Below are 144,179 nucleotides of genomic sequence, written 5' to 3'. Positions count from 1 at the left end.
GTTTCCAGGACCCCACATCCCCCAGGTGTTGTTCCTACCTCTCTAGCCATTCATTCTCAGTTTCTTCTGCTGGTCCCTTCCCATGACTCTAACCTCTAAAAGGTGAAGTCTTTCAGGACTCAGTCCATGTACATTGTCTCTTCTCTGTCTACACTCCCTTCACTGCTGTTTTACCCCTCTCAGGGCTTGAAATTCCACCCATATACTGACAGTTCCCACATTTGTATGCCCAGCCTGGACAATTTCCCTGAGCTCTACATCTGTGTATCCTCAGATTGCCTACTCATTATCTTCTTTGGGGTATCTAAGAGGCATATGAAAATTAGCAAGTCCAGGGATGCCTGGGTGGCTCAGTCGGTTAAGCATTCGACTTCGGCTCAGGTCATGATCTCACACTCTGTGAGTTCGAGCCCCGCGTCGGGCTCTGTGCTGACAGCTCAGAGCCTGGAGCCTGCTTTGGATTCTGTGTCTCCCTCTCTCTCTGACCCTCCCCCGTTCATGCTCTGTGTCTCTCTGTCTCAAAAATAAATAAAAACATTAAAAAAAAAAAAAAAAAAGAAAATTAGCAAGTCCAAAACTAAACTGCTGTCTTCTCCCACCCCGCTATCTCCACCTCCCTCGAGGTCATTGTCAGGAAATGGCAAGGCCAGCTATTCAGGTCAAAATTTTATTTTATTTTATTTTTTTAGTTTTAATGTTTATTCATTTTTGAGGGGGGTGTGCTTGTGTGAGTGCGAGTGAGGGAGGGGCAGAAAGAGAGGGAGACAGAATCCCAAGCTGTCAGGACAGAGCCTGACGTGGGGATCGAACTCATGAACCAGGAGATCATGACCTGAGCCGAAATCAAGAACCTGATGCTTAACTGACTTGAGCCACCCAGGCACCTCAAGTCAAAATGTTTCGAAATATTCTTGACTCTTCTATTTTCCCATATTTCAGAAACAATCCACTACCAAACCTTCTAAGTTATGCTTTCAAAATGTACCTTGAATCTTTTTATTTCTCATTTCCTTGCTGTCACTGCCTTACCTGAATTATTTTAACAGCCTCAGCTTTTAAACCTATGTCAGATCGTATCACTCCTCTACTCAAAACACACCAGCGGTTCCCAGAGTAAATGCCCATTCTTACGACAGCCTAAAGGCCCTCTGCACTGTGTTCACTTCTTCCTTAACTCCTCTGATCTCATTTCCTGCTCCACTCCAGCCACACACACCTCGACTCTTTCTTGAATGCACTGGGAACATTCATCACTCAAGGCATTTGCATTTGCCAGTTCCTCTGCTGGGATACCATTCCTGAGATGGGCTTATTTATTATGACTTCCGCCCTAATAAATTTGCAGCCACTTTCCACACCAGGAACGAACTCTCTCCTTTCCCTTCTTTATTTTTGTCCATAGCATCTATAAACGTTTTAGCATACTATATGTGTTACTGTTCTGTTTATTTTGTCTTCTCAAACTAAAAAGCAAGACCCGTGAAGTCAAGGATGTTTACTGTTATGTCTGTTGCACCCAGAACAGTGTCTGGCTCATTGTAAGGGTTCAGTACATTGTTGATGATTGAATGAGCTGAAGGAAGGAACAAATGAATTTCTCTGGTACTTTGCCAATCACAAATAGGGCAGATATCATTCCGCTCTTTTCAGAGCAGCTCAGTGTTTGTCGAGACGGAAATCTGTTAAAATGCCACTCCTCGGAAGGGGTTTTTCCTTTCCCTCTGTTGGGACTAGCCCACGGCCAAGGAAGAAAGCCTGTGCTCAACGACCATTGCAGTGACAAGACAGTGTCCAGAAGAAGGGCCGAAAGTGGCAGAAAGAGGAAGCGGAAAAGCACCAAAGAAACCCCTTCCCTGTTCTGGCTCTCTGTGCAGACAGCGTGCTTCGGAGCCTACTGTGACAGTCTGCAAGCTATTTCCAGCAGAGCTCTATGTCAGTTTACTAGCCGAGGGTAATCTGAATAAAAGGAATAAGGCGGGTTATTCAGTTTCTAATTGCTATTTGCACCACTTTTTCCTAATTGCATTTTCCATAGACAATTTGTGCCAACATGAACATTTCACTAATGATGCTGGCAAGACAGTTTGTCAAACACTGACACCTAGTGAATGTTACTATACAGACCTTGTTCTGGGCTCTCTTTCAGGTCCAAGAAATTCCACAGACATTCAATTTAAGAGGCAGTCAAATCTCATTCACCTACTTCTAGTATTAGACTTGGCAGAGTTTGACTCTGAAGTGGCGCTCCCGCTCATTACTGGGCCCCCGAGCGTGAGTGAGGGTATGCCCTTGGAATGTTGGTGAAATTTTTAATCTAAGAAAAACAACCAGGACAGAAGAACTCCTGCAAAATAGCCCAGAGAGTCTCTCCAGTCAAATAAAAAGACTTCATTTTTGTCAACTGCCTTGGTGTGTGTTCAGGGCTGCCCGCTGTTCCTTCTGTGACGGGGTAAAAAGAGCTCTGTCTCCGGTCCACAGGGGTCCCAGGTGGAGCTGCTGGGCTCCCTGTGAAATAAGAATGTCTTGAAATCTGGGGCGCCTGGGTGGCTCAGTCGGATGAGCGGCCGACTTCGGCTCAGGTCATGATCTCGCGGTCCGTGAGTTTGAGCCCCGCGTCGGGCTCTGTGCTGACAGCTCGGAGCCTGGAGCCTGTTTTGGATTCTGTGTCTCCCTCTCTCTCTGCCCCTCCCATGCTCATGTGCTCTCTCTCTCTCTCTCTCTCTCAAAAATAAACAATAAAAAAAAATTTAAGGGGCGCCTCGGTGGCTCAGTCGGTTGAGCATCCGACTTCGGCTCAGGTCATGATCTCTCGGTCCGTGAGTTTGAGCCCCGCGTTGGGCTCTATGCTGACAGCTCGGAGCCTGGAGCCTGTTTCGGATTCTGTGTCTCCCTCTCTCTGACCCTTCCCCGTTCATGCTCTGTCTCTCTCTGTCTCAAAAATAAATAAACGTTAAAAAAAAAATTAAAAAAAAAAAAAAAGAATGTCTTGAAATCTGAGAACGGGCCCCTCAGAGCCTCTCTGTGCCAACTGGTGGGGTATAACGCAGGGAGCTTGAGACCCGTAAGAAGACAGGGGCTTCTGTGAAGGGGATGGAAATCTGAGTGTAACTTGGAATCACACATAATGGGGAATAAATGAGAGCTCCGCTGAGAAGGGGCACTCCACGCATTTACTAAACATCTCTCCAAGTTAGTTTACAGCGCTAATGCAAAGAGAGACCACCAAGGCCCAGGGTTCTGAGGAGTAGTAAGTGAGCTGTGCAGGGAGAGAGCCGTTTGTTAAGTTAGCAGTGTCCTGCTCCCCCCCCCCCCCCCCCCGACCTTGGAATCACTGAGCGAAGGGCTGGGCTGAAGCGTAAAGCCAGGTCTGTCTCTGAATTGAGTGGTGTGGTCCTGTCCCATCGCTGTGCCTCAGTTACAAGTGTGCTCTGAGGTGGAGAAAGCGTGGAGCAGAAAGGGCGTGCAACCATCTCTGCCCCCCTCCCCCCCACCCCCCCCCCCCCCCCCACTCAGTGCTTGTGAGTCCTAAAATCCACACGGACACAGCTCAGAGAGTGGAGAATGATCTCAAGGTCCCAGCCCATAGCCCTGCTTACCTGGACAGAGCATGCTGCCCCACCTGCCTTTCTGAAGTCTAGAAGCAGTCATCACTCAGATTAAGAGATGGGCTTTAAACCAGGTTCAGAACCCTGTTTTGCCTTCTGTCAGCTACTTGGCCTCAGTCAAGTCATTTAAGCTCTCTCTGCCTTGGTTACCCCATCTGTAAAATGGGGACAGAACAATTCTTAACTCCTTAGGGTTGCTGCTGTGAGAATTTGATTCGTTTATTGATTTATATCTGTACACTCAATTATTATATACATTCAATTAGTATATATAAAATCTGAGTTTATAATATTAATATGTTACTATAATATAGGGAAAATCCACATGGGGTTAATGTGTGGAATGTTCTCTAGAGAAGACATGAATATCATCACTTAACTTGTTTGCTTATGTGGTTTTGTCCTGGTTTGGCAGATTATGTTACTGTGCAGGGCTTTGGAAAGTCTAGCTGTTTGAAGTTTCATCTTACTTGTGGATGTGTAGCAGCACCCCTATATGGATTTCCGAAAGGGGCTGACATGTGGCTCATCGTCTACCTCACCCTCTCCTCTCCTTCCCCCCCCCACCTCCCTTTCTTTCCTTCCTCCTTTTCCTCTTGCTTTTTCTCCCTCATTCTCTCTCTCACTTTCCCTCCCCTCCACCTCCTGTCACCCTCCACCTTCACCCTCTAATGGAAAAAGCTGGAATTCTTACTTTCCTGGCACTCTCTTCATCCTCATCACCTTCCCCCTTTGTCCTGGCTGCCCCTTCTTTGTCCTGAAATTTCTCAACATCTACAGGAAATAGCACGCACATGCATGTGCGTGTGAGTGTGTGTGTGTGTGTGTGTGTGTGTGTGTGCGTACACACGTGAGTGTACGTGTTCTGTCATCTCTTTGTTGACATAAAACTAGAAATGCTTGCCAAAGTAGGGCCCTGCTTTCCTTGCCCAAGATTTGTCTCAGGTGCCAAGAAAGTCCACGTTGGCCCCCTGGGCTCCCCACAGTTGCCCTAACAGCTAACCACAAGATGGGAAATTTGATCTTTGTTCAAATAAGGTAAAATCTGAGTTACCTAGAGAGACAAAAGCAAGCTCAGTGCTTTGGTCCCTTAGGTCTTTAGCGAAATGACACCCTTGTGCTTCTTCTGTTCCTGATTCATAGCTCACAATGGACAGTTTTCGTAGCACGCTGCACACATTATTATACGAAAATACCAGTGACATTTCTGTCCCAGAGGCCAAATCATCACTGTATTAATTGGCTAGTGGGGTTCCTCTAGATAGTGAACTATTGCCTAATTCTGAACCCTGGCCCATTTCCTCCAGCACTTTTTGTTATTATCAGGAAGTATTTCAGCCCTAACAAAAAATTAGAAAGACCCACCACCTGTCAAAAGACATGACAAATACAGCTTCCTCTTTCCTTAATATCAACTGAAAAACTTACACAGGCTTTCGTTTACTTGTTATGTGCCTGCTTTTTTTCAACATTTAACCTTAAGTGCCATCATGTTTTGAGTATAGTTCTTGAATGGATAGGTATTGAATTTAGCTTAGTTACATTTATTTTTATTTCTATATCATACTTGTTTTCCATATGTCCTGCTGTTTCTATACTTATTATTTTTCCTTGTAAAATTTTGTTTGAATTGGTGAAGATTCCCTTTGTCTTTTACTATCCTTTATTGGTTTAGAAGCAATAGTATTCTCTTTCTCTTTTTTATAGACATTTTTAAAGTTTAACTTACTTGTAGATAATTAGAAAATGTAACAGTTACTCATCACTTTTACTGTGCCTGAACAATAACTTAGAATAATTTAACTCTGAATATTTTCTCTATTAAAAGTTCGTTCCTGAAGCAATTTCTCTATTATTTTTCTTACAGCTGATACACTTATTGCTTCTGTAAAAATAACCACAAATTTACTAATTCCTCTGCTCATCATTACTTCTTTTGCCTCAGTTCTTCCTCTCTGGGAAAAATTGGAAATTGGAGTTTCTAAGTGAAAGCCTTTTGGTGAAAGATTTCCTCAGTATTGTTCTTTTGAGTATGTGGCAGTTTTATCCTGGTCCTTGAAAGCTGGTATTTTGGGGTGAGCTCTAAAAATCTTGACTGACAATTATTTACCTTAGCATTTCGAGGCTATTATTTTCCTTAGCTGTGCTTTCAAATTTTTTTTTTATTTTTGACTTTCGAGGCCAGCTGTCCTTTCTATCTAGTTGTTATTATAGCTATAAAAATACTCTGGTTTAATTACATAGTGTTTAGGTGTGGATCTGGTCTTATTTATTTTGCTTGTGATTTAGTGTGTGTCATGAATCTGAGGACCCAGGTCTCCCATTACTCTGGAAAATTCCCAGCCATTATCTTTCAGTATTACCTTCCATTTATTATCTGTATTTCTTCTTAAAGCTCTAATAAGAGGCATATTGGCCTTTCTCATTCTTTCCACCACATCTCTTAATTTCTTTTTGTGTGTTTTCCACTTATTATATACACTGCATTCCAGGCAATCACTTTAGAACTGTGGTTCAGCTCCCCTAACGCAGTCCTTACTGGTGTCTGGTATTATACATGAACGACTCCATTGGTGGCTTGTTTTTCATTTCAGTGACTTTATGGTTTTCATTTTGTAGAAATTTTATTTAATTTTGATCCAATCAACCTCATATATTTCTAAAGTACCATGTCCCTTTATTTTATTTTTTATCATGTTTATTTCTCTAATCAGGGTAACATTTTAATGTTATTATTTACTGATGCTTACTCCCGTAGTCTACTTTGGAGTGTGAATATGCTGTTTGTTATGCGTAATGACCTGGTTATGATAGTTAATATTCTCCCACGTGCTATAGCTTTGGACTTCGTGCTTATGTTGGAAAGGAGTGGTGAAGCTTTTTTTTAAAGAAAGGGTTTATGAAGACTGGGTTGACAGTGCGTCTCTAAAGTTATTTACGTTATTCTGCCATGGGCATTAATAGGATGACCCGATTGCTTCCTGCTAATATGCTAGCTTCCAGCGGCACCTGGGTGGCTGTCACTTAAGCGTCTGACTTTGGCTCAGGTCATGATCTCATGTTTCTTGGTTTTGAGCCCCATGTCTGGCTCTGTGCTGACATCTCGAACCTAGAGCCTGCTTCAGATTCTGTGTCTCCCTCTCCCTCTACCCCTCCCCCGCCCACGCTCTGTCTCTGTCTCTCCCTCAAAAATAAAATAAACAGTAAAAGAATTTTAATATGCTAGCTTCTGTATTCCAAGAACACACAGCAGTGTATATGTGATTAAAAATCTGCTTGAGGGCACACCTCTGGTTGCAAATTCTCACAGATCTTTCTACTCAATCTTTGTCCTTTCCATACCAGGCTAAATGAAGATTTCTCTCTTCATCTCCATAAACTGGTAGGTTATTTTTCCCCTAGAGCATTCTTTGTGGAAGAAAGAAGGAATGCTCTTTAATGGCCCTGGCTTTATCTAGACACTTCATTCAGTGCTTTACTTTATACTGTCTCAGCATTTGTCCCATTTGCCCTGGTGACAGTTAAAAACCTATACTCCTTCTGTAGTCTTCCCCCCTTGGCTTTCACTTTATTTGTATTTCTTCCCCAGTCCTCAGATACGGACTTACAAGTATGTTTATTACATTTGCCCATTAGGATGGCCATTATGAAAAGAAAAAATAAAAATAAAACAGAGAACAACAAGTGTTGGTGAGGTTGTGGTGAAATTGGAGCCCCTACCCATTGCTATGGTAGGAGCAATATGGTGCAGCCACTAGGGGAAACATTACGGCAGTTCCTCAAAGAATATTGCCATATGATTCAGCAGTTCCACTTCTGGGTACCCACCTCACATAACTGACAGCAGGGACTTGAACAGGTATTTGTACACCAATGTTCACTGCAACATTATCCACAATAGCCAAAAGGTGGAAGCATCTCAAGTGGCCAGTGAGGGATGATTGGATAAACAAAATGTACTGTGGGGATGCACTGTAATATTTTCAACCTTGAAAAAGGAAAGACAGGGGCACCTGCCTGGGTGGCTCAGCGACTAAGCGACCAACTCTTCATCTTGGCTCAAGGCATGATCTCATGGTTCATGAATTGAAGCCCTCGTCGGACTCTGTGCTGATAGCACAGAACCTGCTTAGGATTCTCTCTCTCTCTCTCTCTCTCTCTCTCTCTCTGCCCCTCTCACTCTTGTGCTCTCTCTCTCTCTCTCTCTCCCTCAAAATAAATAAATAAAAACTGTTTTTAAAAAATGGAAAGACATTCTAACATATGTCATAACATGAATAAACCTTGAAGACATTATGCTAAGTGAGATAATCCATTCACACAAGAACAAATATTGAATGATTCCACTTGTGTAAGGTACCTAGAATAGTCACATTCATAGGGATAGAAAGCAGAATAGTGGTTGCCAGGGGCCAGGGGGAGGGAGAAACAAGGTAGAAAATTTCAGTTTTGGAAGACACAGAAGTTCTAGAGATGGATAGTAGCGGTATTTTCACAACAATGTGAATATAATTAATGCCATTGAACCATATACTCCAAAATGGTTAAAATAGTAAATTTTATGTTAACCGCAATAAAAAAACCAGGTATATTTGTCACATTTTATCCAGAATCTGTAGGTGTTTTTTTTTTTTTTTTATTTAATATCAGAAAGTTTTCCAGGCTATCTGAACTCCAACTTGTCCCAAATAGTTATTCCTTAATAATGTTACCCTTAGTATCTTTAAGCTTTTATTCTGCTGTAATATATTGCTGAGACAAATTAGCAAAAGAGCCAAGAAAATAAAACCTGAGCCTTCATTATTATATAAAGAATTCTTATTTTCTTTAGTCTTATTTGATTGCTAGTATCAAGGAGCAAGACTAAGTGTCAAGGACTAAGAATCAAATTGACATGAGACAGATTAACAGAAGAAAATTAAATTCAATAGCGTACATATGGGGAATCCACACAGACATACAAATTCCAAAGGCAGTCAGGCAAAATGAGATATATGTGTCATTCTAAAGTAAGCAGGAGTAGGGGTCTGGGTCTTTGAAGGGGAGGTGCAATTCACAGGGCAATAAGAAAAAAAGAGTAGATGTTTGGTAATTAGATGTTTGTCTTGACATACAGATGGATTACTCAGATAAAATTTATCCCTGGTGATAATCACTATTCTAGTTTAAAAAAATTTTTTTAGATTCTTCTGTGTAATTAAGGGAGAGGCAAAAAAAAAAAAAAAAAAAAAGTTTTTCATAAGCCTGCAGGGTCTCAATTGCCTTCAGCTCAAAATAATCTTCATGCCAAAGTGGCACATCTTGGGGCAGCCTGTCCTTGGCTCCTATACTAGGCTGGTTGTATTGTATAAATGTAGCAAGATTCTAGGGATCTCAGGGCTCCACATATGAGAAGGAAAGCAGAATGAGCTGGTGTCAGTGCATCCACAGGGTCCCTCCCACACAGCTTCTCTTCTCTCTGGCTTTTCCATTCTTTCTAATAATTATCCCATTGTATTCATCTCCTCTTGATATCTGTTCATTTTTTCTTGTTACAACTCATTTGAATCGATCAGGTCCTCTTTATCTTATAAAAATTCTTGATGTGGTATTTTGGCACCTGCCCTTCCTAGTAACTGCTGGCATTCTTGGCTTCCTAATTCCAGATTCGTGAGAGGAATCTGATTTGATGATGATTTTGAGTCTAGTCATCTGGGCTAGATGCACTCATTTGCTAATTAGGAAAGCACGTGGAAGGTCCCCTTCTGCCATGGCAACGTGAAGAGTTCCATGGGCCTACTCCCCAGTGAAACTTGTGAAACTTATTGTTTAAAACCCCAGCCATTTAAATATTTTGGAAATGGTCCTAAGATAGTACAGCAAATTAAAAAAACAAAAAACAAAAAACAAAAAACAAAAAATCTCTTCAAGAAAGCCTGCTAAAACTTGGTAAGAATAGCATAAATATGTAGCAGTTGAATCACAGTCTGCTCCTTCCATCACCCCAATCCCAGCTCAGCATGGTGGAAACTGCCCTCCAGATGGGTGCAGCCAAGAACAAGGTTTTTCCCTTCCTCCAGCTGCCAGTCTGAGGCTATGGTGTCTTCCCGAGAGGGACAAGATGTCAGTATTTCTCATTCTGCCCCCAACAACATGTTGCAAATGCTAAGTTCTGATCAGGCAGTCAGGAGTTGGGGACTCTCTTCTTCCATCCAGCCTCTTCTCATGGGACAGCAGCTCTAGGATGGAGGTGGTGAATGCTGGAGCCCTGTCACTCTTCACTCACTCCTAAGACACACGTTCCATGTCATAAGTGGCAAGCTGAGACCTAAGCATACTGTCCTCAACCCTGGCCTCCCTGGCAAATGCTAGACCCTAAAGCAGGAGTGTTACTCAGAGAAGGATGTGTCACTTTCCCCACCCTGAACTTCAGAGGGGAACAAAGGAGTTGGCCAGAGATAAAGGTCATAAAACACAGCAATAGAAACACTTCCTAAAGGAATTGACTTCATTTGCAACAGAGTGTGGTGAAACTCAAGCCTAAGGGCACTCTCAGAAACAATAGATGTTATGGTGAAGAGAAATGAATAGACTTTAGATTCCTTAATCATAGAAGATAACCATAAGCCCTCAAATTTACAGAAGCAAAACAATGACCTCCTAGGGTCAGGAAAAATCTGAAGCACTGATCTCAAAAACTAATAGAGGATCCTGAATGTAGGTGGATCAGTCTGTGGAGCAATTTATGACCCCAGAACATTGTTGAAAATAATAGAGCCAGGGTGCCTAGCTGGCTCACCCAGTGGAGCCTGGGACTCTTGATCTTGGATTGTGACTTCAAGCCCCACTTTGGGTATAGAGATTACATTTAAAGATCAAAAAAAAAATCTTAAAAAGGAAAAGAAAAGAATGGAGCAGTCAGCTGGCAACTAGTTGGGCTTAACAGCTGATTGTGGTGAGGGAAAGAGATAGAGAGCCCAGCCCAGCTCCCCGTCATCCCATAGTGACAGTGTGTGCTCAAGGCTGCTCCCTCTAGGACAAACTTTAGAGGTTTCATACTGCTGGGAGAAAGTAGATTTCACTCAACTAATCCAGCCAATCACTGAACAAGTAAACGTTCAAAACACAATAGCAAATCCTGATGTGGAGGGCTGGGGAACCAGTACCTAAACTTGCTGTAATATAGTACTTACCATGTCCGGTTTCCAATAAAAAATCATGGCACAAAGAAAGGAAAACCTGTACATGGGAGAGGAAAGCATACAGCAAATATTGCCTGTAAGAGCAACCAGATGTCAGACTGAATAGATAAAGACCTTAAGGTAGCCATTATGAATATGTTCAAGGTACCAAAGGAAACCACGCTTAAAGAAAAACGGGAAGATATGTTGACAGTGTCTTATCAAAGAGAGAATGTCAATAAAGGGACTGAAATTATAAAAAGAACTGAGTGGAAATTCTGTTTTTTTATTGAAAAGTAAAATAATGGAAATGAAAATTTCACTTGAGGGACTCAACAGATTTTAACCAGCAGAATAAATAGTGAACTGGAATGGAAATTGATGAGGCAAGCTGACACCCCACAAACACCCCCTGACCCAGGCAGGATATATGTGACACTCCTCGGGCACTCCTGGCTGCCCAAGAACAAAGGAAAGGGGAAAACAAATGGTGAACTAATAGAGATCACAGTTGTGCAAGACCTGAGTCTCCTTAGTTTACAAATATCTTTGTAAATTACAAGAAAAAAGCAATCCTATCAATAGCCAATAACTTAATCTCCAAAAACATATAGCTCCAACATCATCCTCCCCTCCATGGTGTTGCGGGGAACAAAGACAAGAAGGAAATGTGGATCCAGGAACTGTCTTAATGTTAATGCTTTGCTGAGGGAAGGGCAGCCTTGGCTTGACAATAGCTAGGCTTCCAGGAATCTATGAGTCTTCTTTAGCATATGAAAATCTCTTTAGGAAACTTCCTCTTGACTTTACCTCCCCAACTCCATAGTGTATAATCAGTTACTCTTCACAACTCCGGTGCAGCTCTTTCTGCCCCCTGTCCCCATCCATGCTTTAATAAAATCACCTTTTTACACCAAAGACGTCTCAAAAATTCTTTCTTGGCCATCGGCTCCAGACCCCCACCACTCCGAAACCCCATCAGAAATCATTAGACATTATGCAATCTGAAGAACAGGGAGAAAAAGAAATGAAGAAAAATGAGAATTACATCAACATATGTAAAATGGGATTACCAAGAGGAGAAGACAGAAAACAGCAGAAGAAATATTTATAAAAAATTCCTCAAGTTTAAGGCCGCCTGGGTGGCTCAGTTGGTTGAGTGTCCGACTCTTGATTTTGGCTCAGGTCACAATCTCAGTTCGTGAGTTCGAGCCCCATGTCAGGCTGTGGGCTGACAGTACAGAACCTGCTTGGGATTCTATCTCTTCCTCTCTCTCTCTGACCCTCTCCTGCATGCATGCGCACAAGTGATTTCTCTCTCAAAATAAATAAATTTTAAAAAATCCTCACACTTACTGAAAACTTTAATCCCATCCAAGAGCTCAGTGAACTCCAATCATCTGTTCTGAGTGGGGGTTGCATGAGTACAAAACAAAGCCACTGCTCTCTAGCAGCTGATAGAAGGGAGTGTAGCAAAGGCAAACTGTAGTTAATATCTTTAGTAGAAATACTAAGTAATCAACTCTCAATTTTTGTGTTACATAATAAAATTGTATTTAGTTCATATCAGCAAGAATTCCCCATTAATGAGAATCCTAAGGTCCTGTAAGACTCTAAAGTGCATTTATAATCAAAGAAATAGTAAAAATAATTAATGTTGATTTAATATTTAGGTTATGTGTGTATATATTTTTAATTTTAGTTTGAGAGAGAGAGCAGGGGAGGGGCAGAGAAAGGTGGAGAGAGAGAGAATCCCAAGCAGGCTCTCCACTATCAATAGAGAGCCAATGCAGGGCTAGAACTCATGAATCCAACCTCGAGATCATGACCTGAGCCGAAGTCAGACGCTCAACTGACTGAGCCACCCAGGCGCCCCTAAGCAGGACAGTTTTAATACTAACCCTCCTATCCCTCCGGGATAGTGTGTGCTTGATGCTTAGACAATTAAGGTTTGAAGGGTCTTGAAGGCTCTCTTCCTGCAAATTTGCTTCTCTGAAGACTTATTACTTGTAGTTAAGCCCCTCCTCCAGACACGAATGGAAACAGGATACTATTTAAAGCTAATCAGGCTTGGGGCGCCTGGGTGGCTCAGTCGGTTGAGCGTCCGACTTTGGCTCAGGTCACGATCTCGCGGTCTGCGGGTTCGAGCCCCGCGTCGGGCTCTGGGCTGATGGCTCAGAGCCTGGAGCCTGCTTCCGATTCTGTGTTTCCCTCTCTCTCTGCCCCTCCCCCATTCATTCTGTGTCTCTCTCTGTCTGAAAAATAAATAAACGTTAAAAAAAAAATTAAAGCTAATCAGGCTTTTTCATGAATTTGAAAGAGCTAATACAAATTTCCCAAGGCAAAGCTGAGAGCCTGGAAGGACACAAGATACTTGACAGTCACTAAGATTGGAAAAGGGTACAGCTGGGATAGTGCCTGGGGGGTATGAGACAACTTTGGCTACTTTTAGATTTTATTTACACACTTAAGAGGATTTAGAAGAGCAAATTACTTTTCCTTTTGGATCAAGAATTCATACTTGTTAAACTCATTAATCTCTCTGCTTTAGTCCACAAGTTTTTTGGATGGTTACAATTTGAGTTCGTGACAGCAACACCAGTAAAGGAAAACAAGTGGTCTGTAGTGCGCCATATACATTGAAACTATATTGTAATTACAGAACATAGATGAGTTCTAAAACTTTTTGGTTGAGAGGAAAACAGTGGTAGAGATGAGTATTTATAGAAAGAACTAAGTGCTGAAATTCTAATGAGTTAAATCGTCCACCTTCTCTTGTGGACCATAAAATTGAAAAGGAAAAGACACCCAATTATGGAGACCTGTACTTTTTATAAATAGGTCTATAAATCAAGGAGCTTCTAGAATGACCTTGTGGGAAGGAGGTGACAAGATTCCATTTACCAAATTGCCTTAATAAAGTGCTGTGACATTAGCAGCTTCTCTCCTTTGAGTTAATCTCATGACCTTGACTTCTGGAATACAAATGTATGGTCAAAAAAAGAAATGCACATTATTTTTCATTAATTCCTAAAGTCTACTGGAAACATATTTTTCTCATTAAAACCATACTGTTAGTTAAAAGGTAAGTTTGATTTAGTTTGTTTTAAATTTTCTTTTGGCTGAAAAAACATGGAGGAGGGACACCCATCAGATTTCTAGTGGGAGGAAAGGTTGGGAACATTAATTACTTGAGATCATCCTTGAAGGAAACATAGAAAACAAGCAGTCATTAGGGAAGGCTGGGGAGAAAAGTCCAAACAAAAGAAGCAGAATGCACAGAGCCCAGAGATAAGAGTGAGCATGCTATATGCTGGGACCTGCCAATATGTCAGCTTTGTTGGAGGATAGGGTATGAGGAGGAACATATAGAAAGCTTTATAAGAGATCAGACTGGAGAAGTCGGGCAGAAGCTTCTGCGTGATCTAGCAAGAATTGATAGTGGTCACAAGTAAAGTAGAGCCCATAGGAATGAAGAAAAGTGGAGGAATTCTAGAAGTACTAACCTGTGGTAAAGACAGCAGAACACAGTATTTTTTGTGGATATAGATGAAAAGATCAGACTCAAGCATTTATGTTCTGCTGTCTGATTTAAGCAATTTCCTGAGGTGGGCCCACAGACAGTGGAGTGCCTTTGGCAAGTGTGGTCTAGGTGGATGATGAGTGGAGGCAGAGGCCAGAATTGCTGACAGTTCTATAAATTTCAGTTTCATCTTTATAAAGCACAGATCTTGTGAATTCTTTTCCCTTTCCTGGTCTTTTATGTACAGACTGGAAATCTTATCTCCAAGTTTTAATTGAAAACATTGATAAGAGAACATCAGAAACACTTTTGCTACTAGAAAGGCACCCCTCCCAGTGGATCCGGGAATATGCACAATGGAGGCCTTGCCCAATTTAGGCCAAAACAAGGGTCTTTACCCAAACTATCAAGATCATCAAAGATAAAATAGTGGGAGACATTCTTCTGTTATCCAGAGGATCATTTCCTTAAATCCTCCTTTTGTTTCATGCATGTCCTCAAAATGAAGCTTAAATAATTTTCTTGGGAAAAAATGGATGTTTAAAATCAATCTCCTTTAACTCTAAATAAATAGAACTTGTGTTCCATAGTGTCTGTAGTTAGAACATGTTTTAGATCTTCAGTCACGTCCAGGAACATCTAAGAATACTGACTAGGATCCAGAAACTTTATATATATATATATATATATATATATATATATATATATATATATGTGTGTGTGTGTATATATATATTTGATGGTAAGTTAATTTGATCTTCATAAGAGCTGCCTTGGCTGTTGTCAGAGTATAGGTTAAATTATCTGAAGCTTGAGAAGAAACAGATCATCTTGGGAAATCACTTTGGATGACAAGGGAACTATAACGTTAGCATTCAAGCCACATCAATCATGGGGGTGGAGAACTACTAAAGCACCACATGAAAATCACTGGGTAGTTTCCAAGGGCAGGGAGGAATCTATAGCAAGCACTATAATGTGGAGTTTTAGGGGTGTGGCTTTTGCTTTTAAAACATTTCAGTAGTTTTAAAAAGATACATTTCCTTACATGCTGTACTGATTTTTTTTTTAATACTCTCTAAGAATAGTACCACTGGGAAAACAAAAGATCTGGGTTGTCTTTGATTGCTAGAGGATCCCTACACTGTTTGAATCAGAGACATGTATGATATTTTTTGATCCTACAATTATCATCCACCAGCTTATTTTATATAAGTGCAATTCCACGACTAGAGAATTTCTTCCCAGAAGGGGTCATAATTTGAGTTATTTACAAATCATCTGGTAATATGGGGTGCCTGGGTGGCTCAGTCGGTTAAGCGTCCGACTTCTGCTCAGGTCATGATCTCACAGTTCATGGGTTCGAGCCCCGCGTCGGGCTCTGTGCTGACAGCTACCTCAGAGCCTGGAGCCTGTCTTCGGATTCTGTGTCTCCCTCTACCTCTCTGTCACTCCCGTGCTCACTCTCTCTCTCTCTCTCTCTCAAAAATAACTAAAACATTAAAAAACATTTTTAAAACATCATCTGGTAATATCCTTCACTGTTAATGGCAGCAGGGAACAAAGTAAAGGAGGCTAAAGACAGGAGAGGGAGAGGAGGTGAAACCGGGTATCTCAAGAACCACAGGATATCCTGACACATCATGAAGAAAGAATGAGAGTAGAGGCGATAGGAGTCGAAAAGTAGAATGGAAGAACACATTGAAAAAAGAAGTTGGCCAACTTCAGTTTTCATGGAGCTGGATTTGGAGTCAACAAGTAATAAAAAGACGATGAGGGAGTTGAGTGATGCCTGTGTATAGGATCAATACTGATTTTCCAGTGCATTCATGCACTTCCAATACATACATACACATACATGTATTTCTTTATTTATTAAAAACATGACAGTTTCTTCATATGTCAGCAATAAAGAATTTTGGAGATGGGCAGTACTGAAAGATCCATCTTTTTTGTCTGTGGTGGGCCATGTATTTGTCTGCTGCAGTTATACTATTATGTGGGTCCTTGACCACAGGATTGAGCAGTACTGCCTTTGTTTGCTCTGAGAGCTTGAGATAACCACATCTGCTCTGTGGAGCTGTTACTGGTGGGCAGAAAGTGGGGCAATGTCAGTGAAGGTAATGCAAAAAGAAAGCCACAGGGGCACCATAACATCAGGTTATGGTCTATTTTATACAAAGCTGTATAACACATTCATTTAATAAATATTTATTGTACTGGGCATTATATTTGGGTAAAACATACGGAGGAAGACCAGGCATGGTCTTGAATTTGCAAAGCTTAAAATACTAATAACAATCAAGTAACCTTATAAGTGGTATCTAATTGCAAGTCAGATAAGTAATATGAGAAAAAGAACATGGTTCATAGGAGAATATGACTTTGATACCTAGTCCAGGTATGTGGAGTGGTGGGTGGGGAAGATGGTCAAGGAAGCTTCCGTGAGAACAGAAGAATTGAGCTGAAATCTGGTGGTTGTGAAATGATAGTTCTCTAGATGAATAGGAAGACTAAAAGGCCTATATGTGGAGAGAGAATGAGGGAATGAGGGCGACTCAGGAAGTGGGAACAAAACAGCAGGAGTGAAAAAAATGTGCATTCCAAGAAATGAGAAAGGATCATTGTAGCAGTCATATAAAGAGGGGAGAAGGAGAGCGGCTCAAGATGAAGGAATAGGCGGGGACCAAACCGCAGAGAGCATTAGGTCAAGTTCCAGAATATTTTCTTTGTCTTAAGAGGAATGAAATGCTGATTAAATATTTGAAGCAGATCTGCTTTTGCAAAAATTATGTTGGCTGAAGTGTATAGAATGGATTGGAGAGGAATGAAAGTGGCAGGGGGGAACCAGTTAAGAATCCGTTGCAGGAAACCCAATAGAGATGTTAGTAATCTGAATTAGGACAGTAGTGACACACAGAGAGAAATAGGGATAAATTTAATAGGTATTTAGGTGGTACATGGCAGGGTACTTGATGATAGATTTCATATTAAGACTTAACAAAAGTAAGGCTTGTGTCAGTAATGCTTGTGTAATAGGATGGTTGAAATGGAATTCTTGGGGAGGGGATCTGGTGTGAAGAGGAGTGTATTTTGGTTTTAGTTATATGAGTTCGGGCGACCTTGAAATAGCTAAGAGAGAATGCTAAGTGGCAGGAAACTATTTGGACTTGCAGTTCAATCATTGTGTTTTGGATGGCTGGAGCTACTTAACACCTCTTGTTCGGTTAGTAAGAAGAAAATGGTATGCTGAAGTTAGAGTTCCCCTGAGTCCGATCAAGTTTGCCTTCTAGTCATGCAGTCTTCACTTAGTGCATCTATTGAATTCTGTTTTGCTAGTCCCCCACTTTAACATCTGTAAGCCTAAACTTTATTATGTACCCCATATAATAAGGATTATAAACTATTTCGTTTTTAATGTACTCTAAAAGCAGCATTTAAAATTAAATTCCAAAAGTAATTTATGATTGGGTTGCCAGAGTGGCTTAGGTAGTTAAGCATCCGACCCTTGCTTTCAGCTCAGGTCATGATCTCGTGGTTCATGAGATCAAGCCCTGTGTCAGGCTCTGTGCTGATAGCACGGATTTTCTCTCTCTCTTTCTGTCTCTCTCTGCCCGTCCCCCACTCACATGTGTGTGTACACTCTCTCTAAATAAATAAATATTTAAAAAATTTATGGAGTTTCTGACTGAAAAGAAAACAACCATCCTCCACTGAGATTCATAGAAAAAATGGCCAAGTATTTTGACCATTCATTCAACAAAATATTTGGTGGACCTCTACTATGGGCAAGACCCTCTCCTAGGTCCTGGAAATGTAAAAAAAAAAAAAAAAAAGCCAAACAAAAAAACAGAAAAAAAAAACCCTACCCCCACAAAGCTTACAATTTAATGAGCTAAATGTGTTTGTGGACAAAACAATATATACAATAAGTGATGTGAATAAATTCAATATGTAGTATATAGATAATGATAAATATTGAAAAAAATCAAGTAGGGATTGGAATTGCGAAATGTATGTGTTGAAAATGTTTAAATTTTGAACACGATGGCCAGCAAAGACCTCACTGAGCAGCTAATGTTTGAGAGAAGATCATAAAAAAATGAGGGAGTGAACTTTGTGGATAAGCATTGCAGACATACAGAAAATGAACACCAAAATGGCAGACATAAATTCTGCTTTATCAATAAGTACATTTGGTCCATTTGAATTCTTCAGTTCAAGGGCAGGTATTGGAAAAAATGGATATAAAAACGGCAGCCAGCTGTATGCTATCTACAAAGAGATAGCATTATTCTAATAGGCAAAACCTTGAAACAAATTTCAATCTGTTGATGACTGGATGAGCCAAAGGTGGCATATCCATGCAAAGAAATATTATGCAGCCATGAAATATGACAAAGTACTAATACATACTACAACATGGATGAATCTTAGAAACACTATGCTAACTGCAAGAAGCCAGACACAAAAGGCTGCATATTGTATGTGAAATACTGTGAATAGGCAAATTCCTAGAAAGAGAATGTAGATGAGGGGTTGGCCAGAGCCAAGTGAAAAGCAATGGGGAGTGATTTCTTATGATATGGGGATGCTTTTTGAGGTGATGAAATTGTTCTAGAAATAGATAGTAGTAATGATTGTACAACCTTTTGAATATACTAAAACCACTAAATCATACACTTTAACATAACATAATAAATTTTATGGTATGCATATTATGTCTCAAAATAAAAACCACCACAGTTTAAGAAGAAAAATGACACACAGATTTTAAGAAGGAGAAAATAGAAATTCTATCATTGAAGAGAATAAGATTTAAAACTAATGGATGATGAAAGGACTAGATTAGAGATCGCTGAAGAGGGAATTTGCTCATTGGAAAATAATTCAGAAAAAAAATCCAGCCTGAACAACAGAAATATGTTGGGGAAATGGCAAGATAGGATAAAAACATAAAAGACACAATAAAAAGGGGCACCTGAATGGCTCAGCTGGTTAACCATCCAACTCTTGATCTCAGCTGGTGGTGAAGTTCGAGCCCCACATAAGGCTTAGCACTGACGGTGCAGAGGCTGCTTGCAATTCTTTCTCTCCCTCTCTCTGACCCTTCCCCACTTGCTCTCTCTCTTTCTCTCTCTGTCAAAATAAATAAATAATTTTTTTTTAAATCTTAAAAAAAAAGATACAATAGAAGTTCTAGCACAAGTTCAACTAAAATCTCAGTAATAGAGAAGAGAGAGAAAAGAGGGGAAACAATATTTACAGAGCTTATGCCTAAGGATTTCCCATACCTAAAACCAATTTAAGCCACAGATTCGTGAAGTCCAAACCAACTCCCAAGTAAGGTTACAAAAGAACACCTACACTTAAAATAAAGCTGGTTGAAGATCAAAGATACAAGGAATAATATCAAAGGCAGCTGGGAAAAGTAGAGGATTACTATCCAAAGAGCAACTATTTGACTATAGATTTCTTGAGAACAAAAGAAGCCAGAAAGTAAGGGAAAGGTATATTGAGAGAGCTCAAAGAAAATAATGGCCAGACCAGGATTATAGCCCCATGTAAATTTTATTCCAAGAAATAAAGAAAATAAGACATTTTCAACTAAAGAAATCACTATGAGAATGGTATTTTAAAATACTGAAGCATATTCTTCAGGGAGAAAGAGAATAATATCAGATGGAAAGTTGGAATAATATGAGAGAATAGGTAGGGTTAAGAAAAATTGGTGAAATGGAAGGTAGATTTGAAGAAATTACTCATGTTGCAAAATGGTAAGATAAGGAGATGAAAAATACAAAAGAGTGGTTACGTGACACAGAGTTGTGAATGAAAATCTCTAATGTATCTTTAATTGGAGCCTCCAAAGAAGAGAATCAAGCAGATAAGAAAAGGGTAATATTTGAAGGGATAGTTTGAAGAGATAATTTTATAGAACAAGTAGAAAATGAAGATTCAGGACCACAACAGAAAGAATAAAAAGATTACAAATAAGATTGAGAATCTTCAACGATATCAACAAATGAAGCACTAAGGTAGGGAATTATATCTTGAGGAATGCAAAAAGAATACAACTACTGACATAAAATTGTATTCCAAAGTACATTTTTGTTCAAGAATTAAGTTGAGGTACAAACATTTTTCAGACGACCCAAAACTTATAGTGTATTACCAATAGATCTTATCTGAAGAAATATCTGAAGAGAAATGAATGTCTGAGGCATAGGATGAAATGCACAAGGAAACTGGTAAACTCACAGGCAAATTTAAGGTAACAGTGATTATTTAAAATAATAATAGCAATGCCTAGTTTTTGTGGTTAAAAGAAACAACAAAAAGAACCAAAATAACATGTAAGGCAGAAAAGGGTTGGTGATTGCAATTTAATATGGTCAAGAAGTCCCTGATTGTTTAGGAATAAGAGAGAGAGAGATTAGGAGCGGTTGGAGAGCTCAGTCGGTTGAACATCCGACTTCAGTTCAAGTCATGATCTCACGGTTCCTGGGGTGGAGCCCTGCGTTGGGCTCTGTGCTGACAGCTTGGAGCCTGGAGCCTGCTTCTGATCCTGTGTCGCCCTCTCGCTCCCCCACTCACACTCTGTCTCTCTCTCTCTCTTAAAAATAAATAAACATTTAAAAAAAATTTTTAAGGAGAGAGAGAGATATTAAGTAGTATTTGATTTTAAGCAAAGTTTGTTTGTTAAAATTTTAAGTCAGTAGAAAAGTAGAACTGGGATGTGCCTAACTTCCAAAGCTGTGGGGAAATCAAAGTGAACAGAAAAACAGTATGACTACAAATCATAATGCACATCAAGTAATAATGCACAAGAAGCTACAAATAAATCCAGTAATGTCTTCCTCTTTTATACTTAAAATCTGATGTCCATTTTCATACTCTTACAACACATAGTTGAGTAACAGTTTAAATCATACAATTTGCTGTATTTGCTTTTTGAATTTTGTGATGTCAATTTTTTAAAAAGCTCTTTATAAACATAAAAGCTCTTTATAAACAAATTAAATTCAAGCAATTTCCCATTGTTTGTATTAGCAGAAATTCTATCTCTCTCTCTTTTTTTTTTTTTTTTGACTAAACACATTTTCTTATTTTAATGAGTCATAACTAAAAACATTTGATTAATCAGGGTCTTAGATTAACATTACATTTGTAAAGAGAGATGTGCGAGTAAAACATATTTACAGAAAAATAGCAATTAGTCCAAAAGTATACTGAGCACCACTCAGCTTATCCACCCTTCAACCCAGTGTTGGGCTTTGCACTGAGTGTGGATCCTGCTTGGGATTCTCTCTCTCTTTCTCTCTCTGCCCCTCCCTAAAATACATACATACATATGTACATACGTATGTACGTATATAAATAAATAAGTAAATAAATTTTTAAAAGTTAGTTCAAAACTGAAAAAAGAGAAAATATGGTATTTGACACATAATTACTTAGGAGAAGAAAACTGGGCAGGCAGTTATCTGCAATGCAAAGCAATTTGATGTACTCCAATAGATTTATGAGTAAAATTCTTCAGGAAGAGAAAAGGGGATGAGATTAATTGTGGTTCACACGACGTGGGAGTAGACAGTATTTGAACCAGATTTTGAAAAATGGGGAATATTGTCACAAGTTGCTTTCGAAAGGAAGAATTCAGGATGTCAAAAAAGAGCATTACCAATGTCCTAGACATTTGAGAGAAGGAGAGAAGCATATTCAGGGAATAGAAAGCAGTGTTCATAGGAAAATGAAGAAATGTCACACTGGAAAAAGTAGTAGGAAGAAATGGATTTTTCTGCATCATGAAGAAAGAAAAATAATCTGATAATGATAGCATGAGGCTATCGTGTGAGTGAAGTGAAGAAATGACTGGAAGTAATAATTCAGATTAGGAATAAGTAAGCACATCATTTATCATCAAAAATGGGACATTTTTGAGAGCAAACATGGGCACTAAAATCATTAAGATGTTATAACTTTTAGAAATACTTATAGGTAAGCAGATAGGTTGTATTTTTTGATGGACCTATAAAACCATTCTATTTAAAACTGATTTTCAAAAATAGGATATACCCATATACACTAAAGCAAAAACATTGATGAACTGAAATTTTACAATAAGCAAAATAATTGTTTTTTGTAGAAGGTCACATATCAGTTTCACAGCAGTTTCTACTTTTAATACTTTGTCATTGATATTTTCTGGAGAATACACTTTCAATCAAATCTTATTATTATAAATTTTTCATTAAATTGTCATCTTCTAGAAAGTTGCATTTTCTGGTCGCGAATTTGAAATGGACTCGTCTGTAGATTCTGATAATTTTACTTGATAAAGTGCTCTCCTTCGAGGTGCTGACATGCTTAACAAACTCTGAGCAAGTCTTGCTAAATGGAAGATTTCCTCAATCTTAAATTTTTTATTAAACTTTGAAAATACTTTTAGCTTAATATTTTAGGTATTTTTTTAACCTCCTTTCAAGGAACCATCTTTGACAAATATTCCTCTAAGACAAATTGTCCCTGTGTATTCTTTTTAATGTTTTGCCAAGCTTAAATGTTAGAAAACTGTAAGCCTTCTCCATTTGATTTCAGTATGGAAAAGAAACTTACTACAAACAGGAGCTCCTCCATTAGAGACTATTTCTGCAAACTGAGACATTTCATGTTTCAAGGATAAAGCAACAGACTTACATCGTGTACATCCACTGAGTGCCCGTATCAGTTTGTTCAGTTCTCTAGCTTTGGTAAGGATGATTTTCATTGTCTTCCATTTCGCAAGCAATGCTTTCGGTCAGTTCAAAATGTAAACGCTTCAAAGATTTCCGATGCTTGGTTTGCAGAACACTTTGATCAAAAGTTTCCTATTACTTTATATAAAATTATTCTCAAGTTTAAAGAGCTCTTGTACCGAAATTTTCAATGTCATCATGGAACACGTATGTTGATCTGCAAGGTGGTTCTTCAAAGGCTTAAATATATCTAACCACCAATTAATTTTCAATTAATGAAGTGTCTACAAGTGTGCTGGAGTGATTTTTAAAATATTAGATATCGCTTCGTCACAAACAATGCAAACCAGTCACCCCAAGTATGTATATATAATAATATTTGTAAATCGTAAATGTGGACAGTTAACATACTCTATTTCAATTGGTAGATTCTTGAAACTTGTTTGAACTCAATTATAAATTATACGTTCATCACCATCAATTCCAAGTGAATTATTCTCCCAACTACTTTTTAAGACTGTTGTTTTTCTCATAAAACTTGCTGATTCTAAGTTCGTCTTTGTATTTTTACTCCTAACTGAATCATGCTGCCTTCAGTGTTGAACTTTCAAACAACTTTCACGCTGTCAGCTGTTTCACTTTTGCAAAATGGACTGAACACTTCTTTCTCTCTGGTTCCAATAATTGGATGAAAAATATTTGAGTGACTTTTGATATGAATTTAAATGATGTTCTATTTGAAGCATTTGAGGATATTGATGAACAAACAGCTTTAGTTCACTGTTTGCAAAGGTCTTTTTTCTTCTTCTTTGCTAGTAGTGGATGCATTGACATCTACTGCTTCAAGACATCTTGGGGCGCCTGGGTGGCGCAGTCGGTTGAGCGTCCGACTTCAGCCAGGTCACGATCTCGCGGTTCGTGAGTTCGAGCCCCGCGTCAGGCTCTGGGCTGATGGCTCGGAGCCTGGAGCCTGTTTCCGATTCTGTGTCTCCCTCTCTCTCTGCCCCTCCCCCGTTCATGCTCTGTCTCTCTCTGTCCCAAAAATAAATAAAAAATGTTGGAAAAAAAAAAATTTAAAAAAAAAAAGACATCTTGAAATTGAAAATGAACGCGTTTAATCTAGAAAAACAGACTTTCGATATAATTGGAAGTCAGGCTTCGCAGGTTCGTGTGTAAACACGTGTTCTGAAGTTACACATACTAAATCGTTTTCTTCAGGCACAGCTTTCTTAAAATAATTAATTTTTGAGGCATATGCCTATCCTTCTTTAGCAGATTTGTGGCTTCTGGATTTTATGGGTTAGTGATACAGTATAGATATCATGGTGGATGGGCACTGATTAACATTTTGTGCAGGTTTCTTTTGTCATCTGCTTTCTTGAGAACTGAAAATTCAATATTTCCTTTTTCTTAAATGTGCACTTTTAATTTTAGCTCATTGCTTCTGAACATTTCTTGCAAATTTTAAGATTTGAGAAACAAGGAATAAATATTATCGATTTACATAATACAAAGATGACATTACCACTACATCAAGGATACAGACAACTTTCTATTCACTCTGTAGAAGGACACCTGCAGCCCTCTTCCATACACAATTGTCACATACACCTAACTTAAAATTTCCCATGTTCCTCCCTGAGGCCCCTCACCCCTATCTACTATAAACAGTTTAATGCAGGACTGGTGGCCTGGCAGATGTGTCTCTCTTGTAGAACAAGACAGGACCGAGGCACGACTGTCTGGCCAGCCATAGCAGCAAATAGAATGGTTCTCCCTTCACCACTGCCTGAGACCAGAAGGAGATGGTTGTCTTTTGCAGCTAATGATTAAGGAGCATAACATCATCCAGCAAGCACCCTACATGCCAACCTCCAAGGGGAAATGTTAGTCTGTTTCTGTCTGGGGGCTTCAGAAGAGAAAAGGTTTCATTGGTTATCTCAGTTTTGAAGTAGGTTTCAGGTTGCAACTATTCATTTCACATAATTCTCACTCTCTTTCTGGATCAGAACATGACAGAAACTACCAAGCCCATATTGGCTTATTTAAACACAATTCTTGATAATCCTTTGTGAAAATTGAAAATCCAGAGCAAATATAAATCATGACAGGGTGCTTGGACCACTGACAGACATTGGGACTGTCCTTGGCAAACCACCCTGTAGAATGTTCTGGTTATTGATTGCTGTGCATGAAACTACCTCAAACAATAGTGGCTTAAATCAATCCTTTTATTATATCTCATGATTTTGTGATTCGGAAAATCAGGCAGTTAAACTGGGTTATTTTTCTGCTCCATGTGGCATCAACTGGGGTCACTTGGTGGTGTTCAGCTGGCCACTGGTCTGGTTTGGAGCGTCTAAGATGGATTCATCCACATGCCTGTTGCCTTGACAGAGACAGCTGGGAGAATGCAGTGTCACTCCTGTTCCCTCAGAATTGTAATCTCAGGCCCTCCCCAAGGGTGTTCTGTCCCTCCAAATAGTCACACTTCTTACACTGTGGCACAGAGCTCCTAGAAATGAAGATGGAACTCGTCTGTCCTCTTTAGGCCAGATGTGGAACCAGAATAATATATTTACAGAATGCTCCGTTGGTCACAGCAGTCAAAGGCTAGCCTGGATTCAAAAGGAAGGCACATCCTGCACAGTTTCCAAGAAGGAAGTATAATCGAGGAACTCGTGGCCATCTTTAACAAGCCACATACAGTCGCAATTAGCTCCGGCTAACCTGAGAATGTATGTCCATAGCTGTTCGTTCACTTGCCGTTAACCAAGTATCAACTGTTCATTCTTACTCAAAGCTGTCAGCACTCATGTATATAGTTGGTTTCATCGCAGTGTTAACCTCTTGCCTATCAATCAATTAGACGTGTAACTATTAGCACTATCTGGGTGCAAGACCCTGGCACCATGCTGATGGCTATGGAGTGAAAATATGAACCCAAAACTCCAACCCTTAAAGAGCCAGGAATCTACCGAGAAAATACTTGTGCTCAGAACAGCACCTAAAGGAAAGGGATGTGTTTTCTTAGCGAAGGTGAGCCACCAAGTACCCATTCAAGAATATGTGCAGGCATGCCTAAGAACACAGGAGTACTGACTATTAAAATAATTTAATACTGATTACATAAGTATCAAGTTCATTTAATATTTTATTTCTCTCCTTGTTAATATTCCAAGGCATTCAGCTATCATAATATTATTTAGTAATTGACCACACAATGTTATGACTAGTTAATGTTTTTATTGAAAAGCATTTCATTTATCCTTAAGGTTAAGGCCTTTTATAACTTTAGAGGGAGGAAGATGTGATCTGTAAAATGTAGCATCATTACAGGTGGACTTACAGATCTGAAAGAACATACGTATTGTCATCTTAAGAGAGAGTCACTTGTATGCCAAATGCATGAGGTCCTAGAATCTTCTGACACAAGCCCAAAAGGCACACCAACACAGAGCAAATTTCAAGTGTGTCCACTATCACTTTGGCTTATGATTATCCCTGTAAGTAAAAAATGAAAAGCCACGGTAATCTGTGGTGGAAATAGCCAGTGTTATCTGCACTGAGAAACAATTCTAATTCTGTGTAGTTATTGGCTCCAGAGAAGGAGATGCACCGTCTCCAAATAAAGCATTAGTTTTATTTTATTTTATTTTATTTTTAAATTTTTTTTTCAACGTTTTTTATTTATTTTTGGGACAGAGAGAGACAGAGCATGAACGGGGGAGGGGCAGAGAGAGAGGGAGACACAGAATCGGAAACAGGCTCCAGGCTCCGAGCCATCAGCCCAGAGCCCGACGCGGGGCTCGAACTCACGGACCGCGAGATCGTGACCTGGCTGAAGTCGGACGCTTAACCGACTGCGCCACCCAGGCGCCCCAAGCATTAGTTTTAAATATGTAAGGAATTATGAGATTTTTTTTCCTTAAGAAATGCAGCAAAAATAGGAGGATAGTGTAGGATGGAACTAAAAGGAAAAAGAAGGGAGACTTCACCAAATGAATTACACCTCAGTAGAGTGAAGGCTGAAAGTCAGGATATCCTATGTTAGCTGAAGGCGAACTCGCAGTCCTTTCTGTAACTTCTAATAATAATACCACCACCAGGAATCCCATCCTGATAAATTCTTAGAGGTCATTCATGCTCATTAACCTGAACAATGCTAACTGATTGTGTTATAATGTGGTTCTCACTCCACACTTTTGTCGTGTTTATCTTCAACTTGGCTCCAAGTAGATTATGGCAGAAACATCACTTGACAGAGATTGGAGAAATAGCTCACTGTTTTGTTTTTGTTTTTGTTTTTGTTTTTCCCTTTTTGAGTGTTGAAATATTCCTAGGCAGAGCCACACAGCTGATCTCCCTTCTCTTCTTGGAATGCGTAGAAACAGATAATTTATGTGCTTGTCAGTTGCTACAAATAGGGTTTGTATTACAAATCCATTCCCTTTTTTGGGTGTATTTGGTCTTCTCAGTTGGTAGCTATTGTTAGCAGTATTAGGAGATAGGAAAGATTTTGCTTTATTTAAAAATTTTTGTTTGGGACGCCTGGATGGCTCAGTCAGTTAAGCATCTGACTCTTGATCTCAGCTCGGGTCAAGGTCTCACAGTTTGTGAGTTCAAGCCCCACGTTGGGCTCTGTACTGGCAGTGCAGAGCCTGCTTGGGATTCTCTCTCTCCCTCTCTCCCTACTCCCCCACCCAAATAAATAAATAAGCATTAAAAAAAACCTACTTAAAATTTTTTTGTTATAAAAAATAATACCTTTTCTTTCATAGGAAAAGTATCAGTAAAGAGAACAACAAATGTTATCTATACTCTAGAGATAATTCAGGATACGTTCTATGCCTTTTGTCCAGTGTTTTAAAAACCTGCCAGTATGTATAAGATTATATTGTATACTGTGAATAGCCTTATATACTGTCCATAAATAGATAGAAAGGGGTTAGAGGTCAGCATTAAACACCTTTAACATCAGACCCTGTGGCGTTCAGAAGAATGCGTAAGCCTGATAGGTCTGTGTCGAGATGGGGTGGACATTGAAAGACGTCTTAGGCTGGGTTCACTAGAAAAGTACTCAGAAATGAAATGATGTGTGCAGGAGTTTAATTAGGGAGAGGCAGAGCTGGTCGCTCCTTCCCTTTCATGTCTGAGGAAATGAAGAAAAGAGAATGGCACAGGGAAGTTGCAAGAGAGGTCTCAGTCCCTCCAGTGGAGGGAGTTTCGAACCTGGGCGATCCTTCAGAGGTGTCCCACAAGCGGGTCAGACTTCAAGCAGCAATAATGTGTCTTTTATTTTGGAGGGTATGTCTGGGCATGCCCCATCCTGTTGCACTCCTGGAATCTCCATGATGTGGCGTTCCCCTGAAATTTTGTAGGCTTTACTTCCCACCATATAGATCATGGTTAGCCTCTTCCAACATACATGATACTTCTTGAAACTGATTTTTAAAAATTAATATGTAGGACATTAGCTGTCTTTTTTTTTTTTTTTTTTTTTTTTTTTTTTTTTTTTTTAAGTTCCTGTAAGGATTCACTCAGCATTTCTGCTTCTTTCTCGTGGGCTAGGACAGTCGAGAGCCATTTCTGGAAGACTGGGAAACGCACTTTTCATTCTGGGCAGCCAAGTGTGCAGGTGAAAATAATCAAGGTTTCTCTTACTGGCCATGGAAACGTGGAGGGTGGACACAGGAAGACCGCTAGGTGCTTCTGCCATGAACATTGATTCTGTTTAAATCTGGAATCAAGGTTCAATGGGTGTGGGAGTCACTGCTACAGAATCAAATGTAAACGCCGTATGTCTTTGACAATATAAAAATAATACCTGGTAAGGGAGGTGAGATAGGTCTGTGAGGCCCAGCAGACAGTGATCCTTTGTAAGGCAATAAGGATCAATGTGGGATCAGGCAGGAGCAGGGCTGCAGGACAAACAGCCAGAGATGGAATTGTAGGGCAGACCTGTGACTCAATTACATTTGAGTGATACCTCCAACACTTTTGCTCTCAAGGCATATGGGGTCACAATAACATACCACTGGTGATGGCCTATGATTTTTAACTCTCCAGGAGACAGGGAATTCGTTTTCAAGGCACAGTAAATCATGGCCTTAGGCAGCTCCCTCCTTCCCCCACCCCCAGGAATCCTAGTCCTCCAAGCACAATGCTCATAAATACCCAGGCAACCGGTCTGTTCAAATCACTTAATGGCTAACAAACACAAAAGTCAGGGACACAGGGAATAAAAATTACCCTGTGTATGATGTTATCTAGTATGTGCAGAAAGCAATTTGTCACGGATTGAAAAACAAGATCTGCTTAAAGTGTAGAGAAAGGGATAATTTGGGGAGTACAGAATAATGAAATTTACCTTAGAATCATGTATCCGTGCATTGGGGAGAAATTTTAAGTACGGCGAAGTAATTTTACAGTGCAATTAACATTCTTTTAGTCAAGCTAATAAAGTCTGTTTTTGTAAATTTCACTTTTTTTTCCAGCTCTTTAATTGAATGTTAACTTAGTTGAAAGGTATTTCGCATTCCAGATCAGTTATAAAGCATACTTTTTCTCTTCCAATAGACGCATTTGATCAATTAAGACAAACAATAGTAACGTAAAGGTAGCCATTAATGCCGTAACTTAATAACAGTTTTCTGTTCTGCCACAAGATGGCAGCACTTGCAAGGGCGCTTTTTTTTTTTTTTTTTTTTTTTAAGAGTAATATTGTATCATTGTGTAGTTAATGTATCCTTTGGTTGGAGGTCTGTAAAGGATGATTCAAAGGCTAATTCCTACCTTCTGGAATATAACCAGTTTGCATTATTACTTATTTTATTGTTTTTCATGTTTTTCAGCTTGAGAGCAATGTCTGTTTTTCACCCCATACTATCAGATATGAATTTGTTGTTTTGTAAATTAAGCTACCTGGTGAAAAATCCATTTACTGCTAGGCCAGGGGGAGAACACATTTCTTCACTCATAAATCTTATTTTGCTCCTCTTCTGATTTACTGATTTCGGGGGGGATATCGTCTCACATTGCTGTCCCCCCGATTCCACATGGCTGTCTCTCATTTCCATAGGTCAGTGCTCAGGTCAGTTCAGTGAACCCTTCCATGCCTACCCTGTGAAACACGACGACACAATCACGCCTCTGCTGCCTTTGGTATTGCCTTCCCCCTTTACCTGGGCTTACTGTTAAACTCTGTATTTTATCATCAAGCAATCTATCACATATCTCCTTGTTTATTTGTGTCCTTCCCTAACAAGATGCAGGCTCAACAGACAGGATTTTGTCACTTCTGTTCCTTTTTTCTATTCCCAGCCCCAAGAACGGTTCCTGCACATGGTGGGTGCTCAGCAAACCTGTGCTGAGTGTACCGGCTCGGAGGCAGCAACATGTAACTGCAGCAGGGTGGAAGATGTATTTAACAAGTATGGCAAACAAAAGAGCGCTAATCTAAGAATAGGCAGACCTAAATTCTCACTCCTGTTCTGTCCCACTGGTGAGGGACCTTGCGTTAGTAGCCCACCTTTGTGGGTCTTGGGGTTCTATTCAGTTAATGCGGATAATAAAACCATTTGGAGGTCCCCTGGGTGGCTCAGTCTTGATCTCAGCTCAGGTCTTGAGCTCACAGTCTGTGAGTTGAAGCCCCACGTTGGGCTCCGTGCTGGGCACGAAGACTACTTAAACAAACAAACAAACAAACAGACAGACAGACACCATTTTTACTGCTATCTCAACATGGTTGGAAACTTGCAAATTTGTATCTCCAGTGAGGACTTCCTCCCTCCACTGTAGCTCTCAGGCCCACTCATATCTCTGTTCGAAGGTCTCATAGGGCTCCAGCCGGAACTGCTGTCCGTTCTTTCTGATGATTCGAACGCCGTAGGTTTGTCGTTGCCTCCTCCTTTCTCTCACATCCTAGCTTCCCCTTCATCAGCCTGCGTTGCCAGCTCTATTATCTCAATGTCTCCCAGCTCTGAACACTCTTGTCCATGCTCACTACTGTTTGCAGAGCCGAGCAGCTCCCATTCCTTTTTTTTTTTTAACGTTTATTTATTTTTGAGACAGAGAGAGACAGAGCATGAACAGGGGAGGGTCAGAGAGAGGGAGACACAGAATCTGAAACAGGCTCCAGGTTCTGAGCTGTCAGCACAGAGCCCGACATGGGGCTCGAACACTCGGAGCAAGCTCCCATTCCTAAAGCAGACGAGCGCAATAGCTTCCTGACTGATCTCTCAGGGGCTGCCCTTGTCTTATCAGTCTAGTGTTAACCCAACAGCCAGCATGACCTTGTTAAGAAATCAGTGTGATCCTAGCACTCTTCAGCTCCCAAATGCCATTGGCCTCCATCTCTACTTGAGAAAAGGTAAAGCCCAGGGTGCCTGACCAGCTCAGTGAGACTCTTGATCTGGGGGTTGTGAGTTCAAGCCCCATGGTGGGTGTAGAGATCGGCTTAAATAATTAATTAATTGGTTTTAAAAAGGAAAGAAAAGTGAAAGCCCTAAAATGGCTTTAATGCGCTGTGACATATGCACCTAGTCCTTACTGCTCTGATCTCATCTCGGATTAACTCTGCCTCCCCCACCCCACGGCCCCCAGTGCTCATCCTTTGACATAACAGCTATACAGGGCTCCGTGATGCTCCTTAAGCACATCAGTCAGGCTTCTCTCTCTCTTTGGCTCTCTGCATCTGCCTGGAGCTCTCTTCCTCCAGATAGCTGCTTTGCCTAGACCCTCCCCTCCTTGATGATGATGCTCAAGTTTTACATTTTCACAGAGGCCTTCTCTGATCACCTTACTTAAAATTTTGTTCACCCCAACACCTCTAGCTCCATTCTCAGCTTCATTTTTGCTGTAATTTGTGTCACTACAACACAATGTGTTTTTGGCTGTTCTTTTTACTTAACGTTTTCCTTTGTCTACTAAAACGTACGCTCCATAAAAAGGAATCATCACTTCTGCTTTCTTGAGACAGCCCTCATGATGATGAAAAAAGGAGGAAATTCTTCTGTTTCCCTCACCTGCCCAGAATAATCATAAGCCAAACTTTAGATACTCCCAGCGATACTTGCACATAACATTTTATTATAATTTTTCATATGTGTATGTCTTCCTCACTGGGAGGAAGCTGTCTCGAGGTATTTTATTTTGTTACATTTCTGTTTCTATCCCCAGCAAGGTGCCTTGAAGATGAGATATACTCAGTAACTTTTTGAACTGAAAGGGACATATGAAACACACATTCATTTAGCTTATGGCTAGAATGTGGCAATGATATAAACAAACAAACCAGAATTTACACATATAAGGGAGTGTTTCATTTTTCTAATTTTCAAAGAAGACACCTTTGGAAACTAAAACTATTCTCACCATTTGCCTGTTTCTTTTCTTTTCTTTCTTTCTTTCTTTCTTTCTTTCTTTCTTTCTTTCTTTCTTTTTTTCCCCCTGGAACTCCTCCTTAGTAATTGCCTTCAATATTTGAACCAGTTTCTTAAAGATATTATCGATAATGTCAAACCATCCTTTGAAGTTAGATTTGTTTTAGGGGCAGTTAAATTTGGAATTAAATTTAGTGAATAAAGTGGGCATTACTCAGAGGCCAAAATGAAATGTGGTGATAATGGAAGACTTCTTCTGTTTCACATGACTAATAAACTGGATCTGGTTATAAATATTAAAAGCTAGGTCAGTAAGACTGACTGGGAAATCATAATCTTTCAAAGAAACTCTGCAACAATAAACAACAACAACAACAAAATCTAGTTAGAAGCATAAAATCTATTGTTACTTTTTGAAAAGTTGGGGACACATCTTGAAACAGTCTTATTTTCCGAAGAGAGAAAGAAAGGTTAGATATTCTGTAGCGCTGAGGAAAGACACAACTGAAAACAAGCGTGACTTGAAAAACAGTCTTCCCAAACTCTTATTAAGGACTGAAGCCTTGCCTTGACAGTATATGTAAGTCATTTCCTGCTGGTATACATTGCCTGATGTTGCCGCAGATAAGAAATTAGTCACTGTTCTCTATTTTATATTTTTTGAACTTATGTAACCAAGAGACCTCACCATGACTTTTGATTTTGCTACATCACTCTACTTGAACTTCCTCTCTCAACAGGTAAAAAGGTTCTGATAAGAGCAAAACACTCTGCTAGCTGGAAAACAGTAAAATCTCATACACAGCAGTAATTATTATTTAAATACCTAATTATGCGAACCTAATTAAACTTTGAAATAATAATTAACAAGATATGGAAGTGTATAATTAGATGCTAAAATAAGCAAATGAGAAAATATGTGCTACAGGAATTTGGAGACTAGATTGTGTTGGCACTAAAGATGTGGAGATCCTTTCAAAGAAACTGGGCTTGAGCTATATAGCTGACAGATTGAGAAGGGAAAATTGTCATGAAAAGCACAGGGTAAGGCTTGAAGTTGGAAGTAGGAGGTTTGGGGTGGAAAGCGGTGTAGGGATTCCTGGGAGATATAGCTGAATGAGTTCCTGGGATAAGTACAGATCAGTAAGCAGGAAGGAGTCAGGAGGGGGTGTGTGAATGCTATCTTGCCAGATAGGAAAGATAGCTGAGCATTTTTTAAAGGAGAGAATCATCTAGATGTGTTAAAGACATCAATATGGCTGTAGGGCGAGGCATGGATTGGAACAGCAAGAAATTATTTTAACAGAATTCCAAAGAAGAGATGACCTTGCCTGACCCAGCCGACAGAACCTGTCCAACTATGACTGTACGTGTGTAGGCTTTGTTTCATCGTTAGTCAAAGCTCACAAATGCTTCCTGGACTTACACAGACAGTTTTTAAAAATGTGTGAATTGTGACCATCCCATGACTTTTACCGTCTATACTATAGCTGATTCTCTCCACTATTTACCTAGACTATTAAAAAAGGACTCAGCTCTGTTTATTAACTTAATTTATGAAAAAGAGCCCGTAATGATATACATACATGAAATTAATAGCTTATTTTTGATAAGAATCCTTCCTAGGTCCTTAGACTTCCCATTCACTGACTTCCTGGTACCAAATGTATTCATTAAACCTGATTACTTACATAACTTGAGAGCCATGAGTCAATTAAAAATGATACTTCTTGGTGAGAAATAAAAATGAAAAGGATAGATGCAGCAACGCTGGTTAGAAAAGCTGCCAGATAAACCTTTAAAATCGTAGTGAGTTTTCTGATCCTCAGAATTATTCCCATATGCTTTGAAAAATAGCATGATAACAATTATAACCTAACCTGGTCAGAAATGATACTCTTGTAGGTTTCCTTTGTTAAAGGAAAGTTGGATTTCCAAATAATAGAATGACCCACTGATGATACCTGCATTAAATCCTTTTATTTTTAGAGTTCCTTTAAAATACCTTGAATGTTGGTGTTGCCTTCATGAGATCCTAAAATTTCCAGTTAATGAAAATTTAAAATTATGTAGTATCTCTTTCAATATTGCTTTTCTTTAAAAAATTTTTTTTAATGTTTATTTATTTTTGAAAGAGAGACACAGAGACAGAGCATGAGTGAGGGAGGGGCAGAGAGAGAGGGAGACACAGAATCTGAAGCAGGCTCCAGGCTCCGAGCTGTCAGCATAGAGCCCGACGTGGGGCTTGAACCCACGATCCGTGGGATCATGACCTAAGCCGAAGTTGGACACTTAACTGAATGAGCCACCCAGACACGCCTCAATATTGCTTTTCTAATGTAGCAAAGTTTTTTTTATTTGTTTGTTTGTTTGGTTTTTCAGCCCTCTTTTATAATCTTTACCAAACCCAAAGCTGGAGAAATGAGTTACCTAACATAGGTTAAGCAGGTGTGGATCCTGGCTGCCATTACGAAGTGCAGGAATGATGGAGAATCTCTCTCTGAAGACAGTTGGGACTAAATTATCAGTCTTTAGAAAACAAGAGATTAATTATGATGTCAAAACATCCTGATTTCTGTGCTTGCCTTATAAAACTCCTGACTTACCCAGTTCAGTTATGGAACCAAACAGACTCAAGGACGACCGTATTGGATTGCATGACACATAGATAACTTTATAAACCGTTGCTGTGCATGAGGAAAGACTGACAGTCATGCTTCTGTGGACTGATGGATATGAGAATATGGGGAAAAGGAGAAGATTGAAATTGCTGGTGTTAGTAATTTATATTGACAACTCTGATTTACCTCATTTCTTTGGAGAATTTAACCTGTTTGAGAAAGCTATTTTTCCAAAGTACGCGGGACTGTTTCCTGGTCAGACTGGCCGCATTCGCTGCGCTCACAGGAGGCTGTAGTGAAATCCTTGTGCGTGTCTCTTCAAAAATACCTGAGAGAATTTGGGGGGCGGGGGTGGGGCATGGCCTGGTACACGCCACCAATCCCAACAGCCTAGCAATTGCTAAGAATTTCTTCAGTCATAGGATAAGCAATGATTTTCCGTAGGCAGTGTGGTGAAAAGTAAGAATGGAATTTACAGCTTTCTTCCAAATTATCCCTTCCCTTCAGCCTCCAGCCACTGTTACATCTATACCAACATGGCCTCACTCATTCTTCACACCAGCTCTTGACAGCCCTCAGTCTTCCCAGGCCGACTTTCGTTTCTGTAGTTTTTCTGGGCTCCATTCAGAGGAATGGAGTCAGAAGCAAGCCATTTAGCAGAAACAGGTATAGTTCTTTGGAAGCGGTATCCCTTTTCTTACCACAACTCATCGTAGGAGGAAACGCACAGCATGCTCGTAAACTCTTTTCTCTTCTGGCTCTTGAGATGGAGAAGAGTGACTATCACCATTCCTACCTGCTCTTTAGACACTAAGATCAACAGACAGTCATTATCATTGTTGCTTGATGATTAACATGGTTTCAAATTCATCTTAAAATTACCAGTGGGATGGAATTCGCCTTTAAATGTCATGCAATCGAAATTTCATGATTTATTACATTACAACCAGGTAAACTGAAAAACAAACAAAACCCCCTACACCCAATCAAGACAATTAGTGTTAAAGGGCGTGTTAAGGGCATAACACTTAGGGTGTTACGTTAAATCTCATAGAGTTAGCCCAGACTCACTGAGCCAGTGCACTGAAGCTTTGAGAAAAACATGCTCACACCTTTGCCAAATTTTCTGTCAGAGTAGTAAGTACAGAAAAGTGACATGGAATAACTCCATGAAATTACAAATGGAAAGAAGAAATAATACTTCTAAGTCCACTTTGCAAGAAATCCTAATTCTTGCAACCCCTCTGATAAATTTATATTCAGGTTAAAAAAATTTTATTTTGAGCGATAGAGAGAGAGACAGCGTGAGCAGGGGAGGGGCAGAAAGAGAGGGAGACACAGAATCTGAAGCAGGCTCCAGGCTCAGAGCTGTCAGCACACAGCCCACCGTGGGGCTAAAACTCATGGACTGTGAGTTCATGACCTGAGCTGAAGTCGGACGTTTAACCGACTGAGCCACCCAGGCGCCCCTATATTTAGGTTTAAAAAATTAACTGAAGTCTAAAACCAAAGCTCCATCATATCTGTTAGTCTCACTTCATATACAGGGGCCTCTTGAAAAAATCCAGCGTGGCAATGGCTTCCATAGCTGAACTGCATTCTCCTTTTCGTCTCATTAAATATATATAGTGCACAGAAAATAAGTTCCTTTCTGTCAAAAAGTTGGAAGCTTTTATTTCAAACCAGTTTATTTTACACATATATACTCACACACTCTACACTGGCATTTTAAATTTTATTCCAGAAAGTGAGAGCAAATAGAACCGCAACGAGATTTTTATTTAGCTCAAGCGTTAATGCAAATGTCCTCATTACTGTCCTTGGAAAACAACAACAGCAGCAGGAAAACCTACATTCCCAGTAAAGCTGTAATCCAGATATCTAAGATTTAAACCGAAGGGTTAAAAAAAAATAACAATATCAGCAAGGGGCAGGAAGACAGAAGGTGTAGTTTATCAACTAATGGAAAAGATTGTGCCTAGGAACCGAGAAGGAAATAGAGTACAAGATAGCTTTCGTTGAAACAGTGCCCAGTGAGTTCCTAAAATATTTGAATTCCAGTTTGGAAACTGTATCTTAAAACACATTAAGTGAGCTGGCTGTTCCCAGTCATTCCTTTTGAAACACATCTTATTCAAGCTGTGAAGAGATCGTACGAACTCAATATGAGAAAAGTATTCATTATGGTGCGGTTACAGTGTGAGCAGTGCCTGATGGCAACGTAACACAAAGGAAAAGAAAGGAAAGTACGAAAGGACCTAATTTTACAATGATCCCAACCAAGATACAGCCATGTCACTGGGATCTCAGATTTCTGGTCTAGAAAAAAGAACGTTTTAATTTTAGGCTTTTAGCCTCTGTTCAATATAATTTTCAGAAGGAGCATGACGTCATTACCTCTAAAGCTCATTTCAGAGCATTCCCTCAGTGACTGAGCCTCACCTGTGTACTTTTGCGGAAAATGCTTCCCAAGTGCACCCCCCAACTCGGTTCCTGAGTACAGAAGCCCTTCTTGGGTCACAAAAAGCAGGACCCCCAAATTCTGATCCCCGTTTACAAATACACCATTTAGGAGTTTGCTTTTAACGGCTTTTTCATTTCTGTCACAGCCTAGGAAGGCGTAGTTTGGAATCACTTGGGGTACAAAAAGGCAACCTCTTCCGAGCGTTCAAAGGAAAGAAAAATGATATTTGCCTTCTTACTCATTTGTGACATAGGCACCTGTGTACAGACAGTTTGGAAATGCAATCCTCTCATTATTCTCAAAAGAATCATTGTCAGTGTTTATTGTTAGTAAATACCTCTTGTTTAAATTGCACATGGTAGACAAAAAATCAGTTGGTTCACACATTACACAGCTTCAGTGCAGCCACATGTTCCCCTGAGGATACACTCACGCTAATGGAAACATCTCCTTTAGAAAGTATGTGAAATCTGGGGGTGCCTCAGTGGCTCAGTCTGTTGAGCATCTGACTTCCACTCAGGTCGTGATCTCGTGGTTCGTGGGTTAGAGCCACGCGTCGGGCTCTGTGCCGACAGCTTGAAGCCTGGAGCCTGCTTCAGATTCTGTGTCTCCTTCTCTCTCTGCCCCTCCCCTGTTCTCACTCTATCTCTCTCAAAATGAATAAACATTAAACATTTTTAAAAAACTGTTGTTAATATTTATTTTTGATAGAGACAGAGCACAAGTGGGGGAGGGGAAGAGAGAGAAGGAGACACAGAATCTGAAGCAGGCTCCGGGCTCCGAGCTGTCGGCACAGAGCCCGACGCGGGGCTCAAACACACACTGAGAGATCATGACCTGAGCTGAAGTTGGACGCTCAACCACTGAGCCACCCAGGCGCCCCAAACATTTTTTAAAAAAAGAAAATATGTGAAATATAAGCAGTGTAGCTTTAACAGGTCATCTAGCATGGAGCTGCAAGCATTCTGAGAGCAAGAGAAAGGATGAACTGGAAAGAAAGCCATTTTACACCCCATTTGGCCTTGACATACCATCCGTCATCCTCTCCAAATTGTTCATTCTTTTTCATTTTAAATATCAAGACAGTTGAAGGAATGTTAAGGTAAGTGAAGTGAAAATATCATTTGGTAAAATCATGGTGATTTTGGCAAACACAGAAGGAAACCTGAATCATACTTGTGGCTCTCCACAGGAAGGGCTCAGGCAGGCTGTCTCCACAAAAGCATGCTGACATTTATCTCAGAAAAGACACTGTGACGTCCCACAGCTCCTGTAGCATTTGTGTAGATGAAGATAAATATATTTCACTCCGTGGGTCTGTAATCCTCCAGCCTTTTAGTTGGACCAAACCGTTGAAGAAATTCCTTCCAAGTCTTAGGCCTTGTTCCATTTCCCAATGCCGGCATACTTGATGATCTCTTTTTTATTCTGAACGTGTTATATGTAACATTTTTATATGGGATATAATTAAAGAAGAGAGAGACAGACAGAGAGAGAGAGAGGAAGAACACTAGTGAGGCCAAATCCTGGAAGCACAGCTTGTGTTGAGTACTTTATAGAAACTGTAAAATACACTTTCAATCATTAGATTATATATGAGACTCAGTACGGTGCTGACTTTCTTTACTGGCTAACAAGGTCTAAAAATTGGATATACGATGATTCTGCTGCAGAAAATGCAAGTCTTTCTTTCTCAAGATGAATTTTTACTTGACCTTTGTATGGCACAACAATCTTTGGAAGCCAAATACTTTGTTTCTTATTCGTTACACTCCTCTAGAGAACTCTGCCCCTTGGTGACAAGGAGGAACAATTTGAGGATTGTCTCAGAACACTGTCACTTTGTACGTCTCAAAAGTTACTCACAGATTTTGAAATGAAGATCTTAGAGGTGAGGTCAAATGACCTCAGAATAAGAGGCACCGGGGGCGCCTGGGTGGCTCAGTCGGTTAAGCGTCCTACTTCAGCTCAGGTCACAGTCTCGCGGTCCGTGAGTTCAAGCCCCGCGTTGGGCTCTGGGCTGATGGCTCAGAGCCTGGAGCCTGTTTCAGATTCTGTGTCTCCCTCTCTCTCTGCCCCTCCCCTGTTCATGCTGTGTCTCTCTCTGTCTCAAAAATAAATAAAAACGTTAAAAAAAATTAAAAAAAAAAAAGAATAAGAGGCACCATTCTTCAACACTCCCTGGCCCCTGGTGGATAATTGACCAAATTTACTCTTTCACACTTAGCAAGTGGGTGTGTATGAAGCTACGTGGGTGGTAGTTGTGATAATCAGTGCATCCATTTTGTCAAAGTGTTTATTCAGAATAATTTACAATTTTACGATGATGATTGTGTAGCAGCATCCCTGCCATGTTCCTGGAGGAGGAACCTTTCCTTCTCAAGGCTTTCTTTCTCCAGGGTGCTTTTCCACTTGAGCTTTCCTTTTAACAAACTACTAGAAATATTCTTATATTTTGCTTATCCTTCTCTTGCTTTTGACCTCTTCCCCTGCATGTGATGGTTAGTTGTTTCTCCATAGTTAACTAGATTGTGGTTCATGGTATAAAGGAAAATATGAGTTTCTTTAAACAAAAATGTGCACTTTATAGTTTTCACATACAAAAAATTCTTGTGGGAAATCCCACTGAACACGATCCAAACTACAGATTAGGATACAAAATAGATGATTTTCCCCTCCTCCACTCATGCTCTGTCTCTCTCTCTCTCTCTCTCTCTCTCTCTCTCTGTCTCAAAAGTAAATAAACATTAAAAATTATTAAAAAAATAGATGATTTTTGTATATTTGCTCATATGTATTATTAGAAGTGTTTGGAGTATACAAAAATAGCCGCTAATCAGAACAAAGAGCAATGAGCACCTGGAAGAAATATACACACCAATCACAAAGCACTAAATGTCATTCATAAGATAAATTTCAAATATCTGTGCTTCCGGGAACAGGTTCTTATTTTTTTTATTTAAAAACTATAATTGCCTCGCCAGTGATTAAATATAAATAGGAGGTTTCTCCTAAACCTTAGGCTAAATTCCTGTTTGCCCCACAGCAAAACTGAGACTATTTGATGGAGTAAATTGAAAGGTGCTCTTGACCTAGTGATAGTGAGGATGGCTTGAAAATATAATTAAAAGTAAAGATGTCTGATTGTTTTCATGATAACTGTTTTATTCTGCATTACTCAATTCCCTATGCTCTCTTTTTTTTTAAAGAGGCACATCATTAAAAAAAAAAGTTTATTTATTTATTTTGAGAGAGAAAGAGAGCAGGGTAGGGTCAGAGAGAGACGGTAAGAGAGGATCCCAAGGAAGCTCCCCGCAGCCAGGACAGAGCCCGATACAGGACTCAAACTCACAAACCATCAGTTCATGACCTGAGCAGAAACCAAGAGTTGGACACTCAACCGACTGAGCCACCCAGGTGCCCCCTACGCTCTTTTTGATAGTTTATTTTTTCTGTTATTCATATTAATTTTGCATATTATTGCAAAAGAAGACAATCATAGGAATGATGTCTCCTGAAATATCTTTAGATTAACTGAAAGTGCTTAATAACAATCTTCCCTCTAATGTTGATGGATTGAAGAGAGGGAATCACTTGAAATTCAGGTTAGTTGAAAATGTACAAGTGAAGCTTTGCACAGTGGCAGTATCGTAGCCAAAGAGATTTATCCGAGGTGCGATTATTGCTAATTGAAAATGTACGAGTGGAGGGAGAAAAGAATGGTATATTTTTTCTTACCCTTATATTTTAAGATAAAATTTTACCATTAGTATTTAGGTGATGTTCCATGAAAACAAGGACCAGGGCTGCTTGATTTTAGTTGAGCAACATTTCAGACGTCATGCATCTTTGAGTTCGTAATGAATTTGAATCACATGTGAAAAGTGTATTGTGGTCATCATACTTCCTCGCCTAGATAATGTAAGAGTGAGCTAAGGTAATACATATAGGGTCGGAAGAGAGACTGACGCAGTGTCAAAGGCCTAGTGTGCTGTCTGGCATTCAACTGATAAGTAAGAAGCTGAAGAGACAGGACATGCGGATAGAGCCATTCTTCTCTGCATCAGTTTCTCAAGTAGGAGGGACCCTATTGACATTTTGAGACCAAAAATTCTTTGTGTCCTTTACATTGTAGCATGTTTAGCAACATGCCTGACCTTTGCCCACTAGATGCTAGTAGTGTATCTGCCCCTCCACTATCCCCCGCCCCCCACCTCCACCCCTCCTGGCCACCTGAAACCTCAGTTGTAACAATGAAGAACGTTGTGGACATATTGCAAAATCAGGGCAAAATCTCCCTGGTTGACAACCAATGTCTGTGAAAAGCAGAGTTCATTGCCCCGTATCCTGTGCCCAGTTCAGGAGTCCTGCCTGTCAAGTTCACCCTTGGTTTGTTACACAATTAATGGCAGAACTTCCCCATTCTGTAGAAACATCAGGTCACTGTGTTTTTAGTAGTCATCCCAGAACTTACTGGAAGAAACTTCTTCATCATGCAAGTTGTTCCTAAATTAGAATAAAATGAGAAGCAGAGAGAGAGGTGGGAGGTGTGGTATTTAATTACATAGTGTCAGTGAATTCCATGTGGATTTGAAAAGAAATGACCACTTCAGGCAAACATTTCATGCTTAACAATTATCCTTGTTTAACACAGAATGTCTCAAGTTATTTGTTCAGTTCCTAAAAATCAAGAATTATCAAACTGAAGTGAAATATGTACTTGAGGTAGAGAAATATTCTCCTTTTGTGCTAAGAATTCTATTTCCTTAATTGATGTTTAATATACACTGTGTAGAAGGATTAAAAAATACCAGTCGTTCTATAATGTAATTGCTCTCACAGACAAATGTTTATTTTTATTTTATTACCTTTATTTCTGAAGTCATAAAAGTTTTAAAAATTACTATAACCAAATGGCTAACAGATATAAGTGATAAAAGATATTAAGCCTATTACTGTGACCTATTAAAATAAAAACAAGTTTTTTATTTTTATTTTTTAACGTTTATTTATTTGTGAGACAGAGAGAGACAGAGCATGAATGGGGGAGGGTCAGAGAGAGGGAGACACAGAATCTGAAACAGGCTTCAGGCTCTGAGCTGTCAGCACAGAGCCCGACAAGGGGCTCGAACTCACGAGCTATGAGATCATGACCTGAGCCGAAGTCGGACGCTCAACTGACTGAGCCACCCAGGCGCCCCTAAAAACAAGTTTTTAAGATGTGCCAGTTGGTAGTTTAGTATATATGAGATACACACATTGGAGCAGATTATATTTACAATTGCTCTGTCTTCATGAAGATGTAAATGTGACTTAAATGTGGGTAGGGAAAGAAAATTTGCGATGTGATAGAAACCACTTAAAAGCATGAAGTTGAACAAAAATCAAAATGGCTGCATTAATGCTTCCAGGAGGCTCAATTTTTGGAAACATTTTTATTTATTTATTTTAGAGAGCAAGAGAGCTCAAGTGGGGAGAAGAGCTTGAATGGGGGGGGGGGGGCCACGGGGGAGAGAGATAGTGGGGCTGAGAATATTAAGTAGGTTCCACTCTCAGCTCCATGGTCATGAAATCATGACCTGAGTGAAAATCAAGTCAGACTCTTTTTTTTTTTTTTTAATGTTTATTCATTTTTGAGAGAGAGTGTGTGTGTGTGAACAGGGAGGAGCAGAGACAGAGGGAGACAGAATGAGAAGCAGGTTCCAGGCTCTGAGCTGTCAGCACAGAGCCTGACGCGGGGCTCAAACTCACAAGCCTCGAAGTTGGATGCTTAACACAACTGAAGTTGGATGCTTAACCAACTGAGCCACCCAGGCGCCCCTTGATTTTTGACCTAAGTAACTTTTTCCCTCTGTGCCACACACCTCCCCTCCTCCCTTCTGAGGCTTTTGTTTCAGGAGCCCAGTACCACTCTGAAAACAAGAGCAAGGAGGCTGGCTGCACAAACACAATTCCTGCTGAAACCAGCCAGATTCTCCACCCCCTATAAAACCCCACGGCCCCTTGGTCGGCATGGGCTTGTAGCTTTGAAGGCCTTAGTCTGCTGTGGTCTCCTTTGCCCCACAAAGCAATGAAGCTCTTGTTCCTCTTTATACCCAAACTGTCTTCACCTTACATATTTGGACTCCGGAGCACAGAGATCGGTTTTTGACATCATTATCACGAGGAAAGTCAAAATGTTCTCCGCTCTATGCAAACAACTAGGTCAGTGCATACCTGGATTAGTTATTTCTTTATTTATACTCATCTTTGACTCAAAATCAATTGAGTTAGCTTGTAGAAAATACAGCAACATGACTCAAATGCTTAAAGTGTAAACAGAAAAAAGCCAAAACAAAATCCAAGAAACATAAAATAAGGTTAATAAAAGCCTAGTTTAAAAAATACCATTATAAAATGAACTTCATTGTGGCAATCATTTCACAATGTATTCACGTATCAAATCATCATGTTGTACACTTGAAATATATATGGTTTTGTCAATTATACCCTAATAAAACTGGAACAATAAATAAGCTGAAATAATTCTTTTTTTATCTACAAAACCAAAGGACAAAAGATCCGAATAGATAGTTGTTCAAAGAAGATACACATATTGAACATAGTTGAATACACGCTCAACAGAGTTACTGACTGTCAAAGTCCTTGACAAGTTGTACATACATATTATACCACAGTTCTAACTCCTCTGCTATCCAATATGGCATTTGCATAAAAACAGTTATGTAGGTGTGGGTGGCTCCATCAGAACAGCATGTGACTCTTGATCTTGGGGTCATGAGTTCAAGCCCCACATTGGGTGTAGACATTGCTTAAATAAATAATAAGCTTAAAAAAACAACAACCAAAAAACAACCCCCCCCCCAAAAAAAAACGGGCCCCTGGGTGGCTCAGTCAGTTAAGCATGTGACTCTTGATCTTGCCTCAGCTCATGATCTCACAGTTTGTGAGATCGAGCCCCATGCTGGGCTCTGCAGCTGACAGCCTGGAGCCTGCTTGGGATTCCCTGTCCCACTTTCTCTGCCCCTCCTTTGCTTGTGCTTTCTCTCTCTCAAAATAAATAAATAAACTTAAAAAAAGAAAAACCAGATGCATCGGTCAATGGAACAGAAAAGACAGTACAGAAATAAACCCACACATATGTGGGCATTATGCTAAGTGAAATAAGTCAGAGAAAGAGAAATATTGTATGATCTGTCTTATATGTGCAATCTAAAAGAAAAACAAAAACTGAGCTCACAAGTACAGAGAACATATTGGGATGTAGGGGATAGGTGAAATGGGCGAATTTGGTCAAAAGGCATAAACTTCCAGTTTAAAAAAGAATAATTTCTGATGAAGTAATGTACACTGTACATTGTGTACAACATGATGACCATAGGTAATAATACCATATTGTATATGTAAAGTTGCTAGGAGGGTAAATCTTAAAAGTTCTCAGCACAAGACAAAAATTTATAACTCTATGTGGTGATGAATGTTAACTAGACTTATTGAGGTGATTATTCTGATACATATACATATATTGAATCCTCGTGTAGTACACCTAAAACTGATGTAATGTTTTATGTCAATTATGTCTCAAAAAAAAAAAGTTTTTTTAAAAGCGAGATCTACTATTCTCACCTTTTCTAAAATCACTTTCTGAGGAAAAACTTCCCCTTCATTTTTATGGTATTTTATCTTTTTATTTTATTTTATTTTATTTTTAATGATTATTTATTTGAGAGAGAGAGAGATTGTGAGTACGTGAGTGGGGGAGGGGCAGAGAGCAAGAGTGGGAGAGAGAGAATCCGAAACAAGCTCTGCACTGTCAGCTCAGAGCCCAGCATGGGGCTCGATCCCATGAACTAAGAGATTATGACCTGAGCCTAAATCAAGACCCAGATGCCCAGGCGCCCCTATTTTCTCTTTTTAAAGGGTCATTGTTCTATTTCAGATAATACCAGGGATTTGCTCATGTGGCACATATTTATTTATATACTAGTGAACCTCCTTGTTTGTGTAGAAGGCAGCTCCCGGAAGGCAATGATGATTGGATGATAATATGAAAGAATAATGACAATGATTATAAGCTCAGCGTTCATGTTTTGTGTTATTCCAACATGTCTGCACAATGCAGTAAAATTATCTCTATTATTTAGCTCCGTAGTTAGGTTAAAGTAGATCCTCAAATAATTCTATTTGCTGAAAAATGTACAGTCTTATTTCTTTATTGGAAATCACCGACCTGTTGTGTATTAACATTAGCATCATGTGTGACTACTCTTTTGTTTTCCTGCAGCACAAAGAAGATGCCATTTGCATTCACACTGAACCTCCTCCATTTGATTCAAGACTGTATTCTTGGTGCTGCATGGAATGCATAAAGGACCGAGGCAGTGTCTGACTTCAAGGATCTGGCCATCAAATCGTAAGGATAAAACAAGAGCACAGTATAAATCAGATAATAAAACCCGTAATTGGAGGCACACACAATATGCTATGGAATTTGAAGTAAGGACACATCACATCAGATTACAAGTTAAAGGAAAGTTGGGGCGCCTGTCCGACTTCAGCTCAGGTCGTGATCTCATGGTTTGTGAGTTGGAGCCCGCTTCGGGCTCTGTGCTGACATCTCAGAGCCTGGAGCCTGCTTCAGATTCTGTGTGTCCCCCCTCTCTCTCTCTGCCCCTCCTCTGCTCATTCTCAATCTCTCTCTCTCTCTCTCTTTCTGTCTCTCTCCCCCCTCCTCAAAAATAAATAAAAAGAAATTAAAGGGAAGATTTCATGAGATAGGTGGCATGTCATTTAGGGACTCTGTGGCAGAAACTATTAGTTGTCTACCTACATATCCACAATCCCCCTTCCTTCTTAGTTCAGTATCCTGAATTTTAGCTGAGCCTGTTGATGCATGGAAAGACCACATTTCCCAGCCTCCCTTAAAGTGAGGTGCAGTCATGTGACCAAGCACTGGCTGGTGAGATGTCCACAGAAGTGTTATGTATGATTTTTGCGAAGGATGTTTAAAGAGTAGCTGACTTGCAGGAAGGAGTTTCTTTTTATTGTTCTGCCTTTTTGTCTTCTGCCCCACAACTCAGATATAATGGTTGAAGTTACACAGACCGTTTTAGGTCTTGATGTGTCATGAATGTAGCAACCTTATGCTAACCTGGTAGAAGAGAACAACAGGAGTTGGGGTTTCTGATGAAAACATGGGATGGACTTCTTACCAGGGCACCTGGGTGGCTCAGTCAGTTAAGCATCCAACTTCAGCTCAGGTCATGATCTCACAGTTTGTGAGCTTGAACCCCACGTGGGTTCTCTGGTGTCAGTGCAGAGTGCACTTTGGGTCCAGTGTCCCCTTCTCTCTCTGTGCACCTCCCTTCACCGTCTCTCAAAAATAAATAAACATTAAAAAATAAGACGGACTTCCTACCTTCAGATTTGTTTTACATGAGAATAAAATCAACTTTATATTTATGTAACCCCTACTGTTAAGGTATATTCTGGTCTCTAAAGATCATAACACTATAAGCTGTAGACAGTTTCATTAAAGGGAGGCAGAGAGGAAAGTTGTTTTAGCAAAGAAAGTAACACTGTATTGGGAGATTGTATAATTTTACCTCTATTCTCATTTTGATAATTTCTTAAAGCCTCTGGTAGTATTTCTTGTGGTCCTCTTGCCTTCTAACAATACTTCAACTTCAAGAGAGGCAGTTTTGCTCAGTGATTAACGTTGCAGACTGTTGAGTCAGACTACATGGTTAAAATCCCAGCTTGACCTCCCATGAGCTGTATGACAGGAGCAATTATTTAACCTTCCTCAATTTCTCATTTGCATAGTGTAAAAAGTGATAAAACCTATTTCCTAACGTTTTTTGTAAAGATTGATCAGTAAAGCCTGTAATAATAAATGTCAGAGAGAAATGTGGCTATCACTTTCCAGAATGATATGTCGAGTGTTCGTTGAATATCAAGCTCTATACTCAACCCGGGAACTCAGAGTTAAATACATCACATTCCTTACTCTCTGGAAGTTTACAGTCTAGTGATCTGTGAGAGAAAATGTGTTTGCATATCAGGGATGATTCTCTTTGTAGTTCCGTGTCCTGTGAACCGCACCACACTATGCAGTTCTGAGCTATAGAACAGTGTTTATTCAGCAGACGAACCATGCAGTTCAGTGCGCGCTCCAATGCCAAGAAAAGATGTTCTGGCATGGACCACAAGAAGATCAACGTGATCATATCATGAGATTATCCCCGCTACAAAAAGGAAGAACAGACTATCTCTCAATGTGTTCAGGTTAATGGTAACTCCGTTTGGGGGAGACCTAAAAATGAGTAATGTCAGAGTACAACGGCACTAAAGGTGTCTAGTGTTACTAGATAACAATTTGTGCAAATGACAAATGACAAAGCGGTCCTGACATGTCTCTACTGCCTGTCCATGTGTTTATACTGAGAGATACTTCCTCTTTTGTGCACATGACTTTTCATCAACCTCCACTTCCACTTGGAAGTATGGAGGAAATTGCCAAATCATTAGGAAGTCTGTCAGTTCTTTGGAAATTGCAGATATTTATTGGAGAAATAATGAATACGTGTAGCCTACCTGACTCATAATGCGCCTCATTAGAGCAGCATTATAGCATAACGTGACACTAGCATTGTGCTCTAAGCTCTCCCAGGGGAAATTCATAATGTATTCTAACTTCAGATAACAAAAACCACGTCCCACTGCTGTAACCCTTTCCAACGCTGCCTCCCCAATCACTGGGAATGATTATTGAGACCCGGATGAAGAGTTGCAGCCATCTGGGGCTTGGGTAAAGGACAGTTGGAAGAGGGCAACGACAGTTCTCAGGTCCTTTGTTCTGCATCATCTCCAAATTACATTACTTACAGAGCCCTGACAGTGACCCACATGTTTTCAGTTCTGCTGCCCTGATCTGTCCCTTCTGCCCCCAGTCTGTCTCCACTCCCAGGTCACAATCGTGAAAAACTGAAGTTATTCTCTAGTCTCCAAATGCCTGAACCCAAGTGTACAGTCCTTTGGAGCAATGGTTTTCAAACTTTTATTTACTATGACCCACAGCATTTTACATTGTAATTAAATAAATATGTACCTATATATTTACATAACTGAAACTGTTTTAGGGAAGAAAACTCATCACACTGGGTGATAGGCACGTTGATCATTTGTATTTCCTTCTAGCATATTGAAAAAAATCAGCTCACTAAATTGATTTAATGACAGATTTAGAGGTCACATCTCACTGTAGGCAGAACCCTTATTTGAAGGTTTTAAAAACATTTTATAACTTTTTTTTAATGTTTTTATTTATTTATTTTTGAGAGAGAGAGAGAGAGAGAGAAAGAGAGAGTGTGTGTGTGTGTGTGTGTGTGTGTGTGTGCGCGTGCACGCGCGCGCTAATGCGCACACACTCGTGAGAGGAAGAGAGAGACGGAGAGAGGGAGAATCCCAAGCAGGTTCTGCACTGTCAACACAGAGCCTGCCCAACACAGGGCTCGAACCTACACCTGAGAAATCATGACGTGAGCCGAAATCAAGAGTCGGACTTTTAACCGACTGAGCCACCCAGGTGCCCCAACATTTTAATAATAAATCTAAAAACATTAGCTTGAAACTAACAAATAGGGAAATTCACAAAACTCAAGTCATCTAAAGTGTCCCTCTACTGGGCCTTTTACTTTACTTCTGCCTGGTTAGTTATTGAAGCTCTTTCCTACTTTTGGGGAATTCTCCACCTCGTGATGCCTGGGGAGGCAGGACCCATCTCCTACTACGAAGTTTCCATTGTCCAAACACTGTTCTTTCTCCAGGCCCTAGAAGTGAGGGATGAGTACAATCCTACAGGCCCTTGGTCTAGAGCAAGAATTCATCTGGCAGCTTACAAGGCCTTTGGCTGGTGCATCAATGTACCCTGTCTGGTGCCACATGGAACTGGGTGTCTGGTACTATACCTCACATACACTTGGAAAGATAGCAGTGCCTACCTCCACATGGTGCTTGGTCAAGGTGTGGTTTTAGCTGTACTCATCGTGTCTAAACTCCTTTGGCTCTTACCTTGGCTTTGTCCAGTTCTCTAGACTTTCTGGCAATTCCTTTTCTGTTTGTTTATTTATTTTTTCAATATATGAAGTTTATTGTCAAATTGGTTTCCATACAACACCCAGTGCTCATCCCAAAAGGTGCCCTCCTCAATACCCATCACCCACCCTCCCCTCCCTCCCACCCCCCATCAGCCCTCAGTTTGTTCTCAGTTTTTAAGAGTCTCTTATGCTTTGGCTCTCTCCCACTCTAACCTCTTTTTTTTCTTTTTTTTTCCTTCCCCTCCCCCATGGATTTCTGTTAAGTTTCTCAGGATCCACATAAGAGTGAAACCATATGGTCTCTGTCTTTCCCTGTATGGCTTATTTCACTTAGCATCACAATCTCCAGTTCCATCCATGTTGCTACAAAGGGCCATATTTCATTCTTTCTCATTGCCACCTAGTACTCCATCGTGTATATAAACCACAACTTCTTTATCCATTCATCAGTTGATGGACATTTCAGTCTTTCCATAATTTGGCTATTGTTGAGAGTGCTGCTATAAACATTGGGGTACAAGTGCCCCTATGCATCAGTACTCCTGTATCCCTTGGGTAAATTCCTAGCAGTGCTACTGCTGGGTCATAGGGTAGGTCTATTTTTAATTTTTTGAGGAACCTCCACACTGTTTTCCAGAGCGGCTGCACCAGTTTGCATTCCCACCAACAGTGCAAGAGGGTTCCCGTTTCTCCACATCCTCTCCAGCATCTATAGTCTCCTGATTTGTTCATTTTGGCCACTCTGACTGGTGTGAGATGATACCTGAGTGTGGTTTTGATTTGTATTTCCCTGATGAGGAGCGACTCTGAGCATCTTTTCATGTGCCTGTTGGCCATCTGGATGTCTTCTTTAGAGAAGTGTCTATTCATGTTTTCTGCCCATTTCTTCACTGGGTTATTTGTTTTTTGGGTGTGGAGTTTGGTGAGCTCTTTATAGATTTTGGATACTAGCCCTTTGTCTGATATGTCGTTTGCAAATATCTTTCCCCATTCCGTTGGTTGCCTTTTAGTTTTGTTGACTGTTTCCTTTGCTGTGCAGAAGTTTTTTATCTTCATGAGGTACCAATAGTTCATTTTTGCTTTTAATTCTCTTGCCTTCGGGGATGTGTCAAGTAAGAAATTGCTATGGCTGAGGTCAGAGAGGTCTTTTCCTGCTTTCTCCTCTGGGGTTTTGATGGTTTCCTGTCTCACATTCAGGTCCTTTATCCATTTTGAGTTTATTTTTGTGAATGGTGTGAGAAAGTAGTCTAGTTTTAACCTTCTTCATGTTGCTGTCCAGTTCTCCCAGCACCATTTGTTAAAGAGACTGTCTTTTTTCCATTGGATACTCTTTCCTGCTTTGTCAAAGATTAGTTGGCCATACATTTGCGGGTCTAGTTCTGGGGTTTCTATTCTATTCCATTGGTCTATGTGTCTGTTTTTGTGCCAATACCATTCTGTCTTGATGATGACAGCTTTGTAGTAGAGGCTAAAGTCTGGGATTGTGATGCCTCCTGCTTTGGTCTTCTTCTTCAAATTACCTTGGCTATTCAGGGCCTTTTGTGGTTCCATACGAATTTTAGGATTGCTTGTTCTAGCTTCGAGAAGAATGCTGGTGCAATTTTGATTGGGATTGAATTGAATGTGTAAATAGCTTTGGGTAGTATTGACATTTTGACAATATTTATTCTTCCAACCAATGAACACGGAATGTTTTTCCATTTCTTTATATGTTCTTCAATTTCCTTCATAAGCTTTCTATAGTTTTCAGCATACAGGTCTTTTACATCTTTGGTTAGGTTTATTCCTAGGTATTTTATGCTTCTTGGTGCAATTGTTAGGTTTATTCCTAGGTATTTTATGCTTCTTGGTGCAATTCCTAGGTATTTTATGCTTCTTGGTGCAATTTATGCTTCTTGTGCAATTATGCTTCTTGGTGCAATTTATGCTTCTTGGTGCTTCTTTATTTGTCTTTCTGTTGCTTCATTATTAGTGTATAAGAATGTAACTGATTTTTGTACATTGACTTTGTATCCTGCAACTTTGCTGAATTCATGTATAAGTTCTAGCAGACTTGTGGTGGAGTCTGTCGGATTTTCCATGTATAATATCATGTCATCTGCAAAAAGTGAAAGTTTGACTTCATCTTTGCCAATTTTGATGCCTTTGATTTCCTTTTGTTGTCTGATTGCTGATGCTAGAACTTCCAACACTATGTTAAACAACAGCGGTGAGAGTGGACATCCCTGTCGTGTTCTTGATCTCAGGGAGAAAGCTCTCAGTTTTTCCCCATTAAGGATGATGTTAGCTGTGGGCTTTTCATAAATGGCTTTTATGATCTTTAAGTATGTTCCTTCTATCCCGACTTTCTCAAGGGTTTTTATTAAGAAAGAATGCTGAATTTTGTCAAATGCTTTTTCTGCATCAATTCACAGGATCATATGGTTCTTATCTTTTCTTTTATTAATGTGATGTATCATGTTGATTGATTTGTGAATGTTGAACCAGCCCTGCAGCCCAGGAATGAATCCCACTTGATCATGGTAAATAATTCTTTTTATATGCTATTGAATTCGATTTGCTAGTATCTTATTGAGAATTTTTGCATCCATATTCATCAGGGATATTGGCCTGTAGTTCTCTTTTTTTACTGGGTCTCTGTCTAGTTTAGGAATCAAAGTAATACTGGCTTCATAGAATGAGTCTGGAAGTTTTCCTTTGCTTTCTATTTTTTGGAACAGCTTGAGAAGGATAGGTATTATCTCTGCTTTAAACGTCTGGTAGAACTCCCCTGGGAAGCCATCTGGTCCTGGACTCTTACTTTTGGGGTGATTCTTGATAACTGATTGAATTTATTCGCTGGTTGTGGGTCTGTTCAAGCTTTCTATATCCTCCTGACTGAGTTTTGGAAGTGTGTGGGTGTTTAGGAATTTGTCCATTTCTTCCAGGTTGTCCAGTTTGTTGGCATATAATTTTTCATAGTATTCCCCAATAATTGCTTGTATTTCTGAGGGATTGGTTGTAATAATTCCATTTTCATTCATGATTTTATCTATTTGGGTCATCTCCCTTTTCTTTTTGAGAAGCCTGGCTAGAGGTTTATCAATTTTGTTTATTTTTTCAAAAAACCAACTCTTGGTTTCATTGATCTGCTCTACAGTTTTTTTAGATTCTATATTGTTTATTTCTGCTCTAATCTTTATTATTTTTCTTCTTCTACTGGGTTTAGGGTGTCTTTGTTGTTCTGCTTCTATTTCCTTTAGGTGTGCTGTTAGATTTTGTATTTGGGATTTTTCTTGTTTGTGGACATAGGCCTGGATTGCAATGTATTTTCCTCTCAGGACTGCCTTCGCTGCATCCCAAAGCATTTGGATTGTTGTAGTTTCATTTTCGTTTGTTTCCATATATTTTTTAATTTCTTCTCTAATTGCCTGGTTGATCCATTCACTCTTTAGTAGGGTGTTCTTTAACCTCCACGCTTTTGGAGGTTTTCCAGACTTTTTCCTGTGGTTGATTTCAAGCTTCATAGCATTGTGGTCTGAAAGTATGCACGGTATGATCTCAATTCTGGTTGAGGGCTGTTTTGTGACCCAGTATGTGATCTATCTTGGAGAATGTTCCATGTGCACTCGAGAAGAAAGTATATTCTCTTGTTTTAGGATGCAGAGTTCTAAATGTATCTGTCAAGTCCATCTGATCCAATGTATCATTCAGGGCCCTTGTTTCTTTATTGACCATGTGTCTAGATTATCTATCCATTTCTGTAAGTGGGGTATTAAAGTCCCCTGCAATTACCACATTCTTATCAATAAGGTAAGTAATTGTTTTATATATTTGGGGGCTCCCATATTCGGCGCATAGACATTTATAATTGTTAGCTCTTCCTGATGGATAGACCATGTAATTATTATATAATGCCCTACTTCATCTCTTGTTACAGCCTTTAATTTAAAGTCTAGTTTGTCTGATATAAGTATGGCTACTCCAGCTTTCTTTTGACTTCCAGTAGCATGATAAATAGTTTTCCATCCCCTCACTTTCAATCTGAAGGTGCCTTCAGGTCTAAAATGAGTCTCTTGTAGACAGCAAATAGATGGGTCTTGTTTTTTTATCCATTCTGATACCCTATGTCTTTTGGTTGGTGCATTGAGTCCATTTACGTTCAGTGTTATTATAGAAAGATGTGGGTTTGGAGTCATTGTGATGTGTGTAGGTTTCGTGCTTGTAGCAATGTCTCTGGTACTTTGTCTCACAGGATCCCCCTTAGGATCTCTTGTAGGGCTGGTTTAGTGCTGATGAATTCCTTCAGTTTTTGTTTGTTTGGGAAGACCTTTATCTCTCCTTCTATTCTAAATGACAGACTTACTGGTAAAGGATTCTCGGCTGCATATTTTTTTCTGTTCATCACATTGAAGATTTCCTGCCATTCCTTTCTGGCCTGCCAAGTTTCAGTAGAGAGATCCGTCACGAGTCTTATCGGTCTCCCTTTATATGTTAGAGCACGTTTATCCCTAGCTGCTTTCAGAATTCTCTTTTTATCCTTGTATTTTGCCAGTTTCACTATGATATGTCGTGCAGAAGATCGATTCAAGTTACATCTGCAGGGAGTTCTCTGTGCCTCTTGGATTTCAATTCCTTTTTCCTTCCCCAGATCAGGGAAGTTCTCAGCTATTATTTCTTCAAGTACACCTTCAGCACCTTTCCCTCTCTCTTCCTCCTCTGGGATACCAATTATGCGTAGATTATTTCTCTTTAGTGCATCACTTATTCTCTCATTTTCCCCTTATACTCCTGGATTTTTTAATCTCTCTTTTTCTCAGCTTCTTCTTTTCCATAATTTTATCTTCTAGTTCACCTATTCTCTCCTCTGCCTTTTCAATCCGAGCTGCGGTCGTCTCCATTTTATTTTGCAGCTCATTAATAGCATTTTTTAGCTCCTCCTGGCTGTTCCTTAGTCCCTTGATCTCTGTAGCAATAGATTCTCTGCTGTCTTCTATACTGTTTTCAAGCCCAGCGATTATTTTTATGACTATTATTCTAAATTCACTTTCTGTTATATTGTTTAAATCATTTTTGATCAGTTCGTTAGCTGTTGTTATTTCCTGGACGTTTTTCTGAGGGGAATTCTTCCGTTTCGTCATTTTGGATAGTCCCTGGAGTGGTGCGGGACTGCGGGGCACTTCCCCTGTGCTGTCTTGAATAACTTGTGTTGGTGGGCGGAGTTGCAGTCAGACCTGACGTCTGCCCCCAGCCCACCGCTGGGGCCACAGTCAGACTGGTGTGTACCTTCTCTTCCCCTCTCCTAGGGGCGGGATTCACTGTGGGGTGGCGTGGCCTGTCTGGGCTACTTGCACCCTGCCAGGCTTGTGGTGCTGGGGATCTGGTGTATTAGCTGGGGTGGGTAGGCAAGGTGCACAGGGGCAGGAGGGGCAGGCTTAGCTCGCTTTTCCTTTGGTAATCCGCTTCGGGAGGGGCCCTGAGGCACCGGGAGGGAGTCAGACCCGCCGCTGGAGGGATGGATCCGCAGAAGCACAGCGATGGGTGTTTGCGAGGTGCAAGCAAGTTCCCTGACAGGAACTGGTTCCCTTTGGGATTTTGGCTGGGGGATGGGCGAGGGAGATGGTGCTGGCGAGCGCCTTTGTTCCCCACCAAGCTGAGCTCTGTTGTCCGGGGCTCAACAACTTTCCCTCCCGTTGTCCTCCAGCCCTCCCGCTCTCCGAGCAGAGCTGTTAACTTACAATCTTCCAGATGTCAAGTCCCGCTTGCTGTCGGAACACACTCCGTCCGGCCCCTCCACTTTTGCAAGCCAGACTCGGGGGCTTTGCTTTGCTGGCTGGCTGCCCCTTCCTGAGCTCCCTCCCACCAGTCCCTGGAGCACGCACCGCCTCTCCATCCTTCCTACCCTCTTCCGTGGGCCTCTTGTCTGTGCTTGGCTCCAGAGAATCCATTCTGCTAGTCTTCTGGCCGTTTTCTGGGTTATTTAGGCACGTGTGGGTGGAAACTAAGTGATCAGCAGGACAGGGTGAGCCCAGCGTCCTCCTGCGCTGCCATCTTCCCAAACTCCCTCCTTCCTTTTCTGTTTAAATCTGCATGGCGTTAGTTGGTTTCTCTCATTTGCTATCAGTTGCAATCAGTTTCCCTAAGGTTTAGTTAAACATTAGGGATTTTCACTCTGCTTTATGCAAAAGATGACTATCTTGGCAGTTCCTTGCAAAATCTGCATTAGAAGTCCGGTGAACAGAAGGATGGGGAACTCTGACAGGTGAAAGCTTCATTGGGAGACTGACATTGCATCTTGCTGGTGAGACAGTATGTAAGGGGAGGACCCACCTTGGAGGTTTTACACTTTCCTTTCTCAATTACCTTCCTTGTTATTTCTCTTCTTACTATGAAAAACTCAGGGTGTGGGTTGTAGATTGTGTGTGGAGAATAGGGAAGGCAGTCATAGGCAATGAAAGGGAAGGGAAGGTGCAGGCCTGAGGAATAAAAGTAAACTATTATGGTCCTTCTCTGGGATAGCTTTTCACATTCCAGAGGGCCAGTCCAGGGTATACATGAGTATACTCATGCTATAGATGAAACTACAATACATCTACCACCCATGAACAGTCACTGCAATATAAATATCTGATTCAACCTTTCCTTCGCCCTTCCCCTCCTTCCCTTCTTCCTTCCTTCTTTCCCTCCCTTCCTCCTTCCCTTCCTTCCTTCCTTCCATCCTTCTTACCTTCCTCCCTCCCTCTTTCTTTCTTTCTTTCTTTCTTTCTTTCTTTCTTTCTTTCTCGATTGTTTGCTTGCTGTCAGCAAACTGTTAGATCCAATTTAATTCTTCCCAGTCAAGGAAATCAAGGGCTATACTGGTTAGATGGCCAGTTTAAATTCTCTAGTTTGAGTCATCAAGGTGGTACCTCAACTTCTGTAGTTTCTAGTAAATAGGATTGGAGTAAGGAGTACCCAAGTCCAAAGATACAGGTTTGTTGGAGCAAACACTCACTCAATTCCATTGCTGCCTTTCTTTTTAGGACATTAATGTTTTGACATCTCAACCTCATTACACAAGATATTTCAGACAAAGTACTTTGTTTGCAAATCCAGTAAGTACAGATATGTTGGAAATTTTAACTTCCAACCCAAGTGTCACCAGCCTACCAAATCCATACTGGACTAATTCAGTGTGTGAATGTGATGATTCCTTGCCTGCTGCTAAGCCAAGTAAACAGAAATATGTTCTTGTAGCAATAAGCACTTGCAAACTAGTGAAATAAACAGGAAATAATAATAAATTAACAACAAAAAAAACCCAAAAGATGTAATAAATAATTTCATTTAAATGTTGGCTAATTTAGTGTAGGTAGTGACCATATAGATACAATTAATGAATTTGTTTTAGTATCAAAATATCAACTTTAATGTTCAAAACATCTGGAAAGGTGATATTTACTGGGTTTGATCTCATGAATTTTTATTAAAAAAATAGTTCTTAGAAATTTTTTTTTCTTAGAACTCTTCTTTATCTGCATCTTGATAATGAGATAGAGATGTAGGGCACAGATAGTGTTCACATGAATTATTGTGCAATAGGAATTTTGAATCGTATGAATATATGATTAAAAGGTGTCACCTGTGGTTTCAGGCTTGAAAAATATTAAGGCTGAGTTGCCTGAACTTGTTTTAGGTCTGAGGTGTGAAGGGGCAGGACCTTTGAGGACATCATCTAGTTCATCCAATGAAGTATTTTTCTCAACTTTTTAATTTTTAATTTTTTAATGTTTGTTTATTTCTTTTTGAGAGAGAGAAGGAGGGAGAGAGGGAAAGAGAGAGAGAGAGAGAGAGAGCACCAGTGTAGGAGGGGCAGAGAGAGAGAGAGGGAGACAGAGAATCCAAAGCAGGCTCCAGGCTCGACATGGGGCTCGAACTCACTAACTGTGAGGTCATGACCTGAGCTGAAGTCAGACACTTAACCGTCTGAGTCAATCTGGAGCCCCTCCAATAAAGTATTAACGTGTTGGGAAGAATGATTCTTCCTCATAAACTAAATGCTAATGTTAACTTACAGAATCTGATAGATAAGGTATCTTCAGAAATATTCATGTAATCAAGAATGAGAAGGAAAATACTTAAAGTTTTTAAAGAGCAAATAGTTTCAATTTTTGATCCAATTGATTAAAAAAATCATGTGAGGGTTATCACAGAAATATGTGAAGATTTTAATATCTTATTCCTTTTATCATAAATTTCTGAATGCTACTTTGTTTAGGAATGACAAGCTCAAAATCTAAGTATATTTAGAAACAAAAAAATAAAAATGAAGTAAATTCTATTTCCAGAAGAGTCATAAGTTAATTTTACAAATTATTTCAGATGATGAATGCCCTGAGAGGCTATGCCTAAGCAGCTTCTCTGGATCTGCTTTTCCTTCTCTGTGAAACCTGAACCAGTGGAGGGCAAAATGACAGTATCCAGAAAAATAATACATATGTTTTCTCTTGGACTCAGCAATAAATCCCATTTCTAGGAAGCTATCCCAAAATTACATTGGGAAAAATATATACCATGTGCATGGATTCATTACTTATAACACTATTCATAATGGCAAAAGATTAAAAACAAGCCCATCAGTGGAGAGCAAGTTGAATAAGTTATGATATCATCACATGATGGAGTATATACAACCATAAAAGGAAGTGATGAGAATGTCTGCATAATGATAGATTGGGGTCACCAGAGTACATTAGGTGGAAAAAGCAAGGTGGACATCAGTGTATACAGTAAGGTACATTTCATCATCAACAGTGATGAGCAGTCTGATTCACAACAACTAGATATCATGTTTATCTTGATGTAATACAGCATAAAATACATAGATTCTCCTATGAAGTATTCTTGCCAAAAGTGCTTGACCGGAGTCTAAGTCTATAGGTCTAATTCTCAGTTTACTTGAAATATGGGGGACAGAGGAACATTTTAAAGGGGTCATGGGGAAACAATCAGATCAAAGCAGAAGGTAGGACATTCTCCACAACCACTGGTCTATTGTCTTTAAAAAGGAAACTTCTGGGGAAAAGATAAAGAGGTTGTGATAAGGATTCTTCTAGATTAAAAGAGAATTTAGACTTCAGAGCTTGAATTGATTCTGGTTTTAGACCAACCAATTCCCAAAGGCATTTTGGAAGCAATTAAATATGGACTAAGTATGAGATGGTATTAAAGAATTATTGTTAATCTTATCACATGTGATCATGATATGGTGATGAGGTAGGGAAATGTCCTTCTTTCAGAGATGTCCCTAGATATTTAGGATAGAAATACTATGTTGTCTGCGATTAAAATGCTTCAGAAAAAAATAGTTTAAACAAACTGGCCAGAATGTTAACCATCACGAACTCTAGGTGATGACTATATGGTAGGGGGTATTATTATTATATTATTTCTACTTTTATGCGTGTTTGCAAATTTTATTTGATAAAAAGCTAAAAAATAAAATAAAACAACAAGACACTAAATGAGGTGACTCCTTCAGTTCCTATCCCTTCCCCCTCTTGGAGACTGGGAGCAGGCAAGAGCTGGAGCAGCTGCCTTGACCCCCCTAAATAGAAGGCATGAGTTGAAGTTGGCAGAGTAGTGCCAGGTCTGGAGCACCCGCCCACCAGCACTGGACCACCTGTCTACCCAGGGAGAAATAATTATTATAATTAAGCCATTGGAAAAGTATTTAATTTTAAGTGTTGTAAATTTCCAGGATGTGCCAAGAAATGAAATATTCATGCTGAATCTCAGAATTCCCACTGTCCCCTCCCAGAGCTTTGAGACTAAATCTTAGACCCTATGGGATTTGCAAAAGTGGGGCCCATGGAAGAACTCACTGTGATATTTGGAACATTGTTAATTCCTAATAAAAGTTGCCAAAGAATTTCTTTGATTTATGTCACTAATGACCAAATGACCTGCCTCCATGTAGGTGGCTTATTAAATAGAAATGAAGCTACCCTGAGGATTCAGAATAAACATACAAAACTTTGCATAAATGTCCTTCCCAAAGGGTATATTTCACCAACACTGAGGAAGGGAAAGTTGCCGCAAACAGACGCACTTAGATGTAAGAAAACTGTTTCTAAAATGCATGAATAAAATACATGTGTAAAATATCTTCTTGGCAGGATGGTGATTGGCAGAAGTTTCTAGGCATGGTTTGTAGTCTGTGGCAAAAATGATAGTTAAACATTTAATTTGGTTGAGAATTGCTGCCCAGACTGTTATTATAGGATCACTTATTTGGTGCTGTAAAAATTTTATATTTCAAGAAGTGTTTGATGTGTCTAAGACATATGGTAATGTTAATACCACCCAACCTTCTAACCCACTTCTCATCTTTAATGTTGAATTGGCTTCTTGAGTTCTTGTGGGGAATAATCTTGTGGGCAATGATGGCTCATTAACACAAACAAAGCAACTGACGGTAGGAAGAGTGAGGCTTCCCATTAAAATCAAGCTATGATGAGAGACGAAGACAGTGATTAAAACCTGAGCGAGACCCCCTTCCTGTATGGAAGTGTTAAGTGGAAGTCTTGCATTCACCCTTCCCTACCTCATTTTACCAATCCATCTCCCTCACACATTCCACCCCACTCCCACCCACCTCCTCAAGCTCTGCTACAGTCAAGGAACTCAGCTTCCTTGCCCATTGCAAACACCTTTTGCGGATTTTTGACTTTCTAAACCTCTGCCTTCCCCAAACCTCCTATAATCCAAAATATGACTGCTGTAGAATTTTGTCAGAATACTTACAGACACGAGTAATTTGTCTACACAAAGTCAGAATTCTTAAGTTACAGTGGTAAAATCCTATGGGCATAAGATGACTCCGTGTCTACCATACGATGCTTTTTGTTCAGTTTTACTTCTATCTGCTGCCTAAACAATCTGCAACAGAGGGGACTGGGAGCAGGTTAGAGGGGAAAGTCAAACCAGAAATGGGAATGGGGGAGAGGAGATCATATATACACTGAAAATAAAGGAAGGGGATTTATTTGCATTGACTTGCATTTAGTCACAATATTTATTTTCAGATAACATTAAAAGCAATTAAATTTCTATATTCCATAAAAGGGAACCTGAGAAATACTGCATTGTCCCTAATCAAAAGTAATAGTAACAGAAACGTCTAGACTCTTCCCATGTGTTTGTTTTTATTTTAATTTAACAATAAATTTACTCATTTGCAGTTATTCTTAGTGTCTTACCCCCATTTTGCAATAATTAGCAACTGTAATAAATAATTATATATATTTTACTGAGCTGTCTTTGGTTCTTTCTGAAAGTGAATACCAAATTTATGGAAAAACAAAAACAAAAACAGGAACAGACACATGGGCTGATTTAAGAGTACATACAATACTGCTTAGCTGTCCCAATATTTTCATTGACTCTTTTATGGTGAGATTTCAGGTGAGGAATTGTTCTTGGCCCATATAAATTTTGGCAACGTAGCTTGTAGCTCTCCTAATAAATCAAAGTGTCTCATATTCATGGTGCCAAATATTTTCTTGACTCACTTATATCTGTAGTTGATAAAAATCTATCTCCATGCCTTGGGATGATGTTAAACATGATGAGAGGGGCACCTGGGTAGTTCAGTTGATTAAGTAAGTGTCTGACTCTTGATCTCAGCTCAGGTTTTGATCTCAGGTCTTGAGGTCAAGCCCCAGGCTGGGTGTGGAGCCTACTTTAAAAACAAAACGAAACAAAGGGGCACCTGGGTGGCTCAATTAGTTAAGCATCCAACTCTTGATTTCAGCTCAGGTCATGATCTCTGGGTCACACTCTGTGCTGACCCTGAGGAGACAGCTAGGGATTCTCTGTCTCCCCCTCTCTCTGTCCCTCCCCCATTCGCTCACTCTCTCTCAAAATAAGTGAACATTCAAAAAAATGATGAGAAAAATAAGTGTAACCCAATGAGTTTTTCATGAAGTTAATTTTATTTATTTAAAAAAAAAATTTTTTTTAACGTTTATTTATTTTTGAGACAGAGAGAGACAGAGCATGAGCGGGGGAGGGTCAGAGAGAGAGGGAGACACAGAATCGGAAGCAGGCTCCAGGCTCTGAGCTGTCAGCACAGAGCCCGATGCGGGGCTCGAACTCACGGACCGTGAGATCATGACCTGAGCTGAAGTCGGACGCTTAACCGACCAAGCCACCCAGGCACCCCAATTTTATTTATTTTAAAAGACTGCCCTTTATTATAATAGTATTACTTTCTTGGCTTTTAATGTTGAAATAAATCCTTCCCTTTATAAAACAATGGTGACAGTAGCAGGTAATTGTTTTAACGTGTGCTTAATGTTTTTAATTTAACAAATTAAAGAATGGCAAACCTGTGTCTCCTTAGTTGTTCTGTTCCCACTAGAGGAAGACAGATTTTACTTGTAGTGGAAATCCAAAAGCTGAAACCCACTGCTCATGGTCTGTATGGTCTGCTTTGAAAGTTGTTTTTCCAGGTGACTGAATCAGATTACAGCTAGGAGAGAAAAGGATCCAATTTCAAAGGTGCTTTTCAAGTCATAAACTGACTTTTCAAGTCATAAACTGACTTTTCAAGTTGTAAACTGCTTGATACTAACACTTTTTTTTTTAACTGAAAAGATGTTTTTGAATTGAAAAGACCATCCCTTCTGAATAAACTGAGAAAGCATTTTCTTCATCTGCGCAAAAAAGATCAAAGAGCCTGTCTTTCTCCTGGGCTCTTCGCTGTGATTTCAAAGTAATCATTTTCAGATTGATAAACCAGAGTCGGCCTTGGAGTTACCAGGTTTTTTTTTATTAGGAAATCTGAGGTTAGCTAGAACCCAGCTGCAGAACCTAAGAGAAGAAAGAGGGAAATGTGAGGCAATGCTTAATGGTTTCATTATGTACAATTAACCATTTATTCACACTCCTTAAAAGCAGGGGCCTGGGATGATGGTGTCTGCAAGAAAAAAAAGTGTAACTAAATGCCCCTCAGTTTTTTACCTTCAGTTAAAATTTCATCATTGCAGAAAATTTTATAATTCTTTGCAATTACTTGTTTCTTCACCATCTCCTCTCCCATTTTGGGAATTCTTAGTTCAAGTTCCCGATCTAAATGGGGGATTTAAAAACCAGTTATTGTTAAGGACAGAGAATAGTATTTTTCACCTAAAAAGAAATATGGATGTAGATATGGACTTAAGTTTCCACATCAATCAGTAATTTTGGAACATTTTGTAAAGAGCAATGACTAGGCACTCTAAGGATAGAATTTCAACATACATGTCAATACCAAACTTTAAGTTTTCAAAAGTACTTTTTGTAGAACAACCCAATTTTGTGTTTTCTGAAGAAAAAGTTCAAATATTCCTTGATGTGGCCAATTCATAAATATTTTTTTGTCGTTTTCGTTCTTTCTGTCGAGACTTTTTTTTTTTTTTTTTTTTTTTTTTTTTTTTTTTTTTTAATTCTTCCAATCGCCTCTCCAGCGATTTTAGGTCTTACTGTTTAGTGAATGAACTCTCTCGACCCAATTCCAGCAGCCTGGTTGCCCTTGACTCTAGCCACGACTTCCAGGATCCCCGGCTTTCCCTGCATTCGGGGACCGTCTTTTCCCGGCCAGAGGCCCGGGGCGGGTCGAGCGGCACACTCGCCGGGGCGGCGGGACGCACGCCCAGAGAGGAGGCGGCGACGGAGCCCGAGCCGTCCCAGCGGCGGCGCCCCGAGCAGGGGTTGGCCGGGAGCCTGGAGACGGGCTGCAGGCGGACGACACGGCCGCGGTTCCGAGCAGAGATACACCAGCCCAAGAGCACCAGGAGGGGAGATGGTGGCCACCCGGAGCAGTTCGCGGGAACCCAGTGTGTCCGTACCCCTGGAGGGGAGGGGGGAGCTCCTGGGCGAGGGGCGGGGGCGCGGGGCGGAGCAGGGGCGGGGCTCGGGCCTGGATCCCACCTGACTTGGGGGCATCCCCGGCAGAGGCGTGGCCCTGAGACCCTGCGCGGTTTCTGGCGGGTTAAGACCCGCAGCGGCTGCGCTTGTCAGCCCTCGCCAACTCCAGCTTCTCCAGGCTCGAATTCAGCGTCCAAGTTGCAGCCGCCCGAAAGCCCACACCCAGCAGAAGAACGTCTGCTCCTGGACATAGTTCTCCTGAGGGTGGTGGGGTTGGCTCAGGGCCGCAAAGCCGTCGGGGGTTGAGCCAGCCTGCAGCGAGAGGGCTGAGAGGGCCAGAGAACCCCGCAGGGCGCGGACAGCCGTCGGGGCTTGCGAATTGGACTCCTAGATTGCGAGGCCCCTGATAGGTGATGACCTAAGCCTTATCCCCAGCATCCCTCGGGGCGATTTCTTCCGTGCACACTTCTGATTCTGTTTATCAAGATCACCCTCTTCCTCCCAGAAAGGCTGACTCAAGCTGCAGGTGCCAGCCCTCAGCTCTGGGTAGCCGTGGTCTCTGCGGAAAGCTGCATTTGAAAAGAAGGGCTGGGATCACAAGCTGCTCTCTGTTCCGGTTGCCCCCATGCTCCTGCCATGGTTAACAGGACTAGCGGCTGGAATAGGCTTCCTGCATTTCTTGCAGAAACTGGTGTTCCCTTATTTCTGGGATGACTTCTGGTACCTGCTGAAGGTGGTACGCTATGGAATTCGGCTGGAGATGTACGTGCTGAAAGGGGAGCTGTTCACTGTCCTGGATAAATTCCTGAGTCTTGCCAAGAAGCAGCCCCAGAAACCTTTCATCATCTATGAGGGAGACATCTACACTTATCAGGATGTGGACAAAAGGAGTAGCAGAGTGGCTCACGTGTTCCTGAACCATTCCACGCTGAAAAGGGGGGACACCGTGGCTCTGCTGATGAGCAACGAGCCTGACTTCGTCCATGTGTGGTTCGGCCTGGCCAAGCTGGGCTGCGTGGTGGCCTTCCTCAATTCCAACATTGTCTCCAACTCCCTTCTGCATTGCATCCGCAGCTGTGAGCCCAGGGCCCTCGTGGTGGGTGCAGGTAAAAAGCCCGTCCGGGTGAGGTCTCCATGGGCAAAAGGCAACCCTGCCTGTCATCGCTCCCTGGCCCCTGTTGGTTACAACACTTCACAACTAACGCTTCGGGTGTGTGTGATGAAGTGTGCATAGTATGGCTACAAAATAGTTTTACAGTTCTGTGACTGCTGGTTTAATATCCCCTGTTCTATTTCAATCACTTACCCTTTTGTAGATTAGTAACCACCAGGAAAGGTTCAGAAAACTTTTCTGAAATCTCTGCTTCTTACTATTTTGAAAGAGGGGCAGTTTTACGGTTATTGGTATCTTCCATGAATGCAAGAACACAGAGAGATAGAATTCGGTAAGTTCTAGTTTTGTCAGATCTGACAAAATTATTTGATGAGTAGGAAAGTTACTTTCATTTCATTGTGGAATACCTACCTGCCTCTAACAGTAACAATATGAAGGTTGACTACATTTGAAGAGCAAATTAATCTGAATTGCATGAATTCTTATCTTCATGTCTGCTCTTATTTTGCCATCCCTGCAAGCTGGGACTTGCATAGCAAGGTTAGGCTCCCATCTCCCAGCCAGTGGGCGGGCTCTTGGCAGAGTCTAGGCTTCTTGCTCTCCCTTCCCTCACCCCCATCTCTGCATTTTTTTTTTCTTCGCTTCCATTATGTTCTAGTCTTCTCTCCCTCCTCCCTTGGGTTAGGCTTTGGATACACATACTGACACAGAACTGCAAAGAAAAGTTTTTGGTTGAATACCTCATTAACAAAGAACCTGGGAAGTTGAGTTGCACCACCAAGTGGAATTGAAGTATGACAAGTGATACTTACTTGGTATAATGTAATGGGTTTATGTATATTCTTCTTGCATGAAGCCAGGAAGGTAGAGGATGAAGAGGCTCCATGGCAAGGACCTTAGCTAAAGTATTTAAGTATTTTAGACGAATAGATGCATACTGACAACTCGTGCAGAGTTTTTAGATTCACAGAGCAGTCTGGAAAAATTATCTACATTGATATGTAAGTGATCTTGAAGGTGTAGAACTTCACTAGTAACCTTTCTTGTATCATTATTGCACATCACACAATCATGGGTTAGGCGATATATAGTACAAAGGTTACTCAAGACTTTGATTTCTCCTTGCTCCCATTGTCCTTCCAGCTCAACTTAGGACCTGATAAAGTAGCAAAATGTTTACTCTCAAGCATTGATTTTGTCTTGTTTAATCTAAAGAAGTGGAGAAGCTGCATAGTCTCTCCTGTGTATTTTTTGTTCATTTGTTGTTCATTTGTTCAAGTTTAGCGTGATGAACTTTCTCTGAACTGTGACCATAAGCAGGATAAATAAGTCATACAGAATTTTGATATCATGGTGAATGGGGCAAGTGTGAATGAATGTGAATGAAGCAGAAAAAAAATATTATAGTTCTTCTTTGGATATATTTTCACATTTTATTCCATTGCCCCTATTATTGCTCAATCCAATTAGATCACTAAATCCAATTTAGGTCACAGTTTCTAGAACAAATCAAAATTAAATTGTGCTGAAATTTGATAAAGCCATAAATTGCTTTGACAAGAGCAAACGAAGAGGGCCAGAGTGTCCCTGAAAAGGTTTCTGTAGCCATATTTTTAAAGTCAACCTGAGAAACATCCTACAGCCAGTCTCCTGAGGGATTCCTCTCAAAATGTGTAGGGCTTATTACCTTTCAACATAGACATTCCAACTTTGCTCTTTGCTGAGTGACTGCCTAATTAGGACCAATTAATTTTGCAGTGTTACTTGTGCCAGAGTTTTGCTTTCCTTGCCAGTAACTTAATTGCATTGTTTCCTTGTTTTTAACACCAACAGTAAGTTTTGGTATATAAAAGCCTATTTGAGATGCTGGAGTTTTAAGCCAACAACAGTCAATTTGCTTACGAGTAGATAGGTGGGGAAATCAACCTTAAATCTTTTTAACAGTTCTTTTCAGCATATCTTTAAAATATATAAAGTACATAAGTTTTTCGGCTATGGGACAATTCCGTTTCATTTAATTACTAGATTTTTGTTGTTGTTGTTAAGATGTGGCTTATATCACAAGCACCTTTCTATATATGAAGCTCTTAGCCTGAAATACAAGAAATTCTGTATTCCTGGCATCTTGAGTTAAACATACATATGGTTTTTAGAGCCTTAAATGTTAGAGCTCTTAGAATCTCATGGAATGTTTCTGATGGAGATGTACCATTAAACCATTATATCCCCAGGGAAACTGTATTGAGGTGGAAAGAACAATCAGATGGTTTAGATGGAGATAAGCCAGACATTAAGGATAAGATGATCTTCCTCGTTCCCTCGCTCCCTCTCGTTTTACTTACTTGCAAATGGTGACAATACCATCTATTTCACAGTGTAATTCTGAGATTAAATGATAGACCTTATGTAAAGGGGCTAGCTGAATGCCTGGTATGTACCAACTGAAGCCTTAGTGAATTGAAATAATTGTTACTATTATTATCATTATTAAGTCATCTGAGGCCTTTAATAAGGAAACTTGTTTGGATTTTGCTGCTGCCATCTAACTAGTGTTAGCTATAAGAAAGGCTAGTAAGTGGTTTGGCATAGGACCCCAAACACCTTACTTTGGTATGTTTTAACAACATTTTATTTTCCAGAAGTTATCTAGAATCGATTTCAAACAGGTTTTACAGGTAGGCCAGATAATGTCTTATAATTCTGTCTCCATGAACAAGTCAAAGGGAGAAGATAGCAACTAATCTACCAGGCAAATGTTACTGGCATTAACAAAAATGTTAACAGTTGCCTTTTACTCAAGGCTGACTATGTAAAAGATATTCCCAGTGACTCCGAGAGGCAGGTACAGAGTTATATATTGGAAATCGAAGGGAAGAAATTGATTGAGGGTGTCCAGGTTGATACAACTTAGGTTTAAGAGCAGACGTTCCCAACCTGGTCTCCTATATAAGACAGTGCTGGACTGTAGAGCCTAATTGTTTCTGTATCTCAGTCCCCTGGTGATACTACTAGGAAAAAATATGCATTCCAGTTATATAAAAATAGTAAAATAAAAGTTGCCAATATTAAAACACCAGGTAGTTCATACACAGATAACTAGAAACAATTTAAATGGTTTTAAAACTTGTATTTCATTCTCTCACGGTATGCAGGTTCAAAAATACTTACTAGGAAGTTTCCTGTGTGTACTCTGTAGTTTTGAAGAAGTGTCAAATGGCATTTCAGATTTCCCTGGAAAATGTCAGTGCTTACTGAAAAATAGGCTTAGATTAAACCTAGTCCTTTCCTCACAATATCTCAACTTTGATATTAGTAATAGTGGCTGTTGCCAAAATGATTTCTATGTCTATATGCTTTTCTCTTTGCTTAGAATAAATAGGAAAGTGTTGGGATGCTTGTGTATCACTTTAAAAAGTCTGTGTAATTATATTCTTTGACCTATTTACTACTACTACTACTACTACTACTAAATAATCTCTCCCTTTTCTAAAGTACTTAATAAATTATAAATTGTTTTTATATGTATTATCTTATGTGATTCTCACCACAGCCATAGTAGCCTTGTTTTAAAGATCAGGAAAGCATAGGTTAGAGAGGGCAAGCTGTTCCCTGAAGCTCACATATGTAGAAGAAGCATATGACTAGAGCCTGCATTTTCTGATGCAAAGGCCTGCTGGGTACACCTTTGTCCTTGTCCTCGTGCTCCTGTTCATTCCCCCATCTCCATCTTTTCCTTTCTTTTCTGTTCTCCATCCCCCCCCCACCCCACCCTTCCCCCTTTCCCTTCCTTCTCTCTCACCTTTCATCTATCCACTTACTTTCTTTCAGTACCTTTTCCACTAAACCGTCCTGCCTCCCATATGCTCTGGCTATTCACAGCCGCCCAATGGAGTGGTAAAGTTCTAGTTGCTATTTGTGTCTCTCTGGGGACTAGACCGAATGAGGATGTAAGCTCTTTGAGCCGAGGAAGTTGGTTTGGTTCACCACTAAATTCCCTGAACTTAGCACAAAGGAGATGCTCAACAAATATTTATTGTCTAGATGGATGGATGAATGAATGAATGAATGAACTAATGAAAAACTCCAAAGTACATATATACACTCAGTACCTTTTTATTTACTTGCATAGTTTTGCTAATAAACTGTCCCTCTGCTGTTCATCTGGTAATTAATGTTGCTAAGTGTTAGGATCATGACTTCCCAAAAGTACGAAGTCTTTTAGACGCACTAGGCATCCCCAAGTTTTCAGATTTACTTGCATGTGTGTGTTTTGTACTCTCTTCCTTCTGAATATACACAAATTATTATCAGTGGATAGCTAAAAAATACATATTAATATTACCCTGAACTCTTACTTTAGATTCAATAGTATTTTGTTTTTCAACATGTTTGGAAGGGTTTTGTGTTCCTGTTCCCAAGAAACAGTACTATAAACTTAAAGTAACATGCAGGTTTGCCTCGTTAGTTTTCATGAACCATCTCATTCAGACTGTTCCAGTCATCAAGCCTTTGTAATTCTCCCAATGACTATCAGCCATAAAGATAACTGCTTTTTAAAGACCAAGAGGAAGAGTTAGGAGAAAAACAAAAGCCTTTTAAGTTGTATAGAAAGGAATGCATATTCAGATAAGATACATGGCTCATGTACACTTTTATCATTTAATCCATGTGCCATAATTGTCTTCACATATATTGGTTTTAATTTGGGGGGCACTTTAATATTTTTGCTAATGTTTAGTAGAATGACTGGCTGTTTTGCATTTTTCTTTTCCATTTTAGACTCCGCTCCATCAAAGATTACCTCCATTCCAAAAGAAAATTGCTCACTTCAATAGGAAGGTTCAGTGGCTTCATGATTCATTAACTAAAAAAGACAGTGTTCTAAGTACTGATACATTTGTAGTTTTCTTTCTTTTCTAATCATGGGGACACTCAATGGGGTTCTTATTTACACTGTCTGCTGAACACATGTTTACTGTAAGGGGATGATGTTTGAATACTGGCAGGAGCAAAAACTACTTAAAAGGACATCATGACTGCTTAGAGAAGTGGCAGGGTAAAATGGGAGAAGTATACATCTTGGAGCCAGGAAAACTTGGGCTTGGATCCTAGCTCTGCCATTAACTGACTGCTGACACATAGCAGATGATCGATGAGTATCACTGGGTCTTGTGTGAATTAAACGTAAAGAACGCAACAGAGTCCCTGGACCATAGTATCTATCCATTAAATGGTTGCTATAATTATTTTTAATTGCAGAGGAGCAGAGACATGTATACAAAGTAGGAGTCTCTGTCTTTGTTGGGGAGAGGGCTGACAGGAGGGAGTTCCAGGCACATGGCACACGGCCCATGTGAACTGGTTTTAAGCATCTATTTTGTCCTCCCCAGTAGCATTGCAAACATGTCCACTTCCCCGTCATCAGCAGCTGGGGCTGGAAGAGTGTCAGGCACAAATTAGCAGCCAAATGGGTTAGCTCTTCTGTGGCTGAGAAAAAGAGGATACTTCCATTTATAACCAAAGAGGAGTGTGGAAAAGAACTCTGATGGGGTCCGAAACTTGTAGAAATACCACCTTGTATTTGCCTTTTACCACTTTATCCTCTACTTACTGTTTAGTCTGTGTCTAGAGAGCTTTTCTATGCATTTACTGGTTTATACTACTTTGTCATTGAAAAATAGTAAGCCAAATATATTGTGGCGTTGTGGTCCCACTTGAGTGATTATTTTTCCTTGGCAATAGGAGATGTGCTAGAAACAAAGTCAAATGAAGTGTTCTACTTTTTCTTTTTTTGCACAATTTTACCCATAAGGAATATGATGTCTCTTCCTCAAAATGGGTGGGGATGGCCAAGAGTGAAAACACATAAACCCCCTTACAAACTCATGTGCATATATTCAGGGCAGCTAATAAAATCGTTTCAGGGAAGAATATGTTATCACAATTGAAAGTCTTGTGCTTCTGTGCCCTTCCTAGGGTTATTATGATAATTAATAAACTAATATTCATTAGGATATCAACTAAATATCAACTTTCTTAGAAACCAGAGTCTGCCCATGTTTTCTATGAAAAACCTATTCTAAGCTGCTGAAAAGCTACCCTAAGTAGTAGGATGGTGGTTAAAGCATGAAGTGAGGTCTATAATTCCACTTTGGATTCTGTGTGATTATTGCTTTGGAGTGTGAAAAGCTCAATCTAAACGTTTGTAGTTGAATTTCATATAACTTTTCTTCTTAACCTAAGAATTCAAGTATATTAAGAGCCACAAGCTCTTCCTTTGCAAGCCTTTTAATAACCTAATTCATGTTAATGGCATAGTAGAGTGATATATTAAGTTTTACTAATTGCATTTGTACTATCAGAAATAGGAATAAGAGACTTGACGGAGAACCAACTTCATTGGTACAAAAAGTGCTACATGATCATAAGCAGAGATCACAACTTACCTGTTTTTATGCTTGCAACACCACCTAATGAAATGCCTTGCATGCTTGAGACATAATGTGTGTTTTTTTAAGTTTATTTTTTTCTCTTGAGAGAGAGAGAGAGAGAAAGAGAGAGAGAATGCATGCATACAAGCAGGGGAAAGGCAGAGAGAAAGGGAGAGAGAGAAAATCCCAAGCAGGCTCCAAGCTGTCAGCTCAGGTCCTGACATGGGCTTAAACTCACGAGCCGTGAGATCATGACGGGGGCTTGAACTGTGAAATCACAACCAGGATTTGAACTCATGAATCATGAGATCATGACCTGAGCTGAAAGAGTCAAGAGTCAGATGCTTAACCAACTGAGCCACCCATGTGCTCCAATAATAAGTGTTTCTTAAAAGAACCTATTGCTTTGAAAGTCTTCTCCATTACAGCCTTGTCCTATAATGTTGACTTAATTAAAGGTCACAGAATATTCAGCTGTCTCACTTTCTTATGGTAGTTTTCCGTCAAAACCTGCATCCACAGTGGATCCCATGGGCAGAGCTCAGTTCCGTAAGCACATCTCTGTCCAGCAACTCCCGTGTGTGTGCCAGGCACAGTCTGCTCAAGTATGGATTAGGGTCCACATCATTACCTTGAGATGTTTACAGTTCTCTGGGTTTCAGTGGTAGCACACTTCACTAAAGAGTAAATCTTCATGAAAAACAGGCAAATTTCCTTGAGGCATTTGAACAAATGTTCTTTTCTGTCAGGACTTAGCGTTTAGAATTTACTTTCAAAATTACACTGAAACTTTTCATTTTGTTAACATAAATTGGCCGTGATGAGTAAAATAATATTTTATCTTCTGCAAGACTTTTTAAATTTTTATTTCAGTTTTCACTATCCTCACCCACATTTCCTACTACTACTGAAGAAATAATTTGTATGATGAAAGTTCTGTGGAATTCTAAATGTTTCAGCTAAGTCAGTTTAATGTTAACATATGAAGGAAATGAAATTGTATTTCCTCTAATTCTTAGGAATCTACTCACTTCCTTTTTCTTGTAAAAATCATGACTCTTTGACAACATTGAGTGTTTGTTTTTTATTATATATATATTTTATAATATATATTTATTTACATATATATTTTTAAAATATATATTAAATAAGTATATATATTAATATTAGTAAATATTAATCTATATTAAAATACATATATATGTATTTAAAGTCTACTTATTTATTTTGAGAGAGAGAGAGCGAGCAGGGGAGGGGCAGAGAAAGAAGAAGAGAGAGAATCCTAAGCAGGCTCTGCACTGGCAGCATGAAGCTTGAGTCTGGGCTGGAACCCATGAACTGTGAGATCATGACCTGAGCTGAAATCAAGAGTCGATCATTTAGCCAGCTGAGCCAGTCAGATGCCCCTGAGTATTTCTTTAGCCTCTACAATTCCAACAAAGATTTTGGGCCAGAATTCATCATCCTCTAACTTTCTTTGTACTTATTTTTTCTATTTAGACATACATACCATTATGAACATATAAAAGTTTATGCTGTTAATTTACAATTCCCCGTGAGCGATTTGAAATTAAGATAATGAAATGAGTCACTTAAGAGACTTGTACTTATATGTTCAAAATGTGAGAGTCATTAAAATAAAAGAAAATAGAAAGTCTAGATGATTTGTCCTATTTTTTTCATTTATTTGTGGCTTGTTCTTCCCCCCCAGCCAGCATGCCTTGTGATTTTTCACTTCTTCTTACCAAAGCAACCTGCAGCATGCTGTATATGCTCAGTGGAACTCTGGACTCTTACAGTTTATTTTCTTTGGATTTGCTATAGGAATAGAAATTAATTCAGAAAAGTTCAAGTCTCAGTTTTCCTCCCTACGTCCTACATATGAACTCCTTATTATTTTCTGTGTTTCCCTAGTATTATTGCAGGTTTTACTTGTGAACAACCTGGTCCCATTTGACATATTTCTCTTGCTGTTTCTTTGTGATCAATCTGAATGATAGATTTTGAGGAACTAAATCATGAGTTTTTTCCCAAATATATTGAATTATAGTAGAATTAAGTAGTGGCTGACAGATGGCTTTTTGAGGTAATCAGATTCTGATTTACATTTCAAAAAAGGTGTTTAATGCAGCACACTGAGTTCAGCTTCAAATATATCTTGTAATTATTTTTAAAATTTTGTTAAAAATTTAGAAAAAAATATAATTGTTTGATTGGAAATGTTCATATCTATATGTACTTGAACATTCTGACCAGGGTATATTTAATATTTAATATGTTTTTTTAATGTTTACTTATTTGGGGGTGAGAGGGGCAGAGAGAGCAAGAGAGTGTGAATCCCAAGCAGGTTCCATGCTCAGTGCAAAGCCCAAAGTGGGGCCCAATCTCATAAACTGTGAGGCCATGATCTGAGCTGTAGTCAAGTGTTGGACGTTCAACCTACTGAGCCACACAGTGCCCCTAATATTATTTTTTATAATTGATTTTTTTATGAGGTAGTGTATACACTTTAGAGATCATCAAACACAGGTCAGAATAACAATTCTGGAGGAGGGGCCAAGATGGTGGAACAGCATGGAAGGTTTTTTTTTTGTGTCTCATCCATGAAATACAGCCAGATCAACACTAAACCATCCTGCACACCTAGAAAACTGATTTGAGGATTAACACAATAATCTGCACCACCTGAACCATAGAACTCAGCAGGTACACAGTGCAGAGAGGTGAACTGGGGGAGAGAGAAACCACAGAGGGCAGGGAGCTGTTTTTGCTTGCAGAGAGAGGACGAAGATGGCAGGGAGAATATGGGAAGAGCACCACCCTCCCAAAGTAGCTGGAGAGAAAGTGGAAGAGTGCAAACAGCCACAAGGGACTGAACAAAAAAGGGAAAAAGGAGAAAGGAGAGGGTTTAAATTCCATTAAGACTCTATAAACAGGGGATGTGCAGAGTCTGAAAACTCTGCAGATCAATGCCTGGCAGTGCTCTGGTGGGAAAGGCAAATCCCCAGGAGCAGACAGCCAGGTCCAGGAGGCCCTCAGGTCACATGGGGAGTGGCGGTTCCTTTGCTTCGAGGATATTTGGTAGAGGCTGTGTGGCCTCTCCACAGGCAAAGGAGAACCCAGAGAACACAACATTCACTGGTGTTGAAACAAGGACATTAAGGGTGAAGCCTGGTGCCAGATATGTGTTGTGATTTAACCATAATCCTTGACATGCTGCTGCTACACGATCGCACAAACTTTTTGGGGGCAGCCTGGCACCGAGCAGCAGTCTTTGGTCTTCGACAGCAGCATGGTCCTGCTGATGTTCCTGGGGGCGGGCCAGCACCCAGCCATTGCTCAGTGAGACCCTCCCCAGAGGGTCTGAGTGGGTCAAAGCCACAGTCCCTCCGAAGTGAGGGGTGTGGGAAACACAGCCCCATCTGCGATAAAACTCAGAAAGGAAGTGCCACCTGTCAGCCTGATGGCTTGGTCACAGAAAATGGAGAAGCAGGGAGTGGACAGAAGCCAGAGACAAGGAGGGGTGTAGATTGCCAGTAGGAGAGAGCACAGAGTTCTAAAACTAGAGACTGGGTAGCTGGGTATGCCTTTTTCATCTGCGCATGTGCATACATGCCTACAAGCACCACAACAATCCACCCCGGTAAGCTAAGCAGTGCCATCTAGTGGAGAATGGAACCATGACACTAAGCCCCTCCCAAATGGGCTAACCATGCTCTTGAGGAACACCACAAGTCTCTCTGCCTGCTTAGTTTACAGACTATAAGGTGCTTCATAGTTTGACTTCTAGGGGAGACCAGATGTAATTTCAATCGTATTTCATTCTGTTCCCTGATCCATCTATCAATTTTTTTTCTTTTCTTATTCTTGAATACAGAAAGGGAAAATTTTTGTTTTTATTTTCCATTTTTATTAAAAAGATTTTTCTTTAATTTTTTCTACTGTATTTTTTACTTTTTTGTAAATTTTTAAAATTCTCTTTAGATTTTCATCATTTCATTTTATTCTACTTTATTGTATTCATTTTTTCTAATTTAAAAACATTTTCCTTTTTTTTCTTTTCTTATCTTTTCCTTTTTTCTCTAATCTGTCAACCTTCTTTCAACAACCAGACCAAAACACACCTAGGATCTAGCAGCCCTTATTTGATTTTTTTATGTTGTTTTAAATTTTTTTATAGGCATTTATTTTTTTCAATTTTTTAAATTTTTAATTTTATTTATTTATCTTTTTAAATTTACATCCAAATTAGTTAGCATATAGTGCAACACTGATTTCAGGAGTAGATTCCTTAATGCCCCTTACCCATTTAGCCCACTCCCCCTCCTACACTCCGTCCTGTAACCCTCTGTTTGTTCTCCATATTTATGAGTTTCTTATGTTTTGTCCTCCTCCCTGTTTTTATATTATTTTTACTTCCCTTACCTTATGTTCATCTCTTTTGTCTCTTAAAGTCCTCATATGAGTGAAGTCATATGATATTTGTCTTTCTCTGACTGACAAATTTCACTTAGCATAATACCTTCCAGTTCCTCCATCCACATAGTTGTAAATGGCAAGATTTCATTCTTTTTGATTGCAGAGAAATACTCCTTTGTGTGTGTATATATATATATATATATATATACACATATATATATATACTATAACTTCTTTATCCATTCATCCATCGATGGACATTTGGGCTCTTTCCATACTTTGGCTATTGTTGATAATGCTGCTATAAACATTGGGGTGCATGTGTCCCTTCGAAACAGCACACCTGTATCCCTTGGATAAATACCTAGTAGTGCAATTTCTGGGTCATAGGGTAGTTCTATTTTTAGTTTTTTTGAGTAAGCTCCATACTGTTTTCCACAGTGACTGCACCAGCTTGCACTCCCATGTTGTTTTTAATTTAAAAATTTTTTTTACTTTATTAATTTATTTTCTTCCTTCAAAATGATGAAATGAAGGAATTAAACCCAAAAAGAAAGAACAGGAAGAAATGAAAGCCAGGGACTTAACACACATACAAGCAAGATGTCTGAACCAGAATTTAGAATAATGATAATAAGAATACTCGCTGGGGTTGAAAATAGATTAGAATCCCTTTCTGCGGAGATAAAAGAAGTAAAAGCTAGTCAGGATGAAATAAAAAATTCTGTAACTGAGCAGCAATCTCTAATGGATGCCACAGTGGCAAGGATGGAGGAAGTAGAGCATCAAATCAGTGATATAGAGGACAAACTTATTGAGAATAATGAAGCAGAAAAAAAGATGGAGACTAAGGCAAAAGAGCATGATATAAGAATTGAAGAACTGAGTCACTCATTAAAAAGGAATAACATCAGAATCATAGGGGTCCCAGAAGATAAAGAGAGAGAAAAAGGGGTAGAACATTTATGTGAGCAAATCATAGCAGAAAACTTTCCTAACCTGGGGGAAGACACAGACATCAAAATCCAGGAAGCACAGAGAACACCCATTAGATTCAACAAAAACTGACCATCAACAGGCATATTATAGTCAAATTCACAAAACACTCAGGCAAGGAAAGAATCTTGAAAGCAGCAAGGGAAAAAAAGTCCATAAGACTTTGAAGCGGACCAATCCACAGAAACTTTGCAGGCCGGAAAGGAGTGGCAGGATATATTCAATGAACTGAATCAGAAAACTATGAAGCCAAGAATTCTTTATACAGCAAGGCTGCCATTCAAAATATAAGGAGAGATAAAAAGCTTCCCAGACAAACAAAAATTAAAGGAGTTCATGACTACAGAACCAGCCCTCCAAGAAATTTTAAGGGGGACTCTCTGAGGGGAGAAAAGAAAAAAGAAAAAAGAACAAAACAAGACCAAAAGCAACAAAGGCTAGAAAGGACCAGAGAACACCACCAGTAACTCCAACTCTAAAGGCAACATAATGGCAATAAATTCATATCTTCAGTACCCACTCTAAAGGTCAATGGACTAAACGCTCTAATCAAAAGACATAGGGTAACAGATAAGAAAACAAGATCCATCTTTATGCATTTTACAAGAGACCCATTTTAGACCTAAAGACACCTTCATATTGAAAGTAAGGGTGTGGAGAACCATCTATCATGCTAATTTTTGCCAAAAGAAAGCCAGAGTAGCCAAACTTAGACAATCTAGATTTTAAAATAAAGACTGTAACAAGAGATGAAGAAGGGCATTCTATCATAATTAAGGGGTCTATCCACCAAGAAGACCTAACAATTGTGAACATTTATGCTCCAAACATGATAGCACCCAAATATATAAATCAGTTAATCACAATCATAAAGAAACTCATTGATAATAATACCATAATAGTACAGGAATTCAACACCCCACTAGCAACAAAGGACAGATCATCTAAACAGAAAATCAACAAGGAAACAATGGCTTTGAATGACACACTGGACCAGATGGACTTAACAGATATATTCAGAACATGCCATCCTAAAGCAGCAGAAGATACAGTCTTCTCCAGTGTGCATGGTATGTTCTCCAAAATAGATCAAATACTGGGACACATATCAGCCCTCAACAAATACAAAAGGATTGAAATCATACTGTGCATATTTTCAGACCACAATGTTATGAAACTCGAAATCAACCACAAGAAAAAAATTTGGAAAGGTAACAAATACTTGGAGACTAAAGAACATCCTACTAAAGAATGAATGGGCTAACCAAGAAGTCAAAGAGGAAATGAAAAAGTACATGGAAGCCAATGAAAATGATAACACCACAGCCCAAACCTCTGGGATGCAGCAAAGGCAGTCATAAGAGGGAAGTATATAGCAATTCAGGCCTTCATAAAGAAAGAAGAAAGGTCTCAGATACACAACCTAACCTTACACCTTAAAGAGCTGGAAAAACAAGAGCAAATAAAATCCCAAACCAGCAGAAGACAGAAAATACTAAAGAGTAGAGCAGAAATCAATGTTATCGAAACCAAAAAACCAGTAGAACAGATCAATGAAAGCAGGAGTTGATTCTTTGAAAAAATTAATAAAATTGTTAAACCCCCTAGCCAGTTTGATCCAAAAGAAAAAGGAAAGGACCCAAATCAATAAAATCAAGAATGAAAGAGGAGAGGTCACAACCAACATGGCAGAAATACAAACAATAATAGAATATTATGAGTAATTATATGCCAATAAAAAGGGCAATCTGGAAGAAATGGGCAAATTCCTAGAAACATATAAACCACCAAAATTGAAACAGGAAGAAATAGAAAATTTGAACAGACCCATAATCAACAAAGAAATCTAATTAGTAGTCAAAAATCTCCCCAAAAACAAGAGTCCAGGGCCGATGGCTTTCCAGGGGAATTCTACGAAACATTTAAAGAAGAGTTAACACCTATTCTACTGAAGCTGTTCCAAAAAATAGAAATGTAAGGAAAACTTCCAAACTCATTCTATGAAGCCAGCATTACCTTGATTCCAAAACCAGACAAAGACCCCACTAAAAAGGAGAATTACAGACCAATTTCCCTGATGAACATGGATGCAAAAATCCTCAACAAGATACTAGCCAACTGGATCCAACAATACATTAAAAGAATTATTCACCCTGACCAAGTGGGATTTATATCTGGGATGCAGGCACTGGTTCAATATCTGCAAAACAATCAGTGTGATACATCACATCAAGAGAAGAAAGCATAAGAACCACATGATCCTCTCAATAGATGCAGAGAAAGCATTTGACAAAATATAGCATCCTTTCTTGATAAAAACCCTCAAGAAAATATGGATGGAAGGATCATACCTCAAGATCATAAAAGCTGTATATGAAAGACCAACCAATAATCTCATCCTCACTGGGAAAAAGCTGAGAACTTTCTCCCTAAGGTCAGGAACACTGCAGGGATGTCCCCTCTCACCACTGTTACTCAACATGGTATTGGAAGTCTTAGCCTCAGCAATCAGACAACACAAACGAATAAAAGGCATCCAAATCAGCCAGGAGGAGGTCAAACTTTCACTCATCACAGATGACATGATACTCTATATGAAACACCCAAAAGATTCCACCAAAAATTGCTAGAACTGATCCATGAATTCAGCAAAGTCACAGGGTATAAAATCAATGCACAGAAATCGGTTGCACTCATACACCAATGAAGCAAAAGAAAGAGAAATCAAGGAATCGATCCCATTTACAATTGCACCAAAAAACATAAAATACCTAGGAATAAACACAACCAAAGAGTTCAAAAATCTATACACTGAAACCTATAGAAAGCTTATGAAAGAAATTGAAGAAGACCCAAAGAAATGGAAAAACATTCCATGCTCCTGGATTGGAAGAACAAACTTTGTTAAAATGTCGGTACTCCCCAAGGCAATCTACATATTCAGTGCAATCCCCATCAAAATAACACCAGCATTCTTCACAGAGCTAGAACAAACGACCCTAAAATTTGTATGAAACTGAAAAAGACTCTGAATAGCCAAAGCAATCTTGAAAAAGAAAACCGATGCTGGGGACATCACAATTCCGGACTTGAAGATATATTACAAAGCTGTAATCACCAAGACAGTATGGTACTGGCACAAAAACAGGCACTCCGATCAATGGAACAGAATAGAGAACCCAGAAATGGACCCACAAACATATGGCCAACTAATCTCTGACAAAGCAGGAAAGAATATTCAATGGAATAAAGACAGTGTCTTCAGCAAATGGCTCTGGGAAAACTGGACATATGCAGAAAAATGAACCTTTCTTACACCATACACAAAAGTAAATCAAAATGGATGGATCTAAATGTAAGACAGAAAGCCCTAAATGAAGGACAGAAAGCCATCAAAATCATAGAGGAGAAAGCAGGCAAAAACCTCTTTGAGCCTGGCTGCAGCAACTTCTTACTCAAGACATCTCCAGAGGCAAGGGAAACAAAAGCAAAAATGAACTGTTGGGACCTCATCAAGATAAAACGATTCTGCACAGCAAAGGAAACAATCAGAAAAACTAAAAGGCCACCAACTGAATGGAAGAAGAGATTTGCAAATGATGTATTAGGTAAAGGGTTAGTATCCAAAATATATTAAGAACTTAGCAAACTCAACACCCAAAAAGCAAATAATTCAGTGAAGAAATGAGCAAAAAGACATGAATAGACACTTTTCCAAAGAAGACATCCAGATGGCTAACAGACATTTGAAAAAGTACTCAACATCACTCATCATCAGGGAAATACAAATCAAAACCACGATGAGATACCACCTCACACCTGTCAGAATGGCTCACATTAACAACTCAAGCAAACACAGATATTGACGAGGATGATGAGAAAGAGGATCTCTTTTGCACTGTTGGTGGGAATGCAAACTGGTGCAGCCTCTCTGGAAAACAGTATGGAGGTTCCTCAAAAAATTAAAAATAGAACTACCTTATGACCCAGCAATTGCACTACTAGGTATTTATCCAAGGGATACGGGCATGCTGTTTCAAAGGGGCACATGCACTCCAGTGTTTATAGTGGCTCTATCGACAATAGCTAAAGTATAAAAAGAGCCCAAATGTCCATGGACGGATGAATGGGTAAAGAATTTGTGGTACACACACACACACACACACACACACACACACACACACACACACAATGTAGTATTAGTCGGCAATCAAAAAGAATGACATCTTGCCATTTGCAACTACATGGATGGAACTAGAGGGTATTGTGCTAAGGGAAATTAGTCACTCAGAGAAAGAAAATATCATATGACTTCACTCATATGAGGAATTTAAGGTACGAAACAGATGAACATAAAGGAAGGGAAGTAAAAATAATATAAAAACAGGGAGGAGGACAAAACATAAGAGACTCTTAAATATGGAGAACAAACAGAAGGTTGCTGGAGGCGTTGTGGAGGGGGTTGGGCTAAATGGGTAAGGGGCATTAAGGAATGTACTCCTGAAATCATCATTGCACCATATGCTAACTAACTTGGATGTAAATTTAAAAATTAATTAATTAATTTAAAAAAAAGAATAACAGTTCTGTTCACCAGCTTGTGACCTTGGTGTATTAATTTCCTGGGGCTGCTGAAGTAATATATCACAAACTAGGTTGCTTAAAACAATAGGAATTTATTCCCTCACATCTCTGGCGCTAGAAGTCCAAAATAAAAGTGTCTGCAGGGCCATGTTCCCTCTAACGGATCTAAGCAAAAAATCTTCCCTTGACTCTTCCTAGCTTCTGGTGGTTGTTGGTAATCTTTGGCATTTCTTGCATTAACTCTACAGGCTAGTGGGGTATTAGTGTTTTCTATCTCTACTACAATAATGTAGATTTTAAGATAAATAATGTAGCCCTCAGAAATCACTTATATCTTCGACAATTGGGACAGTTTATAGGAATACCAAACTAAAATCGGAGCACCTTTGTGGAATGTAAAAGTCAAACTTCACTGTTAGAGATCCATATTAAAGTAGGGAAGTGTCAAATTTTAAAAGAGTTTAAAATATGTAAATAACTGTGTCTCTTCCCTGGAAAAAAAAAGAAGGCCTCCTCACTGGCTTATGCAAAGACTCTCCAGGAACAAGATACCTCCCCCACCCTTGTTTTATATCCTACAGTGTGCTGGGTACCTTAATAAGTATTTCCTCCTCAGGGACTCATGCCCACCTTCTGTCTTGCTTTTTCTCTACCCACCTCTCCCCATGAGCAGATTACATTTTCTTCTACATTAATGACCAAATTAAGAAGATTTAGTTTAGTCTCCCAAATTAATGTAACATAGCCTCTCCTCTCCAGGTGCTTTGTTGTGATCTGTACGGTAGATGCATCTTGAGAGAGGTGTCCCTTTCTCCTTTCTGAAACCTTTATTGCAACCCAGATTCTTTGTCTTATGAGACTGTCAAGATCTTCAGGCTTGAAGACACCAGTGTTTCAGGATTTTCTTTCTACTCCTCTGTCTCCCTTTTCGCCTGACCTTGGTTCTAGCCGAGCCTTGGATTCCATTGCTGCTGATGGAGGGTGCTGCTGTCATCAACCTGCTCCTACTTGCCATTGTTGGACCTTGCTGGGAACCGAGGATCTTACTACCTTTTCTGGAAGACATTCATTTCCTCCTTTTGCTTTCAAAGACTTTCACTTTAGAAAAAAAAAAGTTTTATTTATTTTTTTGAGAGGGAGAGTGCAAACAAGAGAGGGGCAGAGAGAAAGGGGGACAGAGGATCCAGAGTAGGCTTGGCACTGACAGGCTGACAGCAGTGACCATGATGCAGCGCTTGAACTCGTGAACCATGAGGTCACCACCTGAGCCGAAGTCGGATGCTGAACTGACTAAGCCACCCAGGCGACCCCAAGCCGACTTTCCATTATCCTGATCCAGAGAAAAGGACATCTCTAATTTCCTTAGCTTTTGACTCCAAAAGTGTCTCTAAACCATAATGATCTTATGATACCAGAAGAATCAGGGGAGTCTCCTGAATGTATTGCAGAATACAATGAATTAAACAGTGACAGACAGATGGTTTTTTTGGGTATAATGAGCCACTAAGATGTATTTCACGGAAAATGTTTAGTATCCTGAGTGTAGATGTAAAGCAGGATATAAAAAGAGTTCCACTTAAAAATTGGAAAAAAACATAATCTGAATAATGTTGTCTCTGAAGTTCAATTTGAATCAGCCTATTTGAATTTATTAAGTCAGGTGATAACCGGATTTCCCTTTCAATTGGTCCGGTTGAATCAGAATCATATAGTTATCCTAATGAAAAGGAAGTCGGTGTTCTATTTACATTTTATCCCTGTTTCAACAGAGAAAAGAAAACACAGGTTAATCGTTTGAGATTTATGGTTTATTTATCTATTCCTAAACCTTTGGTTTTTAGATTTGCTTGGAACTATAGAAGAAATCCTGCCGAGAATCCCAGAAGGTATCAGTGTTTGGGCAATGAGTGATTCTGTTCCACGAGGCGTGATTTCACTCAAAGAAAAACTGAGGACGGCATCTGACAAGCCTGTGGCACGCAGCCACCTTGTTGCCTCAAGCCTTAGGTCTACTCACGTTTATATCTTTACCTCTGGAACAACAGGTATGATCCCTTTCATCTTGAGAATTAAAAAGAAAGCAACATATTTGCAAAGCAACCGTAGTCACCATGGGTACTCAGCAAACATCTGAAAAAGCATGCATCCAAGAAGTCCTGAGGCTCTTAGATCTTAGAACCCTCAAACCTGGATGAAAAAGTGCATTGCTCTAACCACAACGTGGCAAATTACCCTGTTCACTTGGCCACTGTCTCATTTAGAAAGATTTTCTTCAAACTTGATTCGATGAAGGACTCTGGAATGTCTGAACAGTTTGACCCAACCCAGTTGCTCGGAGTGTGAAATTTGGCCAGCCTCTTTGGCAAGATACCTGGTAGCTTCTCTGTTCCTTAAGATTCCTGATGCATAAAATGAAGAAATTAGCTGAAGTAGTTTCTAATTATCTTACTGGATTCAAAAATCCGTTAGTCTCTTTTAAAGGTCTTCTCTATTTTCGTGTACCATGTTAAATCCTAAACACAATCCAGCTATAGCTGTAATTTAAGCACCTGTAGCGGGCTCTCCCAGTTTTTCCTTAGGGTGATCGGAACACGTGACAAATAGGAAGTCTTAGAAGCCCTGCATGTTTTGGAGAAGATAGAAAATAGGATCAAGTAACTAAACATTCACACCTTTTTTTTTTTTTTTTTTTTTTTTTTTTTTTTGGTAAAAATAACAACACACCAAAATAAAAAGAATAAACTGCCTAAGAATTCAACAAAATATTAAACTCAGTTGATTCTTAGGAAAAGTTGAATGGTCTTTATGGTAGGCTAAATACACTTTTGCAGTTAGTGTGAAGATGATTGGGTGTTTGAATTAAGTACATTAAAAATACTCTGTTCCTCATTTCCTGGGCACAGGCAGTAATATAAGCAAACTATTATTGCATAAATAGTTTTCTTACATTTTTCTTTTTCTTTCCTCTTCTGTGTATGTGTGTGCCTGTCTCTCTCTCTCTGTCTTTTTTAAATTTACTCTTTGGAGGCTAACGATCTCTTTTACACTGGAAAGTAGGCTGTGCTTTTAACTTCATTTAGAACAGCTTTGATAAATGAACTGGAAAATGCTAATGTGTATCAAATTGTCTGCATACATTTAGTCTGACTTTGGACTTTACAAGAGACAATAAAATTTCAGAAATGGTATGTTTTAAAAACTTCCAACAGAAGGTACTTAACCAATCTGTCTGTATGGCTGTTTTCTTGCTAAAAACAGAAAGTGACTGGTCTTCCAAACAATCTTCACCACTCCCCCAGCCCAAAGAGAACATGCCAAAGCCACTAGTAACAATTTTTGTTTTTCAGGATTGAAACCAGATTGTTTAACGCATTTGTACAACAGGCTGAAAGCAAAAGTACTACTAATTTTTATTTTATTTGATACTTATTTGTGTTAAAGTTATAGCACAGAGATGAAAAATTCTAATAGCTTAAGAAATTTTAGAGAAAAGTACCTCGCATGCCACCACCCCCCCATCCCCTGCCGCCTCAATTTCTCCTTCCCCAAACCAAATGCATTCAGTATTTTTAGATCTTTCTTTTTAGGAATCACCTCCATTTCTCTAAACAAAACAGGTATCTTACTGGATATTTAGTAGATTCTTACTGAAAAGTATCTACTGATTTCCCATGATGGAAATGAGGATTTGCCTTCCATCACCAGCCACTCTTTCTCTCCATTTATTTCTTTCTCTCTGGTGCAGACACTTTCTTTCCCCAACATCCTGCTAATGTGTCATCATTAATTTTGACTGGATTCGTATCAGTATCATAACTTAGTAAACACTATTATCTCCTTTTGTGTAAGATTTCCCCCCAACCTGAACTTAAGCATTATTGTTTTTGTTTGCTTGCTTACTTAGTTATCTATACACCTATCACTCATATTCACCCCTTTGTCAAAAAGAGAGCTCACGTTTGATATTGAAAAGATAGTCTGTATGTTGTCAAGCATGTGTTCTTGGCCACCTTTCGCCTGGAGCCTTCCTATGATTTCAGTCTCAACCCCTTGCTCTCTGACCATCCTGGGTTTATTTTTCACCATTGTCCTGGGAATTCCCTTCAGTTCTTTTTTTCTGATCCCCCAATTCCTAGATCCTAAATTAGTTTCCTCAGTTCACTGCTCCGCTTCCAGTAGCTATCTGCTAAGGAGTATTTAGGAGATGAATGGTTAAGTCCTCACATCCAGAAATGTCTATTTTCTACCCTTCTACTTAGCCACGTAGTATTCTAGGTTAGAAGAAAATTTCTATGCCAGGGTTTGAGGACATGGCTCCATGTTCTGACTTCCAGGACACATAGTGAGACATCATTTCTTTTCTGATTTCTTTGCCATTATATCCAAGCTGGTGTTGTTTTTCTCTTTGGAGGGGATTTTTATTATCTCCTGTGAGTCTTCAGTGGTCCTGAATGAGGTGATGACTTATACTGGGCCTGGTCTTACTTATCCATTTTGCTGGGAAATTTATAGGCCTTTTCTGTCTGGAAACTCATGTCTTACAAGTCTAGGTACTTGGAAATTAAAGAGAAAAAAGTTCTCTGTCCCCTTCTCTTTCCTTTTTTATTGCTATTCTTTCTGCCCACGTACTCCTTCTATTATATTCGTTTGTTTATTCTTTTGTCTTTGAAACTGTAACTTCTTAAAGATTGGTCCTCCTGGACTGAGTTGTTAATTTTCTAATCTTTTTATCCCATTTTCCTTCTCTTACTTTTCATCTACTTTTTGAGAGATTTATCTTCCAAACCTCTATTCTCTGAAAAATGCCTCTTTTTTCCACCATGTTATTTTTGTGTTATTATTTATTATCCCGTATCTCTCAGAATATTAGCAATAATTTTTTGAAAATTTCTCCTCTCTACCTTGTCTCTATTTTTGCCAACATCCTTTTATCTTTTGGTTTGTTTTTGTCTCTGTCTTTTATCCTAGAGGATTTCCTTAAATATTCACTTCATATTGAAAATGCATACAAAGAAACACACATAAAACCCCCCAAAACAAATCCTGACTAGAGGCTCTGTGTGCTTGAGTGGAATTTATGGACTGTTTGGTTTCATCGTAAAGGACATTTTGTCAGGGAATTCATGACTGTCAGTATCTTTCAGTTTGTTACTTGTGGACGATTCAGATTCCTCAGACAGGATTCTTGAAGGGTGAAACGAGTCAAATGTGAAAGGGAGCTGAAGGCAAAGGCAGACTTTCTTTTTTTATTCCCCTTATTTGCTCAGTATTTCTTCTTCCCGAGGTTTCCGGAGGCTTCTCTTTTCCGGAGGGTATATCTCATAATTTCTACCAGAATAGTGGAAGCAATTTGGGGCTATAATTTTGTATTATTTTTTGAATTGTAAAACAAATATCAAGAAGCATTTATTGACATTCTTCTAAAATTGGTTTGTGAATGATCTTACACAGGAAGTGTTCTACAAATGTCATCCCCTTTTAACTTAAAGTCTAAGCATTGTGGGGTCCTCTTATAAAGAACAGAGCAGAGCAATGTACAGAACTGGTCACAGATATCACGATTTAATAATATAATGCTATCGAAGAGTCTGACAAAACCATATGGAGCCTCCTTGAAGATTTAATTAATATTTTTTTATAAAAGGCATCTCTCTCTAATACAAAATGTTGCTTTTGCAACTCAAAATCTTGTGCTGAATTAAGTGACTGTAACAGTAATAAATATGATCATTTATATTAGTATGCCATTTGATGCCATAAAAGTCACTTGATTCTCACACAATAAAGTCTTAGGATGTTGATAATGAAGAAGGTGTTGATGCAAGTTAGGAAGTGATATAGAAAGTGGGCTTTGACAAATTATGGAAAGAGCCTAAATGTCCATTAGCTGATGAATGGATAAAGAAATTGTGGTTTATATACAAAATGGAATACTACATGGCAACGAGAAAGAGTGAAATAGGGCCTTTTGTAGCAACATGGATGGAACTGGAGAGTGTTACGCTAAGTGAAATAAGTCATACAAAGAAAGACAGGTACCATATGTTTTCACTCTTATGTGGATCCTGGGAAACTTAACAAAGACCGTGGCGGAGGGGAAGGAAAAAAAAAAAGGTTAGAGAGGGAGGGAGCCAAAACATAAGAGACTCTTAAAAACTGAGAACAAACTGAGGGTTGATGAGGGGTGGGAGGGAGGGGAGAGTGGGTGGGTGATGGGTATTGTGGAGGGCACCTGTTGGGATGAGCACTGGGTGTTGTATGGAAACCAATTTGACAATAAATTTCATATTTCAAAAAAAAAAAAGAAAGTGGGCTTTGAAAAAGTGAATGATGGAGAGAGAATCTTCTCATAAGCCCTTTTGGCAGGTTATAAGGAAGCCTGTCAGCTGGTATTAAACATTTCCTATCCATTCTTACCACTGCCAAGTTCTGTTTGCCCAAGGTCACCAAAATAATATATTCCTGGATCTGAGCAGACACAGTCTGTCTCCAAGTGAGAAAAAGATTGAGTTCAGTTTTGATGGCATTCGTGTTTCTTTGACATAAGTGATAATGTGATATTTTAATGAACAAAGGTTGAGAATTGTATAGATTCCCTTTTCTATAACATTGACATCATGGTTTCTTAAATAGAACTTCTATAAAGCTCCTTGTTTATAGTTCCATATTTATCTTCCATTTCAATAGGGTGCCTGCTAATCAAATTTCTGAGCCTTTCTGGGATTCTGTGGGGGCAGATCAGCTTTCCTCAAGGTTTATCTCCTGTGTCAGCTTTTTGGGTCTGCTGTGTACACAGCTGTCCTTCTGCTTTTCCAAAATTTGGTTGTTTTCATCTGTAATTCCATTCTTTTTGCCTTGAGTGTATGTGTTCTATCTGCCAACATCTAGTTCTCTTATTGTTCACTGGGCTTGGTTAGGTAGCTTCAGGAATCTCTAGGAAAGCTGTTTAAGCCTGGACAGAGGAGCCATTGGTTTGACCGTTCCTAAGAAGGAGGGGGAAGAAGAAAACGAGGTCACTGCCTGCCACACTATGCCTGGAAGCCAGTGGCTAGCACCATCTCAATCTCTCTGTCCTTTGTCTCTCCTTTTCCTTGACCTTATGGATTTTTTCATTTTTCCAAAACTATCCCAGAATTCCTTAAATTATTTATTCCTACCTCTGAATTGGATCATCTCTCCCTTCTTTATCCTCCTAATCCTCAACTCACTGGACACAGCTTCCCTCCCACCTTTATTCCTGGACCTCCTCCTGGACATGTGAGGAGTTCCAATGCTAGGGATTCATAGAAGGTTAGGAGAGCAGAGGACTTTGGAGACCATGTTAGGTATCTTTTCTCCACATCTTTTGTACAACATATCCCTTCACAACTTTAAAAAAATGAAATAAAAATCGAAAAGGGACTTTATGACCACATAAGTTTGAGAAACACCATAACAAAAATACCAAAGTTTCTGCACCATTGGGCTCCACAAGGGCTTTAATATGTTAATGTGCTTTCTAACTCTTTAAAGGCAGTACTTTAAAATGCTGTTTTAACAAACTGTATTCTCCTATTTCTTTTTTCCTTCTTTCCAACTTTAACCTCCATCAAGTTTTGATCACTTTCATTTCCCGGACAAGTTCATAATTGTTGTCTCTTATCAAAAAATCTAACTGAATACTTTGGATGGCTTATAATACATTAACAAGGTCATTATCACTTAAAGCTAACCAGATTAGGAAGGGAAACATGGCTAATTAGTTTACTAGTGTGCTTTGAAGGAGGTACATAAACTCACAGGAAACACCTAGATAAAGCATCCTTATTTTTGGTCACAACCCCTAGTGAAAAGCTACTTTTAAAGCTGGGTTGCCATGAAATCAGGAACAGTGTGGGAAATAGGGAATATAGTGACTGAAGGACCATGGGTGGGAACTTCTTGGAAGCAGAAAACACATAAATGCTTGATCCTCTGGATGAAGAAGAGAAAGGCATTGAATTACCAAAAGCCAAAGATGGAGCTAGTCTTACCCAATGGGTTTAACAAGAAAATTTGGAGAGATTCCCCATGCATGAGGAGGACAATAAACTTCTATGGTGTGAGATGCCAAGCTATCAGGAAGAGCCAGAGAGATTTCTTTTTAAAAAAATTAGTAAATTTTAGTTAGGATAAAATGCAAGACAATGCCAGCTTTGCATATGAGATCAATTATCTTCCATTTTAGTAGACATGGAGCACAAAGCTTGTCAGAAAATGTCAAAGCAGGTGAGGCAACAGGGTGGACTTGAGGTTCACCTGGGTAAAATGTCTAGGGGTCATTGAAGCCTCTGGTTCATAGCTCTATGTGCTGCTGTGACCAAAAACCCCATGAAAATGTTGGCTTTTTATCAGTGAATATGTTGAATCAGAGGAAAGAATGATGTCCTACTATTGTAGGATGTCCAGAGCAAACTGGAGTTTAGTTTGTATGCAATAGGTAGTGCTCGTTGTCTCAGTGAGATATATGTTGGGAGATAGATAGAAATACCACCATGAGTCAAATCTCATTTGGAAGATCAAGTATCATTTCAAAGAGGTTGAGCCAAACAGGTAAATGATCAGTAGTAGGAGGTCCAGGAGAAAGTACCAGCCATAGGGCATTACATGGGGCCAGAGAATACCTAGAGAAGCATGTATTGGGCAGTAGGAGATTTTGGCTATAAAATTCGAACATCAGACATGGGAGTGTATTTTATTTTATAACTTATTTTTATTGAATAAATTCTCTGTGTAGCATTGTAAATTTAAATTATATAATGTGTTACTTTGAAACATTTATTATATTATAATACCTCTATATAGTGATATTTAGCATATCACATAATTATAGTACAATTTTACTGTTATATTCCTTGTACTATACCTTAGATTTCTACACCTTATTGACTATTCCTTAAAAGTTTGTACCCTTAAACACCATCACTTTTATCCCCCTCCCCCCATACCCATCCTTTGGCAACATTTTACTCTCTGGTTTTTGTAGGCTTAACATTTTTAGATCCCATATATAAGTGACATCATACAGTACTTGTCTTTCTCTTTCTGACTTATCTCACATAGCATAATGTGCTCACAGTCTATCCATGTTGTCTCAAATGGGAGAATAGCTTTCTTTTTAATGACTGAATAATATCCCACTGTGTATATGGACCACATCTTTTTTTATCCATTGATGGGCATTTGGGTTGTTTCCCTATCTTAACTATTATGAATAATGCTGTGATAAACATGGGAGAGCAGATTATCTGATTGAAATCACATTTTGATTTCCTTTGGGTATATATCCAGAAGTAGAATTGGACTGTGTGGTAAATCTGTTCTTTAATTTTTTGAAGAACCTCCATATTGTTTTCTATAGTGTTGAGTCCAGTTTACACTCCACAAGCAATGTATAAATATTCCCTTTTTATTGCATCTTTGCCAGAATCTGTTGTCTCTTGTCTTGGCTGTAGCCATTCTAACACGTGTGAGGTGATATCTCACTGTGGTTTTGATTTGCATTTCCCTGGTGATTAGTGATGTTGCATATCTTCTCAGGTATCTGGCCATTTTGATGTACATTTTGGAGAACTGTCTATTAGTTTTTCTTCCCAGTTTTTAATTGTATTTTTTTTCTGTTACTGAGTTGATTTACTTCTTTACATATTTTGAATATTAACTCCTTATCTGATATATGGTTTGCAGAAATTTTCTCCCATTCTATAGGTTGTCTTTTTATTTGGCTGTTTATTTATTTATTTATTTATTTTGTTTGTTTGTTTTGCTGTAAAGAAGCTTTTGAGTTTGATGTAATCCCATTTGTTGAATTTTCTTTTATTGTTTATGCTTTTGGTATCATGTTAAAAAAATTAATGCCAAGAGCAATATCAACAAGCTTCTTCCATATATTTTCTTTTAGGAGTTTTATTGTATTAGATTTTATGTTTAAGTCTTTGATACATGGTGAGTTCATTTTTTTTATGGTGTGAGATAGAGGTCCAATTTCATTGTTCTATATGTTGTTAACACCTTTTTAAGTTTATTTATTTATTTTGAGAGAGAGAGAAAGCAAGCATGTGGATGGACAGAGAGAGGGGAGAGAGAACATTCTAAGCCTGATGTGGGGCTCGATCTAATGAACTGTGAGATCATGAACTGAACTGAAATCAAGAGGCTGACACTTAACTGACTGAGCCACCTCGGTGCCCCTCATTGTTCTACGTATGTTTTTCTAGTATTCCCAGCATCATTTGTTGAGGAGACTACCTTTTACCCACTAGGTATTCTTGGCTTCCTGGTCAAATATTAGTTGACCATATATGCCAGGGTTTAATTCTGGGCTCTCCATTCTGTTCCATTAGTAGATATGCCTCTTTTTGTGCCAGTGCCTACTGTGTTTATTACTGTGGCTTTGTAGTATAGTTTGAAATTCAGAAGCATGATACCTCTGTCTTTGTTCTTTTTTTCTCAGTATTACATTGGCTATTTGGGGTCTTCTGTGGTTCCACACAAATGGGGTCTTCTGTGGTTCCACACAAATTTTCAGATTGTTTCCTATATTTCTGTGAAGAATGCCTTTGGTACTTTGATGGTGATTGCTTTGAATCTGTAGATGGCTTTAAGTAGTTTGGCAATTCTTATAATATTAATTCTTCTGATCCATGAACATGGGATGTCTTTCTATTTGTGTCTTCTTTAATTTCTTTTAGCAAAGTTTTATAGTTTTCATTGTACAGATCTTTTATTTCCTTGAGTATATTTATTCCTATGCATTTTATTGTTTTTGATGCTATTGTGAATGGGATGGTGTTCTTTCTTTTTCAGATGAGTCATCATTAGTGTAAAGGAACACAATTGATTTCTGTATGTTGATTTTGTGTCCTGACCCTTCACTGAAACTGTTGATCAATTCCAATAGTCTTTTGCCTAATTCTTTGGGATTTTCTCTATATATACGATAATATCATCAGCAAATAATGACAATTTTACTTCTTTTTTTCCTATTTGGAGAACATTTATTTCTTTATCTTGCCTAATTGCTCTTGCTAAGACTTCCAGTAATGTATTAAATAGGAATTGTAATAGTGGGCATCCTATGCCTTGTCCTTGATCTTATTAGGAGTGTTTTCAATTTCTCTCTGTTGAACTGTCAGCCTGTCATATATGGCCTTTATTATGTTGAGGTGTATTCCTTCAATACACAGTCTGTTAAAGGTTTTTATTAAAAGAGGATGTTTATTATCAAACACTTTTCTTCTAGGTCTCTTGAAATGATCGTGTGATTTTTAGGTTTCATCTGATTGATGTGGTGTGTTATATTTATTGATTTGCGTATGTTGAACCATCCTTGGATCCCAGGGATAAATCCCACTTGGTCATGGTGTATCATGCTTTTAATGTGTTCTAGAATTCAGTTTGCTAATATTGAGAATTGTTGCATCTGTTTTAATCAGGGATATTGGTTACTATTTTTTTTTCTTGTATTTTTATCTGGTTTTGGTATCAAAGTAATGCTGATCTTGTACAGTGCGTTTGGAAGTGTTGCTTCCTTGTCAGTATTTTCTTCAAATGTTTGGTAGAAGTCTCCAGTGAAGGAGCTGGTCCTGGAGATTTCACTTTGGGGAGTTTTTGGTTTTTTTATACTCAGTCTTTTTACTGATTATTGATCTGTTACGATTTCCTATTTCTTCCTGATTGAGTCTTGGTACGTTGTGTGCTTCTAGCAATGTATCCATTGCTTCTATGTTATGTAATTTGTTGGCATATAATTGTTCATATTAGTGTCTCATGATCCTTTTTATTTCTATAGTGGAAGTTGTAATGTCTTCTCTTTTGTTTCTAATTTTATTTATTTGATTCTTCTCTCTTCTCTAGTCTACCAATTTTGTTGAACTTTTTAAAGAACCAGGCTTTAGTTTTGTCGATTTTTTTTTATTGTTTATTTTGGTTTGTATTTCTCTGATCCTCATTATTTCCTTCCTTCTGCTAACTTTGGGCTTATTTTTTCCTTTTACTAGCTCCTTGAGGTATAAAGTTAGGTTACTTGAGACCTTTCTAATTTCTTAATGTAGGTATTTATAGCTATAAACTTTCTTCTAAGAACTGCTATTGCTGCATCCCACAATATTTGTTATGTTGTGTTTTCTTTTCTTTGGTTTTGAGATACATTTTTTATTTCCCTTTTGATTTCTTCTTTGACTCAATGGATGTTTAGAAGTGTGTTGTTTAGCCTCCACCATTTGTAGATTTCACTTTCCCTTGTTGCAGATTTCCAGTTTCATACCATTCTGGTCAGAGAAGATAATTGGTATGATTTCATTCTTCTTAAATTTGCTAAGATCTGTTTTGTGATCTACCCTGGAGACTTTTGCATTGCATTTGAGAAGAATGTGTATTTTGCTGCTGCTGGATGGAATGTTCTGTTTATATCTATTAGGCCCATTTGTTCTAAAATGTGGTTCAATTCCAGTGTTTCCCTGTTGATTTTCTTACTGAATGATCTACCTATTGTTGATAGTGGGGTATTGAAGTCCCCTACAATTGCTTCTTGGTCTTTTGGTTAAGATCAAATGTGAAGTCCCCTACAATTATTATATTGTCTATTTCTCCCTTAAGATCTGTTATTAGTTGCTTAATACATTTTGATACTCAGGTGTGGAGAACATATAATGACAATCATCGTATCTTCTTGCTGTATTGACCCCTTACTGTATAATGACCTTTTCTCTCTTATTACTCATTTGGCTTGAAGTCTGTTTTGTTATATAAATATGGCTATGCCTGCCATCCTTTCATTTCCATTTGCTTGGAATATCATCTTTCATCCTTTGATTATGAACCTATGTGTGTCTTTAGAGCTGAAATAGTCTCCTATAGGCAGCATATAGTTGAGTCTTGTTTGTTTTAACCTATGCAGCCACGCTGTGCCTTTTGACTTACAGTACAATCTGTTTACATTCAGGGTGATTATTGATATGCAAAGATTTACTACAGTCATTTTATCTTTTGCCTTCTGGGTATTTTGTGTTTCCATTGTTTCATTTCCCTTCCCTTTATGTCTTCCTTTGGAAGTTGGTGGTTTTCCATGCTGGTTTGCTCAGTCTCCCCCCTTTTTATGCTTAATGTCTCTGCTCTAGATTTTTGCTTTGTGGTTACCAAGCATTTACATAAAATATCTTAGATAAAATAGTTCTTATTCTGCTGATAGCGATTTATCTTCATTCACCTATAAAGTTTCTGTCTTTTTATTCTTACCCTTTTATATTTTTGATGTCATAAGTTATCTCTTTTTATGCTGTGATTTTATTACCAAGTTGTAGCAGCTAGTTATTATTATTTTTTTAATGTTTATTTTTGAGAGAGAGAAAGAGTGAGCACAGTACGAGCAGCGAGAGAGGGAGACACAGAATCGGAATCAGGCTCTAGGCTCTGAGCCATCAGCACAGAGCCGGATGCAGGACTCAAACCCACCAACTGCGAGATTATGACCTGAGCTGAAGTCGGATGCTTAACCGACCGAGCCATCCAGGCGCCCCAGGAGCTAATTTTAATGCTATTTTCCTTTATCCTTTATGTTATAATTAGGAGTTTATTAGACTATTTTAACAAAGAGTTATAGTATTCTAGTTCTGACTACTTAGCGACCTAATCAGAGTTTTGTGTATTTTTGTCTTTTTGTTTCAGCTCAGAGAGCTCCTTTCAATATTTCGTGTGGTGGTGAACTCCCTCAGTTTTGTTTGTTTGGGAAAGCCTTTATTTCTGCTTAATTTCTGAAAGAACTTTGCCAGATGGATTATTGTTGGCTGGCAGTTTTTATCTTCCAATATCTTCCAATATTTGAATATTTCATTCCATTCTCTCCTGGCCTGTAGAATTTTTGCTGAGAAATCTGATGATAGCCTAATGGGGGTACCTTTGTAGACTGTTGTCTTTTTTTCCCTCTGGCTACCTTTATCATTCTTTCATTATCATTGGCTTTTGACAGTTTAATATAATGTTCTTGGAAAAGATCTTTTGCATTGAAATACTAAGGTATTCTATTAGCTTCATGGACTTGTATATACCCAGTTCCTTCCCCAGGTATGGTAAGTTCTCAGCTATTATTTCTTTAAATATTCATTCTGCCCTCTTCTCCCTCTCATCTCCTTCTGGGTACCCATTATTCTTGTGTTGGCTTTTCTAATGGAATGAGATAGTTCTCATAGGTTTTCTTCACTTTTTAAAAATCTTAGTTTTTATCTACTCTTACACCTGAATCATCTCTATACTTTTATCTTCCATCTAGTTAATTTTCTCTTCCATATGATCTGGTCTATTTCCAGTGAATTCTAATGCATCTTTCATCTCATATATTGAATTCTTCAGCTCCAGAACTGGTAAAGTACTCCTATTCATTAATTTTATCCCTGAGATCATCATATTGTCTTTCTGAGTTTTCTTGTAGGTCATTGAATTTCTTCATGATAGATATTTTAAATTCCATACCAGTTAGATTCCATTGTTCCATATTTTGAGGTTCTGTTTATGAAATATTGTCATTTTCTTTTTGTTATACTGTATTACCCTGATTTTTCACGATGTTTGATGAAAAGTGCCTCCGGCACCGTATTTAAAGTGGCAAACACTTTTCTTATGTAGGCAAGGTGGGTTTTTTGGTAGTAAATATTTTAAGTAATGCTTTACACCAATGTGGGGCTCCAAGCCACATACCAGAGATCAAGGGTCTCACGCTCCATCTACTGAGCCAGCCAGGTCTCCCAGACAAGGTTTTGTTTTCTTTGATACTAACAGTTGAAAACAAAGGTAGTTAGGAGCCTTCCTTTTGTTTTCCAGAAGGTGGCGCTATAGCACCAGTTCTTGGTTTCTCTTTCTGGAGCTGGCAGCACTTAAAAAAGGCAGAGTGGTGGGGGCCTGGGGGTCTACTTAGCTCTTGGGGCTTTGGGTGTGCCTCTGCCCTTGTAGGGGGAATCATCAAGCGTTGGGAGGAAGGGTGACCTAGAGATCTATGGGTGGTCCTCTTGAGTCCTGGGGCAGCCAGTAGGAGTCACTTTGCTTCACTTCTCTTTGTCTGCCTCTTTGACTTTCCTTTCCCTCCCCTCAGTCACTGTGGTCACTCCTGAGAGAGAGCAACTGGTCCTTCCAGCGGCAGCACATGTGGCCAGGCCAATTCACCACTCATTCACCTTCACCTTGGATCTCCTCCGCCACAAGGGTCATGCTGGCCTGCTCTTGGGCCAGCTACCTCATTCTCTGCTCCACGGCTCCAGTGCCACTTCCCTCTCTCTGTCATTGCCTCTGGGGTCCAGTTCAGCCATGATCGTATCCACCAGTGGATGGATGGATCTCTGGGGTGTCTTCGTGAGCTATGCCGCGGCACTTTTCAAGGGAGGTAATTATACATGTCCCCTTAGTTGTATATCAGAGGGAAGAGAAACAAGGACGGACTCACACAGCCTCGCAGCTGACATCACTGTAGGGGTGTATTTTACTATAAGACTTCAAGGCAAGCTGAAAATAATAAGGAAGTACTTCCGTTTGGGAAACACATTGTGAAATTTAGGACTCCATTTCTAGAAGTGGGAAATCAAGTCCACCTAGGTGCAACAGTAAGTTTGTAGAGCCACTGACATTAGTGACCTGCCTTTGACAGATAGTGAGTAGGACTGTATCAGTATGTGGGGTAGAGAAAAAAGCTATACTTCTGGCTCTACTATCTGCTGCTCTTCACTTTTAATCCTGTTATTTGCTTATTCCTGGGGCTTTTCTGACGTTGGTTTCCACTTGCATCTCTGGAACAACAAATGATACTCCTTGTCACCGTTGCGTTTTGTGAAGTGAAGTAACTTTATTGGTGAGGTAGATTTGGGCTGGGACCCTCTGAGTGAAGACATTCCAAAAATATTAGAACTCTTTGAAGTGACAGACAAAATAGGACTAAAGTAGCATTTAATCTAACAGATGAATTTAAGAGAGGGTACTTATCATTGTGAAAACAAGTTGTGTCCCATGGTAAGGAATTGTATGTTGAAACATGAAATTGCTGATATTCAATCTCAAATAAGCCAATTTCATATTACATTATGTACTAACTGGATGAATTTATTATGCTGGCATTGTAATCCAAAAGACCATAACGATATGGAAAATAAAAAAAAGTAAGCAAAACGTTTTATATATTAATCACAACTACAAATGTTTTTAAGAAACCCATTGTACATAGAAGAAGACTGGAAGGGAAAAAGAAAGTGATCGATGTTTGGCTCATGAATGTTTAGAACTGTTTCAACATTATGTATTACTGAATCTGATATTCTATAATGATCTCAATTCAGGACATATGAAACATGATAAAACTACTGGTTCTTGAGACAGAATCTTGGAATTAGAATTGCTCACTAGAAAATTTCTACTTTAAGTATAATTTAGATTTATGTTGTGATTTGCCTCATTTTGGGTGTACATTTTCGGATTTGGGACATTTTTGTCATTCTTGTAGCAGATGTGGCTCTTTGAAGTTTATGGCATCCCAAACTCTATATAATTGTAGTTTTGATTCTTCTGGGTAGATCCAAGATTCTAGGAACTAAGTACAGGGGCAGTTCACATTTGCATGGTCCCTATAAAGCACATGTAATATTTTGATGTATTTTGTCTCAGTTGCCACTGTAGTTGATACCAGCATAAACTTTCTGTTACATATATTTCTTTTCTTTTCTTCCAGGACTACCAAAAGCAGCCGTGATCACTCAGATGCAGACTTTAAAGGGCTCTGCTGGCTTGTGGGCTTTTGGTTGTACTGCTAATGACATCATTTATATAACCCTTCCCCTGTATCATAGTTCAGGAGCTCTTCTGGGAATTGGTGGATGTATTGAGTTAGGTAAGTTTTTATTTTATGTCTGGTAAGTCTTCAAAATGCCTATTAATTGTAACTTGTGTTAAAGTTTGAAACTCTATCAGTAGAATTCAGAGTGATTGTGTGCTTATTATATAATTACAACAGAACGTTTATTAAAAGGACATAATTTCATGGCATAGCATTCTATTCCTGAAACTGGAAAGACCAGTGCCTTGGAAATTTGGCCTTGTGGTTGGAGCTGACTATTGAGTGGGCTTCCTTCTCCATGCGGTCACTCTTCCTTGGATGATCTACCCTGGCCTCCTTAGATGGTACTAGGAGCCTTCCACGAGGGTGAATGTGGAAGCTGCGTTGCTTTAAAGGCTTACCCTCAGAAATCACTTAGATAATTTCACCTGTATTTTGATGATCAAAGCCAGTCCAGATTCAAGATTTGAGAGGTGGGGAAACAGACCCTACCCCTTGAAGGGAAGAGTGGCAAATGCACATTGAAAGGTAAGTGTATAGAAGGAATTGTTGAGCCTGTCTTTGAAGACAAGGTACCTGGGCATCTAGTAACTCAGTTGGTAGAATTTGTGACTCAGTAGGTTTCATTCATAAACATGCTCAGATTATGTGTCTGGCCCTGAAATAGTACTTAACTATAGTTATGTGTGTGTTTATATGTCACAGTGTATATGTCTGAACTACAATAAAGTAATTTTATGGAGGAGCATATTTAGACTATGATCAGTGTCCAAAATAAATCAAGATGAGGGTCAAGACATTAGCATTTTCCTTGGAAAAAAGTCATATGATTTACATTGTTGTGAAAATCAGGTCGTTACAGTTAAATTCTGCAGCCATCAGTGAACTTGTTTTTGGTGCTATGTTACCAACTCTACCTTACTAACTCTTAACCTTGAGAAATACTAAGGCTCCTTTAAGGTTTTAAAAGTAAATAAGATGTACATATTCAAGGTCAAAAGTAAATGAATATTGTTGATCCCTGTGGAGAAGACTAACCCTTATGGGTAGTCATCCTCTAATGCTTGCAACTCCCTAAGCATTTTGATTGCTTCTTTCATCCCAAAAAGAATATATTTGTAGTCAAAATACAGAATTATAACATGAATTTTTAAAAAGTTTATTGGACTGTAAGATTAATGTTTTCAAATGAGCTTGATATAAATGGCCACTGATAGATTATAAAAGTCTTGAAATTGAATACAAGTGCAGCAGACAGGCCAACATCATTTTAGTTTTCTGTTCATTCTGCCCTCAAATATTTCCCCTAGTGCCTGTTTTTTTTTGTTGTTGTTGTGTTGTGTTTTGTTTTGTTTTGTTTGCCTTTTCTCATAGGAGCTACTTGTGTATTAAAGAAGAAATTCTCAGCAAGTCAGTTTTGGAATGACTGTAGAAAGTACAATGTGACTGTGTTTCAGTATATTGGAGAACTCTGTCACTATCTTTGCAAACAACCTAAGGTAAGAATAATCATTACCAGAAAGGAAAAGTAATTTCAGAAAGAAAAAGCATGGGGAGAAAATTAATTTTTGTTCGTGTATATTCTACTTCTTCCAGAGCATAGTTTGACTGACTGACAGATGTTTGCAATACCCCAAGATGAAATGAATGTAAAACAAGTCAGAAAAAATAAAAGGACAGCTAGGCAGGATTGTACTAATGTGCTCTCTATGGTGGCAGGATAGGACAGACCCACAATCCAGTCCACTTGGTGTTTAGACTGATTAAAATTTCTGTAAACACAGCACACATCTGATTATGACATTAGATGATGCACACAGAAAGCAGTTATTACAAGGTTGAATTAGAGAATCTTTTAAAATGCTGTTCTTTGAAAAAACAAAACAAAACTAATGACATGGATTAGACTTGTTTTCTATTTCTTTTCTTTTGAATATGTGATTATCTTAGTATATCTTTCTGTTTGGTTTTGATTTCAACTTAAAAAGAAATTTTGCTTTGATGTATGTTTGTCTGCCCACCTAAACCAATCATTTCCACAGACAATTGACAAATTGCCCCTCTCTGAAAATAGACAAGCAGAGAGAGTTGCAAGAGCCTGAAGTTTGTCTTTATTAGTTTGTTTGCTTTTTTGCCTCAGAGGTTATTTTCCTTTTCCTGATCTCATTTATATTTCACGGTGCTTATTTTTTAACTGTCTGGTTTTCTAAACATTCTTGAGGCTATAAAGAAGTGGGCTTCTGTAATCAAATCTCCACCAGCCCCATGAATAATGGTGATAGACAATGCCCCCTGTGTAGGACAGGCAGCAGAATTGATGACCTGCCCTTGACCCTTGCTAAACTTCTTTGTTCATTTCTCATCACCTTTGTCATCATCATGCCAGCTTAAGGCATGGATGGTGGGCCAGATGTCTTCTCTGGCTGGCTAAAATATGGACATGTAATCCTTCTTTACCCACAGCACAGCTGAGACTAGGCTGGAAGCATTTAAATAAGACTTTGTTGAAGATATGGGATTACACAGGGCAGAAAAACACAAAAAGAATGTGAAACTGGATAACCTTATTTATAAAATGCTCTCATTCACTTTAAGCTCATAGTTTACCATGTAGAGACCTCCCGTCTAGTTCCCGACCCACACCCCCCCACCCCCGTTGTGGCCAGAAGCCATCCTTGTTCTTTCCTTGGTCAGGAGTGCTTCAGTTAGCTACAGATTCCCTCGATCTATCGCTAAGACAGAGAGTCTCAGAGACATGTTTTAGACTTTTTTGACCTTTGTTTTCTTCGGGAGGCTTTGCCAATGTCAGTGTTGTGGTCTTCTGAAAAGACCTGGTAGAACAATTAAGTATAATGCCACAGCCTGACATATTTTCTCTTCTAGTTTTCATTGTGTTCTTTGGTAATGTGGTATCTGGACTAAGATAATTTAGGGAATTAATGCCCTCCAGTAAAATAGAAGCCACCTTCAGTAAAGGATAGATTAGGTACTTCTTCATGAACTTTCTAAACTGTGCCCCTATCCATTCCTTTTCCTCCTTATCCTTCAGTAACAACATTAGCTTTTTGCAAGACTTTTTTCTCATTAGGTATGTACTGAATGGTTGAACACATGCATTTTTTTCTAACATTTTACTGTATTAAATGATGCTGCCATTAGTATCTTTATGCAAGATCGCCAGTATAGGGGCTCAGAAGTGAAGGCTGACAAAGGACGTGGATATTTTGGTGATTTTTATGGCATATTTCCAAATTGCTGTTCAAAATGGTTAATGTGATTTAGAGTCTCATCGACCATTGTGGGAGGATGCATATTGTACGGTCTCTTATCAGTACTGTGTGATATTAAAAATATGGTTTTCTAATTATGCTTCATGGGGAACCAGTGCCTCCTTCAAGGTTCCTCAAAAGTCCCTGAAGGAGGTGAACAGGGAAAATAGACCAATCTTCAAGATCCACCCTTTCAGATATGATGGATGAAACTCACTTTGGTTGGGCTTCTTAATAATATTTTGTTCGCACAAAGAATGTCTTGTTTTTTTAATGGGAAAACTATAATTTTATTCATAATTTTATAGACTAGAAACAAACATGTTTTTAAATTTTCTGTTAAGATTACTGGCAAGGTGGAATAATTTTCTATCTTATTTCACCTCAAAATGTCTCTTCTGAGCCTTTTACTCATTTATGTCTTTAGCACATAATATTTTCTCTTACCTGTTTGAGCTATCATTTCCTATAATAAAGGTATTAATAGTTTGTCATGTTCACTAAAAATCTTTTTTCAGAGTGTTTTCCTTTGATTTTTTTTTATAAAATGAAATATCATTTTCACCTCTTTGAATTGCTAATGCACTAATTTTGAGAAAATGCTATAGCTGCAGAGAATTTGAGAGAACTGAGAATTGAAAGTAGAGCACTCAATTTCTTTTAGTTAGTTAAATATTTTAATTCTTAACTCAAGTCCTTCGAAGAAAAGATAGCGTTTGTGAAATATTCTCTAAGCATTCACCTGAAGGAAGTAGAGAAGAGAAAGAAATAAAAATAGCTTTGCCCAAAGGAAAACTTAATGACTTTTTTAATGTTTATTTTATTTTTGAGAGAGAGAGACAGAAACTTAATAATTTTCTTAAGCAGAGATGCATTGTATTACCTAATCACTTTTGCTGATTTCACACAGAAGGAAACAAACAGTTCTTGGCATTAAAATCAGGAAAAGAAGAAAGTCATTCTGTTATGACATCTTACACCTTCAAGGAGGTCTTTTTTTTTTTTCCCCCTGTCCAGTATTTATTCTTTTCAGTGAATTGCTTCTGCAGAGAAGGGACCATGTCTTCTGTGAGCATAGCATTGAGTTCTGGTACAGCCAGACAGTGAACAGATGATAGGGTCCATATCCTCAGGGAGTTAAAAGTGGATGTCTCATAAACCGTGGTTTGAAGCCTCCTAGACACTTGGTTAAAATAAATCCTTAAAGAAAAGAAAGCAAAATCACCTATTCTACAAATACATCCGGATTTGTTGTCCATCCAAGGGTAAGTGATATATTCCAAAGGAGATTTACCTGCAGGTAGAATTCACCACCTGAGTCGAGTGTTTAAAAGCAGAATTCCTATATATTTTAATTCTTAACTAAAGTTCTTTGGGGGAAAAGTTAGTATGTGTGAAATAATCTTAAAGCAATTACCTGAAGGCAAATGGAGGAGGGGAGAGGAAAATAAATACAGCTTTGCCCAAAGCTGTATGTGGTTTTATTTAGTTGCATAAAAACACCCTGGACTTGGCTTTCCCTGGATGGAAGCATTTATCCACCCCCTAAACCCTGTCTTTTTTCTCCATTTCAAAAGTCCAATTACAAAAGTTCCTGTGGCGTACACATTGGATATGCCTCAAACTTCTGGCAGCAGCACTGCCCTTTTAAAATAGCCAAGGTTCTGGCCCTTCTTACTCAGAGGGATGGAGTAATTATTCTCTTCCTTGGAGAGTAGGAAAGCAGCTCTTCCTCACATCCATCCTTCACGTTTTCTGCATTACTGAAGCGCCATCATACAACTTCTGACTGGACCTACTTCTTTGGTTTTGTACCAGTAATGCTGCATTTAATATTGCTTGGTGAGGAACGCTGGGGAGTGCTACATATCACTGATCGTTTGGGGGAATTCCTGCAGCATTTCATCTTATTTAAATAAATTCTGCCTAAGACAGCAGGCAGCCTTCTCTAGGGATAGGATCATATCTGTCACTCACTCATTCATTCAGGTAATATTGCAGGTTTCCATATACGGGGGCACCCAAGACAAACAGGACTCCTTTTCTCATGGATCTCACACTCTAGCTTGGGGAGAGAGAAAATAAACCAGCCAACACATGAAGGAAATTCATTACAAACAATGACAAGTGTGATGATGAAAAAGAGGGTGAGGTGGTGGAGGATGATGGGTAGTGAGGGTGAGACTTTGCTAATTAGGTTGAGGGGTCTGGGAAGGCTTCCCTGAAATGGTGACCTATGAGCTGAGGAATTGGGATGGCAAGTGGGATCCAGCCGTGGAAAAGCTGGGGGGTTGCAGTCACAACAAAGCAAAATAAAATAAAGGACACAGTCTGAGTATTTAAAGAGAAGGAAGTTTTGGCCAGGCCACTGACAGACCAGATCTTGAAGGGCTCAGTCTACGTGAAGGAGAAATTTGCATATCATTCCCATCAGAGCATTTGGAAAAAACGAAGGCTAACTGAAAAAACTATACTGATTTGGGACCTATTTGAGGGAATGATAATAAGATTTGTTAATTCAGGGGTAGGGAGTGAAGTAAAAAAAATCAATGATGAGTTTCAGGTTTCTGGTGGAAATAGGTAAATTGGGAGCCATTTGCAGAGATGAGGAAAATCAAGATTTGAGAAATTAAAATGAAATTCCTTTTGTATCTGTTAATTTTGGTCTGTTCATGAGGCATCAAGGTAAACAAGTGGAATATACAGTTGGATGTGGGAATCTGGAGCCCAAAGCATACAGGGGGCAGGATATAATTAGCAAAACAAAGACCTATGTTATGGTGCACATATGAAATGCTTTTTTTTTTCAAGTTATTATTATGGTTTATCATTTGGGCAATGTAGTTTGTCTCCGTGTAAAACCCCTATGTTTTCACATTCTGAATGCATAGCCTACCTATACTTTCTAGTATATGTATTTTGGTATATGTATTCTAGTGTATACATCATAAGTTACATCCCTTTTCTTCTGTTTTCTTTTCTTTTCTTTTTTTTTTTTTTTTTTTACTGTTTATTTATTTTTGACAGAGAGAGAGACAGAGCACGAGCGGGGGAGGGGCAGAGAGAGAGGGAGACACAGAATCCAAAGCAGGCTCCAGGCTCTGAGCTGTCTGCACAGAGGCCAAAGTGGGGCTGAAACTCATGAACTATGAGATCATGACCTGAGCTAAAGTCAGACGCTTAACAGACTGAGCCACCCCGGTGCCCCTCAGTTTCAAATTCTTGTCGTATGACTTTCTGCTGGTCACTTCTCTTTGAGCCATACTTGCCGTCTTCATCTAAAATAGGTGACAGTACTTACTTGTCCTCACTTGTCCCTCACATAATCCAGTTATGAGATATATGTGAAAAAAATCTAAACTGGGAAGCCCAATACAAATGGAAGGATTTTATTTTTAAACAGAATGTAGTCATGTTTTCTGCATATGTCATTGTAAAATGAGAGTAATTTTTGTGAGTGTTGAAAATAATTGGTCTATGACCAATAAAAATCACACTCTAATTATAAAAGCCAGTTTCTTTTTTTTTTTTTTTTAATTTTTTAACGTTTTATTTATTTTTGAGACAGAGAGAGACAGAGCATGAACAGGGGAGGGTCAGCGAGAGGGAGACACAGAATCTGAAACAGGCTCCAGGCTCTCAACAGTCAGCACAGAGCCTGACGCGGGGCTCGAACTCACGGACCGCGAGATCATGACCTGAACCGAAGTCGGCCGCTTAACCGACTGAGCCACCCAGGAGCCCCTAAAAGCCAGTTTCAATACAGCATAATTTTAAAGTACAACTTTAAAATATTAACATATTAGTAATTTTATAATATTGTGTTTTCACAACTAAAAACACTGAAAACAAAAATATAAAATTAGAAATCCTGAAAATATGATGCATGTTTCCTCTTGGATTATATACTATTTTTCCTGTATATATGGTATGTGAGTGAGGTTTTCCTACAGTCCAAATCGATTTAAAATATTAAAATTATATCTAAGATTATTTTATCATTTATTTGCAATTTTTCACGTTGCTTCTTCCTTTAATAGTATGTTCCTGACTTCCTTGCTATGAACATACAAAATCAAAGTGAGAAATGGCCAATCTTTACCCTGCAATGAGCAAGTACAAGAATCTTCAGCAAGTGATAAATGACTAGAATTTTCCAAATGATCATTTTATTCCCAATGGAAAAAAAATAACAATAAATTTAGAGTAAACATGTCAGGGGGCTAATTCCAACCTTTCCATTAATTCACCATGTGACATGAGGCAAGTAATTTAATTTGTTTGCCCCTTGGCATCAGGGAGCTTGGAATTCAAGCCTAACTTCCATGTCTCAAAAGCTGTGTGATCTTGAGCAAATTATCTTGCTTTTCTGAATAGCCAACACCCCAGTTTTTTCATCTATAAAATGAGTGTAATAGCAGTTATGTCCAGAGTTGATGTAAGGGTTAATGAGTTAAGTGCAGGAATTCAAATGGAAACAGATTGATCTCAATGGCCAGGGACTCCCTGGAAGAGGCTTCCGGAGATAGTTTTTGTTACCTTAGGGAATATGCCTAAATTGAAGAGCTAGTCTCCAGCGTGATAGGTTCAGATTGCCTTTTATCAGTGTATGTGTTTAGATTAGACTCATATCGACCAAGCTCAAGAATGCCAGTTGAGAGCTTTACATGGTCTCCATTGCTGGATCTTCCTTAATCTTCCTGACACCTGATCTCGAAAGTGGCCAAAGCCCAACTTTTCAGCAATTCCTCTGACATGCTCTCCTTGCCCCAACCTGACTCTCCGAGTTAATGACAACTCCATTCTTCCAAGTCCTCAGCCACACACACCCTGAGATCTCCCTTGGAGTTCTCTTTCCCTCACACCCCATCTAACCCTTGAGCAAACCCTACAGATTTGACGTTCAAATACATCCAGAACGAAACCTCAGTTTAACACCTCCCTGCTGCTCTCATCTGAGCCAGCTCTGGTTCCTTCTGATATTTTACCACTGGCTTCTTCTTCACTTCACTCTTGTCCCCTTAAATTCTGTTCTTACATAGCAGTTGGAATGGTTCCGTTAAAATATAGGTCAGGTTGTGTTACTCCACTATGCAAATCCCTCTCATGGTTCACTTGGAAGAAAATCTCGGTTCCCTTATCACAGACCACACAGCTCTATGTGGTCTGCTTCCGCTACCGGGATGTCCCCTCATCCCCCGATTCCCTGCCACACCGCTCTCTCTCCATGTTCACTCCACCACATTTGCTGCCCTTCTTGCTTTTCCTTCAGTGAAAGGGGGCTCTCAGTTCCCTCCCCTTGAATGTTCCTTCAATATTTGCATGACTCACTGCCTAGCCCATCCCAGTCCCCCTCACCAGAGAGAGCTTCTCTGACCACAGGTCCTACTGATGTGTAGTGTGGTGGCCACATTATGATACCACACATGCACCAAGAGAATGTGAACGGTTTATTACTTACATAATGGGGCTTTCTGGGGAGAGCAGGGCAGGGTCCCAAGCGTATCCAAAAATGGCTTCAGGGGTACCTGGGTGGCTCAGTCAGTTAGGCATCCAACTGTTGATTTCCGCTCAGGTCATGATCTCGAGCCCCACGTGGGGCTCTGTGCTGACAGTGCAGAGCCTACTTTGGATCCTTTCTCTCTGCCCCTCCCCCACTCACCCTCTCTGTCTGTCTCACCATAAATAAACATGTTTTAAAAATGGCTTCAGAAAGCAGAAGAAAGGGATGGGCTCAGCTTTTATTGTGATGAGGAGGAGGCAGTAGGGTGAGTGGTCTTGTGCAGGTGGGGCTGCTTGTGTGCTTTGAACTTCCTGTTGCTGCCAAGGGAAGGAAAGCTGGGCTTTCTCTCCTCCTTGCCCAGATGTGAGGTAGGGGAAGAAGGGAGTGTTGGGGCTTGAAGGCTATCAGTAGTCATACACCAGGAATGGAGTCAGACTCTATTACAATGTTTATCCCATAGTCTTTGTTTACTGCTTTATTTTTCTTCATGGTACTTATGACTCTGTTATAGATTTTATATGTACTTGTTCTTTATTCTCTCTTAATCCCTCCTTTCTACTATTATATAGGTTCCAGGAAAGCAGGGACTTTATCTTTTTCATCTATAATTATATCCTCCATACTCACAATGGTACCTGACGTATAGTAGGTGCTCAGTAAAAATTTGTTGAGTTATTTTTAAATTGTTTTTAATGTTTATTTATTTTTGAGAGAGAAAGACAAAGTGTGCATGGGTGAGGGACAGAGAAAGAGAGGGGCACAGGATCTGAAGCAGGCTCCGGGCTCTGAGCTGTCAGCACAGAGCCTGATCCGGGGCTCAGACTCCTGAACTGTGAGATCATGACCTTAGCTGATGTCCGACACTTAACCCACTAAGTCACCCAGGTTCCCCTGTTCTGTGTCTTTGTCTCTCTCTGCCTGTCCCCTGCTCAGCTCTGTCTCTCAAAATAAATAAATAAAATAAAAGGTTAAAGATTTTTTTATAAAAATCAGAAAGTCAAGTTCCTGAGGACAGAACTCAGAGGGAGTTTGGATAAATCAAAGGTTTTCATCATTACCTGGAGCAAGTCAGACCGTTGCTGCATCCAGCTCAGAGCAGAAATTATCTTGGTAATGGGCCCCTGCACTTTTCAGAACATTTCATTAATAAATCACAGTAGTTGTGGCTCAGGTGACCCTTTTTCTGGGTTTCCAGAGAAGACTACCCTGCCCTCTATGTTTACACAGCCCTTTTTGTACTTAGATGAAATAAAATTCAGGTTCAAGGCAAGTCTTGCAGAGACTCTTGGAACCAGTCTTTCTCAAACAAGGCAACTTTGAAATGTCCCCGGTCTAAAGCAGGACTCTCCCCCTGCTCTGAGTCCCCTCCCCCCCCCCCCCCCCGCCAGTGCTGTCAGGTTAGAAAACACCTGTTCAGAAGCAGATTGTAAATGGCAGTCCCTCTTAATGTTATATCTAAAAGATAAGTGTGAAATAAGCCCACGATGTGGCTGCAGAAATTTCTGCTTTAACACTTGAAATCACAGAGGTCTTTTCAAGCTACTATTTATGCCTTCAAATGGTTTGTGGAACTGTGGCCTGGCATCTCAGAAACTATGGCCTGCCCAAACCCACGCTGGGGAGGCAAAGACTTATGGGGTGCTGGAGCCCGCACCCAGTTAGCAGTACAGGTCTCTCCTTTCAAGTACTCTCTGGTCCCTTCTCAATAGAGGCCTCCACTCTGTCCCCCACCATTCCTCTCCCCCTTCAGTAAAAGAGAGGCTGCCGGTTTTCTGTTGTTTTTTTTTTTTTTTTGCCTGGATTTTTTGCCCCAGGATTCTCTGACAGCCTGTTTGCATTTAGTGTTACTCTCGTACCCATTCTGTAATACCCATGTGGCTCACTGCCTTTATTTTTTCAAGGTATAATATTGGAGTGGCTGTGAAGGAAGCAAACTGTTGGAATGTAGTTCATTCCTATTATATGGAGTGCATTGATGTGATACATGCAATTATGCATGCATAATTATCAGTGGGCTTTGGGAAAAAGAGGTCTGACGTTAAAGAGAATCAAGATGGAAGAATCATAATCCCTAACATGTGTTGTTAGAGATTTTAGATGATCCTTTAGGAATTAGACCATACTTTTTTTATGCACTAAGCAGCTAGTTATCCGGGACTGAAGGCGGAAAGGATTTGCCCCTTTGTTTTCACTGTCAATTTCTATTTCTTTTCTGCGTCTCCATCTATCAACAGATGCCCTTTGTTTCCCAAGAAATCATAGCTGATGCCAAATTACCTGTGTTTAAGCAGAACCTCCAGAGTTTCATTTTTCATAGGCACATAAAGAGGCTATTTTGCTTGGGTGTGTTTTAGATTTTCTGAGGAGGATTAAGCACATGTTCTGGAAGAAGAAGACTTTGTTTCTAGGAGGGTATTGTTAGAGGCCTGCCCACTTCAGCAGTTGAATAAATAAATAAATGACTCAGTAGGAGGTTGCTGTAGTTCAACCACTGACTGCCCTGTAGCAGCTCAACCAATAGACACTGCTGGAAAAACAGCTCCCCAAGAACACTTTGAAGAAACAAGAGCCTTGGTTCCAGTTGATGTGAGTCCTGTATGGCCACATCTGTTGGGCATTGTACGTCCAAGTTGGAATGGATACATGGTACTGAAAGGCAAATGAAAAAAGTGCTCTCCTGAAATCCAAGACCTTGGGATCACTGTCCTAAAAGGTCTGATTCATCCAACAGATTCACTTTTAAATTTCAAGTGGGTTGAGTGTCTGACTCTTGAGGTCGGCTCAGGTCATGATCCCAGGGTTGTGGGATCGAGCCCTGCGTCCGACTTTGCACTGACAGGGCAGAGACTGCTTGGGATTCTCTCTCTGCCCCTCTCCAACTCGCACACTCTCTCTTTCTCACTCTCTCTCTCTCTCAAAAAAAATTCAAACGGGATTTTAAATGGCTGGAGATAAAATGAATACTTTGTGTGTGTTCTAAAATGGCTTACTCTACATGTGTGCAAGTCTATAAATATTTAGGCACTAACTACTGAATTAGAAACCCATGTTTTGATTGCTTCCTATTACTAAAATCCTGGGGAAAGGTTGGGAAAAATAGAACATGGGCTTTGGGGGGTATGGGGTTGGGGGGCTTGAGCTGTTTTTTTCTCTTCTGTTTTTTCCTTTCTTCTCTCCCTGTCTTCCTTTCTTTTTTGACTTGCTTTCCCTCTCTTTCTTTCTTCCTTCCACAGATATGTTTTAAACATCTCTTATGTACCAGGCACTGGCCTAGTCAATGGAGCACAGCGGAGGAGAGAAAAGGCAACAGCCCTGCCCACACAGGGCTTTCATTTTCATGAGTTCAAATTCTGTCTCTTGTTTATTTCATGTCTATGACCTTGGACCTGAACTTCATTATCCCAGTGTGCAAAATGGGGATAATACATCTTATTTTATAGGGTTATCATGGTGATTAAAATGAGGTAATACAATAACCTGGACACAGGGACTCAAACATATTCTCGATCTTTCTGCTTCTGCTGATTTGGCTGCAAACATGTCTTTTGTTTTTTGTCCAACATCATCCTCTGGATTTCTGTATTTTCCCTCTTTCTCTGTCTCTACCTTACTTGTTTTTCCTTGTTTGTTTCTCTATTTGCTTGTATCCCTTTCTGCATGTCTCAGTACCTGTGTCTCTCTGGGCAACCATGTGTCTCTATTTTTGTGTCTCTGTGAGTGCATCTTTCTCTCTCTCTCTCTTTGAATATGTTTCTCTGTATCTAGTTTATCTTTTTTTTTCTACCTTTCTGCCTATGTGTGTGTGTGAGTGTGTGTGTGTGTGTGTGTGTGTGTGTGTGTGTGTGTGAGAGAGAGAGAGAGAGAGAGAGAGAGAGAGAGAGAGAGAGATGGCATCCCTTTGTGTGCAAGCACTGTTGTCTTTGTGCCCTGACTGTGTTTTTGTTTCTCTGTATCTCTATTTCACTTTGTCCCTTTCTCTCTTTCTTTCTCTCTTTTATTTATACTCTATCCTTTCTCTCTGTCTTTCTCTCTCTACCCACCCTTTCCTGCCTCTGTCCTCTGTCCCTTGCTCTGTGTGTCACTCTTGCTTTCTTCTGTGTAGGTCTCTCTCACTTTCTTTCATTTTTACTGTGTCTTTCCTGCTTTCCATGGGTCTCTGTTTGTCCCTTATGTATTCTCTCTCTCTCCATCACTTTGTCTCTCTCATTACTTGTTCTCTCTGCCAGTCTGTGTCTTTCTCTTGCACATGTATATATGTAAGTGTTATGTATTCCTTCATTCATCTAATTGTACTTATATTTATGCATGCTTTCCTCATTCCATTCCCGATGCAGCTCAGATATCTAGAGATATTTAGGTAGTAACTTCCTGCCTCAGGGAGAATTAGAAGAAATAGGAATTTGTTCTAACAAGGTTTGAAGGGGGGTGCCTGGGTGGCTCAGTCAGTTAAGAACCTGACTTCTGCTCAGGTCATGATTTCACTGTTTGTTGGTTCAAGCCCCACATCAGTGTCTGTGCTGACAGCTCAGAGTCTGGAGCCTGCTTCGGATTCTGTGTCTCCCTCTCTCTCTGCCCCTCCCCTGCTTGCATTCTCTCTTTCTCTCTCTCCCTCTCTCTCAAAATTCAATAAACATTAGACAAAATTAATAAAAAAAGAAGTTTTGAAGGAATTTATGGACAGAGAAGGGGATTTTTTTTTTTAATTGTAGGCGGAAGTTGAGAAATTTTGGTTGTGTTTTAGATGATGTACTGGCTACTTTCTGAGCAATTATAAAATGTACACATATAAAACCAAATATAATTAGCAACCCTTAGACCCACCTTCCAATTTCCATACATTCCAGGGTCACTTTTTTAAAGCTCCCTTTGCCAATCCTTATTATGTTTTCTTTCTCACATTTCCCTTTCTGTTGACCCCCTTTTTCCATTTCCTGACCCCTACCAACCTCCCAGTTCATCATGCCAGTGGATGCCAGGTTAATGTAGTCATTACATCAGGCTCTGCTTGAAGTAGATAGAATAAAGAAAGATACCTTGAGAGTTAGATAAGGGCATTTGATCTTTTCAGACAAAAGCCTTATCCTAGTTTTAATAACTTGATTTTTCTACCAATTGAATTATTTTGAATGAATGTCCTTATTTAGTAAACTTCTATAGCTGTGGCCCACACAGGTTAAAGTCTATGAAATTTGGTTTGTAAACCACCTACTTATTGTTTTCTGGAGTGTGCCAACACATTTTAGAAATAATGATACTTGCTGAAACTCATCTCTGACCTGAAAAGCTTCCAAGAGTTCTACCATATAAAGGATTGTTCTCTGTTCAAGCAGAATAACTCTTAAGATTTGCAGCACTACTGTTTTGTCTAGAAAAATGGCAGTGGAAAATCTATGAACTAGTTCCATGCCAGGTAGGCAATATCCAACATGCCCATGGGAGCTGGGAGCCAGTACAGAACTGCTCAAGGTTATATTTAGTGGTAGAAAAGAATCCTCTGTCTAAGAAGGTGCTGTTCTTGTCTGAGTGAGTTTTTTTCTGTCTGGAGAATGTTTACCTTAAACCCTATTGATGTGGGACTAAGGAAATCAGCAAGTTGGAGTCTTATTTTTGATGTACCCACACTCTTGTTTGCCTCTTATTTAGTTTCTTTAATTTTTATTTTATCAAATAAGGACTTCTGTAGTTTTAAAAAATCAATCTCTCAAGATAAATAGTAACCCCTGCTATCAATACCTGATCTCTGCAGGTAAACATTCTTAATTATTTTAAGATATTTTGGGTTGTTATATAGTCACGTATTTCTCGATAAAATATGTCTATGATTATTGACTTTTCAGGTTTTTTCCTTCCTTTTTTTAAAGTTTATTTTGAAAGGGGTGGGGTGGGGAATGGAGAGGGGCAGGGAGAGAGGGAGAGTGAAAGAATGCCAAGCAGGCTCCAGGGTCAGCACAGAGCCCTATGCAGGGCTCAGTCCCACAGGCTAATATCAAGAGTCAGACAATTAACCAACTGAGCCACCCAGGCACCCCTTGATTTTTAATTGTCATCTACCTGACTTCCTACTCACATATATACATACATTTCTTCTCCCTCTTTGGTACCAATATAATTGTGATCATTTTAAAATATGTTGATCATCCGTTTTTTATTATAAAGAAATTATAATATGTAAATTTTATTCATAGCTGAGGCACAGAATGTGTTTAAAATATAATTACAATTTGACTTTTGCAACATTTTCTTTTTTTTTTTTTAATTGGTCAACAATATTTATTGAGTGTTTTCTGCATGCCAGGTCTGGAGTAGACTCTTTAGACTTAATCATAAATTACTGTCAGGTCATAAAGCAAATTCATCGGATGAACAGAAAATATCTAATATAAAAATTGAAATGTATTAATTTTAAAAATTAACATATGAATAAGTTGTCCTGCCCATTTTCCCCTAGGAAGTCTTCACAACCCAGGAGAAAAGATTTACTCCCTAATTTCCACACCCCTCACCCCTGCCATGTACAATGATGACACATATCCTTTTTTTTTTTTAATTTTAAAAATAGGTTTTATTTAATCCATTATATCCAAGATAATATCATTGCAACATATAACAGATATTTTACAAATTGAGATATTTTATAACCCTTTTTTTTTTAACTAAGCCTGAATCTGGTGTGTATATAGAGGTCACAAAATTTACAGTTAAAGCAAATAGATTCGAATGACCAAGTTGTTTCAAATACAGTTAAAATTTTTCTAATGACTCAAACCAAGAATCGATTTTTAAATTTAAATCTCAATTCATTAAAATTAGGTAAAATTGATGAGCACTGGATATTGTATGTAAGTGATGAATTACTAGATTCTACTCTTTTTTTTTTTTTAATATACATCCAAGTTAGTTAGCATATAGTGCAACAGTGATTTCAGGAGTACATTCTTTGGTGCCCCTTACCCATTTAGCCCATCCCCCATCCCACAACCCCTCCAGCAACCCTCTGTTTGTTTTCCATATTTAAGAGTCTCTTATGTTTTGTCCCCCTCCCTGTTTTTATACTATTTTTGCATCCCTTCCCTTATATTCATCTGTTTTGTATCTTAAAGTCGTCATATGAGTGAAGTCATATGATATTTGTCTTTCTCTGATTGACTAATTTCACTTAGCATAAAACCCTCCAGTTCCATCCACGTAGTTGCAAATGGCAAGATTTTATTCTTTTTGATTGCTGAGTCATACTCCATTGTATATATATATACACATATATAGACACCATATATATACAATATATATATGGTATACCATATATATACTATATATATATATGGTATATATATATATATGTTATATATATATACCATATATATATACCATATATATATATACCATACCTTCTTTCCATTCATCCATCGATGGACATTTGGACTCTTTCCATACTTTGGCTATTGTTGATAGTGCTGCTATAAACATTGGGATGCAGCAACATCTTATTTCTAATAATAGCCTTTTTAAAAAGGCATTGAGCTTTCTAAATGCCTAATGAGTTAGGATCTAAATGAATTAGTATTGCAATACTAATTAGTCTCAAACTCTCCATTGAAGCTGAAATTTCTCATTATGATTTACACTTCAAGTATTTTTAAGCAATTTTATTTTTTTTCATGAAGACCTTCCCCCTGAATGTCCTTAAGAGTCAGTCATTGTCCCACCAAATGCCTACAATATTCTGATTTCTATCACTATAGATTAGTTTTGCTCTGAGTTTAATGATCTCACCTTTTATTTAACACTACTATTTTCAGTAGATTCCTCAATCCAGGCTGGTGTCTGTCTGGATGGACTTTTCCAGAGGGGAAATCTCCAGTATTTGCCTAATGTGTAGCAAGGGCAGGTGCCCAGATGTATATCACCTGTGCCGACGTTATCTGTGGGTATGGCTGCTGGTTTTCCACCCAGGCTTCTACCTTCTTCATTCTTTTTGAAGAATGCTTCCATAACACCTTAGGGCATTTGTTGTGCCCCACCTATGGACTTTGATGTCAGCCTTCCCCACTCTGCTTAGTCCCATGGCTGTTACCTATTTACTTTGCGGTTTCCAAAATGACCTTTCACTCACATTCTCTTTGTTCTTGAGAATTGATCGATGAAATCTTTCCTTTAAGACTGAGAAGGAACTGAGATAAAGAATGTGATCAACCTATCATTTTTAATTATAAGTGTCAGGGACATTGATTTCTCTATTTTATTACTGTTGTTGATGTATTATTATTTCTTGTTAAGTTTGTATTTTGGTGAGGATGGAGGTAGCTCAGCGGGAATCATGGATTTACCATAACTACATTGATAGTATAGTCTGACTCTAATTTTTTGGTAAGGTATAATTGACATTTAATGCTATGTAAGTTTTAGGTGTACAACATAATGATTTAGTGTTTGTGTATATTGCAAAATGATCAACAAAATAAGTCTGGTTAATATCCAACATCACAGATAGTTACACATTTGTTTTTCTTGTGATGGAAACAGATTTACTCTCTTGGCAACTTTGAAATATTCAGCCCGGCATTATTAACTCCATTCACCATGCTGAACATTACATCCCCATGACTATTTTATATTAGGAAATTTGTACCTTTTGATCCCCTTCACCCATTTCACCCTTCCCCATTCCCCATTTCTGTTCTCTATATCTGTGAGCTTTTGGTTTGGGGATTTTTTGGGTTTTGCTTTTGTTTTTAGGTTTCTCATATAAGTGAGATCACATGGTCTTTGTCTTTCTCCTTCTTATTCCACTAAGCATAACACCCTTGAGTCCATCTATGTTGTTGCAAATGGCAATATTTACCTTTTCTTGGCTGAATAGTAGTCCTGTGTGTGTGTGTACCACTATTTATTGACTGATAACATCTGTCAGTAGGCCCTTAGGTTGTTTTTGTGTCTTGGGTACTGTAAATAACGCTGCAGTGAACATGGGGGTGCATATCTTTTTCAGTTAGCATTTTTATTTCCTTCAGATAAATACACAGATGTGGAATTGTGTGGGATCCTATGGGAGTTTTATTTTTAATTTTTGGAGAAATCTCCATTCCATTTTCCATAGTGGCTGTATCAATGCACATTCCCACCCACAATACACAAATGTTTCCTTTTGTCTACATCCTCACTAATACCTGTTATTTCTTATCTTTTTAAAAAATTGCCATTCTAACAGGTATGAGGTTCTCATTTTTGGTCAGTGTATAATTCATGTTACTTAATGTATTGTATTGTATTGAATGTAGAAGAAAATATAGTTCTGTTTTCTCTTTCAATTCTAAAATACAAATTAGAAGTAAAATATGAGACTATTATGCATTCAAAAATAATATTTACAAGTAGTTGCCATAATATTTGCACTGTCATATATTATAGTGATTAGATGACCTCAGTTTATTGTTTCCCACCTGCTATGTGGTGGGTTTACATGACTACTGCAGTACATAGGTGAGATAGATGTTCTCAGTTCTCAGCAAGTGAGTAAAATGAGAATTATAGTATTATAGTGGTATTCAACCTTTTGTTCCAAGTTATACAGATAGTAAGTAGTAGAGCTGAGAGGATAAACTCAGGTACATTTTATAATTCTTTTAAACTATTGCTTGTTTCCTGAAATAAGCTTTCTTCCTTACCTAATCTCTACCAAAATAAGGCTTTCATAATCTGGAATGTGGGAAGAGCTTTTACCAGATAATAAAAGCTATATTACTCTAGGCCAGTGTTAGTTTCCTTAGCTATTGGATGTAGTTCTGCAACAGAGTTAAGCATGATTTGTTTTTAACTTCCCTTCCATTATTGCATATGTGCACCCAACTTCTGGATATTTCCATTTAAGTCATAATAATGAGAGAAAGAGCTGAGAACTAGAATGAATCAATTACAAGTCAAATCTTTTCCTCTAACAGAGAGAAGGAGAAAAGGATCATCAAGTGCGTTTGGCAGTTGGAAACGGCCTACGGAGTGATGTGTGGAGGGAATTTTTAGACAGATTTGGAAATATTAAGATTTGTGAGTTTTATGGAGCTACTGAAGGAAACATTTGTTTAATTAATCATAATGGGAAAATTGGATCCGTTGGGAGAACAAATTTCCTTCACAAAGTAAGTATGGTATTTTCTTTACAAAAGAAATATATTGAGATCTGCTTATCTCTCTTCTAGACTTTTTGTTTGTGAATTATGGTAAATATTATCACCTTTCTTTTTCCTTTTTTTTAAGTTGAGGACTTCTATAAAGTCATGGCCTCTAGGTGAACATAGATTATGAAAATCTTAACCATCTCACATGTTTTCCTCTATAATGTAGGGATAATGATACCTAAGTCTTTTGTTCTGTTTTCAAATTTCATTATGTAATGTATAAACAGCAAGCAAAGTTTCTAATACATGTTAATTTGAGTCTTTTCATTTTGCCTGAGTATTTTCAATGCAGGGTTTCTGCTTACCCTTCATTTTTATATCACTCAAAAGTTATGTACAGGCTTCTAATGAATCAAGATACTACTAAAAATCGTAAAAGCTGCCCCAAATCACTTATCTAGGAGTAAAAAACTTCCTGCTGATTTCTCAGTAACAACTGTGGAAGACAAAAGATTGAACAGATGTCTTCAGCTGGTTTGGTGAAAGTAATTGTCAAAATAGAGTTTATAGTCATCGATATTTTTTAAGGAATAAAAGTGAAAGTAAAGAAAATAGTCTCTAAATTTATAAAGCAAAATATATGTAACCTCAAGAGGAACTAAAATAAGGCTGGAATCATAGTAGGATATTATATTATAGCTCTTTCAATGTTTGATAGAAGAAGCCAAAGAAAATCTGCAATGATACAGAATAATGCAATAAAGAAACTACTTGAGCTAATGAATATATATAGGACACTGCCTCTAAAAACTGCAGAATAGGGGCACCTGGGTGGCCCAGTCCATTGAGTGTCCAGCTCTTGGTCTTAGCTTAAGCCTTGATCTCAGGGTCATAAGTTCAAGCCCCACGTTGGGCTCTGCATGGGGCTCCATACAGGTTGTAGAGCCTACCAAATAATAATAATAATAATAATAATAACAACATTAACAATAATAATAATAAATACAAATAATTTGAAAAAGACTGCAGAACATCCATTCTTTTCAAGCCCTTTTGAAACATTCACAAAGATTACTGGGCCACTTAGGGAATTCCAGCAAATCTCAGAGGGTTGAATATAGATGATGTTTCCAACGGCATTTTAATTCAAGTGGAAATAAATGTTTTAAATGACAGCTAGTTCATCTCCCATATATTTGGAAATAAAACATCACTAAATTTCCAGTGAGTCAACAAAAACAAATAATTGAAGTTAAAAAGTAATTTGAGCTGAATCAAGATGAAAGCATTATATTTCACAGTTTTTGGACTCACATAAGAATGGTTGAAAATTTGTGAGCTAAATATCCATTTCTGGGGGTTAATTAAAATGCAACTGAGGGGCACCTGGGTGGCTCAGTTAAGCATCTGACTTCAGCTCAGGTCATCATCTCATGGCTTGTAAGTTCTGTGCTGACAGCTCAGAGCCTGCTTCGGATTCTGTGTGTCCCTCTCTCTCTGCCTCTCCCCTGCTCACAGTCTTTCTCTCTCTCAAAAATAAATAAACACTTAAAAAGTGTTTTTTAAATACATAAAAAGCAACTGAAATAAACCTAAAGGAAATAAAAAGAAGGAAGTAGTCAAGAATTTAAAGTAAAGAAATATAAAATAAGGGGCGCCTGGGTGGCTCAGTTGGTTAAGCGGCCGACTTCGGCTCAGGTCACGATCTCGCGGTATGTGAGTTCGAGCCCCGCGTCGGGCTCTGTGCTGACAGCTCGGAGCCTGGAGCCTGTTTCAGATTCTGTGTCTCCCTCTCTCTGACCCTCCCCCATTCATGCTCTGTCTCTCTCTGTCTCAAAAATAAACGTAAAATAAATAAATAAATAAAAATATATAAAATAAACAGTGAGGAGCATCAAAAGAGATAAACATGTAATTTTTAAAAAGCAGAGAAATAGATTCAAAGCTGATAGAAATTGCTCTGATGTTTGTAACCTTGAGAAGATACACACTATTTTTATGATGTGCTCTTTGGGATTTTGAGGGTCTTATTGACATCACAGACATGCATGTACATTCTGAAAAGTAATTTTGGGAAAATAAGTGCTGACACTACCAAGGTTTACACTCCTCCCAGTTAATTTTCTCAACTCATTGCAGTGGTTCCATTAAAAATATGGTATTCATGTTAAAGCTCTTTAGTGAAGCTGAGTCATTGCAAAGTAATCATCCAACAAGAGCACAATGAAGAAGATTTGTATTTTACATTACTGGCTTGACTTCATTATAATTTTAAAATGTCTTAAATTCCCTGTCAGACTGCAATACTGTCAATAAAGCAAGAAGGCATGATTGTCTCCAACTGATTTGGAAAACTTCTGATTTTAAACTTAGGTTCGGTTATGTTTTCAGTTTGGAAATGAAAAACGTGGTACCTCATATCAAATGAATTCTACCTTATCTTTTCTCACTTCATTTGCATAGGAGTTTGTTACAGAGCAGGGAAGCTGAAAAATTTGGACCAATAATTGCTTCATGATCATGTGGGGAGATTTGATAAGTCTGTCTCTCACAAATTTAAACTTCATGGAGGCCTCCTCTCCACTTACTGTCTCAGAAACAAATCAGCCTCCAAAGATGGGATATTAACAGAGAAGGAAAAAGAAGAGGCATCAACATAGAACTCCTGTGACCCAAGTGTCCTTCTTGTGTGCCACATTTGCCATTTAAATGTACACAGCTGAAGGGCTCTGTGTGCCATTTGTGCCCTCAGAGCAAACCCTATATTTTGTGACAGTGCCTTTGATGGACGGACCTGCATTTGATAACAGCAACAGACTGGCTTTTCCTTATCCCTACACCCAGGGATAACATAATTGGGAAGGAACAAACACAAAATCCCTAGAGAAAATAAAACTTGAAAAAAAGAGAAAAGATAGATCTTAATAAAAGGTAGCTGAAAAAATAATATGGATGCACAGAAAATAATAAGCCCTCCGAAATGACCAGGGAATGTTTCCCTTAATTCCCCTTAATTTCAAAAATTGCAATGATACTCTCTTTAAAAATAAGAGTTCAGGGGTGCCTGGGTGGCTCAGTCTGTTGGGCGTCTGACTTCGGCTCGGGTCATGGTCTCAGGGCTCGTGAGTTTGAGCCCTGCGTTGGACTCTGTGCTGACGGTCTGGAGACTCAGGGTCTGGAGACTGCTTTGGATGCTGTGTCCCCCCCCCCCCCCCCCCCCCGCCTTCCCCTGATCATGCTCTCTGTCTCCTTCAAAAATAAATAAACATTAAAAAATAAATTAAAAAAAAAATAAATAAAAATAAGAGCTCAAAAGAGAGGAAAGTTCCAGGGAAATGTCAATCAACAAAAGGAGTTGGAAAGTAGATAGAGTCAGCTCAAAGAAAAAAAACTAAAAGGGAAGATGAAAGTGTTGCACAAATGAACACCACATTATAGGCTGTAACATTGTTAGGGAGCAAGATAGATGGGATTAAGGCATCACACAAACACAGTAAAAAGGATAAGCAAATAGGAATACAAAATAAATTAGAAAGATTTTGGAAACATAGACAGTTATCTGACATGTGCTAATTGGTGTCCCTGCAGAAAAAGAAAATTAAAGAGAAGACTCTTATTTGAAACCTAATAGAGGAAAACTTCCTTAAAGACTTGAATCTTTAGCAAAAGAGCACATTGTGTTCCAGGAACAAACAACTTAATGCAGGATGATCATCAGAAAAATATATGCTGTTGAAATTACTGAACACGAATTAAAGATCTCTAAGGAGATGCTGAGGCAGAGAAAACAAAGGCTGTACAAACTGTAGGTTGAAGATGCGAAACAGCTTAGGCTTCTCTCAAAATGAGGACAAAACACTCAATGCCAGAAAGAAACAAAAAAACAAAGTAACGTATTCACCGAAGAATTTTACTTCTGACCCCATTGTTCTTTGAGTCTAAAGAGGTGTTCCCAAAAAGTTAAGAAATCAGAGACTATAACACCCATGTATTTACAGGAACGCCGTACTTTATCAAACTCACTTAGTGAAAATGTCCAGTCATCCTGAAGATAAAACAGAACTTAGAAATGAAGGAATCACCTTCAGTTAAAAGGATTGATTGAATCCATTTAAATATAGAAGATTGAACAGCTCCAAATTATGTTTATAGATGGAATGGAAGTATAAATCCTGAAAATATAAAAATAATTATAGCACTAACAATGATGGGAATTGGGTGGGAGCAGAGGCCGAAATAGAAGTGCTGATTCTTTCATCTTATAGTAGTAAGTCCATAAGTACAGTGTAAATAAAAGGCTCCTTCACATGTCTTTAAACTTTTATTATCTTAAAAGTAGGCATTTTTTTTAAGTTTATTTATTTTGAGAGAGAGAGAGAGAGGAAGAGTGGGGAAGGGGCAGAGAGAGAGACTCCCAAGCAGGCTCCGTGCTGATAGCCCAGAGCCCAGTGCGAGGCTTGATCCCACGAGCTATGAAATCATGACCTGAGCCAAAACCAAGAGTCAGTTGCTTAACCAACTGAGCCGCCCAGGTGCCCTAAAAGTAGGTGTTTTTTATGGACTAGGAAATTTAGCTAACTATGAAGTTAGGCAATAACCCATACAAGCCCTTACCTCTGACAGCACTTGCAGTTTTGAAGTCCCTAAAGCCCCCTTTGGGTTCAATAATTCACTAAATACTCACAAAACTCACAGAAAGCTGTTATGCATAATAATTACCATTTATTACATCTAAAGGATCGAAAGGATACAGATGAAAATCAGACGGAGGAGGAAGCAATGGGGCAGAATCAGCAGGGCACCAAATGCAAAGGCTTCTACTCCTTTCCTGTGGAGACAGGATGGCATTACTCTCCTGGAATTGACAGGTGACAATGTACATGGAGTATTGCCGCTAGGGAAACTCACCAGCCTTGATGTCCACATTTAAATGTAGTTGGCTGCTTCTGGGGCTAACCTCCATCTCCAATCCCTCAAGAGGTCAAGCTAGGGGACCCAAAGCCCCGCCCCTACATCACATTATCAGTGTGGTTCAGACACTAAATCTAGCTCGTATTGTCACTATCCACATGCCGAACAGCCTGAGGCTAACAAACATACTGTTGGCCATGGCATTGGAGGGGCATAGAGATTATCTGCCAGAAGCTGAGAGTGAAAGCCAGACCTCCGGTTAAATTCTGCGTTTAAGGTTAAATTCTTTACCTCACAGGGACTGATATCTTTTACACTAAAGAAACACTGTAATTTAACTTGAGCTCCATTTTCATTGGTTAAACTCAAGGAAATTTAAATTGGTTTCACTTCCTAAAATGGTATGGTTTCATTTGTCAGGGAGTATATTTTATTAATCAGTTTCCTACCTTTCTCTCTATCAATTTAAACACGTTTGTAATGATGCTCATCAAATGAACTCCTTTATACAGTCTATTAAAATTTTTCAGTACACCTCACCCTGTGAACCCAATGAACACAGTGGACATAGATTCCTGTTGATGTGCAGGTTATATTCTATTGGGGAAGGCAGAAAACAAACAAGATAAACATAACCGATTAACAGAGGCAGTGAGTTTTCTATTTCCTTTCCAGCTTCTAAATGTACAGATGTGAATAGACAAAAGCATGCGGACATGTATGGGAACTCTGAGGCACTGTGTACAGCCCCCAGGTGTGTGCTTCACAGTGCTGGGGATCCGTTTACCTAGTCTGTTATGAATGCGATCCCGTGCAGCTCTGCTCTTGACACACATACCTATACCTGTGTGTGCACATATACAATCGGGATATTAAAGTGGGGATGTGGGGTGCCTGGGTGGCTCAGTCAGTTAAGCGCCTGCCTTCAGCCCGGGTCATGATCTCGCAGTTCGTGAGTTCCAGCCCCACATTGGGCTTTGCGCTGACAGTGCAGAGCCTGCTTGGGATTCTCTCTCCCTCTCTCTCTGCTCCTCCCCCGCTGTTCTTTCTCTCTCTCTCTCTCTCTCTCTCTGAGTGAATAAATAAAATAAACTTAAAAATTTTTTTAAAAGGTGGGGATTTATTTACTTTTATTTGTGTTATTATAACACAGCCATTTTTGTAATCGTGTGGAATCTCAAAGGCAAGAAAAAAATAAAAATCCCTCTAGCTGAAACTTAATACTCAGACCCAGACCATCTCACGATGCTGCAATATATTTAAATTTCATTCGTATGATAAAATTACCCAATTTGTGACCTGCAAGTCCCCTATATGTGACAACAGGCACAGTGGTTTGGTGTAAAACGAATCGCATCCATGAATGCGGTTGACCAATTAATCTGAAAGAAACAACACTAATGCTGATATCGTCAGCTCCTGAGCAAAGTTTTCAAACTATAAAACATGTTAAAGGAGATTGGTAATGAACAAGGGCGCTGTTCCTGTTTGACCAAAATGATAAATGCAGTTCCGGAACTTCTGGAATCTCTCCTTTTACCAGTCATTAGGCAAGTGGCCAGAAAGCTGTTATCCCAATTACAGACGAAGACCAACAAGATGCAAGCTTGCCTTTTAATGAAGAATCTTTATGTCTAGAATTACAATATATTTTGTTTTGCCTCCTCTCTCATTGACCCACATCTTAAAATGGGATAATATTAATTAAATTATCCCATTAAATTAAATGCTATTCTTAAGCTTGTAGCAGTGTCTGACATGCAGGAGGCACTCAATCGACATGAGTTGGTGTCAGTTATATTCATCACAAGTAATGATATGTGATTCTAATTACATGTAGATTTTACTGACATTAAAAATAGGGGTGCCTGGGTGGCTCAGTCAGTTAAGCTTCCAGCTCCTGACTTTGGCTTAGGTCATGATCTCATGGTGTCATGAGTTCGAGCCCTACATCAGGTTCTATGCTGGCAGCACAGAGCCTGCTTGGGATTCTCTCTCTCTCCCTCTCTCTCTGCCTTTCCCCAGCTCATGTGCTTTATTTCTCACTCTCTCAAAATAAATAAATAAACTTAAAAAACAAAAACAAAAACAAATGTTTGTGTCTAGTCTTCAATGATAAATAATACATTTATCTCGGGGTGATTGGGTGCCTCAGTCCGTTAAGCGTTCAATTTCGGCTCTGGTCATGATCTCATGGTTTATGAGTTTGAGCCCCGTGTCAGCCTCTGTGCTGACAGCTCAGAGCTGGAGCCTGCTTCGGCTTCTGTGTGTGTCTCTCTCTGTCCCTCCCCTGCTTGTGTGTGCATATTCTCTCTCTCTGAAAAGTAAATAAACATTAAAAAAATTTTTTTGTAAATAATACATTTACCTCACTAATTTTATTAATCTTTTCCACTTACTTGTTCTATATTTGTTCATTTTGTTTCTCCTCCTCTTGGTCTCTGTCTTCTCTGTGTCCTTCCTTATTATTTTTTCTTACCTCCTTTTATTATCTCCATCTTAGCTTACCATTTTCTAGTTCTCCTTAATAAGATTGTTTGTTTAATGGATCAGGAAAACCTCAATTTTCTTATATATAAAATAAATGAGTTGGATTGAACCACTCTGCAGTTTTCTCCCAGGGTCACACGTTAGTGGATTGTGAATCAGCATGGCATGGTAACATGGACATTACAAGAGCAGGGTAGCTGGAAATATTTGGGGACAAGGAGAGATGTCCAATTAGCTTGCTTCCCAATCTGATGAATGTGTTCTACCAATTTACCATCTCATAGCACATGAGTGCACAGAGGTACTGAGTTAGTTTAGGGACATTAAGGTGAAAGGCCTAGGGAAAAAGTTCAAAGTCCATGTCAAATAAGTATTTTTTAGGCATCTGATCCCTCCCTTTTCAAGGGATTGTAAATTTAAAGTAGACAACAAAATCCTTGCATTCACATAGTTGACATTTTAGTTCTATTAAAACTTTTATTTCAAAGGCTGTTTCTGAATGATTTCTGAAGGAGAAGGCAAGAAGTGTTCCTCTTACCTGGAATTAGTAGAATATGTAATTGAGGAATAAAGAATAAAATTAAATTTTCCTAAGATAATGTGCAACATAAAATGAAATTGAAGTAAATACCAGTATACAAGTGCTATTTACTATTGCCTTCAGTTTTGAGTTTCAAATACATAGTTAATTTTTTGTCAGTAAAGTTGACTTATAGTAATAAATCTACATTCTCATTCTTTATTTCAACTGACAGAACAAAAAGTCCATAACCGGTAGATGTCACTGCACAAATGAATATTTTGTTGTTGTTTTTGTCTTTATTGTGTGTTTAATTTTGTTTTGGCAGCTTTTATTCACTTTTGACTTGATAAAGTATGATCTTCAGAAAGATGAACCCATTAGAAATGAACAGGGCTGGTGTACTCCTGTGAAAAAAGGTAAGATTCTTGTGTTTGACCACGTCCCCTCAGGCAATGTTTCTGAATTTCTGTTTAATTACTACTGAATTTAGAATGAATGGCTTTTACTAATATGTGATGAGACTTGTTTGGAATTTCAGTGCAGGGAGAAGAGTTTAATTATTAGATGTTAGGGATCCCAGATAGGTCACTCAGTAAGATATTGATATGTAGAACACATTACTCTTGCGCTCATATTTCCTTTTTTAAAAAATGTTTATTTTGAGAGAAAGAGAGAGAGCAAGCAGAGGAGTGGCAGAGAGAGAAGGAGAGAGAGTGGAGCCTGACGAAGGGCTCAGTCTTACTACTGTGAGATCATGACCTAGGCTGAAATCAAGAGTTGGATGCTTAACCAACTGAGCCATGCAGGCACTCCTGGGCTTATATTTTGCTCAGTCCACCACGTCTAGCTGTAATAGTGGCACTAATGTCCCATATGACTGAGATATAATATGAAAAACAATGCCCTAGTTATCATTCTAGGTATAATGGAAAGTCAGGCAGACTTCGATTTAAATATGGGCTCTCACGCTTAGAAACTGTCCAACTCTGGGCAGGCCACTCAGGCTGAGATTATTTTCTTCATATGTAGAGTAGAGGTGACAATATTTATTTATGAGGTTATTGTTCATAATTACATGAGATGATAGATGTAGAACCCTACTGAGAGCCTGGCATGTGGCTTGCTACCTCCCCACTTCTCCCTCTCACTTCCCTCCTGCCCCAAGGAGGACTTTATGATGATTTTTGGTTAGACATGTTAATAAAAGCAAGTGCCCCAATTAACTTGCTGCTGCATATAATCAGTCTAGGAATTTAAATGTAGATATGTGCATTTGGAATTGTTTAGACATTCAGTCTGAATAAATCAGGCCAAAATTACTTTTTGCCGCCTCACAATATGCTTGGACTACATTTCAGAGATGATTTCATTTAAATTGTTACTTCAAATGTGGAGATAAAGGTTGCAAGCCTGGTCGGTTGGTTTGTTCTGGTAGCTGAAAGCTTGGGAAGAATATAAGCATTATCTATTAAAACACAAATTTCCTTCTCCTCTGAATTTCAAGCCTAAGGGCATTTATAAAATATCTTTCCCTAATTCAACTCTATAAGCTGTGTCCAAGAAAAAAATCCATTTCTAAAATATACACACACTTAACTAGTGTGTTTTGTTTTATTTTATTTATTTATTTTACAATTTTGTTTAAGTAATCTCTATACCCAACATGGGACTCAAACTCACAACCTCAAGATTATGAGTCACACGCTCTACCGACCAAGCCAGCCAAGCACTCCTGGTGTATTTTACTTATTACAATTACAATCATATCTGACATTGGAACTTGAATCCCAGAACTGCTTATGTAAACTCAGGGTTTTTTAAAAAGCAGATTGTCCCCAAACATCTGCTTTAGTGTTTTGCAATTCTCATTATGAATTACTCAGTGTTTTTTTCTATTAATGGTATTTTGCCTTGCATACATTTGCCTAGAACAGATAGAAGAAACACTATGATCTTTTTAAGCATTTGTAATAATTAATTGTCAGGGAAGAAACTATAAGCCTGTGTCTTGAAGAAAAAAGAAGAACATAAATTCTAAGGGAAATAAGAGAAGCTTGGAAATTTCTGAAATAGAGGATATGTAGACTGAAGGAATATGTGATGGAAGACAGGCTTAGAAGTCAGATGAACCTGGTTAAAAAAAACCATCTCCAACATTTGGCAAATATGTGACACTGGGCAAATTACTTTCTCTTTCTCGGTTTCTTCACCTCTAAAATGGAGATAATATGAGGGCTTGTGTTATAGGTTTGTGATGAGACTCAAATGGGATACATAAAATAAAGTGCTCAGAATAACGACTGGTACCCAGAAAATGCTCAGAAAGTGTAGCAATGGCCATGATGATGATGACGATGATGATGATGGAGGTGTCAGTGATGACAGTGACAACCAGGAGCCTTTTCTGTAGTAGAGCAGGCATGGCTTTGCCACTGGTGTATATCTTTGGAAGCCAGGATGTCCAGAATGAGTGGAAGCAATGAGAATTTAACAGAGAATGTTAAAATGATATAAATCACTCTACAATGTGCTGGAATTAACCCCATCTAATCAATCATGTGGATGTTGCCTCTCTTCACAGGAAGTCAACAATGGCCTTAGAATGTTCTGGGACAGGAGTGCCTAGCTAGGTGTCTCAGTCTGTTAAGCGTCTGACTTCGGCTCAGGTCATGATCTCATGTCTCAGGTCATGCTCTCACATCTCAACTCATGATCTCACGGTTCATGAGTTTGAGCCCTGCATCGGGCTCTCTGCTCTCGGCACAGAGCCCGCTTTGGATCCTGTCTCCCTCTCTCTGCCCCTTCCCTGCTCTTTCTCTGAAAAACTAAATAGACATTTAAAAAAAAATTTTTTCAGGCAGTGATTGCTGCTTCCCTTTGTCTTCTATCATTCTCATAGAAGTAGTTTTTTACCGCGCAGCTTGCTGGGCAAAATCCTGATCAATTTGAGTAAATCTGATCGAATATTTTTTTCAGATAATGTTTCTAAGTAATACTAATAACTTTTATGCCTTGTCTCTTGCCCATTGAGGATTTCCAGACAACATCCCATAAGAATAAAACATTTTCTTAAACTTCTAATAACTTCTAGACCAGAGATAGTAGTGAACAGAAACCTTGCTACAGAATCCTAGACTTACATTTGAGTTCTGGGTCCATTCCTGTCCATCTGTTGGTCTTTGGTAATTTACTTCACCCTTCTGGGCCATTTCTTCCCTGTGAAATAGGAATTTTAATGATCAATTTCAAAGGATTTCTGTGAAGAATAAACAAGCTAGCGTTTGCAAGGGGCTCATGGGGCTTGCTACATAGTAAATGCTCAATAAACATCGCTACAGTCATAATCTTATTAACATTATAATTGTGGTTATTTATAGGGTTGTCATTATTCTTAGTGTTAAAATCTAGTTAACATAAAAGAAAAGTAGCCTTCGGTCATCCATGCAGGATGTAAAATAAATTTAATATGGTTTTGTTGACATTCGCTTTCCTTTTTTGTTAGTTTTTCCAAAGTAATTTGTGTCTGTGGCAGTCTGTGAAAGGATATGCTGGATGCAGACACCCAGAGTGCCTGAGGTCAAACATAATAAAAATAAGTTCAGAGGAAGATCGGCAACCCTGGTTGTGTTGGTCAGATACCATTTAAGTACGTGCATGATATGTGTAATAATCGTTTTAATCCAATCACTGAAAAATGCTTTTCTCTCCCAGGAGAACCTGGACTTCTCATTTCTCGAGTGACTGAGAATAATCCCTTTTTTGGTTATGCTGGGAATAAGAAGCACACAGAAAAGAAACTGCTTTGTGATGTTTTTAAGAAGGGAGATGTTTACTTTAACACAGGAGATTTAATGGTCCAAGATCAGGAGAATTTCCTTTATTTTTGGGACCGTATTGGAGACACTTTCAGGTATGAAATAACATCGGTTGTACTGCTGGTTCTGTGACTGTGAACCGTGCTCTAAGCAAGGCTCTAAGGAAACATTCTAGACGCCCTGGTCTTTACCTTCAGGGCAGACAGAGCGCTTTTTATCTCAATAATGTCTCCTCATTTAAAAATTCATGGACCATCTGTTGTTAGATTGAAACGTAAGTTAAATCTTGATGTCAATTTTTATCATTACTTTAATGAATCAGTGTGGTCAAAATCAGTGAGCTCCTTTCGTTAGAATATAAAATAGACGGGCGCCTGGGTGGCTCAGTCGGTTGAGTGTCCGACTTCCGCTCACTTCATGATCTCACAGCTTTTCGAGCTGTCAGTCCGGCTCTGTGCTGACAGCTCGGAGCCTGGAGCCTGCTGCAGATTCTGTGTCTTCCTCTCTTTCTGCCCCTAACCCACTCACTTTCTATCTCTGTTTCTCTCAAAAATAAATAAACATTAGACATTTTGACATATTTAGACATTCATATATGTATAAAATATAATATATAAAAATATATAATATATAAATATTTAATATATAAATAAATAAAAATATATTTATATTTATAAATAAATAAATTTATATATTTATAAAATTTATTTATATATTTAAAATAAATAAATATAAATTAAAAATATAAATATAAATATATAAATATATAAGATATATAAAAATATATATGTTTATATAATATATATAAAATATTATATATATATGTGTGTGTGTGTGTGTGTGTGTGTGTGTATCTCCTCTGAACTTATTTTTATTATATTTGACCTCATCCACTCTGGGTGTTTAAATGGCAGGGTTGAAACAGAAACCAATCTGGTCAAATATGGTCTAATTCTTGACCTAATGATAAAAACAGTGAAAGAGCCAAATTTATCTTTTTTACATTTCTTTCTTAATTCCTTAAGATTATTTTGGGCTTATGAAATTATTAGTCATGGTCTATGACTATAGAACAGTGAAGAACATACAGGAGACATTCAAAAACATGTTTGAATGAATAAATGAGTCATACTTCTTACTTCCTCACCTTCTAGTACCATGTTATGTGCTCACCATACGTACAATTATTTTAATTGAAATAGAATATTCATTGGCATTCAGGGAACCAAAGGGGTTAATCCCTAGAAGTTGAAGGGGGTCGGTACTGGAGAGACCACTATAGCTTTCCTTTCATTTTTTTCTATCTCTGTCATTGGAGACAGGGAATGTTTTGTACTGAACCGTTAATACATCTCATAAATAAAGAGGGATTTATCATTCTTTTCCTTTTATGACATATTACCAAAAAACACTTTTCCGTAACCAGTTTATACCAATGAAACACAGATAAAGTTATTTTCACTAAAACACTGATTCTGGTTTTGTTGACTTGTCAACAGTGTGCTCCCTTACAAATGCCTCCCATTCGTTCTGAAATCTGCCATTGTGTTCAGTTACTAGGTACTGGCACGGAGCCACGTACAAGGCACTAAAACTAAAACTGGGTACCTACTTCTTCAAATATAGGTGTATTAATCAGAACTTCTTTCTTTCATTTAGGTGGAAAGGAGAAAATGTTGCAACCACAGAGGTTGCTGATGTTATTGGAATGTTGGATTTCATACAGGAAACAAACGTGTATGGGGTGGTGGTGCCAGGTATGAATATAATTCAGGTTTGGGAGGAATTCTCCGAATAGAATGTGCCACATTTCTTCACTTCTGCAATGATCTTACTAATGCCACATTTCATTTTTTTTTATCAATTAAAATAAGTAGCTTCGTCTTGTCTTGGCAAGCGACTCTAGACCTGGCTAACAAATTTCATGGTCCCATCAGGTACCAACTTAATTTTAATGTATGTGTGTATTTTTAGGTAAAGCTTGGAAACTCTGGTCAGTGACTCACTGCTCGAAAATAGTTACAGCTCTTCCATAGTTTATTATTGTTCTCTTTATGACTAGAGTTTATACATGCTACTAAACGTGGACATGTTCTAGTTTAAATGTTTTATGACACTGACTTGTAGCTAAGTTGAGTCTTCTTCAAAAATAATTTTAAAGTCTGTTTGGCCTCATTTATCTTTGAAAGTATGCAGAAGAGGATTTCTCATGATGGCGAAAATGGCAAAGAAAAGTTACCAACTTGGAATTAGAGGATAGCTATGCCCCTTTGCTCTTCTGTGCTGTTTTGATAAACAACAATGTTTTCCAGCTAATGTTTGTAGGTGCCCAGGACACATGAGGTGGGAGTATTAAATGGGGGGCAGAGGAGGAGATATTTACTCTAACAGACATTGGGTGCTGGAGGAAAGCCTATAGGAGATTCTGATTCCCTGGAAAAATCCATAGGTGGCATGATCAGCAGTAAGTGATCTGTGGAATTAGTTATGGAAATGGCAGTCTAGTTTTTAAATTTGAAAACAATGTTGTCTTTTTTTTTTTTTTTTTTTGCATTGACTCTTAACATGGATATATTTCTGGAATATATTCACCAGTAAATAAATGTCTCCTCTTAATATTTTACATTAATGGTTGTAGGATGCAAACTAGCGGTTATTTATGGTGTTTTCCACCCCATCTATTTCATTTTCGTGGTGTGGATGATTAAGAATAGAGTCTACCGTTCCCTGTTTATAACTTATTTCTGGGGAGCAAATCATATGCTCAAGGAAGGACCCACTCATTTATGCTACTGTTGCATTGTTATTGCTGTGACACGATTAATGTCTCTATTTGCAACAATTAGTATATAATTAACAGGACCGTTTTAAAAATCACCTAGTACCTGTAAAATTAATGCTATTTCCAACTTTTTTTTCAGATTATGAAGGAAAAGCAGGAATGGCTTCTATTACTTTAAAACCAAATAAGTCGTTAGACTTGGAGAAAGTTTATGAACAAGTTGTATCTTTTCTACCAGCTTATGCCTGCCCAAGATTTTTAAGAATTCAGGTAATCTTACTGCTTCACCTTTAAGAATTCAGGTAATTGTACTTGGGTAAAGACTCAACTGAACTACAAGACCGGGAATCCAGGAGATGGTCTACTTACAAAATAATATTTTATCTTTTAGATATTGTGAGCACTTTATTTCTATTAGAAAATCTCAAGAACACTGAAAATCATTAGGATGTTAATTTATGCCATATTCGAAGCCTAATTATAGAAGGGAGTGTGATGAAATGCTAGGATGTCTTTGTCTTTGTCCTCATTATGGGATTGTTTTGTTCCTCTTCACTCAAGACCTCAGAGATGGTTTCAAGCCAAAACTACGTTTCACCCAAGCCTTGTGAAGACATTTGGTGCTCTGTGCCTAAAATTATGTTCCACCAAGCTGACCTCAAGGTGTCTGCAGGATGTGTGCAGAGCCTAAAAGCAAATGGCTTTAAGCAATTCTGCTTTTAATTTTTACCTCCTTCTGTCTGCCCTCCCTCTGGGACTTTATACCTTTAGGGATTTCTGAATGTATTTGTTTTGAGAGCTGGCATTCTCTTGTTAGGTTATTAGAATAAAAAAACAGTAAAAAGAAAATTTACTTAGCTACTGTATCAGTTTGCTTGCTCATTTATTCAGCCATTCATGTATTTAGTATTGTGAACCCAAAGCTAACACTTATCACCTCTTAACATCCAATCACATAGAGCTTTTCTGGATACATTTGTCATATCACTGTTACATTCCAAGGGGAGCAATTGATGGCCTCATATTCATCTTTAAAGCATTTGTTGAGCATCTTTGTGGCCTGTCATTACTGTCCAGTGGGACACATCATCTTAACTGTCATAAATACATATTTACGTAATTTTCTATTTTTCTGTTTGTATACACTGCCTCAGATTATTTTCATTAAAATGCTCTGAAATACTAAAGGTAAGTGGATGTAAAGCAGAAATAACACATTCTCAACTGGAATTTTTAGTGAGATCATTGTAGACTGATCTACAATGTATAACATTCTTACATGCTGTTGTGAGAAATAATACAGAAAGATCCTGTGTGTACTCATTACTTGATTTCCTCCAGTGGTGACATTTTTTCAAAACTATTATAACCTGGATATAGACAGTGATACAATCTATCCATCTTTTTAAATCTCCTGCTTTACTTATATTCACACGTGCATGTGTGCGTGCGTGCGTGTGTGTGTGTGTGTGTGTGTGTGTGTGTGTGTTTTAAGGCCTATACACTTTTATCACCCATGTTGCTTCATTCATCATTGACTGCCGTCAAGATATGAGCATTCCTGGTACCACAAGAACTCTTTCCCTTTTATAACCATATCCTGCTTCCTCTTGGCCCTCCCCATACCACCCTAGAAATAGTGTATTGTGTAATGGAGTACACAGTTGATAGATTAAATGATATCTTAAACATTTTTCCCCTAGGGCACCTTACAATTCACTTTCATGAAGCAGAAGAAATATTTTAGCTTTGAACTACTCTAGAAGTCTAAATCAGTCTTGGACAAACTTAGAAAATATTCTAGTGTCATTAAACACCTCAAAGAACTAGAGCCGTGACTATTATATTTATTACAGTGTTTGTATTTACAGTATTTGTATTTATTACAGTATTTATTACAATGCATGATAGTTGGCAGTCGAAATATTTATTTAACAAATGAATTCTTATAAATGATGTGATATAAGCAGAGCAAAAAGCATAGGTCACCTCTGACAAAATGAATAAAGCAACTATATTATCAAAATAAAATCTTATCGAAGTCTGTTTAGCACAAACTAAAAAATGACTTTTTTGGCCAATAAATTTACAAAAAAAATTTTTATATGGTATTGCTCAGCATGGGTACAATGAAATTAAATGGTCCTTTTATTCTGCTTGTAGAAACACAAGGTGTTATAATCTATCTAGAAAACAATTTGGTAAATATATAATCAGACTCTTAGAATTTACATGTTTTGACTCAATAATTTCATTTCCTGAAATATATCCTTAGGAAATAATCAAAGATGAAAAAATGTTATATATAAAGATGTTCTTCAAAGTATTATTTATAGCAATAAAAACTTTTGATATTCTTTATAAGTTAGAATAAGAGTAATGTTAATTAAAATATTATAATTAAATGAGATCTTATTAAACCATTGCCTAATAATTTTTCATTACCCAATGAAAAATTACCTAATCTGGGGAAATATACCTGGCACATTATAAAACTTTTTTTCTTTTAAGGTTGAACATCAATAGTGTAAGTACAGTGAGCTTCTAATTTTCTAAAAATGAGAAAAAGAGTATGTGTTTCTACATAGATCTAATTCTGTGATGACAGTATTGGGAAAGGGTGGGGACAGTGAGGATGAGATCAGGGAAGGAGACTGACAGAGAACTTGACTCTTGAATTAGTTCAGAAGGTTGAATAAAAATGGCCATATTACTCCTAGAACCTTTATAAGGACCTCTACATGGTCATCTGATTTAAAACAAGCTCCTTCTCCATGCCTGAAACAACCACAAAGGGTTACATTTTATCTCCTTTTTTTGTTGTGTTTTTTTAATGTTTATTTTTGAGAGAGAGAGAGAGAGAGAGAGAGACAGAGAGAGACAGAGCTGGATTGAGGGAGGGGCAGAGAGAGAGGGAGACACAGAATCTGAAGCAGGCTTCAGGCTCTGAGCTGTCAGCACAGAGCCCGACTCAGGACCCGAACTCACGAACTGTGAGATTGTGACCTGAGCCAAAGTCAGATACTTAACTGACTGAACGACCCAGCTGCCCCCATTTTATCTCCTTTAAATCCCTTAAAGCAGAGCTTCTGAAATTTTCTAGATTCATGGCATCTATAGTGTCTCAGTAAATATTTCCTGGCATTCTGCAGTCAAGCAAATACCTAAACTTTGATTTATTCAGTATTTGGGTCAAAACAAATTCATAAGTCTAACAAATTAGTTGCTGTTTGAAAAAGTAATGCATACAACGTGAAAGAAAAAATGCTTTTTTTTTTTTAATAACCAGATGTACCAAAGAGATGTAAATTGGGCATTATACACTCCTCAAACCCTGGGATTAGATCAGACTGAACAGAACCAGCCTAATTCTTTGTCCCACATTGATTTTCGGCTGTACTTCCCTTTTATCATGCCAACCACTGAAAACCCTGTTTCATAAAGACATAACATCATTGGAAAGAATGTATCACAAACTACTATAGGAACTGTGAACTACCTTGAGCTAGTAGTTTGCAAGTGGTGACTGAGACGTCACAGGGTTTACCTAGAAAATTTAAAATATCCCTTGGACACTCTGGAAGTTCACCAGGGATACTGCAAAGCACCTTAGTGCAGAGTTTGGCAACCCAAGTATTAGATCATCCTTTACCCCTTCTGGTTTTTATCAAATTCTGCCTTATGAAATAGAATGTTCTCTTTTATAACTTGTATCTTCTTGGTGTCTAATAGCTTTCTCTGTACATAATGTACTGACAGTGAATTAAAGTGATAAGCCTGTGTGGTTTAGAGGGTTTATAATCAAGCATAATTAGTTTTTGACGATTTTCATAATTCTTTTTTTTAATATTTATTTATTTTGGGGAGACTGCAAGTGAGGGGGGCAGAGAAAGGGGGACAGAGGATCTGAAGTGGGCTTTGCTGACAGACTGACAGCAGTGAGCCACTGTGGGGCTTGAACTCACGAGCCACGAATCATGACCTGAGCCAAATTCGGACACTCAACCGACTGATCCACCCAGGTGACCCGACAATTTCCGTAATTCCTACAGATTGAATAAAGCTCAGCGGTAAATTGAGCTAAAGATTTCAGTGTTTTAGAGGGCATTTTAAAATTTCTAATGTTGAATTATTAGTAGTAAATAGAGAGATGGTCAATGGTTATGAAAGTGTTATAATTAAACGTTATAGTCTCATTATTGAATATTTTGTTTATATATTTTAGACAATATTAAATGATTCCACTAATTCTGGCAATTATTTTACAGGAGAAGATGGAAACAACAGGGACATTCAAACTACAGAAGTTTCACTTGGTGGAAGAAGGGTTTAGTCCACTGAAAATTTCTGACCCACTTTATTTCATGGATAACTTGAAAAAGTCTTATGTTCCCTTGACCAAAGAACTTTATGATCAGATCATGTTAGGGGAGGTCAAACTTTAAGATTTTTTACGTATTGGATTTTCATATGTTTTCTTAGGACAGGTGAGAGGAGAGGAGAGTGTGATTCTTTAACATTAAAGGAGGAAGGGAATGGACATTAATCAACATATGCTGTATTTTCTTTAATACGCAACAGCTTTTCTTTTAGTAGGAACTCTAATTTATTTTAATTCAAAACAAACTCTAGTTGATTATTTGTTTTACCTATTTTGGGGTTTAGTGCATAACTAATATTTGCTTTAGTTGTGAAGATTCTAAATGATACATAAGTGGGTAACAATTTAGACACTTAGTAAAAATGTACTTTTAAATATTTAGTTTCTAGTTTTGAAAAATGGGTTTATTTTTACTCCATTATTTGATTTTTATCTGCCCTGTCCTAAAACTCAATAAAATCATCTTCATTAATATGTGTTTTGAGGTGTTTTTTTTTTTTTTTCTGATGTTTTTAATTATAAACTTCCAGTAGAGGAAGCTGACTGGCCAAAATATATGCACTTCTGTCTATCGCCCTTATCTTGAATTCACATTCAGATGATAGGAGAAACATAGAAGTGTGAGATAGCAAAACAAGAAAACTGGTAAGCTCGAAACATTTAGGAACTTTTGAAAGATACATAAATGGGATCAAATTCATTATAAAATCCAACAGAGCTACAGAGAAAGAATGGACTAGAACAAGAATGCAGGTATGAACCCCAAGATCGGAGGCAGGAAAAGGCTTTGCGTGTGAGCAGACTTGTGAGTTGTTAAGTGAGAACACTATTGCAAGGACAGGGTAATAAGCACCCTTGCACTTCTTTCAGTCTGGAAGTGCCAAGCTCCAAGGTTTGCTTCAAGCTAGAACCACATGAACAGCTCTCAGCAAAGTGAGCTTTCTCCCACAGGGGGGAGTGTGGAGCTGGACTGAGAAGTGGAGCGGAGCTCGGCAGGAAGCTCCTTTGCCCATAAACCCGGCTCCCTGTGCAACCAGAAGGAAAGTTGGCTTTGCCTCAGGTTGCCTCCCATGCTAAAACGCTTATTTTGATTGGAAGAGAATTTGCAGATCTTGTAGTTCCTTTTTGTCATTGTTGGAAAAACAAAGGTTATAAGGTTGAAATATGTTTTAAATGTAAAGGTTAACCATAAGTAACATAGAAATAAGAGGCCGAACTTTAGGATAAGGAAAAAAAAAAAAAAAAAAGAAAATATAATCAATTTTGCAAAACTAAAAAATTTTAAAAGAGAAAAAAGTTTTTAAATGATAAGTAGAATGAATTAAATAAGTGTATTCTCCCACCATCTGAGAATGGATAAATGTTGTTTGTTAAAAAAGTATTAAGTGAATGAATAAATTAGCATTTAATTTTTATACTGGTGATTGGTGTTCTTTACCTTTCCCATTAAAAAACTGCTTTGCCTTTATGTACATATTTTTAATTTATGGGTGCTCTTTACTGCAATAAATCTGAACACTTTTCTACTAATTCCTCTTTAAAATCTTTGGAGATTAGATCATGATGGTGAATTTAGCATACACATCTCACTCCCTTACCCACACCTTTCCTGTCAAATCCATTACAGTAAAAGAATATTATGAAGACAATAATCCACTAAAAGATGGGGGGGGGGGGAGAGTCTGTCTTCTGTAGATAAAACATTGTCAGAAATTACTGGAAAATGGAAAATACCTGGGATCAGATTATCAAAGAAACAACAGCAGGATGGGGGAAACGAAGCCTCACGATTAAGCAGTTGAAAACTGCTTCAAAGGCAAAAGAAACTCCAGCCACACTGAAAATACATATAAAGACCAAGATGGGCCCTCTGTGTAATTGTAGCAAATTGAGATAGTGAGTTTCTCTGCTTTTCTCCCGATTATAAAAAATTTCCATCAGCACATAAAATAATTCATGACATAAAAGAAAGAAAATAAGACTGTATGACATTCAAAATGCCTTTCAAACAAAAGACACTAAGGATTTACATTTTTAAAGAGTTGGGAAGTAAGACAAAACATCTAGAAACTTGGGGAAGGAAGTTGGCCACATGAATTGTTAAGAACAATTGCAAAAAATATATATATATGAGAGTATGAGAAATGGAACTCCTACCAAGATCCAACTTTGCTAGGATAGAAGCGGGTGAAAGGAGGTTTCTGATTATAATTTAAAAAAAAAAAAGTCCTTAAGAGAATATAGAAAAGAGACTTCCACCTGGAGTGGAAAGCCTCTGATGTTAGAGACACAGAGATGAGGCTATTTCAGAAATAGAATGGTTCCCATGACTTCCATTTTAGCAGGAGATTAGTGAGAAGGACATTGGGCTTTTAGAGGGTTGGGGGCTGGAAATAAGGGGCATCTCAGTGACTAACAGCATGGATCTTTGGGAGCCAAATAAAACAATGGCTTTTTCAGAGACCACTGTATGGCACGTAACCCAATACGCCCCCTCTTCTCCAAGTGTCCACGGCATACTTTTCAGGACATAGACCCAAAGTTGAGGGAAATGATAGGTGGAAGAGAAGCCAAAGTTACCTGAAATTAAGTGCTTCCATCTTGCTTTCCAAAATGTAAATTAGATAAATTCTGGTTCAAACTAATATTAAGTATCTTAACTTTTAATTCTTGATATGGAAGAAAAATTGCAATAAAGGAACTCTCCAGATAAATACTCAGAGAATTGTCCATTAATTGTGCTTCTGAGGGTCTTCTAGTATGATTCATGAGGCACTTCTCTTAGAATTGGCAGATATTTTGCCTCTTTCTACCTGTTTATGAATTAGGGCTGGAATAGAAAGAGCAGCCAAGGGATTACTTTGGCTTCCATGTGCCTGATGGATGGGAAAAAGATACCCATACCAGTAATGGGTGGGCCAATGACAGACTTATGCTGGCATCGTGATGCCAGATTTGGGAATGGAATTAGGTAAGTCATTGCTATTTATTTTATTTATTTATTTTATTTTTTTTTTTTACTATGGCTCTTCTTTGTTCTATTTCTTGAATGTACTATCTTTTATAAGTGAACATCTGAGCCAAAAAATGCCATTTTCTACAGACATATGTTTTGTAAATTGTCAATGACATAAAGGAAAATTAAAGCAAATTCTCCATATACTAAGAGTTGCAGTATTGAGACCAGATATTATATTCTCATGGAAATGAGCTAAAAATATTGAAGATAATATGTGAAAGCTTATGCCAGAAAGGCAATACCATAATGAACAAACTTCTGTCAGACTGAATTTAACAAACAAAAAGGTAATTCTTTCTTAATGTTGCCAAGAAAACGAAGAAGGCAAAAATATGACCTCATTGGTTCATATCAAAGAGAATGGCCAAATCTGCACAAACTATAGTAGTCAAATATTTTGGTGATTGATAAGCAAGCCAAACTATTATGTTTAAAAAGGAAATCTAGGGGCTCCTGGGTGGCTTGGTCGGTTATGCGTCCAACTTCAGCCCAGGTCATGATCTCACGGTCCGTGAGTTCAAGCCCTGCGTCGGGCTCTGTGCTGACAGCTCAGAGCCTGGAGCCTGTTTCAGATTCTGTGTCTCCCTCTCTCTCTGCCCCTCCCCTGTTCATGCTCTGTCTCTCTCTGTCTCAAAAATAAATAAATGTTAAAAAAAATTTTTTTAAAAAAGAGGAAATCTAGGGGCTCCTGGGTGCTCAGTTAAGTGTCCGACTCTTGATTTCAGCTTGGGTCATGATCTCACAGTTCATGGATTTGACCCCTGCATCAAGCTCTGTGCTGACAGTGCAGAGCCTGCTTGGATTCTCTCTCTCCCTCTCTGCCCCTCCCCTGCTCACACTCTCTCCATCTCTCAAAATAAATAAGCTTTTAAAAAAATGTAAAAAATACAAATACATAAAAATAAAAAGGAAGTCTATAAATAGCCAATTGTTTTTGATCTGTATCAAAATATCTGATTTTGCTATTTAATTACCTTCATATTCTATTTAAACCCAAGAAGAAAACATTATCTGAAGCTATCACAATGCATCTGCTATGAAAACATGAAAAGCCATTTAGATCAAATGGGGTTTTGTAGTAAAGGAATTAATTTTTTTCTGGGAAATGGGAGAAGTTTCATATATAAAAAGAACAAAGCAATAATACAGTTTTCTCATATGTTTTTCTTAGCCTTTAGTCATTCACACTGGACTAAAAAAAAGACTGTGGGCAGTAACCCACAGATAACCCCAGTCTTATCGTGAGAAAAAGCATCCGAAAATTGCCAAATGAGAACACTTTCCAAAATACCTGACTAGCAATCCTCAAAACTTTTAAGGTCGGTAAAGACCCAGAGATGTATAGGCTTGTGTCTAGGCTCCGAATGTAAAATATTGGGCAATTTTAAGAAAATTATTGTCTTTGTGTAAGAGAGATATAAGATTAACAAGTTCTAAAAACTCTATGGAATAGCAAACGGTGATCTTTCTTATTATTAATCTGTAGTGATTTTTATTTCTTAAAAAATTTCCCAGTGGTGTATATCTACTGGCCCACACTGCAGATGTAGAAGTTTAATGCATACCAAAATGTTCTTTTAATATATGGCTCTTGGAAATGCATTGCCACCTTGACATTGCGCTGTCCAGTGTCCAGCATTATGACTTTCTATTTAAACTCAGGAGTAGGGGGCGCCTTGGTGGCTCAGTTGGTTAAGCGTTCGTCTTTTGGTTTTGCTCACAGTTTGGGGTTCAAGCCTCCGGCTGGTAGCACAGAGCCTGCTTGGGATTCTCTGTCTCCTTCTCCCTCTGCCTCTCTCCTACTCAAGCTCTCTCTCCCTCAAACAAAATAAATAAATAAACATTAAAAAAATAAAAAATAAACTCAGGAGTAAAGTGTAATTATAGTCAGGTTTACTGTGTTCTCTTCTCTCACAGCCTCAGTGCTTACCTAGTTGGGTTACCTTTGGGAAGTCACTTCTCTAACCTTTATTTGCCTCACCTGTAAAATAGGAGTTATAAATCCATAACTCTAAGTATAAATCTTACAAAAATGTTGTGAAGATGAAATGGACAACAAATGTGAAGGTTCTGGGTACACTCAGTAATAAAAAAAAATGCTTGTTGCATCTACCTACTGAATATACACAACTGTGTGTAATTTTCATTTTGCAAAAACATAGATGGCTATTTCGTATGTACAGGATTTAGATCATGCAATATCATTCTTAATGAATGAATGGACACATTAATTTGGAAAAACCAGTATCTAACTTTAGAGCCATATACTAATTCAAATAATAAATGGATTTAATGGCAATGGAAATAATAAAAATGCAGTCATTTTCCCATAGAAACAAGATTTTAGTAGAGGGTTACATTCCTGAAGAGGTGGATTCCCAAACCTTAATAATCCAGACATGGCAACAACGATCATAAGTAACAAATAATATTCCCTCATATTGTTCATCACAAAGCTATCTAAGTGTCAATCAATCAGCAAGTTAAAACAGGAATGAATGCCATACAGGATGTTCATTCACCTTTATTTAGCAGAACCAAGGAAGAGGTAGTGTGCTTGATTGAGAAGGCTTGCAGGAGGAGCATGGAAATGAAGGAGTTAGGCATACAAATTCAGAAAAAGGCTATGTGAAGCTCAATGCTGAGGGAATAGATCACCAAAGTATTACTGGCAATATGCAGGGGTGGGAGTCTCTAATAGGAAAAAGAAGTCCATAAATGAAGGCCAGTACGTTTACTTTCCTTATCCTATCTGAAATAGTGATGATGATGGTGATGATGATGATTTTCTCCTATCAATTATAAGGTTTGTGTAATTGACCTCAGTTTACGGGGTAGAACAAGTTGCTCTTGATATTCCCTTGTTAAGTGGGCTTGTTAAGAATAGAAATGAGTTTCACATTCTCATTAATGAGACACCATGGTAAGTTTCCTGGGGGTTTCTGTGAAAGTCCTTCCTTACTTTTAACAGAGAACAATGGAAAGCCACACTCTCTAACCAGAGATGAATGAGTAAGTGAGTGGCCCTAACTGTTGAAGGCAGCTGTGTTACAATTAATGTGGCAATTGACAGGATGCCTGGGTGGCTCACTTGGTTAAGTGTCGGACTTTGGCTAGGTCATGACCTCGTGGCTCCTGAGTTCTGGCCAGGCCTCGGGCTCTGTGCTCACAGCTCAGAGCCTGGATGGACCCTGTTCCCAGGCTGGGTCTCCCTCTCTCTCTCTCTGCCCCTACCCGTGCTTGCACTCTCTCTCTCTTTCTCTCAAAAATAAAATTAAAAAAAACAAACAAGGATGTGTGATTGAGCTAAGAAAAAAAAAAACACATACAGAAGCGTGGAGTTGAGCACTGCAGAGAAATGGAGCAAAATCCCAAATTGGACCTCTCAAGTAATTTGTTCTTCATCTAGACCTTTAGTTATGGGAAGCAATGAAGTCCCTTTAGTTTGACTGGGATTCCTATTACCTGTCATTGAAAGTATCCTGATGTGTTCTGTATCTACTAGGAAACACATCAGGGACTTCGAGGAAAGCTGCTAAATCAGGTTCAAATGTAAGTCAAGCACAAAGTCTGACGTTATTAGCAGTAGTACTAAGCCATAACCAGAAGGGGAAAAGGATAATGAAATTGGATGTGGCTGTTATCGTGAAGAAATAATTTATAAGAATAAACATTGCCATGCATTACCTCCTGTAAACATTCTTTAAGAGATGGATTAAACAAGCCTTCAAATACCAAAATAGATTGCATGAGTAAGGATATCTCTGTATGGGGTGCTGCTCTCCTGGTATCAGTAGCTGGCAGCATACTTCCTGAGTGCCCAGGATAGGTTGGGGTCATTCTGTGTCCCTGGGGGACCTATGCCCAGGTTATCAATTTCATATCATTCCCCTTATGGAATCATGGCATCTTATTCTCCATGGAACTAAGTGGATTATTTTCTTAGACAGGAGATTATAAGGCCCTTTGGGGCTGGTGCCTGGATTCTTTCCTTATTGTTGTATAGAATAAAATTTATATTGTGCATTGAAAAATACAATTGCCTAGCAAAACACAAGCATTACTTCAGTAACAATTAAATATATATAAATTTAAGAAAAACAGAAAGACAACTTCTCATAATATTTGGCAGTGTCTGAGGTTTAGGATTGAAAGTCTTCAACAAGAAGGAGAGACAATGATGAGGACAAATTCTCCCTATTTTTTTTTTCATTTTTTTCAGAAATAAAAAAAATTAAGATTTATTTTTTATTTAAAAAAATTTTTTTTACATTTATTCATTTTTGAGAGACAGAGCACAAGCGGGGTAGGGGCAGAGAGAGAGGGAGACACAGAATCCGAAGCAGGCTCCAGGATCTGAGCTGTGGCACAGAGCCTGATGTGGGGCTTGAACCCACAAACTGCAAGATTATGACATCAGCCGAAGTTGGACACTTAGCTGACTGAGCCACCTAGGAGCCCCAGATTTTTTTTTTGTAATCTCTACACCCATCTCGGGTCTGAAACTATAACCCCAAGATCAAGAGTCACATGCTCCACTGACTGACCCAGCCAGGCACCCCTCCTGAGGTAAAAATTTTGCAACCACCATGTGACCAGAAGAGAACTTGTAAAAATGGGAGTGAATTCCTTTCTGCCCAGCCCATTGTCATTCCTCATAGCATTTTAAAAATCTAAAATTTAACTTTTATCAGAAAAAATTACAACAAATCAAACTACACAAACCTTGAAAAGCTGGTTTACTAACTAACACTTTTCTCCCTCTCACCTGAATAGGTAAGTTCCTATGCTAGCCTCAATCCTATGCCCTTTCAGGTGGAGCTATTTTCATTCACAACTCCTGTAATTTCAAGAATTCCACATAAATTAAGTGCTCCCCCTCCAAATATTCACTCACACATTTGTCCTTTTTCTTGTGTTTTTAAGTTTGAGACTAAGACTCTGAATATGTATCCACCTCCTAGTTATCCCAGGAACCAGCTTTTCCTCCCTTCCCGTTCTCTCCTCACCATCGTCCTACCCAGCTAGGGCAACAGGCAGCCATTACCTCAGATTTGGCCTGAACACAGAACAAAGAAGAACACAGCAGAACACAGAACAAAGAAGTCAATACATAACTTTTGAGTTTCACAAGGGTTAGCTGCAAAGTCAGTCAGGGCTACTGTTTCCCGTCTCTGGAGATAATATTCCAGTTTACCAGACTAGAAGTTGGGGAGGGGGGGGCAGTAGGGGATACCAAAGGGTTCAATATTGTTGTGATTCCCAGGGAATCACAATAGCTGATGTTTGAGGCCAAATACCAGGAAAGAAAAGAACAGTAGAAACCCTAATTGGAGCAGTGGTTGGAGGGGGCTAGTCTGAACCCCAGTTCAAGTAAAGCCCTGGGAGGCAGCAAGACGTCAAGGACCCCTTTATCCAATATGGCGTGGTGTGGTAGGAACTGTCTGTGGCGTGTCTAAGCAAAAGCGGTCTGAGATAGTCTGAGAGAATTCTAATTGTGCCAGCATGGTTCAGGAGCCCAGCCAAGTATTGTTCCAAGGCTTTTAG

General features: G+C 38.8%; 1 protein-coding gene, 1 long non-coding RNA gene and 1 other non-coding gene across 3 annotated transcripts; 2 read left to right on the top strand and 1 right to left on the bottom strand.

Moving 5' to 3' along the window:
* The first annotated feature begins 41,122 nt into the window (after positions 1 to 41,122).
* Positions 41,123 to 41,257, top strand: LOC128778511 (U4 spliceosomal RNA). Its single transcript, XR_008424078.1, has one exon. It is a non-coding gene; the product is annotated as a U4 spliceosomal RNA (small nuclear RNA).
* Positions 41,258 to 62,363: 21,106 nt separating this feature from the next.
* Positions 62,364 to 63,346, bottom strand: LOC128778324 (uncharacterized). The gene is made up of 3 exons (XR_008423901.1): positions 63,078 to 63,346; positions 62,629 to 62,684; positions 62,364 to 62,532 (listed from the first exon to the last, which is right to left on the bottom strand). It is a non-coding gene; the product is annotated as an uncharacterized LOC128778324 (long non-coding RNA).
* A 192-nt stretch (positions 63,347 to 63,538) lies between these two features.
* SLC27A6 (solute carrier family 27 member 6) lies at positions 63,539 to 136,085 on the top strand. Its single transcript, XM_019422113.2, has 10 exons — positions 63,539 to 64,567; positions 82,847 to 83,050; positions 97,726 to 97,884; positions 99,205 to 99,329; positions 116,538 to 116,732; positions 124,961 to 125,051; positions 128,347 to 128,545; positions 130,110 to 130,207; positions 131,372 to 131,502; positions 135,501 to 136,085. The coding sequence occupies exons 1-10, from the start codon at positions 64,087 to 64,089 to the stop codon at positions 135,675 to 135,677; spliced, it is 1,860 nt and encodes a 619-aa protein (XP_019277658.1). The 5' UTR covers positions 63,539 to 64,086; the 3' UTR covers positions 135,678 to 136,085.
* Positions 136,086 to 144,179: the final 8,094 nt, after the last annotated feature.

Source organism: Panthera pardus, unplaced genomic scaffold, assembly GCF_024362965.1.
Source record: "Panthera pardus isolate Hobbes unplaced genomic scaffold, ASM2436296v1 HiC_scaffold_2, whole genome shotgun sequence".
NCBI lineage: Eukaryota > Metazoa > Chordata > Mammalia > Carnivora > Felidae > Panthera > Panthera pardus.
Note: the sequence above shows the minus strand (reverse complement) of the source record. Positions and strands in the feature narration are given on the sequence as shown.

Excerpts from the sequence above, each read along its gene's own strand:
- SLC27A6 (XM_019422113.2), top strand. The coding sequence starts at position 64,087 with ATGCTCCTGCCATGGTTAACAGGACTAGCGGCTGGAATAGGCTTCCTG. Across the intron at positions 99,330-116,537 it reads ATCTTTGCAAACAACCTAAG|AGAGAAGGAGAAAAGGATCA; the intron begins GTAAGAATAATC and ends TTCCTCTAACAG. Across the intron at positions 125,052-128,346 it reads GTGTACTCCTGTGAAAAAAG|GAGAACCTGGACTTCTCATT; the intron begins GTAAGATTCTTG and ends TTTCTCTCCCAG.